Source organism: Erpetoichthys calabaricus, chromosome 4, assembly GCF_900747795.2.
Source record: "Erpetoichthys calabaricus chromosome 4, fErpCal1.3, whole genome shotgun sequence".
Lineage (NCBI taxonomy): Eukaryota > Metazoa > Chordata > Cladistia > Polypteriformes > Polypteridae > Erpetoichthys > Erpetoichthys calabaricus.
The window spans coordinates 28,317,609-28,461,787 of NC_041397.2; the positions used below are offsets into that span (position 1 = coordinate 28,317,609).

The 144,179-nt window shown below is 41.2% G+C and overlaps 2 protein-coding genes across 2 annotated transcripts in view; one reads left to right on the top strand and one right to left on the bottom strand.

Moving 5' to 3' along the window:
• Window positions 1-445: 445 nt before the first annotated feature.
• smad9 (SMAD family member 9) lies at window positions 446-76,033 on the top strand. The gene is made up of 7 exons (XM_028799282.2): window positions 446-571; window positions 41,554-42,097; window positions 57,994-58,251; window positions 58,543-58,650; window positions 60,834-61,055; window positions 62,224-62,480; window positions 74,253-76,033. Exons 2-7 carry the CDS (start codon window positions 41,686-41,688, stop codon window positions 74,394-74,396), a joined length of 1,401 nt encoding a protein of 466 aa, XP_028655115.1. The 5' UTR covers window positions 446-571; window positions 41,554-41,685; the 3' UTR covers window positions 74,397-76,033.
• A 38,900-nt stretch (window positions 76,034-114,933) lies between these two features.
• LOC114649910 (uncharacterized) overlaps window positions 114,934-144,179 on the bottom strand; it is a 625,678-nt gene continuing 596,432 nt past the window's right edge. Inside the window, exons 6-43 of the mRNA XM_051926738.1 lie at window positions 128,493-128,562; window positions 128,291-128,412; window positions 128,002-128,203; window positions 127,806-127,927; window positions 127,339-127,546; window positions 127,024-127,145; window positions 126,701-126,902; window positions 126,505-126,626; window positions 125,532-125,721; window positions 124,926-125,047; window positions 124,651-124,855; window positions 124,457-124,578; window positions 123,355-123,553; window positions 123,158-123,279; window positions 122,785-122,989; window positions 122,305-122,426; window positions 121,986-122,187; window positions 121,787-121,908; window positions 120,895-121,084; window positions 120,285-120,406; window positions 120,010-120,214; window positions 119,816-119,937; window positions 118,737-118,935; window positions 118,539-118,660; window positions 118,170-118,374; window positions 117,712-117,830; window positions 117,459-117,639; window positions 117,136-117,254; window positions 116,965-117,061; window positions 116,765-116,887; window positions 116,505-116,674; window positions 116,333-116,430; window positions 116,122-116,249; window positions 115,655-115,835; window positions 115,442-115,580; window positions 115,301-115,373; window positions 115,098-115,228; window positions 114,934-115,021 (exon numbers count right to left, since the gene is read on the bottom strand). Coding sequence (XP_051782698.1) covers window positions 115,016-115,021; window positions 115,098-115,228; window positions 115,301-115,373; window positions 115,442-115,580; window positions 115,655-115,835; window positions 116,122-116,249; window positions 116,333-116,430; window positions 116,505-116,674; window positions 116,765-116,887; window positions 116,965-117,061; window positions 117,136-117,254; window positions 117,459-117,639; window positions 117,712-117,830; window positions 118,170-118,374; window positions 118,539-118,660; window positions 118,737-118,935; window positions 119,816-119,937; window positions 120,010-120,214; window positions 120,285-120,406; window positions 120,895-121,084; window positions 121,787-121,908; window positions 121,986-122,187; window positions 122,305-122,426; window positions 122,785-122,989; window positions 123,158-123,279; window positions 123,355-123,553; window positions 124,457-124,578; window positions 124,651-124,855; window positions 124,926-125,047; window positions 125,532-125,721; window positions 126,505-126,626; window positions 126,701-126,902; window positions 127,024-127,145; window positions 127,339-127,546; window positions 127,806-127,927; window positions 128,002-128,203; window positions 128,291-128,412; window positions 128,493-128,562 — 5,511 coding nt within the window. The 3' untranslated portion in view covers window positions 114,934-115,015. The remainder of the gene's footprint in view (window positions 115,022-115,097; window positions 115,229-115,300; window positions 115,374-115,441; window positions 115,581-115,654; window positions 115,836-116,121; window positions 116,250-116,332; window positions 116,431-116,504; window positions 116,675-116,764; window positions 116,888-116,964; window positions 117,062-117,135; window positions 117,255-117,458; window positions 117,640-117,711; window positions 117,831-118,169; window positions 118,375-118,538; window positions 118,661-118,736; window positions 118,936-119,815; window positions 119,938-120,009; window positions 120,215-120,284; window positions 120,407-120,894; window positions 121,085-121,786; window positions 121,909-121,985; window positions 122,188-122,304; window positions 122,427-122,784; window positions 122,990-123,157; window positions 123,280-123,354; window positions 123,554-124,456; window positions 124,579-124,650; window positions 124,856-124,925; window positions 125,048-125,531; window positions 125,722-126,504; window positions 126,627-126,700; window positions 126,903-127,023; window positions 127,146-127,338; window positions 127,547-127,805; window positions 127,928-128,001; window positions 128,204-128,290; window positions 128,413-128,492; window positions 128,563-144,179) is intronic.

Below are 144,179 nucleotides of genomic sequence, written 5' to 3' on the forward strand. Positions count from 1 at the left end.
TATCTGAACGCAGCGGCCAACATCGACTCGAGGACCGGCTTCTTCAAGACGTTAAGAACAACTGAGAGGTTGGCGCAGGTCGCCATTGACTGATGAATTAATGATGGACCTGCAATTTATGGTGCAGCTGGGATTGTTACTGTATCTTTCGGAATCACGTTTGGACACTGTGCAAATTACAGCAAATGTATATGCACGACAGTGAAGCCTTTCCAAAAGTCCAGTTTGTTTAACTCATTAGTGAACATTAAGTTGACAGAGATGTAAAATATTATAAAAACACCTACTTCCCCAGCTTTTTTTTAGCCTTGTGAATTTGTGTTCACCATTTCTCAACCCAAATAATAATTAGTCAAGTCTCCTGTCTGCGCCCTGCCCCTCATGGGGGTTTAGTGCACTTGTAGTAGTAACTGATTCAGAATGCCTGGATGAGTTCCAGCTCTGCGGAGGGATCCAAGCACCGAGGCACTGAGGCTCCAGCCTGACTGACGCCGAGACTGAGCCGCTGCGCCGCCCGAGAAGAGCAGCGGCTCACCTCCGCACTACACAGTGAAGCGCGCGGTCGGTCAAGGTAAGGGAGAGCGCGACGTCTGTGATTATGACGGTGGCTTTGGGGGGTCTTTGATTTATTTATTTATTTTTTTTTTATTTACTGGAATTAGGTGGGTCACAAGATGGCATGCAGGTGCTTTGTCTACAGTTTTTGATTCATTGTAATTTTAAGTGTACGGATGCACAGGATAGAAGTTAATTGAAACTTTTCTTCTGTTCTAAATTAATTTGAAATCATCAAATCTTTTGAGACAGACATATTTGAAGCGCAATGACGCAGTGGTTAGCGTGGTACAAGAACAGAGATGGGGGTTCGATTCCAACTTGAGTAAACGACCTTGTGGACTTTTTGCATCGGATTTTGTAGAGAGGCTCCCTCTAATTTGTTTTCCTCACGCAACATAACAAGGTGCACGAAAACTTAATTGGTGACTCAAAATTGGATTAACTAGATTGAACACCGGTTTGTTGTTATGTTTTTCTTAGATGCACGGGCATCCCGTCTAGTGGTGGTTGTTGTTGGCGGTATTTGATTAGCACCCGACACTGCTTAGGTGGGCTACTGCGCGAAAACGGGTGTAGAAAACGTATGGAAATTAAATAAAATGTCACGTTTTGACGTCCGTGCTGGAATAATTTCATGTACTGTAAATGCGCGTGATTGTGAAGTATGCTTTGTACAAATTCCGCAGTGCATGAGACATTACTTACTTGAAGCTGTAGTGCTTTATTGTTACTTCTGTAGTTTGAATTCGTGCATCCATCTCTGGAGAGATGTGGACAGTAGACACAGGCATATTTATACACCAGACTATCCAGTGAGCTGTTTTCCTGAAATCCACTTCCCTTTCTGTAAATGACGTTTCCCTTGCTTTGACCTTTTTAAACTTAACAGTAGTCCCGCAGGTCATCGACAACTGCTCACTGTGCTTCTATAATAGCCATCAACAGCAAAGCAACAGAGAACGGTTCGTTGTTTGGTATTATTAAATAAATTGTTCATCCTTTTTTCAATTTATTTTTCAATAACTGACTTAAATGTTTAAGTCGATGCAGACCGAAACAGTCTTAGAAATTATACACGTATTCCTTTGGTGTCCGTAAGGTACATCGGGGTTCCTACTTTTTTCCATTAATGTGCATTTTAAATAATCGGCCATCGGAACTAAAATTCGTATTGGAAGGTTTAGGCTCCTGTTTCTTGCGACAAGTGAAAACAAGGTTCCGAAAATGAATTAACTTATGTAATGCCTGTAGTATTATTATTATTAGTAGTAGTAGCAACAGCCGTAGTAGTAGTAGCGGGATTTCGCTTCGTTCATTTAACGGTCTTTTGCGCAGATTTTACTGGGGTTTATATGGAATAAATACGTTTATAGTACTGATTATAGTCGGATTACAAAAGAGAAACTCGGAAAATTAACCACATAAAACGATGTTTTATTTAAGAACGAAATGAACTACTCGCTAATTGTTATATTATGGGTGGCGCAGTGGTTAGTGCTGTTACCGCAAAGCTCTAGGACCCGTATTAGAGCCCTTTCGAGTGTGGAGTTAGCAGCTTCTTCCCGTATCTGGGCGGGTTTTTGTTCCAAATCCTATTTACTCGGCAAGTAGATACGGATGCAGAATATCGTCCCAGGTGTGTTAAAAAGTGAATCGGTTTTTTTTTTTTTGGAGAATATCTTCAGCAGTGGGCTTTGACATCACGCGACAGTCAGACTTTATGAATAAATACCATTGGCTAATGAATTAGCGCATTTGACCGTTAAATGTCTTTAATGGATTGGGGATCTGATCGGGTGTTATTCCTGGCTTCCGCCAGACGCTGCCAGCATATGGTTGCATCTTCTCCACGACTCCTCAGTCGTTGCAAGGATGGATATAATGTGTAGCAAGACGCAATAAATATGAAATATCTAAGCTAACGAGTTAAATATTTATAAAGAAGGTTAGTTGTGCACCCGTTTATAAATTCATCGCACCGTAGTGAGTTTGAGATATCTGCAGAATTATCAGGGATTGGCCGACCCGGTGATGTGATGTTGTACGTTGTTAGTTCGATCAAGTGCGGTGTTACGGATAGTGACCCCTGCCTGACCAAGACAGTACTCTTATTGCAGGTGATTATATACAAAAGGCAGGAAAAAATAAACATTACAAAGTAGACGCATTTACAAAGACCACGAGACTTTGTGACGCCAGTTTCATTGCAGCAAAAGCGACAGACAGAATGTGAGCGGGAGGAAGAAGTGGCCGTGTTGCCTGTCTGCTAGGGGGATGCGGAGGCGGACCAATTTTCAAACCACAGCGCCTCGTATTACGGCTCCAACTTGGAGAACAGCTAATTTCAGTTTCCACTGTTTTCCTTTTAATACAGCCCCATTATGTTTGACTTCATTGTGATTCTTTGTAAACCAGATAGTTGCTGCTTGCAGTTGTACTGGATTACATACTACTCAATTCATTCCGTTTGCTTATCTCTAAATTACTGCCTATTACCGACTAAGACACGCAAAGTGAGCTTGAAACACAGATTATTTCAGCACCTACCCAGTAAATGTATGACTCAAGCCATGATATTTGGGACATCCCTCTCAACCTGCTTACTAAATGTCCTTTCAGACTCTTCAGACAATCTAAAAATATTTGCTGTTTGATTTCTTACACCCAAAATAGCATAAGGAAATGTCCATAACTATCCAAACTGTTTCCGTTCTCTTGATATTAAGTGATACTTGAAGATGAACTTTTCACAGACCATCATGGAACAACTTTAGGTATACAAATCTTTATTGCTATACAGTATGTGCCAACCCTATATCTGTCAGTTCTTTTAAAAATACCATTAATGTGTCATCTATTCCCGTGTTTTACATGGGAATGTATATGAAGAAATTCTACATTTCTTACATAAATTCCAAAGCCCTTTATATTATTATTACACTCCATCTGCATGCTAACCAGTAAGGCATACCTGCCTACTTTACATCTTTCCTTTTTCTCTTGTGGAAATGGAATAGAATTATTTAAGGTGCATATTCTTTTGGGTATCTCCTCAGATTTTTTCCAGAGTTTCATGTTTTCTTCAATAATTCTTTCTGTAGTCATTTCAAAGAGCAGTTTAACAAAGGCAGTACACCTAAGGAATCAAAACTAGAAGTGGAAAAGCCAGCCTGCTCAATTTAGTCCCAAAGGCCGCAAGCAAGCCACACTTTCATATTTACATTTTGATATTCTTTCAGTTCACTTTCTTATTTCAGAACAGGGCCGTGAGAAGTTAAGTGTCTTCAGACATCCCTCGTGTCAAGACAGAAATCATCCTTGGAAGGAATGCTAGTCTATCATAGGACACAGACTTTCTCTCTCATACTCACATGAAGCCAAATTAGAGTTGGCAGCTAGCCTAACCTGCACATCTTTGGGGTGTGAAAGGAAACCTGAGAACCTGAAAAAAGCACACATACACACACACTGAGGAAAGCATGCAAAGGCCTGGTGTAGAAGAGTATAACTGACAGAAAAAAATATCTACGTTGTTCATCTTGTCACATTTTACTCTTATAAATATGTTGACTTTGTGCTGTAATAGATTACCAGTAGGGCGGCACGGTGGCGCAGTGGTAGCGCTGCTGCCTTGCAGTTAGGAGACCCGGGTTCGCTTCCCGCGTCCACCCTGCATGGAGTTTGCATGTTCTCCCCGTGTCTGCGTGGGTTTCCTCCGGGCGCTCCGGTTTCCTCCCACAGTCCAAAGACATGCAGGTTAGGTGGATTGGTGATTCTAAATTGGCCCTAGTGTGTGCTTGGTGTGTGGGTGTGTTTGTGTGTTTCCTGCGGTGGGTTGGCACCCTGCCCGGGATTGGTTCCCTGCCTTGTGCACTGTGTTGGCTGGGATTGGCTCCAGCAGACCCCCGTGACCCTGTGTTCGGATTCAGCGGGTTGGAAAATGGATGGATGGATGGATGATTACATATACTGATCAATTGTGTAATTTCTTTGCAGTTTTATTTGGAATACCTCCAGCATGCTATTTTTATTTAGGATGGAAAAAGATTGTTTAACAAATGATCACTCTTGCTTGACTTGTTTCAGAAAAGAACATTTTTAATACTAATGTATATGTGTGTCAAAGATATCATATAGTATGACTTGTAACTGATTAATTGCTGACAATGGAACATTAATTCTATGTAGTTACATTTATATGTCTTGAGCTGGTGCATATCTGATCTTGTAGGCAGATTTAGGCCATGCTTCAAAAAGCTGAAATGTTAGTGTAAGATTGGCTGAAAGTACATAAACTACAGGTATAATAGTTAAAACAAACATACGCAGTGTGTACCGCACAGCAAAATCACAATTGCTACATCAGTTCTACTGCAAACAAATTAACTCTTGAAGGAATCACCGGGAAGGTTAATGTTAATATGGAATTTGAATACATATTTTCCCGTTTCCTTATGCATTTTTCACTGGGTAATCTGGTTTTCTTCTAAAATACCAAATGTTTGCATATTTTAGGAGGTTAATTGGTCACCCTAAATTGGCTCATTGAGTGTGTTTACATGTGCCTTAATAACCTGGGGCCTCATGTATAAACGGTGCGTACACACAAAAAAGTTGTGTACGCCCGTTTCCATGCTCACATCTAAATGTATAAAAACTAAACTTCGCGTAACGCCACACACATTCTCACGCCAGCTCAGACCATTACGTACACAAGTTTTCAGCTTGGTTTTGCAAACTGGCAGCACCCAGCATCAAAGCAGTGCTACTGTTCCTGTGTGGTTTCCCTTTCTTTTTTAAATTCACATCTCTGACGTGGCTTTACCAAATAAACTGAAATTAATCACATATAGTTTTTCAGTTTTAAGGCATCTGATTGTAATCAACCTGTAACAATATAATGGTGAATGGAATGGCCAAACTATTCCAAATACCACAGATGCTTTAGCATTGTTACTCTCAGTGCACCACTAAGAGTATTTTAGCCCACTGTATCTGAGTGTGGAATCACAGATATACAGCAGCTGATTAGAAAGCTCTATGGCAGATTGTGTCAAGAGCAGAGAGAATTATCGGGGTACAGCTTCTGGCACACGCTGCCTCAGCCATGGGCACAGTCTATTTAAACTTTTCCCATTCTGCAAATGCTTCAGAGCCTTTCTTGTACGGACCTCGCGGTTCAGAAACAGTTTCATCCCAAGAACTATAAACACACTCAATCAGTCCATCAAGTGCTCCCGGTAGAACTGTTTGTACTTATAAGTACAATTACCTCACTGTAAACTTGCATTACAGTTGTAATATTGCACAACCTGAGCCAATTATGCTTTCATATTGTATATTTTTCATTGTTTTTGATCGTATTATTTTTATTATTATTATTATTGTTGTTGTTGTTGATATTTTACCATTTTATAGGAAAATAAGTTTATGGAGGATTTGCATATTGAATCTCATTGTATTATACAATAACAATGAAAGGAATTCAATTCAATTGAAAAGAAGAGAGCACGTATTTACAGATGGCTTCTAAGTCAATTTAGCTTTCTAGACGCTATCCTCTTGGAGCTGTTGATATCATTTTTAAAATGCAATGCAGTAAAGTTATGTATATTACATTATACAGATAAATTTTTAACTTGATTTAAATAATGTATACTGTTAATAAGTAAACGTGTGGACACGGTGGACAGGTATTGTTCCTGCCTCACACTGTATGCTTGCTGAGATTGGTGTGACCCTGGATGGATAGATGGATGGAATAATTAAACATGAAGATATTTCAATGTTTCTTAAAAGTTTTGAAGATTCGGCGTTCTAAGCTTACAGATGGCTTGACATTTACTAAGGAGCTGATTGCGTGGTGATTGGTTACTTGGAGAAAGAAAAGGAAGGACAGGAATTCAGGGTTAGTATGTTTGAAAGAGACAGTACTGCTGCAATAAATTATTTTATTGAGGGTCGCACGGCGCAGCAAGCATTTTGCGGGAGGCTGGAACAATCTCTGGACAGGACGCCAGCTCATGGCTACCACTGCGCCACCGTGCCCCCATGTTTTATACATGCTTTAATTCCTGTCATAATGAAATGATATCAAGTATACATTTTTGTGTTTAAATTGTTCAGAGAGCTGTAATAGCATGAATGTAATGTTTTCTGTGTCCTGTCGGCATAAGCGAAAGCCCGTTTAAGAAGCACATAGTAATTCACACTCATAGAGTAAATAGAAGAACACACAGAATACGAAAGATTCAATGTGCTACTTTAGTTATAGTGGGATTTTAGAAACTTATAAATTAAACGATTTTAAGATGAAGTTTATGACGTTCTACTTTAATGACATAATAAAATATGTGAATAAAGTAGAAATTTCAACCTTTTTTTCTCACTGTGTCCCTGTTTTTTTCTTTTCTCTGTACCCTAATACGTTTCCATATGACACTCCGACGGTGGGCTACGACTTACCTTTCCATGGCAACTTTGATATCTGACCATTTCTTTTTATTTCGGGCACTGTGCAATTTTCTGAACTGGAACTTTCCAGTTTCTTAGCCACTCTTTGTCACTCAATCAACTTTCTTTTGTTGTTTATACCACTGCTTAAACCAACAAATAGTATGTTTTCCTTTGCCTCCACTTGGTATTCGCTGAAATTCTTCTTTTTTCACCCCTTGCTTTTGCCATTGTCTTTTCATAGAATGCTGAACTTAAGAGGCTGTTTATATTGATTTGCATATTCAAAGAGACGTAAATCTGGTTGGAGTTGGGGTGGGATGGCTGGCGCGTCCATATGCGTTACATTTCACGCTGACCGGAATTTATGTAGCGGAAGAGAGTAGAAGTTGGCATATGCACAGATTTATGCATCTGGATTTTTTTGTGTGTATACACATTTCTGTTTTTGTCCATACGCCATGTTTTAGTGTGAATTCTACGCACACCGTTATACATGAGGCCCCTGGTTATTCACAGAAACCTGGTTTCTAAAATTCCATGCATAACCTGGGTTATTCTTGTCAGAGAAACTTGGTTAACAGAAGTAGATTTCACCACAAGTAACCCGGTTATGTGGCCAAGTAAAACTTTAACCAGGTTTAAGTTAAGGATTTTGTAGTCTTCTCATGCACATGGCACACTGTTCGCTTCCTTAGCTTTGCACATGTCTTCAGTAGCCACTGGTAAAGCATCCACAAGATACATTTCCTGGGGCAAATGCTCGGACAATTGTATTATTCTTTTTCCTGGTTGAAATAATCTGGCTCAGTATTTCAGAAATTGTTTAATTTATGTTGAAGAGGAAACTTACAGTGCTTAGCTCAGCAGCACAATCTCGGGAGCAGAGTTGGGGTAATGCGTTAAAAGTAAAGTGAGTAATGTAATCAGATTACTTTTTAAAGAAACAAGCAACCTAATGCAATACTTATTTTACTGAAGAAAAATACCTGCACTATTATTATCCCATCAGCACTGGGTGTAAGGCAAGAACCACATGCACTGGTATGCCAGTCAGTTGCATGGCTCAATCGCACAGCTAAACAGAAGAGTGTGCTGCATGCAATCCGGTAACAGAAAGTTATAAATAAAGACTTTGTTTAATTTGTATCCAGCTGTTTGCTATGGACATGTTGAAACAGTGTGATTGGATGACACAGTGGCCAATGTTTATACCACAAATCATCAGTGGCTCAGGTCAAGGATGTTAAAAGGGGATGAATGTTATTTCCTTAACAGCACAAGAAAAACCTTTTGGTTTTTTTTAAACACAAGGAAAATCATCACATGATTTGTGCTTGTTTTTAGATTCACTGTGGCTGAGGATGACATTTAACTTTTGTGTAGTTTAATGACATTGGAGGATTTTTCCAAACAAGAACTGATTTTGTGTGTGGATTTAAATGCACTGGCTCCCTTTCCACATGATGCCAACTCCCCATGAATCTGAACTGGTTAATTACGTCAAAAAATAGATGGATGAACATTCTTAATCTATACTACATGTGTTATACATATTGCAGTTATTGTCCTTGCCTATGAAATACTTGTAAGAACTCCAAATAATTTGTTGTTGAACAGATTTAGTGCTGGTGACTTTTCTGTGCATCACAAAATAAAGTGAAGTGACATCAGTGGATGTATGTTGTTGTATGAGTCCGTTTCAAACATGTAGGTGGTACCAGAAATTTACCAGTAAATTACTGGGTCAAAACTGTGTGTGAATGAAAGTTAGTGTCAATATTATGGGAAAGTCCATGTGGTGATTTCTCAATTTAAGACTATTTATGATGTCTGAGAATCTATCACCTTGTCACCCCGACACAGACAGGCATAGGACACAACTTCAAAGCACACACAATATTTAATTTCTTTTTTCTCTTGTGGGAAACACCTTCCCCCGTTTCCCACAAGCCAAACACAATCCCCAGCACACAACAAAATTCACTTCCTCTTTCTCCTTTTTTCTCCTCCATTCCTCCAGGCGAGCTTTGTCTCCCTTCTCCCAACTCTGGCTCCCATAGTGGTGTATGCTGTCTCCTTTTAAAAATTTTAAAAACGCTTTATATACCACATTTCTAGGTCAAAATATACAAATTGTCCCTTTGACTGACTCTGGAGCATGCAACATAAAACTGACTGTGCGAAAAGCAAGACATGCGCAAATCAATGCCAGCCACCGATAGTGTTGTCCTTGTGCTTTGTTTATAGTTAAAGCAAAGCAAACTCTTATAGGGAATTGCAATCTTTTAAATTCAAAAGGATAGTCACTGGAATGCTTTGGAATCCGAGGAATGAATACTTTTTCACCTTAGCTCAGCCTGTTATTATTTAGATTGCAATGCAGTCACTCTTAAACGGGTGCCGTTGCATAGTTGAGGAGCATTTAGATTTCGTAATAACATGATTGGTGTACCAACTGAGTTTATTAGGGGCCATTCCGGGAGGATTAAGAGAATTTAAAAATTCAATGGGGAAAGTACACAGCTTCTTCATTATCCAAAACAGAAACAATAGAAGAGTAAGTTTTTTTTTATCACCATATATTTTGTCAGGCAGATAATGATTTATTTAATCAGCAGTATCATTTTTAGGCGACAGTATTGCTCTTTCACACAACCATGAGTCACTTTTTTCATTTAAATTTGTCACATCTGGGTAAACTTTTCCAGCCAGTTCTTTAATGGATTTAACTAAGATTCCAAGATTGTTCAGAATTTCAATATCTCCGTTAGAAGTCTCTTTTATTTGCCCATTGCCTATTCTCAAAAGCAATTGTGCAAACTCTCCAGCTAAACAATCTCCTTTCAACAGTACTCTCATGTTAGTCGTTAGAGTTAATTTGTGAATTTTGCTCCATATTATGGAACATTTTGTTGATGCTCTAACTTCATCTGTCCTAGTACCTCTTTGAATTACTGGAAGAGTTTGTCTTAAATCGCCTGAAAACAGAACAGTTACTCCACCCATTAAATTGTCATCGTTTCTTACATCTTTAAGTGTTCTATTGAGAGTTTCTATTCCTTATTTATGAGACATAGTACACTCATCCCAAATAATAACGACACAATCTTTTAACAGTTGAGCTAAAGGAAGCCCTCTCTTGATATTAAATACGGGAACTTCACTGTAAGTTAAGTTTAATGGTAACTTAAAAGCCGAATGAGTGGCTTTCCCTCCCTCCAATAAAGGAGGGACGTCAGGTGTGACGTCACATGGGATGAAGACCATGCAGCAGCTGCTGCTTCACCACCTGAGGCCACAGGTCTGCCATGCCCTCGACCCTCTGCAGTTCGCATACAGGGAGAAGGTGGGAGCGGAGGATGCCATCATCTATATGCTACATCGATCCCTCTCCCACTTGGACAGAGGCAGTGGTGCTGTAAGAATTATGTTTCTGGACTTCTCTAGCACCTTCAACACCATCCAACCTCTGCTCCTTAGAGACAAGCTGACAGAGATGGGAGTAGATTCATACCTGGTGGCATGGATCGTAGACTATCTTACAGACAGACCTCAGTATGTACGTCTCGGGAACTGCAGGTCTGACATTGTGCTCAACAGCACAGGAGTGCCGCAGGGTACTGTACTTTCTCCGGTCTTGTTTCGGCCTATATACATCAGACTTCCAATACAACTCGGAGTCCTGCCATGTACAAAAGTTTGCTGACGACACTGCTATCGTGGGCTGCATCAGGAGTGGGCAGGAGGAGGAGTATAGGAACCTAATCAAGGACTTTGTTAAATGGTGTGACTCAAATCACCTACAACTGAACACCAGCAAAACCAAAGAGCTGGTGGTGGATTTTAGGAGGCCCAGACCCATCATGGACCCCGTGATCATCAGAGGTGACTATGTGCAGAGGGTACAGACCTATAAATACCTGGGAATGCAGCTGGATGATAAATTGGACTGGACTGCCAATACTGATGCTTTGTGCAAGAAAGGACAGAGCCGACTATACTTCCTTAGAAGGCTGGCGTCGTTCAACATCAGCAATAAGATGCTGCAGATGTCCTATCAGACGGTTGTGGCGAGTGCCCTCTTCTACACAGTGGTGTGCTGGGGAGGCAGCATAAAGAAGAAGGACGCCTCATGCCTGGACATACTGGTGAGGGAGGCAGGCTCTATTGTAGGCATGGAGCTGGGCAGTTTGACATCTGTGGCAGAGCGACGGGCGCTCAGCAGGCTCCTATCAATCATGGAGAATCCACTGCATCCACTGAACAGTGTCATCTCCAGACAGAGGAGCAGCTTCAGCGACAGACTGCTGTCACTGTCCTGCTCCACTGACAGACTGAGGAGATCGTTCCTCCCCCACACTAAGTTACTCTTCAGTTTCACCCGGGGGGGTAAACGTTAACAAAATACAAGATTATTGTCTATTATACCTGCCTCGCACTCTCCACCTTGCACTTTTTTTTTTTTTAACTTGCACTGTGTTTTTATTGCTCTTTAATTGATATTGTTTTTATCAGTATGCTGCTGCTGGAGTATGTGAATTTCCCCTTGGGGGTTAATAAAGTATCTATCTATCTATCTATCTATCTATCTATCTATCTATCTATCTATCTATCTATCTATCTATCTATCTATCTATCTATCTATCTATCTATCTATCTATCTATCTATCTATCTATCTATCTATCTATCTATCTATCTATACCAGAGGATGCTATAGCTATTGCGATTTTATAATCTGATCTAATTTTAGCCAATATTAATTTGATTAGAAATGTTTTAGCTGTTCCCCCTGGTGTGTCCAGAAAACATATTTTTCCATGATTTTTGTAGATACTTTCCAAAATTTCATTATAAACTTTTTTCTGATCATTCACTAACAGAATTTCATTGTCTTTTACATAAGTTTGAAGTCTATTTATGTTATATGATGTTTGTCTCATATACATAGTGTTAAGTGAAGTATTATTAAGAAGATGTGGTGTGGGGAGACCATAATCCTCAAGGGTTTTCCCAAACATAGCCTGTAATTTGTCTTGAAGTTTTTTAGCACTTCATTATATAGGAAGTCATTATATGTCACATTAAGATCTGAAAACAATTTTTGTTCTGTGCGGTAAATGTCTTCAGTTAAACTGTTTTTATATTTTTGCCACATACCAAAAGGATCGGAAAGATTACAAAAAGCTAACATGACAACAAACAAATCAATCAGTATTTTTGGTGAATCGGCGGAGTGGTGGCTCTGAGGCTAAGGATCTGTGCTGGTATCCCGAAGGTTGCGGTTCGAATCCCCGTCACTGCCAAAAAGGCCACTGCTCTGCTGGGCCCTTGAGCAAGGCCCTTAACCTGTAATTGCTCCAGGGGCGCTGTACAATGGCTGACCCTGCACTCTGACCCCAAGGGGTATGCGAAAACCACCAAATTCCTAATACAAGAAATTGTATAAGGCAAAATAAAGAACAAAAAAAAAAAAACAAAAAAAAAAAAGAAGCTTCTTCAATAGTTTTGTCCCAATGAGAGTCATCTTCTATCAGACATAGAGCTTGTGATTTGTTTTAGTTGATTGAACAATGGACAATGACTGATTGACTGAGCAATGTAGGCATTCTAACATTATGTAAAAGAATGCATAAAAAATAACATTCTTTATTATTTAGATGGATAGCATACACACGACCAAGTGCACTGCTTTTTCTGATATCTAGAAAACCTTGTACAGACGATCCCTGCTTCTTCAAATGTTTCCCCATTCCATGTATATAAGATGGTACTTCGTTGTATAATAAAGTCTTGGCAAAAAAAACACAATTCAAAAAATGCTGTAAGGGTGGTAATAGGTGGTTCATTGATTCGTTCTGAAATATTGCTTGTCATAAAGTAAGCACGCTGACCATTTTCTAAGTGAATGGCTAAATGTATAACAGGAGGATATCTTTCATATATAGGGAAGGATAAAATCCTTCATGGTGGTTCAGAATAACTTATATAGCATCCTGATTGGTAAGGGTACACCTCATCATTTTCTTTATTAACAATAGCAAAAGTAGCTCGATCAGTTCCTTTGTTTATATATTTACAGATATATTTAATTGATTTAACTGAATTGCAAAATTCAGTGTTAATGTGAGCGTTAAAAGTTTTACATAAAAGAGGACAATAAGGTACTACCCATTGTGGCACGCGGCTGGGGGTGGTACCCAGCCGGGACGCCAAGAAGGACAGGAGGAGGGCTCATGCCTCCTCCGGACCGCCAGGGGGCGTCCCCATGCCTGGAGGACTTGGGACCTCAGCACTTCCGCCACACCAGGAAGTGCTGGGGGGAAGAAGAAAAAAGAGACAACTGGAGTGCTTCCGGAAAGACAGCCGGCACTTCCGCCACACAGGGGCGTGTCAGGGGAAGATTGCCGGGAACCATCTGGAGCACATACGGGTGACTATAAAAGGGGCCGCCTCCCTTCATTCGAGGCTGGAGTCGGGTGGAAGAGGACGAGGTCAGAGACTGAGAGATAGAGGAGAGAAGGAGGCGGCCTGAAGGCATTGTGGACAGTGGCCTGGACTATTGGGGTGATTGGTGCTGTGGCACTGGGTTGTGCATATTTGGACTTTGTACATAGTGTAAATAAACGTGTGTTGGGACTTTAAAATGATGTCTGTCTGTCTGTGTCCGGGCTATTTCCCACACCATCGATTATCAAAGACGTTCTGCCCACTTTAATTTCAGCAACTGATCTCCCTTCTTCAGGTGATCGCTGTTTGTAGATAGTATATCCGTCTTGTCCAGTCACAGTCTAACTTACAAAAGGCCTTGGATATCTCTTTGTACACTTACTATCTTTCATGCATGGAGATTTAGGGTTCAGTAACCCGCATGGACCATGAACCATATTGGATTTGATAACAGAAAACAATAATGGGCCTTGATGTTTGTCTGGAAATTCCTCTTTGATAATTGAGTCTGTTTAATTACGAGTAATATGTGCAAATGAGGTAAGCCTCGTTTTTGCCATTCAATTGAATACATATGACAAATTGTTATGCCAAAGATTTTCCCTCTTTTCAATAAATACATTAGTTTTTTAACCCTTCAGTTTTTTCCAGTTAAAAAACTCTGCTAAAAATATCATGTCTGTTGTGAGCTTGTTGACCGTCTAATAACAAATCAGATATTTCTGGCCATTTTGGATTAGTTGTAAAAGTTATAAATAAATCGGTACTGCCAAATTTCCTCACATACGTCATAGCATCGTGAGTCTTTTTGTACATACATGCAAGATCTCTAATTGACCTAAATTTCGAATGTCTCCATCATTGTTTATTGCATGTTTAAGATGAATGTAATTGTCCACTCTAAGTTTGTTTTGGTTATTGCGGGTAAAAGCAAGACGCTCTGATTCTATTTTTGCATACATATCAACTAAATATTGATTGTAAAGCTGTTGAAAGTAATGTAAGTAATTAATTTAATTTTCTCTGGCCATGATACGATAACTATAGAAGTTTCATTGCAGAAACATTTTTAGATGAATTCAATTGTTTTATATTAGTATGGTAACCATCTTCCCCATACGGAAACATCAGTGGATATTGAAAAGCAATGTACGATCTATGAATCTCAGATATTCGTTGAAGTTGGTTACTTCTGGAATGTAAAATAATGTCTCTCTTTTCAAAATCCACAATTAATACAGCAACTTCATCATTAACAAGTGCATTTGTCCCTTGTGATTTTGAAAATGTATTTTGTCAGTGCGAATAATAAGTTTAAAATTATTATTTTCATCATCAGTATGCTGTTTTAAAGCTATTGACATAGTTATTTTCCAAGTTTAACATCTTTTAAGACCTGGATAGTTATTGTATTGTATTTTAATGTTACTTCCTTTTTGTCATCGTCCATAAAATATAGCTGGAGGAATTTCGACTCCTCATTATTTTCAGGAAGAAGTGAACCAATTAAATGGTAAACCTGACCCTGCATTTGAAAAGTAGGTATATAATTATCATCAGACACAATATTTGTTGCACCAGGGGAAGTCATTTGAAAGGCATTATTGTAATTTCTAACTGAGGAGAGAAGTTTTTTTGGTCTAAAATCTGAGCTGATTAGAAACCCTTTTAGTGGTTGTGGAGGATCTTTAAATGATTCCAGTTTGACTTTACCATTATTACAGCATATATACAGTGATTACATATTATTGACACAGACCCAATCATTACATCACTGTCTGCTTCGTACAATGTAGTTGGATTATACTTAAAACCAGAATTTTCCTTGCAACTCCAGGAAAATTGCCGCATTGATGCAACTTTTGAATGTATAGTTTCCAACCAGAAGCTCTTTCTTCTTGTGATTCGTTGAACTTTGTGTTTTCAGCACTTGATTGCATTTTTTTAATCTAGCAGTTCTATCCACTTCAGATTCTTTTGATCGTCTCTTTTTAGCAGCTGTGCGTAAACCTCCTAATCTGGTGTTCCTCTCTTCTTGCGATTCATTTAGCCTCCTACTTTTAGCACCTGATTGCATTTTTTGTAACCTAGCAGCTCGTTCCTCCTCAGATTCTTTTGATTGTCTCTTTTTAGCGACTGAGCGCATTGTTTCCAATCTAGAATTCCGTTCTTTCTCAGATTTGGCAGTTCTGATCTGAGAAACTCTGTCACTAGCCTTATTTCGTCTTTCTTGAGCATGTTCTTCTGTTTCAAAAGACCTGTCCAAACGCTATCTGCCAGCTTCATTTTCATGCATTTTCGGTTTACCTCTTTAGATCTTGTTTAGTCTACGTCATTTCCTAAACTTATCAGACAAAAGATTTTGCAAAGGAAATGGAAGTAATTGTCTGGTATCAAAAATGAGTTTGAGATGAGTTTGCATCAAAGATATGTCAGAAGTTTAACCTGTTGGGTTAAAACCCAAGGCAATCCATACAGCAAATGCAATTGAAAAGACACCACAATCTGTCCTAATTAACTGTTGTTGAATATTGTTGTAAACTATGGGAGGTTTGAATGGAAATAAACCACAAAGAAACTTTGATTGTCCATCAGTAATATTAAAATTTTTATTAGCGTTGGAGCTATCATAAACATGGATTATACTACCATCGTAGTAGGTACAGATCCAGTGGGTGACATGTTCTGTAGAGGCAGAAGGCAATATTTGTATATGTTTATGATTTTGTGAATTTGGTATAATATCCATACCATTAAGATTCCACATAAATAATACCTGTTGTGGTCTAAATTCAGTATGTGCAACTAATATTTCACTGAATTTACTTATATGATCTGTTGACAAATAATCATTGTTGATCAACTCATCAATTGCAGATTCTGATAATGATAATATCTCTGCTTCCATTTTTAAACCTACATAAAATAAAAAAATATTAAGAGAAAATGTAACAATGTGATGGAACAAAGAACTGAACTTAATCGATTCTGTTTATATACAAACAAAAACACTATATCTATGTGAATAATGGGATTCAATTATAACTGCAAACTTCCTAAACTAGAAAAAAAACGGAAAATGAACTGTATGGAAAAACTTAACCAAAAATAGGATTATTTAAATAAAAACTTACCTAAACAACGCACATTTCACACTTTGGCATTTAATTCAAATTTTTCTAAAGCGCAATATAGCTGTGTTTAGAAAGATTAAGAGATATATGCAGCACAATGCTTGAAAGAGATGGAAAATGGTACGGAAGAACTTAATAATAATAATAATAATAATAATTCATTACATTTAACTAAAAATAAGAATTAATTGTACAAATGACTAAACTAAACCAATGTGAATCCTGTCAGAAGCCAATGATTGAATAAAATAAGCTGGTTCAGAGAAGCTGTAGCTGCACCACGTGATGACACAGAGTAGGCACATGCAGGGAGTCCCGTGTGTTTCATAACCAATGTGTTTTGCATACAATATCCCTCATTGATGGCTTTTAAAAAAAACTTATCCAAGAATTTTTTCCAGAAAGGTGATAGCATTACACAACTATTCCAAATTTCAACTTTCTAACCCATTTGGAAGTTGCTTTTCAAAACTGGACAAACATACTTACAGTACATACAAACATTGAGTTTTATATATATACAGTAATCCCTCCTTCATCGCGGGGGTTGCGTTCCAGAACCCCCCGCGAAAGGTGAAAATCCGCGAAGTAGAAACCATATGTTCATATGGTTATTTTTATATATTTTAAGCCCTTATAAACTCTCCCACACTATTATAAACATTTCCCGCACAATTATACAGCATAAACCCTTTGTATTCTCTTAGATATTAGGTAAGATTCATTGAAATTATGTATGTAAACACAGTTTATATACAGTAAAACCTAAATATTATTTTAAAGATATCGAGCGTCTCCAATATCACATATGTTACAGCCATTACGACAGACAGGCCACCAGCAATAAATACGTACAATGCAAGAAAAATTGTATACAGTAAAATGTGTGTACAGTGACACTAAACTATGTACATGTAATAAGTACTGTACATAGATAATTAATTATGGTTACTCACCAACAATGACACGACGACTTGTCCGATAACGATGAGTTTAATTTTACTGCACAACAAAGGAGAGCGTTACAGCTCTTCTAAAGGAGCCTCTTCAGGCGACTGTGTAGGACTGCCGTTGTTCTTCTTCCATCACTCTTCAATCCAAATCCCTAAAGCAGATTCCATCTAGACTACTGCCTTATTACATCCACTTGCAATTCGTTTTGCACCCTGGTTAAAGGACACTGCGGCCGTAGATCTTATATGCTTTTCCTCCTTTTTAAATAAAAAGAATCGTGGACTCATTGATGCTGTAATGGTGTCCTGCAGCGGTGTAGCTGTTCCCTTCCTTCAACATATCCAAAACTTTTACCTTTTCTGCAATCATTTGCATCTTCTGTTGACGCTTGGACACGGCCCCTGAAGCAGTAGCAGGAGCACATTAATGCTGAATGAGTGAGATGAGACTTCCTGGTTAATGCAGCACTCCGTCGCTGAGCCAATCAGCAGCACACAGGAACTTAACTGCGTGCTCTGATTGGGTAGCTTCTCAGCCATCTGCCAATAGCATCTCTTGTATGAATCAACTGGGCAAACCAACTGAGGAAGCAAGTACCAGAAGTAAAAAGACCCATTGTCCGCAGAAACCCGAGAAGCAGCGAAAAATCCGCGTTATATATTTAGATATGTTTACATATAAAATCCGCGATAGAGTGAAGCCGCGAAAGTCGAAAAGCGATATAGCGAGGGATTACTGTATATACATACATATATATATATATATATATATATATATATATATATATATATATATATATATATATATATATATATATATATCCATTCATCCATTATCCAACCCGCTATATCCTAACTACAGGGTCATGGGGGTCTGTCTGCTGGAGCCAGTCCCAGCCAACACAGGGTGCAAGGCAGGAAACAAACCCTGGGCAGGATGCCAGCGTACCGCAGGGCACACACACGCACACAACAAGCACACACTAGGGACAATTTAGGATCGCCAATGCACCTAATCTGCCTGCATGTGTTTGGACTGTGGGAGGAAACCTATGCAGACACAGGGAAAACATGCATACTCCATGCAGGGAGGACCCGGAGAGCGAACCCAGGTCTCCTAACTGCACCACCGTGCCGCCCATGAATGATGCTATACAATACTGGGCCAATCAATCAGTCTTTGTGTTATATAGCATCATAAACAGAGTGCACCTTGACAAAGCTTTTTATAGGCCCAATATAATTACTGTACAATACTATATCCAGATTTATAGTTGAACAATAAAATATTAGAAATAAATATACACAAATACAATAGCTGATTCAAGAAATTCACTTGTAGATATCAGGATGACTTTGTAAAATGTATAACTGCATTGAAATAGTAGGTGGTGAGAAAAGCTGCACAAATCTAGTATCGGTTGGTATAAAATTTCAAAATGTGGCACTTGGTGAAGGACAAAGTAACATGAAGGACTAAACAGATCAAGTATAGCTAGAGAACAAAACTTCAAAATAGGGTACAAAGTAATACAACAGGGTAAACTGATATAAAAATACTACAGTTTCTGGAAAGCAGATAATACTCTCCGGCAAGGTATTAACATGGTTGAACAGTTAAAATAAGCCAAGGAGAACAGGTGGGTCTTCAGTTTGGATTTAAATTTTTAAAACAGGTAATGTATTCCAGGGTGTTGTTCATTTTGAATGAACACTTGTCCAGTGTTGTTAGATGGAATTTTAGAAGAGGAAAAAGGCCAGCATCGGAAGATCTTAATTGTTTGATTAGTTTACTGTATATAGTGTAAAGACTGTAGACAAGCATTCTGTATGTTAGAACAAATAGATTTGTAAATAAGTAACAGGGTTCTCAAAACTAGTTATAATTGAACCAGAAGTCAGTTTGGATGTGCTAGTTCAGGGTCCAGCACCCAGAAGTTCAAGACAGCCTTATGTAAGGTACAGAGCACTACTCTATATAACCTTGCAACCTGCTTGAAAGTTTTCACAATCATTTAACATTGTTTGCTTTGCAATGCTACCGATATGTACTGTATTTGGAAATGGAACATATTCTGAAATACTGTGCGATATTCTCAATCTGAAATTAGGAAAAAAAATGTATTTTGAAAACAAGAAAAAGTGTGACAGCAGTAGGATTTTTCGGTGCTTTTATTCTGTCTGTACATACAGTATCTAGACATGTGTGTTCTGGATGTGCTTTTTCCAATCAGTGTTGCAAACATGTACAAGCCTGGTTGGCGCAATGTGGGAACTATCCACCACTGCACACATTTATATTACCTTAAGCAGCAATTTAGAAGTATAAGTCTCACACAAACATCTCCAGGATTGGAAGAAAACTATGGAACTTAAATACAACTCCATGCAAACAGTGAACTGGTTAAGAACTGAATTTGGGTGCCTAGTATTGTGAAGCAGTCAGTAAGTCAATAAATACATTTTTAATCCTGACATTTTATGAGGAACGTGCCCTGCTGTGACACCAATTTTAAATATGCCTCTATGGAAGACTTTATTTTTTCCAAGATCAATTTGTTATTAAGAACCTATAAAAAGAGTAAGTTAGTGAAGTTAAAAAAGAGAATACAATAATAGCAACCTTAAAGGGTTAGTAACTAAACATGCTTTAGGTTCTAAAAGAATAACTCAGCAGTGCATAGCTTACTCAATTACCTAGAAGAGTAAAACACGCATTATGCCATATTTCTCCTTTTAACAACTGTAAGCAGTCATTTTCTAATTAAATGAGCCGATCAGCTCAATGAATGCTATGGCCTAATGAAGAGGATAATTGGTTGAAGTATAAATGAGTAACTGCAAGGGTCCTTCATGTGAGAGTTTGAAAAGACCTACTTTAGATGATTAGGCTAGGATTATTATTATGACCCAAGTATGCTGGCCACTATTTAAGACAAAATATAAGATTTATAATTATGTGTTCATATTCTAATCTTCATTGGAGTAAATTTCACTACATGATTCTGTGTTGTGCGGGGGACCTTGCTTAATTCCAGCTGAGATTAAATTGATGGAAAATGGACCTATACCAAAAATAAATTGAATGTTTAATAATATGCTTATACTTTACCAAATATTCATGTTGTTACATAAAAATGATAGAAAATAACATAAAAACCTTCTTTTTTTGATTAATATATTTGCTTGCTAAGGTGAAGTGGAATCCTTGAATTTGTAATCAACCAGAATTTTATTATGCAAATATTCTGAAATATAATCAAAAACTTTGTTGTGCATTTTTCAGTAGTTCATTCTTCCAGTTGTACTCTTAATCTCTATACAGTCAGTCAGTCAGTCAGTCAGTCAGTCATTTTCCAACCCGCTATATCCTAACACAGGGTCATGGGGGTCTGCTGGAGCCAATCCCAGCCAACACAGGGCACAAGGCAGGAACAAACCCCGGGCAGGGCACACGCACACACACACACACACACACCAAGCACACACTAGGGACAATTTAGGGTCGCCAGTGAACCTAACCTGCATGTCTTTGGACTGTGGGAGGAAACCGGAGCACCCGAAGGAAACCCACACAGACACGGGGAGAGAACATGCAAACTCCACGCAGGGAGGACCTGGGAAATGAACCGGGGCTCCTAACTGAAAGGCAGCAGCGCTACCCACTGTGCCACCGTGACACCCTAATCTCTTTACAGGAGTGGCCAAAAATATGTTTACAGTTGTATCATATGGAAAAAGACATACAAGTTATGATTATTACGATAGCACAGTGCACTTAGGTACAATCTCAATGCTCAAATTGCCGGCCTTCATTATTTACACATTCTACTAGTCTACTTGCTAAGTAAGGGTACAAAATAATAGCAATAATAATAAGAAGAAGACAAAGACAAATAATTCAAGTAAATAATACAATAATTAATAAATACATAATAATGCAAGAATAAACTCACGACTGTAAACCTACTTTTACCCACCGCTATATTTTGGAAAACTGTATTCACTGCCATTGTAGTTGTGTAAAACTTTTTTCTTGTTTTTATCATACTGCATGCTGTCTTTGAGAATTACTTTGTGTGGCCATGCCAAGTATCTCACGCTCACTCACGTAAGTCATTAATACAGCCTGTCTAAACAGCCTCCTCCCACTCACTAAGGTACGTTTCATTTTCTTTACAGGTTCAGATTTTGGCCTTATTCTGATTCTGATTATTCTGATTTTTTTGTTTGACAAGCACCAACTATTTCTTGACAATCTCCATCACTAATTTGTAAATTAAAGATGTCTTGTGCTGGCCATCCCCTCTTTAAATCCATCCTGATGTGCAACTCCAAATGCCCGACAGGATGCACATTTTGGAAGGAAATAGCCACAAATTCCTGCTTTGGTGGTGGCCAACTCCACCTTCAATCCATAACAACAATATTTTTGATTTGATTTGAATTTGTTAATATTGTGTGTTAATAATTCTGTGATTCTTTGTTAATATGGGGAAAAAGTTATACATTCTGTATGTTTATAACATAGCCCACATTGCTTTTATTTCAGGTCAATTTATGCCCTGACTAGATGACTTGGATTCTTTTAGCTTATTATGTTTCCTTTAAGATACGCAGGTAGATATTTTTACAATATAATCTATATATATATATTGTGATATATGAGTCTCTGTCTTGCACCCCAAAAGACGAGGTTGAGTCTCAGTACTTTAGCAACACCAGCTTTATTCAGCTTGAAACAGGAACAGCACGGTTACTTATTGTAGCAGGATCTACCGCTCTCCTATACACAGTCACAGCAGTCAGGCAGCGTCTTGACCAAGTAATCCTGTTCCCTGCATTTATAATGTTCTGTGCATCACCTGTCAATGACAGGTGCTTATAGTGCGACTGTGGTCAGCTTGGAATTGCTTTCAGGGTGAGCCACTGCAGCACTGGGAGCCTGCGGATACCCCAGCAACAGAGAAGCTGTCTTTCACAGACACAGAGATCTCGCTTTTGGGCGCTTTTCGGCATGTCGTCCCGTTGTGGGGAGTCCCAAAAGAGTTTAGAAACCGTACAATATACATAACAGAATGTCTGTCTGTTCCATATACAATCCTACACCCTGTGACCAATCTGGACCACATTTTACATAAATACTCTCTAAGACAATATGGATAAGATTTTGGAAACCAAAATTGGGGGTCCCAGTAGATTTTTTTCCCGTGTGCTACAGTTTGCACACCAGTGCCACCTTCTGGCTCAGAACAAGTGAAGCATCCGAAAACAATGAATCCAGACTAGCAGACAAAATGACCAGAGCTTAACATTGTTTACCTGGGAAATGCTATGTGCTGCTTCTATGAACTGTAGCATAAAATGGAGTATTATGCATTTTGTAGGGGGCTATTGGGTGAGGCTTGATCGAGAATGGAATTGTAGCGCAACACAAAGGAAAATCGAAGAGTTGTTGCTTAGCTGCTGCTTTGTTGATTTTTCTTCATAATTTAAGCACTAAGAACTGCCCACCTTGAACTAATAGGACAAGTCAGACATGATAGCATTTGTGGTTACAACCCAGCATGGAACTACCACACTTACGGAAACCAGTCGGATTCAAAACAAACAAATTTTCAACTCACAAGAGCAGAGACATTGATAGAAAGGCAGTGTGGATGACATGTAGAACAGCTAGAAATAGTAATGATGGATCACCATTTAAAAAACATAAAACTTTGCTTACTTTCCTTAACCCATTCTACAAATATACCTGGACGATACCAGGTACTTCACTTTAGTATGCTTAAAAAGCTTTATGTCTCCTTTATGGCTAAAACACTGTGATTAGTTTAAGTCTGGTCAACCTACAGTGTGGCTGTTCTGTTAGGTTAAGTGAACACTATAAATTATCCATGTTTGTGCGAGATGGTGCATACGTAGATCAGGTACCCCACTAAGAGTTGCTTTATGCCTTGCAATCCCAAGGTTGCTGGGGTAGGGTCTGGCGCCTTGCAACATTAAATTGGTTTGAAAATGAACTTTATTTATTATGTGTGCAGTTTAATTGCTTAAAGAAGCTGTAGTTTTGTTTTTTTGTCAACGTACGAGTTTTTTGAGATACGAGCCGTCACTAGGTCGATTTTTTGCCTTGAGTTACGAGCCAATATTCGAAATACGAGCCATCAAAGAGCTTGTCGCCGCACATTCCGAGGAACTGACGACAGAGGAGTTAACGGAACTACAGACGCGGCAACATACGGAGGTTCTGCAGGAGATCGGTATCGTGGAGGAGGCAGAGGCAGAGGAGGTTACCTCATAAAGTGAGATAAAGGAAGTGTTTGCAATGTGGGAAAAAGTTTCGAACTTTAACGAATTGAAACACCCTGAAAAAGTTGCAACTGATCGTGCAGCGGCGCTATTTAATGACACTTGCCTAACTCATTTCAGAAACATTGTAAAGGGGAGGACTAAACAAAGCTCCTTGGACAGGTTTCTATTGAAACGTCCTGCAAATGAAAGTGAGGAAAGCATGGCAAAGAAGAAAAAAAACTAGTGAAGAAGAAAATTAAGTTAAGCAAAAGTGAAAGAAAAAAACATTACAATACGCTAATCGGCTTCGCCAACATCTGTTTATTTCTTGAGATTCTCTTTTATGTATTAGGTTTTATTTTGTTTGTATACAATATTTGTTCATTATAAATACATTTTTCTTATGTTGAAAACATTTAACAAAAAATTGGGGTGGTTTTTTGGGGGCTGGCACGAATTAATCTCATTTCAATTAATTTCAATGGGGAAAATTGATTTGAGATACGAACATTTTGACTTACGAGCTCGGTCACGGAACAAATTAAACTCGCATCTCAAGGTACCACTGTATATATATATATATATATATATATATATATATATATATATATATATATATATATATATATACACATATATATAGTGACCGATGGCCGGGGCCCATGCCCGGCCAGGGCGCCCCTAGGGGAGCAAGCATGGGCTGCGCAGTACCTCCCCCGGACCACTTGGTGGCAGCCCCCCCCTGGGTGACTGTGGTGCCTCAGATACCTGCAGTGCTCCATGGGAGATGGAGTTCTCCACAACCCTGTTGGGCTCTGGGGTGGCAACCAGGAGGAGCTGCAGGGGTTCCTGGTCCTGTCTGGGCCGTAGTTCAGCCACACTCGGAGGTGCAGTCGGAGGCAGGTGGTCAAGCACCTGAAGTACTTCCAGGTGAGCTATGAAAGGGGCCAGCAGCCACCACCCCGGGAGCCAGAGTCGGGAGGAGGAGGACAACGCTTGCCGGGAGGAGAGGTGGTGAAAAGAGTAGTGTGCCTTTTGTTTTGGTTTGTGCTTTTCGGACTGTGTACTGCATGTGGGACACAGGGAAGACGTGCCTCACAGGTGAAGAAAAATAAAAGTTTATTTTGCTTTTATACGTGCCTCCGTTGTCAGTCTGTGTCGGGTCGCCGTTGTTACAATATGTATATGTGTGTGTGTGTGTGTGATCTTAGTCAGACATGTCAAAAAAAGTTGGAACAAGCAGAATAAACATAGCCTCCATAGTGTTTTGTGGTTTATTTGATGCTAAAAATATATTTGGAAGCAAACTTGTATTTATGATTTAGAACTATACAGAATATCAAAAATAAGAGTGCAGTAGATCAGCAACTGTAGATTGATGTGGTCCTCGCTTTTGCAGATCATTAAAGTGTCATGCAGGTAATTCCTCGGGGGCTCATCTTACATTCTGACCTCTATTAAATGCTGAAGTTTGATTTAGTTACATCAGATATTTATATCACTTTTCCCCTTGAGAGCCCTAATTCATCTTTGGTGCAGGATACTTGAACCCACAGATAACTTCATTGATTCTGTAACCTTCACAGTCAGTGTATTTATTTATATGCATGTGAAACATTTTATATTTTCACTTTGTTTACTGTTGAATTGATAATATTGATAAGTTTAATGGAATAGTTGAACTGCTGAGCTGTTAATGCTGGTGGAAAATGCTTGTGAAGGAAATGTAACCTTTGTCCTCATCATGAGAGGTGTATTTCTGAAGCCACCGATTTGTTACGATTCTACTACACTATATCTCTGCAAGTCCTTTAAAAGAATTTGTGTTGACATAATGTGCAGTCCATGATCAATGCGGTACGCCTTGCTTTTCAGTATTCAGCCCATAAATCCATTCATGTTTTTTCTTGGCAGGAAATGCACATGCTGTAAAAAAAAAAAAAAACCATACATCCCAGTCAACATGCCAGTGAGTGATCATTCCCTTTTAGTGTCAATACTCATAAACTTATATTGGCCTGGAAAAATAAAAATGGGCCTGCCTCACACCATTGCTGCATTCTACATTCAACATTCAACATTATGTTCTTGTTTTAGCTGCACTTTATAAGAAGACATTAAAATTGATTTTTATTCCAAGAAATGGCTCTTCTACATTCAACCTCATAAATACAAGTATTCCTTTTAAAATTCTCATACTGTACTAACCTACAACCTACAGACCAGCCAAAAGCAGTTTGAGGTGCTGTATTTTTGTGAGACCAAATCAAACCTTGGGATGAGTAATACTTATCATTTCTGATGTGACAGGCTTATTATTAAAATAAAAAATAATAATTAAGAATTGGAACAATGCTTAAAAATCAATGAACAGAAGCCAGAATAATGGCTTGATTTTAATCAATGTCAACAAATAAGTAGTAAGTATAGCATGATTTAGAAAATATATGATTTATGGTGGCTAAGTGCTCACTCAGTGGTTAACACTGAAGCCTCGTGCCCTCAGGGTCCTGACTTTAGTTCCCAGCTTGATCCGTGTCTGTCTGCAGTTTACATGTTTCCCCAATGCATATGTGTTTTTTTTCTCTCTGGATTCTCAGTTTTCCCCTGACATCTCAAACTCATATCTCAAACATTTACAGTTTAGGTTAATTGGCACAATGTGAGTAGGAATAACTTGCGGTGAAGTGGTACTTTACTCAGGGCCATTTCTTGCCTTTCTCCTGAGTCTGCCAAAGTACAGTAATCCCTCCTCCATCGCGGGGGTTGCGTTCCAGAGCCACCCGCGAAATAAGAAAATCCGCGAAGTAGAAACCATATGTTTATATGGTTATTTTTATATTGTCATGCTTGGGTCACAGATTTGCGCAGAAACACAGGAGGTTGTAGAGAGACAGGAACGTTATTCAAACACTGCAAACAAACATTTGTCTCTTTTTCAAAAGTTTAAACTGTGCTCCATGACAAGACAGAGATGACAGTTCCGTCTCACAATTAAAAGAATGCAAACATATCTTCCTCTTCAAAGGAGTGTGCGTCAGGAGCAGATCATGTCACAGAGATAGAGAAAAGCAAACAAATCAATAGGGCTGTTTGGCTTTTAAGTATGTGAAGCACCGTGCAGCATGTCGTTTCAGGAAGCAGCTGCACAAAAGATAGCAACGTGAAGATAATCTTTCAGCATTTTTAGACGAGCGTCCGTATCATCTAGGTGTGCGAACAGCCCCCCTGCTCAATCCCCCTACGTCAGGATCAGAGAAAGTCAGCACAAGAGAGAGAGAAAAGTAAGCTGGGTAGCCTCTCAGCCATCTGCCAATAGCGTCCCTTGTATGAAATCAACTGGGCAAACCAACTGAGGAAGCATGTACCAGAAATTAAAAGACCCATTGTCCGCAGAAATCCGCGAACCAGCAAAAAATCCGCGATATATATTTAAATATGCTTACATATAAAATCCGCGATGGAGTGAAGCCACGAAAGGCGAAGCGCGATATAGCGAGGGATTACTGTATGCTGCACTACACCATAACATAAGAACACTAAAGAGTTAGGACAACTTTTACAAGAATTGACCATTCAGCCCAACAAAGTTTGCCAACCATAGTCACGTAATTTCTCAGAAATAACATTTTAAGATCTCTAAAGGGGCAGCATGGTGGCACAGTGGGTAGTGCTGCTGCCTCGCAGTTAGGAGACCCGGGTTCACTTCCCTGGTCCTCCCTGCGTGGAGTTTGCATGTTCTCCCCGTGTCTGCGTGAGTTTCCTCCGGGTGCTCTGGTTTCCTCCCACAGTACAAAGACATGCAGGTTAGGTGCATTGGCGAATCTAAAATCACCTAGTGTGTGCTTGGTGTGTGGATGTGTGTGTGTGCGTGCCCTGCGGTGGGCTGGTGCCCTGCCCAGGGTTTGTTTCCTACCTTGCACCCTGTGTTGGCTGGGATTGGCTCCAGCAGACCCCCATGACCCTGTAGTTAGGATATAGCGGGTTGGATGGATGGATGGAGGTCTCTAAAGTCCTACTATCCACCACACTACTTGGTAACTAATTCCACGTGTTTGTGGTTCCTGTGTAAGTAAAATGTTCTATCATTTATGCAGACTTTACCCATAACATGTATTCCCATGATGTGTACTGTCAAGTTTCAAACTTGCCATTGTGTATAAAAAAATCTTAACTTTTTTTTACTTCAAATGCAGTCAGTCATTATCCAACCCGCCCCTGAACACTAATTTCCACATTTAACATCACAACATTCAGAAAAAGTACTTTGCACCATGGCTTTTTGCTTCACTGTGAATAGGTCATTTTTACAACCATTCTGCACGCTATGTCATGAACTCCCACTCTTTTAGTTTGGCCACTAACTTTCTGTTACAAAATGAATGAACAATTCATGTACTCATTTCCTGAAGACATTTATTCTATTGCAGGAATATAGGGAGTTGAAGTCTGCATCTGCAGGAGGCACAACCCTTTCTGAAAAATCAGTCCTTTCATCTTTCTGTCTATTGCCAGACCAGAAAAAACACACATACACATCAGAACAGAATAAGAAAGAATGAATGCTTGAAAATTCGAGATAAAATAGCATGTAGTCTAACAGGTATTGCCAATTTAACCTTTTAAAACAAACAGATGTTAAGGCACACGAAAGCAGCATATTCTAAGAATGAGAGTCTCTGATACAACAACATCACGGGCAGCTCTTGTTTGTGGCTGAGGCTCTTTAGTTGTGTTCTCATAGCTTTGGTCCCAGAAAAAGTCCAGAGGTTGGATGAGTCAATGAATTTCAGCAGGAAAGCACTCAGATGTCAACATTTGTGACTGAAAGACAGCAAGCACATGAGCAGCAGAGTGTGTTAGATTTCCTTTATCATCTAATCCAAATATTATTGAAAAATATTATTTGTCCCAGACACTCCTTTCTCCCTCACTTTACTTCTGTAACAAGACTATTCCAGCAGGTTCCCGGATATACTGTATACAGTAAAAGACTTTATACTTGACCTTCTGCTCACTCTTGCCTCTTGATGTTTACATTTGAATGGTGCCTTGTCTCACAGGTTATACAGTGCCTGATATTCCTTGTTACTGTACAGGCTAAAGTACTTTATCTGTGTGGATAAAATGCAAGAAGATCTAAGTGAAAATATATAAAATATCACATACTTCATTTGTGTGTATAACTGTTTAAAGAACGAATTACAGTGATGTACTTATCATTAACTATATTTATTGCATGCTATAGAATCTATCCTAAGGGCATCTGGTGCAAGGCAGAGACTAAAATTAGTCAATTACAGGGCACACTGGCATATTCACGTTTGCCAATTTAATCAATATTCCACCTAAATTCTGGAATTTAGGTATACCCCGGTACCCTTCACCTCCATTATAAAATGCAAGAGTTAGCTATGTATGTGGTATATTTTTTGAAATAAAATAACTTAAGAACACAATTTCATGTAGGAAACTAATATGTACTGCAAGAAAAAACGACACAGAGAAAGGTTTGGGGCATATCCGTGACCCAAGAGGGCAGACAGTGGAAGTGACATCAGCGGTGGAAAGGCTGTCACTCATCCGTTCTGCAGAGGGATGAGGAGAGAAGGCATTAGACGACAGCGCCCATCACAAGTTCAGCATAAAAATTCCCATCATCAGAGCCCTTAAGCTGTCTCCCAAGCACACGTGCGTGACTGTGCCTTAATTGTGAATGAACAACTTTGACTTTAAAAATACCAAACTTTTCCAAGTGCTGTTGACTGTGCTGCATATCAAATTTGATCGATTACATGCAGGTGAGCTGTTATAAATATCAGGGCATGGGATAGTACTGCCCTAAATGCCCTGCATCAGCCTCATAACCATTTAACAAAACTGAGAAATATATCAATATGTATTTTGTTGCATTTCAAGCCAAAGGCAAAACATTGCCAATGCTTTGTGTTTTGTTTTGTTTTATTAATTCAAGACAAATTCAAAAGATTATTAGTGAATATATTTTAACACTGCAAAACATCCATCCAACCATCCATTATCCAACCCGCTACATCCCAACTACAGGGTCACGGGGGTCTGCTGGAGCCAATCCCACCCAATACAGGGCACAAGGCAGGAAACAAACCCCGGGCAGGGCGCCAGCAGCACTGCGAAACAAATACAGTCAAATATTCTTTTATTATCAATGAATATAATCAATAACAGGTCCTACCCAACTGTAATTTCTGCATAATCAACCTCCAAGCTTTCACTTTTGCAAAGTCATTAATATCACCCGCAAAATACACTTAACATGTAAGTTTCTATTCGATGGACAGAATCACGAGACTGTTCAGTGTTGGTACATCATAGAGTGCCAAGTACTTTTTAATTCATATCAGTTATGACCACAAGGGGGCGTCAGAGAGCCCCAAATCACAGACGCAGCACAACAGCGCACAATACACAGTATGAATAAAATAAAGGACTTTTATTCCTCAAGGCCCTTTTTTTGACTTTTTACAGTCACAATAATCACCAATTCTTCCTCCTCCTCCACCTCCGCTAAGTGTTGCCCACTGCCTCCTGACTCTGATTCGTCCATGGGTGTCAGCTGGCTCCTTTTTAAGCCAGCCCTGGATGGTATAGATGTATTTGTTCTCCACATACTCTGTTTTCCACCCAAAGACATGTGTGTTGGGGTGAATGGAGACTCTTAAGTTATCCTGGTGCCAGTGAATGTGAGTATTGAACTGCCATCCCCACCAGCCGGAAGGTAGAAAAATTTAGATTTGATTTTGGATGGACAAATATGAGGGAAATGGCTCCTGAGCTGCACATGTGTTTTGGTCACTTCCTGTAATTTTACAGGGTAATCAAATTGTATCATATTTAGCATTGATTGGCTTTCATAATAGAAGACGTTTATTTATGAAAAGAGAACGGTATTGACAGTTGTCAGAACTTGACTCGCTGTAAACTTCAAGCTTTGCAATAGTGCAATAATGACCTTGTAACAATACTGAATAAAGGAGCTGAGACCTCATAAATCACAGTTCGCTCATACATAATGAACATTTTTTTTCCTTTTCACAAGCACTAAAATGTTGTGGTGTCATTGTGCTTCCTGAAGGTTATTTTGCCAAGCTGTCAACATGTTCTGTTGACAAGAAGGGCCGTGAGTAAAGTGGTTGCTTATACTAAGTGGCTTTGTGCCTGATATTTTCTCTGGCAAATCTTATTTTGGAAAGAAAAGCCATTTTTGTTTAATGTTTTTATAGTCAGAAGTTAGGATACACTATGAAAACGTGACCACAAATCTGCTTACGGCTCTTTTCCAATTGCCAAAAGAGAACGGTATAGACGCCATTGCTTTCAGTAACATTTCCATGTGTGGTGCAATATTTAGTTACCTTTGTTGACTTTTAGAAGGCTGGAGAAATTGAAAAAACAGAAGAGAACCTGAGCTGATTTGATCAACTGGCGCCACTATGCTGCGTTTATTTGGTGCTTTTAAAAATCTTGTCAACTGTACTTGTTCTTAGTTTAATGCCTTCTGTGGGTTTGCGTAGAGCTTTTTTTTAATCTTATAATTGAGCTGTTAAGTAATTGATGAATGACTTGGGAAGGAAAGCCCCATGATACTATGGTTTTAGATGTGTTCTCTTGTGAAACTAGTGCATGTTTTTAACATAAACAATAAGTGTAAGTTTGACATGCCATTTTATTAAAGGACCTTCATATGCAATTTGTAATTTGGCTTGTGATTTACAAGTGGCCTTGTGCACCTAAAAAATTCTTTTGTTTCTTAGGACCATCAATACAATTCTAGGAGCCATTTAGTCTTTTTTTTATTTTCAGAATACTGCTTACTTGGCTTAGCTATCCCGATGCGAGTTGTTTTTCACTTCAGTAGGTTCGCAAGGTGCTTGAGACTTATGTTCCTGGGTCCTTTGTCCATCTTAAATTTTATGCATGCCTGGTAAAGCATGTGTATAGCAGAGAGGTCTACACTATGTAAAGCCAGCAGTACAAAATTAAAGGTACATTGCATTTAAACGCATTCATGTAGCACATACTTTCCATTACAGGTATTGACTTTAGCGCTGAATATAAAGTGAACTTCATAAGTGATGTACTGTACTACTAGATAATGTAGTGCAGGCAGAGGAGTCAAAGGTGGCAGATTGAGTGAGGGTAAGATATAGGGTCTTGTGTAGCAGGAGAAACATGTGTGAACAGATGAAAATACACAATGCTAACAGATTTGTTTAAAGATTTCAATTACACAATCATGTATTTATTATTTTGGAATTTTTGACATATCTGTGTTTACATATTTTGTAGTTTACTTATTCTTGTAAATTACTTATTAATCTTACTTATTCTGTAATCCATCCATCCATCCATTTTCCAACCCGCTGAATCCGAACACAGGGTCACAGGGGTCTGCTGGAGCCAATCCCAGCCAACACAGGGCACAAGGCAGGAAACAATCCTGGGCAGAGTGCCAACCCACCGCAGGACACACACAAACACACTCACACACCAAGCACACACTAGGGCCAATTTAGAATCGCCAATCCACCTAACCTGCATGTCTTTGGACTGTGGGAGGAAACTGGAGCGCCCGGAGAAAACCCACGCAGACAACATGCAAACTCCACGCAGGGAGTACCCAGGAAGGGAACCCGGGTCCCCAGGTCTCCCAACTGCGAGGCAGCGGCGCTACCCACTGCGCCACCGTGCCGCCCCTTATTCTGTAATTCCATGCTGTAAATAAATGGGTTTATGAAAATTTGTCTAATACTATAAAAATGGGAGTAACTCTACCAACAGTCCACCAATAAAACTTAGATATCACAAATTAAACTGATCTCTGGGTAAAATATTAGGCCTTTGGTGTTTTTTGGATACATCTGTGACTCTGAATTGGCTTAACTGGATTTAATAAAGTATGTATGGCATTGGAGTCTATGTGTGGGGGGCTAAATTTCATTTTCATCATTAGCATATAATGTAACGATAATGTGTTAAAGCAATTAACGGTGATGCAGTGATTAGCTCTGCTTCTTCATGGACCAATCTCCCAGTCATTGTTAGCACTTTAGTTTAGCATTTTCTCCTCATGTCTGTAGAATCAAAAACATGCATGTTATGTTGACTGGTTACACAAAACTGGACCTATATGAGTATTGATATATACTCGAGTCCTGTGATGGACTAGCAGCCTGTCCAGAGTTTATTTCTGCTCTGAGCCTGTTGCTAATGAAATAGGTGTGGACCCTTTGAAACTCTTAATGAGTTTAATATACTGTAGTTTTAGAAAATTATATTGTGTTTTGTAAATTAGTTATATAACAAGCTACCGTGGCTGTCCATTTGTCTGTCCAGGATTTTAAATCACCTGTAGCTCGCAAACTGTTTGACCTATTGACCTGAAATTTGGTACACATATACTATGTGATGTCTACTATCTGCTTTCTGGGTGATGATTGACCTCCAAGGTTATTCCTCTTTTTATTTTTATTCTATTTTATTGTGGAATCAACTCACGGCAGCGGCCACCAGGGCGGCCATGTGGCGCATGTGTACAAGTGCCGTTCTCATCCTTACCACCTTCGCCATCACTTTCCCTACCTCTTCATATCTTAAATAATTCTTAAGGCAGATTGAAGACTTTTAAGTGAAAAATTAAGGAAAAGTACTATGTAATTGCAACACAAACACTAACTTAATCAGTTTTAACGTGAAAAGATGCCGGCGAGAAAAGAGAAGAAGTGGGCCGCTAGGGTGGAGAAAAGAAGAGCTGCTCAGGAAGCAGCAAGCGCATCAACCTCTGAGCAAATGAATGATAAACATACAGAGAAAGAGGACGAGAACTAGGAATGCTCAAGTCAAGTGTATTCACTGCACGTTATCATGCAGTGCGCCGTTACTGGTACAGGTATAAGAATATTGAGTAAGAGGTACAAGTTGCTTTGCAGCAAATTATACCTACTAATGAATTTCAAATTTAAAAGGTCAGTATTTAAAATATTTGCTTCTTTTTAAAATGCATTCTATACAGGTAACATTTATCCTGGTAATATTAGAGCAACTATCCACGCTGCATTTCTGTAGTATTTATTTTGTCACCCGTTCTCGTTCCCTCAAATTGCATATGTTGAATTGAAATAGAGTAACCATTATGATCATTGCAATTTAAAACTGATTAACATTTTTAGACATTTTGGATCATGACTTACCAACAATAACCTGTTTACTTAATTTTATGGAAGAAGTTACTCTTGTTTTGCAGTACATTTATTTTAAAATGATATTTTACAGGTTTCTGATTTTGTAATAGCGTGATATGGAAAGCTTTTTATATTTATATTGTGAATGCTTGCAAAGATTCTCAGAGTTTTATTGCTCTTCCCAGCTATATTAACTGTAAACCAATGTTATTTTATAATATATGTAGTACAAAAATCCATAAAAAATATTTTTTCTTTATCACTCTAACAAAGCATAGTCCTTTGTCAAACTACATGTATCATTCTTGTCCAGACTTTGCTATTCAATTCACAGCTAACTTTGTGCTCTTTTTCCAGGCTCTCTTATGTAACATACTGTATGCATTCTGATTTATTGTAAGTTGCATTAAGTAAAGGCAGATGTTAAATATTCAAGACTGAGAGAAAAGAACATGTAGTCGACAGAAATCAAACTGGTGGGTGGGTACTCATTGGTGTATGGTCATCAAAAACACCAGTGATTCCCCCTTTTGTGCTTCTCCACAAAAGATCTATCATCTGACTCTTTAGGGAAAGTCCAGTCTCCACCTTGTTCTTAAAACGTATGTGCAAAAAACACTAAAAAGCTTTACATTCTTTAAACATTCAACCATCAATTTTCACAAGCAGAGTTTGTTTTGCTGTCTTGTCAGGAGTTTGATTTATCACTTTCTTTCATGTCTGATACTTCAAAGACCCAAGTACTGATACAGCTATATATTAAGGTGTCAATTAAAGAACACACTATGTTGTAACAGTCATGACCTTAGATCTTACTCATCTCTTACTTGGTTTACACTCATTCATCACTTTTTACTTAATTTTAAATTTGAAAAAAAAAGGTCAGTGAAAACTAAGAAATAGCAGTAATACAATAGTAATTTAGGCTTTCTTCCTCAACATAAAGATGTTAGATTAACTGTTGACATTAGTGAGTGCGTGTGTGTTAGAATGGCCTACACTTATTATGTTCCTGCCTTGCAACAGATGCTACCGGATTAGACACTTGCTCCTGTACTCATGAGCTGGATTAAGTGGGTTTGAGAATGAATGGATGGGTGGATGAAGTGTGTTCTGTAATAAAAAAGAAAACGATTGATTTTCAGTTTTGAAATAAAGAATGGTGACTTTTAAAACTGAGTGATAGGTGAGAAAAATTAAAGATTGACTGGTAAATGACTTATAGTAACACAGTAATGCAGTAGATAGATAGATAGATAGATAGATAGATAGATAGATAGATAGATAGATAGATAGATAGATAGATAGATAGATAGATAGATGTGAAAGGCACTATATTATAGATAGATAGATAGATAGATAGATAGATAGATAGATAGATAGATAGATAGATAGATAGATAGATAGATAGATAGATAGATGTGAAAGGCACTATATTATAGATAGATAGATAGATAGATAGATAGATAGATAGATAGATAGATAGATAGATAGATAGATAGATGTGAAAGGCACTATATTATAGATAGATAGATAGATAGATAGATAGATAGATAGATAGATAGATAGATAGATAGATAGATAGATAGATAGATAGATAGATAGATAGATGTGAAAGGCACTATATTATAGATAGATAGACACATTATTCATCTTCCTTTTTTTTAACCAGGAGGAGCGTCACTTTGTTGTCAGTTACCATACCCCATTTGTTACAACCTACAAATAAGCATGCATTCTTAAATTCTTCTATTAGCACCACTGACATATTCCGATCTTAGCTAACTAAATGTGGACTGTCTGTTAATCTACTGATGCTGTGTTAGCATCCATTGGCTCCTTCACCAGCATTCCTTTTCTGATCACATGACATGCATTAGTTAAGATGTTATTTTGGGTGGTGGCCTATTGTTAAAAACACTTAACGACAGTTATGCATGAAAAACCCAAAATGCATTGCTTTTTCTGATACAATCACAGTAGTGTGACTATCTCTGACTTCCTTGTTGCTTTCAAAGCAAATTGCACACATACTATTCTGTGGAAGCTTGAATACTTGCTTTTTATCATCTTCTCTGCACACATTCCTTTGTCGTTAAGCAGTCAGTTTATATGAGAATGACACATCAACAAGTTATACATTCTAACACCTATTGAATGTAGGGTACAAATATATTTTATTCGTAAACGATATAGTGAAATTCTCAGACAGACACACAGATAGATAGATAGATAGATAGATAGATAGATAGATAGATAGATAGATAGATAGATAGATAGATAGATAGATAGATAGATAGATAGATAGATAGATAGATAGATAGATAGATAGATAGATAGAACTTTATTTGTCTCAAGGAGAAAATGTAGCTTTTTACAAATCCTCAAGAAATACACCAAACAACAATAGTAGCAATCCTCTCCTCTCAAAACACAAGAGTTACAAAAAGAAGAAAATTTCGGACTTGGCTAAAGAAAAGTCACATTGAGGCATTATTAAGGTGTATTGCTGTGGGTATGAAGGAATCCCAGTAGTGTTTTTTGACAAATCTCTTTTGAATAATTCGTTGACTGGAAGTATTTAATGATAGTGTGTCAAAAAGAGGTTGTGCAGCATTATTCACAATGGACATCATTTTCTTCTGCTTTTTCTACTCTACTACTACCTACAGGGGGTCCAGAGAGCATCCTATAATTGCACCTGCCATCTTAACTTGTTAAATTGTCGGGTCTGGCTTGGAGCGATGTTACTGACCCGGCACGCTACAGGATAGAGCTGTAGAACAATAAAGGATGTCACTGTCCACGTTGTAGTAGCCCAGTTTCCTAAGAAAAGAGCCCGCTCTGCCCTTTCTTATATAGTTCCTGTATGTAATGAGACCAGTCTACCCTGCCATCGATGTGGACACCACAGTACTTTAGCAGTATACCTTCTCCACTTCCACTCCCTGAGTAGTGACTGAGAATAGAGGCTCCTCTTTAGAGAATTCACTCCAAACACACATGTCTTAGAGAATTACTCTTTAGACTCCAGCAACACTATTGAGAGGGCAACCCTACTGGGGTCCATGGATGCCACTGGAGGGAGCTGTGGGGAAGTGCTGTGACACGTGTCAAGGTACATTTTGGCTGCAACACTGATTTGCCAAAAGTGTTCCCAGGTCAGGCTTAAAACAGAGCCCTCCGCTTCACCCAGGTGAGTCAGAGTCGGAAGTAGAGAAGGGCAACACTCGCCTGGATTGAAGAATGGGGAAGAAAATTGTTTATTCTCTGTGAAGTTTACTGACCCAGAAGCCTAAGAAAAGGTATTTTATTTAATAAAAAAGAGTCTGTTTGAACACGGGACTTGTATCTGTTAAGTTGTGGTCTGAGGATGGGACCTGTGATGCCCCCTAGTGCCTACAGCTATAAAACTTGAATGTAAATGTTGCATATTGATTAGCACATTAGATTAAACTGTATTAATCCCATTGGGAAATTCAGAAATTTCAGGATTCATGCAAGTAAGAATTTCACTGTACTTTGCACACATAACAGTAACATCTATAACTATAACCTGTAACCTATATATAAGGAACGTTATGATTAGAATGTAAAATAAACTAGTGACACCACGCGTTGAGTCCTATGTGCAGTTCTTGCCAAAACAATACTAAAAAGGTAGATGCGCTAGCACTAATAGTTGTGCAGAGAAAAACAACCAGTTGTCAATGAAGTCCAACCTTCACCTGATGAGGATATCCTAACTTGAAAGGCTCTAATCTTTATCAATACCCTAGAGCAAAGCTATTCAATTGGCGGCCCGCGGGCCACATGCGGCCCAGAATCAACCTCGGAGTGGCCCAGCCCGTGGTTCCGCCCATAGATAATAAATTAATATATATTATTCATAAATTGTTATTTAATATAATTTAATATAAATATATATATATATTATATTAATATAAATATATAGTATATTAATATAAATATAAAGTATTTATTATGTCTATGGTCCCGCCAAAAACGCGCATTCCTACGTAAATTACGTAGCCTGCAACACGCAAACAATGCAGAGCGTGCAGGTAGTAGCTTAGATTACACTGAAACGTAAAATTGCCAATGAAAACCGTAAGTTTAACCCTGCCTGGACTGACAAATACTTGTTTATTTTACCGCCACATCCAAACGCCAAACCGATGTGTTTAATTTGTAATGAGTGCGTTGGAGTATTTAAAGATTACAATGTGCGGAGGCATCATGTTGAGAAACACCACACTTTTCGCACCAATTTTCCAGAGGGATCTCAAGAGAGGGCTGCAAAAGTGCAGAGTTTGATTGCATCTTACAACCGGAGCAGTACTACCATGGTGCGGTCATTCACAGCCCAAGAGAGAGCTACTGCGGCATCCCTTCGTGTTTCCTGGATACTGGCAAAAAAGAAAAGGCCATTCACAGACTCTGAAACCGTGAAGGACTGTATGCTGGCTGTCGTGGATGAGGTGATAAATGACGATAAAATTAAAATGAGTGTGGTATCTGCTATAAAAAACGTACCCCTGTCAGATACTTCAAACATTCGTAGGGTTGAAATTCTTGCTGCAGATGTGTATGAAACGCTGTTAGGAGACCTGATGAAAGCTGATACTATGTCTATAGCAGTAGATGAGTCCACAGACAAAACTGATACTGCTCAGTTGTGCATATATGTCCGTTTTTTTGATGGCAAATGCTTCCGAGAGGAGCTGCTCGGCCTACTGCCGTTAGAAGGACACACAACTGGCGATATAGTCTTTGGGAAAATTTCCGCCTTTTTTAAAGACAGTGGTCTGGATATGAAACGTGTGTGCATGCTTGTGACAGATGGGGCTCTGTCCATGACAGGGAAAGTGAATGGTTTGGCAGCACGTTGGTCCGCTGTTGCACCTCAGTTGATCTCCTTACACTGCATTGTGCATCAGGCGGTGTTGTGCGCAAAACTAAGCGGGGCGCTCAAAACGACAATGGACAGCGTTATGGCTATAATTAATTTTATTCGCTCCACATCAAGCCTCCAACACCGCTTATTCCGCATGCTGCTGTCAGAAATGTCTGCTGAGCACCACGACCTTCTTTTGCATAATGTCGTGAGGTGGCTGTCCAAAGGCAAAGCACTGGAGCGTTTCTGCGGTCTCAGAGAAGAGATCATAACTTTCCTCCGCGGCAGCAAGCAAAAAAAAGGCAGAAACGCACTTGAGTCGCATACTGGACGACAACTTCATGGCCGATGCCTGCTTTCTGAGCGACATATTCAAACACCTGAACGATCTCAATTTGGGACTACAAGGCAGAGACAAAACTGTCATCGACCTTGTGGAACAGATGCGCGCATTCCAAGTTAAACTGGACCTTTTCGCAAATGATTTGAGCACAGGCCGAATGCTGCATTTTCCGACACTCCGCAAATGCATCTCATCCCCCGCACAAATCACGGATGTGATGACAGATTTCATGGCGATGTTGAAAAATAACTTTGCTGGTCGATTGGATGGACTTGATCTGCCCACAGAGTTGGCCGTTTTTGTCAGAGACCCATTCACTGTTGCAATAGAAGGGGACTTATCCGCCAGAGCTAAGAAACTGGTCCCTTCCATTGACGAGGGGAAATTCACACTCGAACTTGTTGACATGCAGTCATCTGTAACCATGGCACAGGAGCTTTCCACTAACGGGCCTCCAATGTTTTGGACTGATGTCAACGCACATCAGTTCCCTAACATTAAGAAAGTAGCAATCGTCATGCTCAGTATGTTTGGATCAACATATACATGTGAGTCAAGTTTTTCACACATGAACTCCATAAAAAGCAACTCTCGTTGCTCCCTGACTGACCATACTCTCCACCAATGCCTTCGAATTGCATTGACAACTTACGAGCCTAAAGTCACTGCTCTCGTTCAAAACAAAAAATGTCACTTCTCCCACTAAGTCAGCAGGGTAACCGTAGCCTACAATACATCAATATAATGTGGGATGCGTAACAGAGGCATGCCTAATCACACATGGTGATTTAAAATATGTTCCCTCAGTGTTGTTATAGTTGTGAATACTGTGCACTTTTTATTTTATGCACTTTGAGATGTTCCTGGGTCAAATGTGTGCAAGTTGTTTATTTTGTTTCAAAAGGAAACAATGTTATTTCTAATAGCCTACTACTGTGCACTATTTTGTTTTATGCACTTTGTGATCAGATAGGTCAGATATGTAGCCTAGGTCAGTTTTTTTTTCTTTTGTAAGTGGAAAAAATAGGGGCTACCTCAGATTCTGTTAATTCAGCTCTTTTTGTATGCACCTTTTGCTCTGCAAACTGACCAAAGTTAAAAGAGAAACAACGAATAAACCTTATGTTTTTCAATATATTTGTTTGTGTTGGTTTTAAAATTTGTCATTACGAGCTGCTTTGCCGCTAAAATGACTGGCCTAGCTAACCTTCTTGGTTTGACAATCTGGCCCAACTGAATTTGTAATTGAATAGCCCTGCCCTAGAGCATAAGGTCCAAATACAGAATTCTTTGATAAAGTTCATCTATCAGATTAAATGCAGATAATTAATGAATCATAATTATGGACACCGATGGAAATTAGGGGGAAATGCATTGAAGATCGAAACCAGGAAACACTACTGAATATGGAATGTAATAGCAAATCATGGAGTTAAATCAGAAACTTTGGTTGCTGTAAAGAAGTGCCTGGGTATGACTTAGAAGCATCTTGGCTATTAGATAACCAAATAAGCTTGACAGGTTGAGTGTTGCCCTCTTGTTTGTAAAACTTCTTATGTTTGAGGTAGTGTGCCTTATCATGGACTGGCAGTCTATCCGTGATTGGTTCCTCCCCTGCACCTGATGCTTCCAGGGTAGACTGCTATTCTCACAATACTTCAATCGAATAAAGGGCTGGAAAAATGAAATAAAATGCTGTAATATAGCATATCTTGTCCATCCATCCATTTTCCAACCCGCTGAATCCGAACACAGGGTCACAGGAGTCTGCTGGAGCCAATCCCAGCCAACACAGGGCACAAGGCAGGAACCAATCCTGGGCAGGGTGCCAACCCACCGCAGGACACACACAAACACACACTAGGGCCAATGTAGAATCGCCAATCCACCTAACCTGCATGTCTTTGGACTGTGGGAGGAAACCGGAGCACCCGGAGGAAACCCACGCAGACACAGGGAGAACATGCAAACTCCACGCAGGGAGGACCCGGGAAGTGAACCCAGGTCCCCAGGTCTCCCAACTGCGAGGCAGCAGCGCTACCCACTGCACCACCGTGCCGCCCAGCATATCTTGTTCACTTTTTAAAACTGCTTCTACACATCACATTGAGAACAAGTAGAAATATGAATCCCTCAATCACTTTGACTCCTATAGATCAGCTTTGAATAAAGTTTAAAGTTATTGGTTAATTGATTTACATGTCTATGATGATAATACTAACCACTGATATTTTGTTCTTAATTTGACAGAAATCAGCAACCATTTCAAAAAGGAAAAAAAAAATCTAGACTGCAGAGTGATCTAACCTTCTATGAAGAGTAAGACAAGCATTTACAAAATTGTCTAAAAGACACCCAGTTATAATAATCCTGACAACTCCCATGTACTCCAGCGCATCTATCACTTCTCTCTTTTCCTTCACCAGCCCAGCAGTAAAGAGACTGTTGGGCTGGAAACAAGGGGATGAGGAGGAAAAATGGGCAGAGAAAGCTGTAGATTCACTTGTTAAAAAGCTCAAGAAGAAGAAAGGAGCAATGGAAGAACTGGAGAAAGCACTGAGTTGTCCCGGTCAGCCCAGCAAATGTGTAACCATCCCACGCTCCCTTGATGGCAGGTTGCAGGTATCCCACAGGAAAGGTCTTCCTCATGTCATCTATTGCAGGGTGTGGAGGTGGCCAGACCTGCAGTCCCACCATGAGCTTAAAGCTCTTGAATGTTGCGAGTTTCCATTTGGATCAAAACAGAAAGACATCTGCATTAACCCTTATCATTATCGACGAGTAGAAACACCAGGTAAGTGTTTTGAAACTATATACACATGAGAATTATGTTAATGGAGCTTTAAGTATTGCACTGACAGAACCTGCGCTGTAAGACTGAAATTTGGGTGGGGTGTCTACTGTGCGGTCTTTACGTGTTCTCCTGCTGTGTATGTGGGTTGTAATGGGTGTCCTAGTAAACACAAAGACTTATATACTGGAAAGGGGGTCACAACAGAGGCAGGCCCCAGAGAGACCCTAAGAAGATGAGACAGGTGAATACTGAAAGGGATGACCTACGTTGTCCTGCTGTGACAGGAAGAGTGGCACCACTGGGATGTGATGTGTCTTATACGCATGCTATGTCCAAGGGAGAGCAGTAGGCAGGGACGTTGCTGGACACTAGAGGGACCTGGGTATTTGGTAGAGCAAGTACTAAACATGTGGGAGAAAGTGAGCACTGACTGAGAGGAAGAGATGTCATTTTAGAAGGGCATGCCTTTCTAGGAGACAAATCATCTCAACTCCATTTAGAGACTTCAAACCATTGAGGTAGACAAGGTGCAGCTACAGGGGTTACTGCTTTCCTTTGTTATATTTAAACTTACATTTCCTTTTGCTTTCATGAAATTAATGTTGAGCTGTTAAATACAGTTTAATGTATTATATTTTAGCATAAACTGTATACATATTTACTGGGACTTGTCAGGTGTACACACTTTTGCATCCCCTCTGCATCGTACATCAGCGCCTGAGGTGAAACCTCTGATGTTGTGACACCACGGCTGCTTCACTTATTTGATAAGGTGAAGATTGGAGTGGAGTATTACATTCTTAGGTGTGGTGTGGTGCTCTGAGGCTAGGGAGCTGCACTAGCAATCGGAAGGTTGCCGGTTCGAATCCCATAAATGCCAGTAGGGACTCTGCTCTGTTGGGCCCTTGAGCAAGGCCCTTAACCTGCAATTGCTGAGTGTTTTGAGTAGTGAGAAAAGCGCTATATAAATGCAAATTATTATTATTATTATTATTATTATTATATTATTAGGTCTGAAATCTGATTATTTGGGTGGTTACCTGCCAGTTAGCATCTTTAGCATTACTTTGGGTGAAAAGATTCTACAACAGCACCGCCTAGTGATCACAAGGTTTACTTTAGATAAATCGGATTCATTGTTAATCTTTAGTAAAATATTAATTAATTATTAGTGTATACTGAATTTTTAAAAAGGGCATTAAAATGAGGCATACTAAGTGCCACCTTAGCTCCTAATGACAAATGATATCAAGACCTCCTGACTGTGGAGTTATGAGCAGAACTGAGGCACAGGCAGAAAGAAATTATGAAAACAGTATTAGAGAAGTGTGTGGTTTAATATAAGCCATTGAATAAGATACACTATCTAAATAAGACATATTATTGTTGTTATTATCATTATCTGGATGAACAGTTGTTATATGGACAATGGTCTCCCATCACGCTCTTGTAAATTAAGAGAACCCTTATAAAAGGCTAAAAAAAGGCAGTAAAAATTCAATGATTTCTACTGAGAAAAAATGAGAACAGATTGATAAAGATAAATAAAGAAGGCTGACGTTAGGCACTTAAAGGCTGGGCTCACATCTTTGAGTGGATGTGATCCATGGGAATCAGGATTAGGTGAATGATGTCATTAAACATGTACCTGAATGGTCTTTATTCCTTGGGAAAATATGGAGAAGGAAAAGTGTAATGAAATTATTTCCCTGTAAACGAATTGAAGACATGAAAAATATAACACCACATAATAAAAGGTCCAACAGGCATGATGACTGACAGGCCTTATTCAGTAACAATAAATTTTACATTTTCAAAACAAAATTTTAATCCACTCAGAAAATAGAACAGCCTCTGTGTTTGACAAATACAAATGAGCCATTTGTTTTTCTTTAAATTAATTTTAGAGTTTATTTTGCCGCCTGGCAGAATTACCTCTAAATTCATTTGCTGCATATGTAGCAGGAATGGAATTTTCCTAGTTGGTGCTGTAATTAGATTTATTTAAAAGCAAAGTGCCTCAAGATTAGATGGTGCTTGTGAATGCTGAGGTACATAATTGCTGCTTCTTTGCTTGTCTTGCTGACCTCATCCTAAATTGATAGGTAATTTAGAGTCACATTAGTGGTTTTCTTAAATGCTACACCTCAGATGATCGAGTTGCTTTTTATTGTTGACTTGAAAGAGATGATATTATGATGATTTAATTTGAGATTTACCTTTTTTTATACTGAAGGATAACAAGTTTTTGTAAAGGTCACAATTATATTTTACGCCAGTCTGTTACACCGTATGAGTGTTATTAATACATTTTTTATTTTTAATACAATTTTAAAATTAGAGAATGAGTACATCTTGCAGGATTTTAAAATTATATAATATTTATCTATGGCTATCAAAACTTCATCTTTATGATAGTAGTAATAGTAGTATTGGTGTAGTTAAGGGAGTCATTATATATGTTATGGCTGCCCTAATTAGCCCCTCCTCAGCCTCAGCCTAACAATGTAGTGGCCATTTGACAAAGCAATTACTAGCACACCATTACAAATGGTGTATATTTGTAACATTTAAACCCAAATACCAAACATTACAAGCACTTTTTTCAATATTTCAAGCAAAATGCAAAAGATTCAATGCATATTTTTTAGCATGGTGAACCAAGTATAAAAATATCCTCTTAACATCATGTAAAACAAGCATAGTAAATAACAGGTCGTGTCTTACTACACTAATTTCTACAGAATCTTTGTGTTTTTATGATTGTTATTTATAACATCTGCAAAATTCACTTGACACTAAAATTCTCATTTGAAGGACCGTGATTACAAGACTGATCAGTCTTTCTTGGTACATCATTAATTCATTTTTAGGCAATTTCAGTTTACTAAAATAGCTACAGTGTAACTTGTAAAAAATATGCAGTGCAAAGTACGCTTCTGGGTAAATTATTCTGTGTGTGCTTTAAGCAATGCAAGATATGTCAGTTCATTATTAAAAGTATATCTTCTTCAGAGGCTTAATTTGACATCAATGTCAGTTGTCAAATGACTGTACATTGTTACAAATGTTGCTGGTACAAAAACAGTGAATTTGTGCACAGACCATCCTGGGCCCCCCAGTAGCCCAGTGCCCAAACAAATATTCCCACTTACCATCCTGTCAGTGCCCCTAGTAGTAGTAGTAGTAGTAGTAGTAGTAGTAGTAGTAGTACTGTCATGCATACAGAATCCACCTTAATAAAAGAAGTGTCTGTGTGTGTATGTATTTGTGTTTCCATCCAGTTGGTACAGTTAGAAAGAAAAATTAAAAATTAGGCAACATCTATATATATAATTCACTAAGCCAGAAGACAAGTAGCCAACCATGGAAAGCACGCTGGAAGGGGCATGGATTCACTAAGTCGCCGACAAGTAAGACACCCATGGCGCACGCAGGAAGGAGCCACGCCCACCAACTCTAAGACCATTGGATGCGACGACAACTCGCAGAGCCACGCCCACCAACTCGGACGCGACGACACAGAAAAAACGGCGTCATTTAAATTCGGCTGTCGTAGAGGCCACATGCACCTCCGAGCCACGTTGACTGTTCATAGAAGCATGTTTCTCGCGGAGGTGAATCACCATATGCAGCGTGTAAAACGGTTTGCGAGGGGTATCCCATGGGATCCTTAAAACAATCCTTTACAACTGAGGTTAAAACACAATGAAGTAAGCAGTCTTTAAAAACCAATACGTCCTGTGCCTCTGTTTCATTAGCGTCGGCTGTCCTCCAATTGTATGTCACGGACAATTGTATGTTTCCCTCTCAAAACACAATGAAGGAAGCAGTCTTTAAAAATCAATAAGCCCTGTGCCTCAGTTTCATTAGCGTCTCACCTGCTTCATCCAATGGTCTTAAAGTTGGTGGCCTGGGCTCCGTGAATTGCTCTTGCAAGCAGGCACATGACCAGGGGGTGTGTAAGCTTAGAGAACGAGGGTGGAGGGGGGAGGACTAGGTAAGAAGAGGCATGTTTGTCTCGGAACTGAATCGCTGAATGACCGTGCGACGACGGTCGGCTGGCAAAAACTGGCCGACAAATTAAACGCGTGTGCATTGTACTTACTGAAAGCAGTGTTACGGATTTTGCAAATGTTCATTTTTTTCCCTCCTTTTAGACAACTGTGTCTTTCCGGAAGTGTTCAGTAATCAATATATTATTTTTGCGGCGTTTGCCTGCAGGACCACGTGCAGTGAGCAAGCGAGACAGAGAGCGCGAGCGTGTGACACACACATACATACAGGCACGCGCACGCGCGGGAGAGAGAGCACGCTGGACACATAGGAATAATAATACTTCGTTACATTGATATACCGGTGTTCTCAGTATTCAAAGCGCTATCCACACAGGAAGGAACCGGGAAGCGAACACACAATCTTCCAGAGTCTCCTTACTGCAAACCAGCAACACTACTACAGCCCCACAAGGCAGTTAAAAAATACACCGGGCTTGAATTTGTTTTCACTTCTGTGCATAGCATAGCATAGCATGTTACTTTTCTTGGTGGCTTATTACATTACGGATATTTCACATGTACATTGTTTCCCCTGTGCTTAAAAGACATTAAAAAGTGTTTCTTAACTACGCCATGGTCTTAATGTTGGTGGGCGGGTCTCCGTGAGTTGCTCTTGCAAGCAGGCACATGACCAGGGGGTGTGTAAGCTTAGAGAACGAAGGTGGACGGGGGAGGACTAGGTAAGAAGAGGCATGTTTGTCTCGGAACTGAATTGCTGAATGACCGTACGACGGTGGTCGGCTGGCAAAAACTGGCCGACAAATTAAACGCGTGTGCATTGTACTTACTGAAAGCACCATTACGTATTTTGCAAATGTTCATTTTTTTCTCTCCTTTTAGACAACTGTGTCTTTCCGGAAGTGTTCAGCTATCAATATATTATTTTTGCGGCGTTTGCCTACAGGACCACGTGCAGCGAGAGAGCGAGACCGTGTGACACACACACATACATACAGACGCGCGCGCGCGATAGAGAGCGCGCTGGACACATAGGAATAATAATACTTCGTTACATTAATATAGCGGTGTTCTCAGTATTCAAAGCACTATCCACACAGGAAGGAACCGGGAAGCAAACACACAATCTTCCAGAGTCTCCTTACCGCAAAGCAGCAACACTACTACAGCCCCACAAGGCAGTTAAAAAATACACGGGGCTCGAATTTGTTTTCACTTTTGTAGATAGCATTGTTGTAATTTTACTTTTCTTGGTGGCTTATTACATTACGGATGTTTCACATGTTCATTGTTTCCCCTGTGCTTAAAAGACATTAAAAAAGTGTTTCTCAACTGTGACTACAAGTACTGACAACTGTGTCGTTCAGGAAGTGGTCACCCATCAATACATAATTATGCGGCGTATGCTATGCCGCGGGTTGGCTAGTATGTAAAAGAATGGTAAAAAAAAAGAATCAAAAATGGTAATAAAAATACCAAGTAAGCGTTTAACAATAAGCATGTTGGCCTTATCATTATATTATATACTGTATATATATATATATACAGTATATATATTGTGATAAAGGCGCTATATAGCGCCCGACCCAGCACAGACTCACTCAGAGGCACATGTAAAAACACACAAGACTTTTATTTTCTTCAGCTGGAGGACACGTCTTCCCCGTGAAACCCCCAGCCACAACACAGTCCTAAAACACTTAATATAAACCACACAACTCTTCACCTTGGCACCACCACTCCTCCCAGGCAACCTCGTCCTCTTCTTCCCGATTCTGGCCCCTCAATGGTGGATGCTGGCTCTTTTTATAGCCCACCTGGAAGTGCTCCAGGTGCTTGATCACCTGTTGCTAATTGCATTTCTGGGCGGAGCTGTAGAGGTGTCCAGGTTGGTTCCGGGATCCATGCAGCACCCCCTGGCGGCCACCCCAGATCCCCACAGGGTTGTGGAGAACTCCATCTCCCATGGAACCCTGCGGGAAACTGAGGCACCAGCGTCAACCAGGGAGGTTGCCACCAAGTGTTCCGGGGGAGGTACTGAGGAGCCCATGGCTGCTCCGCCGGAACATAAGTAGAAGGGGCGTTCCAGCCGGGCATGGGACCAGGCCGCCCACCACAATATATATATTGTGTGTTGATCGCTGCATGTGACTTGATCGGTTGTCGCTTTCAAGTGTACCAAAATGGCCAAAAATTTTACTCCTTTGGACAACCGCCAATGCCTCTTAAACATCTTAGATTCACAGGTGATGATTTGAGTAGTGGACACTTTGATGTTTATGAATGTTTAAACTCTCAAAAGCAGGATGCGAAGTTATCGATGAAACCCATTTCAATTCACACGCCTCCAATTTCCAGTAAGGCTCGGCTTCGCAATGACACTTAATAAGTCTCAGGGACAGACCCTACAAAAGGTTGGCATTGATTTGAGGCAACATTGCTTTTCACATGGCCAACTATACGTTGCATGCTCAAGAGTAAGCTCAGCGCACAGCTTGGTCATATTACAACCGGAGGGCCGAACTGACAACGTGGTATACAAAGAGATCCTTAACAAATAATTATTGGTATATTTTCCATATATTTGGGGAGGCCATGGAGAATGACTTTCGGACGGCTTCGAGGAGATTCTGGTCCACCATCCGGCGTCTCAGGAAGGGGAAGCAGTGCAGTGTCAACACTGTATATGGTGGGGATGGTGCGCTGCTGACCTCGACTCGGGACGTTGTGGGTCGGTGGGGGGAATACTTTGAAGACCTCCTCAATCCCATTAACATGCCTTCCAATGAGGAAGCAGAGCCTGGGGACTCAGAGGTGGGCTCCCCCATCTCTGGGACTGAGGTCACCGAGGTGGTCAAAAAACTCCTTGGTGGCAGGGCCCCGGGGGTGGATGAGATACGCCCGGAGTTCCTCAAGGCTCTGGATGTTGTAGGACTGTCTTGGCTGACACGCCTCTGCAACATCGCATGGACATCAGGGACAGTGCCTCTGGATTGGCAGACCGGGGTGGTGGTCCCCCTCTTTAAGAAGGGGGATCGGAGGGTGTGTTCCAACTACAGAGGGATCACACTCCTCAGCCTCCCTGGAAAAGTCTATTCAGGGGTTCTGGAGAGGAGGGTCCGTCGGATAGTTGAGCCTCGGATTCAGGAGGAACAGTGTGGTTTTCGTCCTGGTCGCGGAACAATGGACCAGCTCTATACCCTTAGCAGGGTCCTGGAGGGTGCATGGGAGTTTGCCCAACCAGTCTACATGTGTTTTGTGGACTTAGAAAAGGCATTCGACCGTGTCCCTCGGGGAATCCTGTGGGGGGTACTCCGAGAGTATGGGGTACCGGCCCCCCTGATAAGGGCTGTTCGGTCCCTGTACAATCAGTGCCAGAGCTTGGTCCGCATTGCCGGCAGTAAGTCGAACCCGTTTCCAGTGAGAGTTGGACTCCGCCAGGGCTGCCCTTTGTCACCGATTCTGTTCATAACTTTTATGGACAGAATTTCTAGGCGCAGCCAGGGTGTTGAGGGGGTCCGGTTTGGTGGGCTCAGGATTGGGTCACTGCTTTTTGCAGATGATGTTGTCCTGTTTGCTTCATCAGGCCGTGATCTTCAGCTCTCTCTGGATCGGTTCGCAGCCGAGTGTGAAGCGGCTGGGATGAGAATCAGCACCTCCAAATCCGAGACCATGGTCCTCAACCGGAAAAGGGTGGAGTGCCCTCTCAGGGTTGGTAGCGAGATCCTGCCCCAAGTGGAGGAGTTCAAGTATCTCGGGGTCTTGTTCACGAGTGAGGGAAGAATGGAGCGTGAGATCGACAGGCGGATCGGTGCGGCATCCGCAGTAATGCGGGCGTTGCATCGGTCTGTCGTGGTGAAAAAGGAGCTGAGCCGCAAGGCGAAGCTCTCAATTTACCAGTCGATCTATGTTCCTACCCTCACCTATGGTCATGAGCTATGGGTAGTGACCGAAAGAACGAGATCGCGAATACAAGCGGCTGAAATGAGTTTCCTCCGCAGGGTGTCTGGGCTTTCCCTTAAAGATAGGGTGAGAAGCTCAGTCATCCGGGAGGGGCTCAGAGTAGAGCCGCTGCTCCTCCACATCGAGAGGAGTCAGATGAGGTGGCTCGGGCATCTGATCAGGATGCCTCCTGGACGCCTCCCTGGTGAGGTGTTCCAGGCACGTCCAACCGGGAGGAGGCCCCGGGGAAGACCCAGGACACGCTGGAGGGACTATGTCTCTCGACTGGCCTGGGAACGCCTTGGGATTCTCCCGGAAGAGCTAGAAGAAGTGGCCGGGGAGAGGGAAGTCTGGGCATCTCTGCTCAAGCTGCTGCCCCCGCGACCTGACCTCGGATAAGCGGGAGACAATGGATGGATGGATGGATATTTTCCCTCAGTTTAAAAAGGTTTACAGTAATCCCTCCTCCATCGCGGGGGTTGCGTTCCAGAGCCACCCGCGAAATAAGAAAATCCGCGAAGTAGAAACCATATGTTTATATGGTTATTTTTAGATTGTCATGCTTGGGTCACAGATTTGCGCAGAAACACAGGAGGTTGTAGAGAGACAGGAACGTTATTCAAACACTGCAAACAAACATTTGTCTCTTTTTCAAAAGTTTAAACTGTGCTCCATGACAAGACAGAGATGACAGTTCCATCTCACAATTAAAAGAATGCAAACATATCTTCCTCTTCAAAGGAGTGCTTGTCAGGAGCACAGAATGTCACATAGATAGAGAAAACAATCTCTAGCAAACAAATCAATAGGGCTGTTTGCTTTTAAGTATGCGAAGCACCACGGCACAAAGCTGTTGAAGGCGGCAGCTCACACCCCCTCCGTCAGGAGCAGACAAAGAGAGAGAGAGACAGAGTTTGTTTTTCAATCAAAAATCAATACGTGCCCTTTGAGCTTTTAAGTATGCGAAGCACCGTGCAGCATGTTGTTTCAGGAAGCAGCTGCACAAAAGATAGCAACGTGAAGATAATCTTTCAGCATTTTTAGACGAGCGTCCGTATCGTCTAGGTGTGCGAACAGCCCCCCTGCTCACACCCCCTACGTCAGGATCACAGATAGTCAGCGCAAGAGAGAGAGAAAAGTAAGTTGGGTAGCTTCTCAGCCATCTGCCAATAGCGTCCCTTGTAAGAAATCAACTGGGCAAACCAACTGAGGAAGCATGTACCAGAAATTAAAAGACCCATTGTCCGCAGAAATCCGTGAACCAGCAAAAAATCCGCGATATATATTTAAATATGCTTACATATAAAATCCACGATGGAGTGAAGCCGCGAAAGGCTATAGCGAGGGATCACTGTACTTTTCTTCTTAATAAAAATTTTAAAGCAGTACTTCGCCGCTACGAAGTGCAGGTATTTTGCTAGTATATACTGTATATAAAATTATGTTATCATTATCACCATGCAGTCCTTACATTAATGACCATCATCATCTAACTCTTCCACGTGAAGCCTGAAAACCATGAGAACTGATTGAAACCATTGATGTTATGTAGAATGTTCAGTGGGGGCGGCTGGACAGTCTTGTGGCCTCAGACCCCCTGCAGATTTTGTTTTTTTTCTCCAGCCCTCTGGAGTTTTTCTTTTTCTGTCCTCCTGACCATCGGACTTTACTTTATTCTTTGTTATTTAGTATTGCCTAATTTTACTTTTATATTTTTCTTTTTTCTATCTTCATCTTTTAAAGCACTTTGAGCTACACAATTTGTATGAAAACGTGCTATAGAAATAAATGTTGTTATTGTTGTTTTCTGCCTGTTCTGTTGTCCAGTGTTATAATTCAGTGTGATAGCAACTCTCTGGTACCCACTTGGGTCAAGCAAGTGAGGTTTATAGCTATTGTACCAGACCAAATGAACAACCCATATATAAAATAAAAAAAAAAAACATGAGGTCTACATTGATTACTTAGATAATATCCCATCTTAGTCAGGTAACACAGCTAGTACAGTATAATTCTTATCTGCATGTCTGACTATATCCAGAAAGGGGCTATAAACTCCATGAGTGGACCTGGCTCAATGTTGGGAAATGCACTTTAGAAAATGTAGTCCTGCTTGGCAGGAAAATAACAACAACAACAACAAAAACCAGTCATGACACAAATAATAATTTTATACTTGTATTAATTAATCATCTTAGCATGCAATCCACATCAGGATCTGCCTGGAGTACGCACTGGAAATTCTGCAGAATGAAATGCATTTGCGGTAGAAAGGACACTCACTCTGTGTTTCTAGAAATCTCTGGAAAGAAAGAACATCGTCAGAGTTTTTTCAAAGATACTTTGTCACAGATAATGGAAATGCAAACAATGTAATGTAATAATAAAATGTAAAAATAAAATATACATTGTAGATAAAGAATAATATTTTATAAGCAGGTTAAGCATATGATTGCAAAGCTTTTTACACGTGCCACGGTGACTAATAGACTATAGATTGAACTTCACTGGTACCTACTGACCAACATACAACACAGAGCCATTCTCCAAAACCTTAATAGTTCAGTGAGTATTATAAAAAATATTGGACATGCATATTCTTAACTTTATATGGGACCTTTCATAGTGAGCAGAGTCTACAGTATTTATACAACTGGAACACAGGCAGCTCAACTGACATTCTCTACGCTATACGCACTGAGTAATGAGGACTCATCTTGCAGTGTAATCCTTTACAGTCTAGCAGATCTTTGACACTGTCTGTGGTTTAATCAAGAGGTATATTTCACTCATACAGCTAAATGTGTAGAAGGAAGGGGCATTCATGAGTCACTCTGTTTCAAGAATTTGAAGATAACTAAAATGCCACACAGCAAAGGAAATTTCATACAGAGGGGAAGGTGAACAAAGGAAATATCCATAATTATGTATGATTCATCCATATTTAACCTTATATTTTTGGTCTTTTTCTTCCTGGCATCTATCTGAGTGCTAATTCCAAACTCTGCTCCTGATTGTATACCCTCCAGGCTTATCTTTTAAGGCAGGATAATAGTCCCTTCTGGAATTACTTGTGGTTCTTCCTGGAGCTACTTTCAAATTATGAAATGATTTTCCTACTAGCCTGGATCCAGAAATAAGTCCATAGGGTCATGACTCCAAAGCATCTCCCTGACTGAATGAAAAATGGATGTATGGTGATATAAACACTTCTGAGACATTGTGCCCAAGGAGATATTGTCATTTCTGTTACTTCTTTCACCTAAAATAAAATCTAGTCAACTAGGCAGCTGCCTTTCAGCATCCTGAGCGAACACTGCACATCTACTATGTTGTTCTGTCCACATATTTAAGCCAGAGTCCTTGTCAGCTACACTCCTGGGAAACCCTTTTGACACCAGATATACCAACCCCCGGGCTTTATATGTTGCCCTGGCATAACAACAGCTATGTATCATGATTATCTTCATCAAAGACAACAATAAGCTTACATTTTTTTATGATTCTGTATCTGAAAATTTGAGGACCTCAATTGAATTTTGGAATAAAACACTGTAGCTGCTGTACTGCATTTTTGGCATGTGAAGAAAAAATTGGTATGATTTCATTTTTAATGAATATAAACCTAGTGTTTCGGTTGGCAAAGAGATTGATGGTTTTTTTTACACATGTGAAACATTGCAATCTGGAATATACTTGGCACACAGTCTGATGCTTACAAACCTTGGTTATTAGCAGTTACAGTATCTGAGCCTCACAAATTACATTTCATATTGTAAACAACAAATGCACACTTTTATACAGCATTTGTCAAGTTGGGGTAATTCAGTTAATGTAATGTCAAGAACACACTGCATAGAATTCCTCAATATAAATATAATTTACAGTACTTCAATTTTAATTGTGATCTTGTATGAAAAAGCAAAATGCACAATGAGCTGCTGAGCTTGTTGATTGTCTCATTCATTTAGACAGTTGTGTTTTTAAAGGTTTTTGTTTTCTCACATTTTTAAGGATCAGACATTGATGACACTCTTCAGTGCCAAAATATCCAGTGAAAATTAATATAAAATTTAACTTTGTGTCACCGACATAACAAACAGAAAAGTTAAAATTAGACATGCATGTTAGGCTTTGAATTTAAACTGTGAATATATATAAACTAGGGTGGCACAGTCGCGCAGTGGTAGCACTGCTGCCTCGCAGTAAGGAGACCTGTGTGGAGTTTGCATGTTCTTCCTGTGTCTGTTCAGGTTTCCTCCTGGTGCTCCTGTTTCCTCCCACAGTCCAAAGACATGCACGTTAGGTGCATTGGCGATCCTAAACTGCCCCTACTGTGTGCTTGGTATGTGGGGGTGTGTGCCCTGCGGTGGGATGGTGCCCTGCCCGGGGTTTGTTCCTGCCTTGTGCCCTGTGCTGGCTGGGATTGGCTCCAGCAGACCCCCGTGACCCTGTGTTAGGATATAGCGGGTTGGATGATGACTGACTGACTGACTATATATAAACGTGATGAGGGCTGATCAGTATGTTTATTTTTTTTTCTTCAATGTGGAATTAAGTTTCATATAGACTGAAACAGCCTTAAACTAACTTGTTTTTTCTTGCTTTTTCCATGGGAACTCTCAGCCAGAATTGAATTGACCGAGCGTGGATGATAAGTTTTTTAAAGATTGAAAAACAACCTCTCTTAAATTATATATTATTGGTCTCCTCTAAGTCTTTATCATTGGAAAGCTCACAAGGCATGGCAAAATGATATTTTATATGAAAAATTAATAACAAAAATCGAGTACTGAGAAAACATTTTTATAGTCATCAAGAATCTGATGTTTTAACTGTTTAGGTTTTGGCATTTTTCTTAAAAAGTTAAAAAGAGTGAAAACGAAAGAATTTGAATCTTCATCATTTGTGTCACTTACAGTACTATTGTAATGAGGTAGAAAGCTAAACTTATACAGTGTGGTCCAGATCTAATTATGCAACTGTTCAACTGACAACCATCTCCCAGCCATTTTGGAATGCAGGGCAGGTGCTGCCATCTATCGGCAACAAAAAGAATTTTAAGTGAAATCTCTATGTGCAGGGCAGGTGCTGTGAATTCTCTATGTAATAAACTTAATAAGTTATAGCGTAATGAATATTGCATAATTAGATCTGGACCACCCTATACATAGACATCCTCACCTGATTTTACAATTTTAAACAGATGTTCCATTCTTACAGTAGTACATTGAGATAATCAAAATGCATGAAGGTAATAGTTGACTTGATTTAAATAACCCAGGGACAAATAAAGTTCTATCTATCTATCTATCTATCTATCTATCTATCTATCTATCTATCTATCTATCTATCTATCTATCTATCTATCTATCTATCTATCATCTTATCTGTGTGTCTGTCTGTCTGAGAATTTCACTATATTGTTTACGAATAAAATATATTTGTACCCTACATTCAGTAGGAGTTAGAATATATAACTTGTTGATGTGTCATTCTCATATAAACTGACTGCTTAATGACAAAGGAATGTGTGCAGAGAAGATGATAAAAAGCAAGTATTCAAGCTTCCACAGAATAATATGTGTGCAATTTAAGCTGAAAATTAACAAGGTGAAAGACTTAAGAGGCTTTGAAAGCAACAAGGAAGTCAGAGATAGTCACACTACTGTGATTGTATCAGAAAAAGCAATGCATTTTGGGTTTTTCATGCATAACTGTCGTTAAGTGTTTTTGACAATAGGTCACCACCCAAAATAACATCTTAACTAATGCATGTCATGTGATCAGAAAAGGAATGCTGGTGAAGGAGCCAATGGATGCTAACACAGCATCTGTAGATTAACAGACAGTCCACATTTAGTTAGCTAAGATCGGAATTAGGGAATCCATTCCCGGGCTCCCGGACATTTTTCATTCCTGTAATACCCAGGAAAACGGGAACGGCCAATATCGCATATATAGCGTGTAAAAGTTTAAAAATCGATCAAGAAATAACAGAGTTATAGTTGAAAATAATTAAGGTGGTGCCATTGCTGTAGCTTGCACTTCATCAGACAACAGCTTTGAACAGCAACTTAAAATTGCAATGCGTCAGTCTGTTGTATCCACATTATCTGTGCCAAGAAATATGCCATCACAGAATGATGACAAGAAACTGGATGCATTAGTAAAAGCTGAAATGGCGGTGTTTCAGAGCAAGGGCAAGCGCGGGCATTGTTTATAACAAGTATATCAGTATTTGATGACTGTGCTGCCTACCTCAGTGGAGGCAGAGCGTGGTTTCTTAGCGGCTTGCGTTTTCTGCATGAAGGTGTGCTCTCGCCTGAACGATTGCATGCTGGACACGTTAATAATAATAATAATTCATTACATTTATATAGCACTTTTCTCAGTACTCAAAGCGCTATCCACACAGGGAGGAACCCACAATCGTCTTACTGCAAAGCAGCAGCACTACCACTGCACCACCTGTGAGGATGCTGTGCTTTCTATGCTCTTATTACTGCAACTAAAGATACATGAACTTCTATGACAGCATGAACTGCTTGTAGATAAGATTAGTCTTTTATTTGTATCAACATAGTGCAGTAGTTTTATTAAAAATAAGTGTCGGTCATTCTTAAACCGTTCACATGTGAGATACCCGGGAGCCCGGGATTCCCGGGAATGAAATGCGGGATTCCCGAATTCCTAATTGCTAATAGAAGAATTTAAGAATGCATGCTTATTTGTAGGTTGTAACAAATGGGTATGGCAACTGACAACAAAGTGACGCTCCTCCTGGTTAAAAAAAGGAAGATGGATAATGTGGACTAAGAAACACATTCCATGGACACTAGATGGCTTCATACTAATTGGGGGCTCTTTATATGTTGGCAGTAGATTGACTGGATATCAACAGGGCAGGCTGGTGGTGGTGGTGGTGATACAGTGGTGTGGTGTATTTTACAGAGTATATTAGGTCCCATAATAAAGTAATACTGCAGAATATTTAAAAATTGTTGTTTATTTGGGTGCATCCATCCTTTTCAGTGCAACAATGGACTCCTCTGAAATGGGTTTTCTTTTCAGTAGACTAATGGCCTATGTTACAGTTCCAGTAAAGTAATAGAATTATTCTAGGAACATTTAATTGAGTTCATCATAATGCAAGGACATCTCCAGTAACCAGTTTGCCAATTATTTGAGAATCTGAATACATGAAAAAACTGTTTGGCATAGAGGTCTGCCACCAGCAGCTGTAGCTGACCTGACCCGTGTCCTAGTGCTATACTTCTGATACTTTTTTGAAGTCTAGGCCCTGAAAAATGAAGGCTGTTTTGACATTTGTTATGAATTACCCACTTTGTATAATTAATGTGATAGTAGATGCAGACAATGCTGATAAAAGCATGACCTTTGTTTCCCTTATTTTTTTTTTTGAACAGTTACGTTTAAACAGTTCTCTCTTGCTGCAAGCAAATCTGTATATTCACCTGCTTGCACGTTCACATTTACATGCTGATACGAAGCAACACTAGCTAAGGGCAGTTAGGCTCATCAACTTAATCTGCCACTCCCCTGCTTCAGACTTTTATATTGCCAAAAACACAAACAGGAAAAAATGACGGATACATTTTGACTTTGAAACTGTTTTCAGCTTATGCCAGCAATAATCTTCGCATTAGTTTCACCTTGCAGTCATAAATGAATATCACTTACAAATAAAACCACATTTTTGTGAATATTTTTTGTGCAAGGGATACATAGTAATATAACATTCTGATAATTCTGTGAATGAATGATATGACTGTTGTCAAAAAATGATTTGAAATTTCTCTTGACTCTTTTGCTATTTTCTTTGTCCAATCCCATTTGTTATGTGTATTTTCTCTTTAATTCTTGACATTAAGTCGTCATTGTTCACTGGTCATTATTTTTTTATTTCCTTTCTAGTCCTGCCTCCTGTTTTGGTACCTCGTCACAGTGAATTCAACCCTCAGCACAGCCTCTTGGCTAAGTTCCGGAATGCCTCTCTTCAGAGTGAACCCCTCATGCCACACAATGCAACATACCCAGAGTCCTTCCAGCAAGCAGCATGTACCTCTTTTTCTTCATCTCCAAATAGCACTTTCTCCCAGTCTCCTAGAACTATAAGTTATCCTAACTCTCCAGGGAGTCCCAGAGACCCTGGGAGTCCTTATCAGCTAGCAGGTAATAAATAAATGCACATCATTTTTAAAAACTATAAATTCTTTTTAAACTTAGAACCCTTCATCTGTTATGTCATCTTAGTTGAGTTTCTACTTTAAGCTCCAGCTATTTGTGACTCAGACCTGGGTGGATGGACAAATTATTTTTGCAGTGAGTTATATTAATAGCAAAAAGAAAATAACATTTTGGGATGTCATTGCACAGGCACTGTAAGAGTATGGATGTTATCATGAAAATGATCTCTGTATTTTGTGATTTTAATACAGTTTGTCTAAAATTCTTTACCACCAGCCGAAACTCCACCTCCTCCTTATAGCATGACAGAGTCAACAGTCAATGATGATGTGAAGCCAATGGAAACAAATCCTAATAGGTTAATCTTTTCTGCAGACCATAAAGGTAAGAAAAGATGTTATGTTATGCTCATTTATGCATAGCTCTTGTTTTTAGCATTTATACTGTATGAGCTAATTGATGATGATGATCCATCCATCCATCCATTTTCCAACCCGCTGAATCCGAACACAGGGTCACGGGGGTCTGCTGGAGCCAATCCCAGCCAACACAGGGCACAAGGCAGGAACCAATCCTGGGCAGGGTGCCAACCCACCGCAGGACACACACAAACACAACCACACACCAAGCACACACTAGGGCCAATTTAGAATCGCCAATCCACCTAACCTGCATGTCTTTGAACTGTGGGAGGAAACCGGAGCGCCCGGAGGAAACCCACGCAGACACGGGGAGAACATGCAAACTCCACGCAGGGAGGACCCGGGAAGCGAACCCAGGTCTCCTAACTGCGAGGCAATGATGATGATGATTAATAATAATAATACATTTTAATTATATAGTACCTTTCCCATGCTCAAGGCGCTTCACAGAGTCACAAAAAGAACAGCAGGGTAAATGAAACATTGAATACAAATATTTTCTGTATAGAACACTAGAACCGATAAATACAGGATACACAAAGCAATAAATAGAAGAATAAAATGCTAAATTCATTACTAAAAGAAAGCCTGTACAAATAACATAATTTGTGATATAACACACACACACAAATTATCCTGAGCATCTGGACACAGAAGTAAACTGAAAAAAGGGGCAGAATGTTGGGTTAAGTTAAAAGCCTTCCTAAACAGAAGAGTTTTAAGTTGTTTTTTAAAGGAATGAATTGAGTCAGCTGATCTAATTCATTTTGGGAGGTCATTCAAAAGTCTGGGAGCTACAGTATACAGTATAGAGAGCTGAACGCCCTGTCACCCATAGGGTGCAGGATATTGTGGAGCACAACAAGATTGTCAGAATCAGTGAACCTTAGTGGGTGAATAGGATTGTAGTGTTGGAGAATCAAGTCTTATTCAAAGTTTTTACCTTAATTAGAGCCTTTAAATTTGCCTTGGGGTCCAGTGCTGATTCCCCTTGTATGAGCTCTGTTGCCACTGGAAAAGGCTCCAATCCACTGTGACTCTCCAGAGATAAACTGATTTATGAAAATGGATTGGTATACTATGTGACACATCAAAGAAAGACTGGAGTGCGTTCATGCCTAAAGTACAATTATTTACAAAATAATTCATTATTAAGTACAAAATACTTCTGCTTTCTAAAATTGTACTTGTTTTGTTGTATAACATTTTCCTAAATAAATACATTTGAACTGTAAATAAGTCAGTTTATTCACAAGGACTTCATTGGTAGGAAGTAATACATTATTTTAAACAAAGAACACTCATTCAGGAAAAATTGTAGCCTAAGTAAAGGTAGTTGTATGTTCTTTCAGAGGTGACATTCATTCTGAGCTCTTGAAATGTTTTTTTTTGTCCTCTATGACTTTTAATATGTTACATTAACATGGGGTTGTGTGGTCAAGTAATTAAAGGAAAAGGTCTTCTTAGCAAGACGTTTGCATTTTAAATTACAACTCGGTCAGGTAGTCGGTATTTAACCTTGAAAAAGCCACTGAACCTCTTTGTGCTTTACTGTTCTGTTAGAGCCATGACAACTGAGGTCTTATTAGCCAATCTACAGCTGATGGCTTAATTCTTTCTTGTCAAATGTAATAATTTAAGGATTAGATTGAGTAAATATAACTGTAAAGTATACCTACATAACAAACAATGTTCCTCCCAAAAATGTGGGCTAGCACTCCAGTTTATAAACATGTATTTTATAATATAGTGTCAAAGAATAATTCATTTAATGTAAACATACTGTAAAATGTCATTTTTATTTTTAAAAATCAGACTTTTAAAATGGCAGTTTACTTGTTATATTGAAAAAGAATGTTTTGTTTCTTCTCCAAAGATTGTTTGTAATGCTCCAGTTCTCACCAAATAAATCATAATCACAAGGACAAGATTAGCATTATGGTCACAAATAGTCAATTATTTTAGGGGATGATGCGTCTTGTTATTTTAGGTTTGCCTAGAGTAAGAGTGATCTTTTATTTCTGAGCCCTAATGCTGATTTCTGACAATATGCACATGTACATTATTCCTTTTTAGTGCCATTATCATAGAGTTAATGCATAACAAGTCCCGCTTTATAAAAAGTGTTTTACTCCTTTCCTGCAGACCTACGGCCTGTTTGTTATGAAGAGCCAGAGTACTGGTGCTCGGTTGCTTATTATGAACTAAACAACAGAGTTGGGGAAACATTCCATGCATCTTCTCGTAGCATGCTTATAGATGGCTTCACGGATCCATCCAACAACAAGAATAGGTTTTGTCTTGGGCTCTTATCAAATGTTAACCGCAACTCCACAATTGAACACACCAGGAGGCACATTGGAAAAGGTTTGTTCAGCATCTTGCTTATATTATTGTTAGTAAAAAAATAAAATGTGTATAATGTAATGTATGTTTTCAACAGCAACAGATTAATAATTTAAGAAAAATGCACAGTATAGTAGATTAGCTAATTTGTGATGTGAGCAGCATGGAGGTGCAGTGGTCAGCACCGAACCAGAGTCCAGTCAGTGTCTGTGCGTAGTGTGCATATTTTCCCCATGTCTATGTGGTTTCTTCTGCAAGCACTCCAGTTTTCTCCTAAAGAAATGCATATCAGGTAAATGGTGACTCAAGACTGGCCTTGGGTGAGTGTGTAAGTGCACTCTTCGATGGACAGGTGCTATGTTCAGAATTAGTTCTTGCTTTGTGTCCAGCTGTGACAGGAGAGGCACCAGCCTTTCATGAATCTGAACTGGATTAAGCAGAATCACATATGTGCCTGACTGGCAAAGTATTTCAGGAGGCACAAGGAGAAATATGAGCAGAGCCCAGAAGGAACCCTAAGGTCACATTGGTGATGCGACTGTCCTGTTCCACTGACAGAATGAGGAGATCGTTCCTTCCCCACACTATGCGACTCTTCAATTCCACCCAGGGGTGGTAAACGGTAACATTATACAATGTTATTGACTGTTATACCTGCCTCGCACTCTCCACCTTGCACTTTTTAACTTGCACTGTGTTTTTAATCACTCTTTAATTAATATTGTTTTTATTAGTATGCTGCTGCTGGAGTATGTGAATTTCCCCTTGGGGATTAATAAAGTATCTATCTATCTATCTATCTATCTATCTATGTGTGAACACATGAAAGCAGGTATATTGTACTCACTCTCAGAGCAGGAACCTGACACCACTTTATGCAGGTGCAGTGGTGCTCACAGGGTGATTTATTCTTTAGTACTTCATCGTCCTTTGTTAACTTTTTCTAATTTAAATTAAATATTCTGTGTTCTGCATTCCAGGGTTTGGCTTATATTTGCTTTGGAGACTTTAGAAAATCATATGAGTGTATTGGTACAATAAATGTCGCCACCAGTCTGAGACATTCATTAGAACATGTGCATCTTAAAATGATAGATGTTGTCCAATGTATTTCTGCTTTCTATTTACAACACTAAATCATATCAGTCAAATATAACATTGCCTAAAAAAGTCCTTCCTTTTGCTGTAGGTGTTCATTTGTACTACGTCGGAGGAGAGGTGTATGCTGAATGCTTGAGTGACAGCAGCATTTTTGTGCAGAGTCGTAATTGCAACTATCAGCATGGATTCCATGCCACCACTGTCTGCAAAATCCCGAGTGGCTGCAGTCTTAAGATCTTCAACAATCAACTCTTCGCTCAGTTGTTGGCTCAGTCTGTTAACCATGGCTTTGAGGTTGTCTATGAATTAACAAAAATGTGCACCATCCGAATGAGCTTTGTAAAGGTAAAACAGGTTTATATTATTTTTGTCCTAGTTCCCTCAGAAAAGGATGTATTTTTACAGTTAGAACATTAGAACACTCTAGACGAGAACAGAAACATTCAGCCCAACAAAGCTCACCAGTCCTATCCACTTATTTCTTCCAAAAAAACATCAAGTCGAGTTTTGAAAGTCCCCAGCGTCGTACCGTCTACCACACTACTTGGTAGCTTATTCCAAGTGTCTCTCGTTCTTTGTGTAAAGAAAAACTTCCTAATGTTTGTGCAAAATTTACCCTTAAGAAGTTTCCAACTGTGTCCCCGCGTTCTTGATGAACTCATTTTAAAATAACAGTCTCGATCTACTGTACTAATTCCCTTCATAATTTTAAACACTTCAATCATGTCACCTCTTAATCTTCTTTTGCTTAAACTGTATAGGCTCAGCTCTTTTAATCTTTCCTCATAATTCAACCCCTGTAGCCCTGGAATCAGCCTGGTCGTTCTTCTCTGGACCTTTTCTAGTGCTGCTATGTCGTTTTTGTATCCTGGAGACCAAAACTGCACACAGTACTCCAGATGAGTTTTTATATAGGTTGAGCAGAACCTTCTTGGACTTGTACTCCACACATCGTGTTATATAACCTAACATTCTGTTAGCCTTCTTAATGGCTTCTGAACACTGTCGGGAAGTCGATAGCTTAGAGTCCACTATGACTCCTAAATCCTTTTCATAAGGTGTAATCTCGATTTTCCGACTGCTCATTGTGTATTCAAACCTAACATTTTTACTTTCTATGTGTAATACTTTACATTTACTGACATTAAATTTCATCTGCCACAGATCTGCCCAAGCCTGTATACTATCCAAGTCCTTCTGTAATGATATGACAGATTCCAAATTATCTGCTAATCCTCCTATCTTGGTATCATCTGCAAATTTAACAAGCTTGTTACTTATAGTCCTATCTAAATCATTTATATATATTAAAAACAGCAGCAGCCCTAGCACTGACCCCTGTGGAACACCACTCTTAACATCGGCCAGTTCTGATGAGGTTCCTCGCACCATCACCCTCTGCTTCCTGTGTCTGAGCCAATTTAGCACCCATCTAAAAACATCACCCTGAACTCCAACTTCTTTTAATTTGATGCCCAACCTCTCATGTGGCACCTTATCAAATGCTTTCTGAAAGTCCAGATAAATAATATCATATGCTCCACTTTGATCGTATCCTTTTGTTGCCTCCTCATAGAATTCCAGCATATTAGTAAAACACAACCTCCCTCTTCTGAACCCATGCTGACTGTTTAGAATAACTTCTGTCCTTTCCAGGTGTTGCTCAATCTTGTCCTTAATAATTCATTCCATTAATTTTCCTGTACTGCATGTTAAGCTTACTGGCCTATAGTTGCTTGGATCTGCCCTATTACCCTTTTTATATAATGGGATGATATTTGCCATTTTCCAGTCCTTCGGAATCTCTCCAGTGCGCAGTGACGTCCTAAAAATATGTGTCAAGGGTTTATATATGTACTCACTAGCCTCCTTAAGAACTCGAGGGTAAATATTATCTGGTCCTGGTAATTTGTTTGATTTCAGTTTATTTAATCTGAGCAGCACTTCTCCCTCTACAATTTCCACATCCCTCACCATCTTCATAATTCACAAAAATAATAAAGTTGTCATGGGTGATGTGATGGTGCAGCGTTTAGGATGGCTCTTGAGTCCTGGGTTTGAATTCCAGTCCAGTCCCTGGGAGGCTGTGTTAATGGTGTCCCTGTGAGTATTCTTCCCCATACAGTAATCCCTCCTCCATCACGGGGGTTGCGTTCCAGAGCCATCCGCGAAATAAGAAAATCTGCGAAGTAGAAACCATATGTTTATATGGTTATTTTTATATTGTCATGCTTGGGTCACAGATTTGCGCAGAAACACAGGAGGTTGTAGAGAGACAGGAACGTTATTTAAACACTGCAAACAAACATTTGTCTCTTTTTCAAAAGTTTAAACTGTGCTCCATGACAAGACAGAGATGACAGTTCCGCCTCACAATTAAATGAATGCAAACATATCTTCCTCTTCAAAGGAGTGTGCGTCAGGAGCAGAGCATGTCACAGAGATAGAGAAAAGCAAACAAATCAATAGGGCTGTTTGGCTTTTAAGTATGCGAAGCACCGTGGCACAAAGCTGTTGAAGGCGGCAGCTCACACCCCCTCCGTCAGGAGCAGAGAGAGAGAGAGAGAGACAGAGTTTGTTTATCAATCAAAAATCAATACGTGCCCTTTGAGCTTTTAAGTATGCGAAGCACCGTGCAGCATGTCGTTTCAGGAAGCAGCTGCACAAAAGATAGCAACATGAAGATAATCTTTCAGCATTTTTAGACGAGCGTCCGTATCGTCTAGGTGTGCGAACAGCCCCCCTGCTCAATCCCCCTACGTCAGGATCAGAGAAAGTCAGCGCAAGAGAGAGAGAAAAGTAAGCTGGGTAGCTTCTCAGCCATCTGCCAATAGCATCCCTTGTATGAAATCAACTGGGCAAACCAACAGAGGAAGCATGTACCAGAAATTAAAAGACCCATTGTCCGCAGAAATCCGCGAACCAGCAAAAAATCTGCGATATATATTTAAATATGCTTACATATAAAATCCGCGATGGAGTGAAGCCACGAAAGGCGAAGCGCGATATAGCGAGGGATTACTGTATTCCAAACTAGCTGTCCCCCACGGTTCCGCCCATGTAGTAGTGAAACAGGACAAACTTTAAAGATCAATAAAAAAAATTAAAAAAAATGTAATTCTGGCCAAGCAGAAGGAAAGTACACTGCAACATCAAACATTGGCACTGTATCTGATCGTGTTCAGCTCTGACAGGAGAGCGTCTCCCATGTGGGGAGAAAAGCACGTGGCTGTGATATCTCCGGCAATCAACAGCTACCCTCTAAAACACATGTAGCTCTGATCTCTCTCTCTCAAAACGTCAAACGTTACTCCTTAACAATCTGTAGATGATAATGTCTGTTGAACAAACAGGTATCGCTAGCTAAGTGGAGGCAGGGTACGCTCTAACATGTGGTGAGAGGTAGACCAGCTTGAGCGGAGGCTGGCGTGTGAGTGAGGAGGGCCCCGCCCCCCTCTCCTCGGCCCACAGCCGCTCTGTCTGTTTCATGCAAATAAATTGGGACCGCAAGTGAACTGATACTTAGTGCGATGAGAGAAATCACAAAATCAACCGGAATGTTCAAGCAAATTATAGGAAAAATCTAAATCCGTTAAGTAGTTTTATTGTGAAAAGCGGACAGACATACAGACATTGGATTTTTATATATATGTGCACAATTTAGGTTAAATGGACACATGAAATTGGTCCAGAGTGAATGTTTGCATCAATGGTTGACTCCTGGCTGTTGTCACCCCAAAATAGCTCAAGTGAGCTCAAATATGGATGAATGGGAAATACACTTGTTACAGATGTTTACACTTGTCAGTTATTTTGTAGTACTAGGGTGTTGTACCATGTTAGCCATTATGAATGTAGTGAGAAGTCAAGTAAAATGACACCTACAAACCACCTACAGATTTTAGGAGGCCTAGACCCCTCCTGGACCCCGTGATCATCAGAGGTCACTGTGTGCAGAGGGTACAGACCTATAAATACCTGGGAGTGCAGCTGGATGATAAATTGGACTCGATTGCCAATACTGATTCTCTGTGCAAGAGAGGACAGAGCCGGCTATACTTCCTTAGAAGACTGGCGTCCTTCAACATCTGCAATAAGATGCTGCAGATGTTCTATCAGATGGTTGTGGCGAGTGCCATCTTCTACGCCATGGTGTGCTGGGGAGGCAGCATTAAGAAGAGGGACGCCTCACGCCTGGACAAACTGGTGAGGAAAGCAGGCTCTATTGTTGGACAGTTTGACATCCGTGGCAGAGCGACGGACGCTCAAAAGGCTCCTATCAATAATGGAGAATCCACTGCATCCACTAAACAGTGTCATCTCCAGACAGAGGAGCAGCTTCAGTGACAGACTGCTGTCACTGTCCTGCTCCACTGACAGACTGAGAAGATCGTTCCTCCCCCAAACTATGCGACTCTTCAGTTCCACCCGGGGGGGTAAACGTTAACATTATTCAAAGTTATTGTCTTTTTTTAACTGCATTTTTATTACTCTTTAATTTAATATTGTTTTTGTATCAGTATGCTGCTGCTGGAGTATGTGAATTTCCCCTTGGGATTAATAAAGTATCTTATCTATCCATCTATCTACCTTTTATTGGCTAACTAAAAAAGATTACAATATGCAAGCTTTCGACACCTTACCTGAAGAAGGGGCCTGAGTTGCCTCAAAAGCTTGCATATCGTATTCTTTTTAGTTAGATAATAAAAGGTGTCATTTTACTTGACTTCACTACAGTTATTTTGTGAAAGTTGTTGTAACTCCTGCATAATTGGTGTCCATGACACGATCTGCTTCACACTGAAGTAATTAGCAAATTTCTTAAATCAAATGAACTAACATGTCAGAATTCCTTAGAATCCTTATTGATTACTGTTTGGTTAATAACAGTGTGACATGTTTAAACATTCCAGTAGTGTCTAATACAGTTGACTGACCTTTTACAGGCTGCGAGATATTTTGGGATGGGAAAAAGAAAGGCTGATGCATTTAAAACCTTAGTGATCAGAAGCAGGACATACACAAATGAACATGTACTATGAAGTGCAAACCAAATAGCAACATCTGAACACACAGTTAGCTAAAAAATAGGATTGGAAGCAACATAGGTGCCTTCACCAAATGTTGAATAAGCAAATTATCATCAGCCAAAAAATACTCCAATTTGATGGAAAATATATATTAGTCTTTCTCGAGGCCTTCTTCCAATGCTCAAAAGATCAAAGCATTCAAGGCATGCAACTCTAAAACAGAAAAAGTGTGTTCCTCATGCAGTAAATCTAAACACTGTATGGACGTCATGTGTTGCAAAGTGTTTAGTGTTGAAAGTTTCTAGTTTCTACGATGCAATTTTGAATTCCAGTCTAGTCACGACTTAAATGTTTGTGCTGGTTTCTTTGCTCATCCTAAAGATGTACATGCTAGGGAATTATTAATTGAAATTTGGCTCAGAATAAGAAAGTGCACCCTTCAATGGACTTTCACTGTATTCAAGGCTGGATTGTGCTTAATAATAATAATAATAATAATACATTTTATTTATTTTTAGGCACCTTTCTAAACACTCAAGGACACCGAACAATAGATGAAACACAGATTATAAACAAAACTAAAATACAAAAAATAAAATCATACAGCTTGGGTACCCCTTCAGCTTTCCGTGATTATATAATGGAAAATGCATCTTGAGAACATGGATAGATAAGGGAAGCTTCATTTTTTTAATACTAGGAGACAATGCTTATTGCAGATAATGTTTTTGGGCAGTAAAGGAGTCAGTTCTAGACAACTCAGTATCACACAATGCACTTCTGCCTCACAGCTCCAGAATCCCGTGTTCAAATTCCAGCACAGGACCTGTCAATGAAGTGTACCTTCTATGCCATAATACATAAAACTCTAAAACTGGCCCTGTATGTGTGGCCATGGGCATGTACATGAGCGTGTCCTGAGATAAAGCAGCACTCCATCTAGACTTGGTTCCTGCTTTGTGTCAAATGCTACTAGCCTAGGCACTGGCTCCCCAGGACTCTGAACTGCTATCAGTATTTGCATTGCTTGTTATGTTAAAAATATATATACATATATTCACTTCTGGTCAAAAGTTTTATAACGGCTCAGTTATTCCAGTTTTTCTTCAGTTTTAACCTGTTGAAATGCAAAGAATGATCTATAGTGGCAAAAAGGTAAGCAGTAAACTGTCAGAAGTTTAAATTTAAAGTTGAGGTTAAGTTACGGAACAGTTAATAGGTTATAAAATACAAATGTTCTGAAGCAATTAAAGTAAATTCAGCCTTGCAAGTTGAAGCCTAAAATTTGCACAGGTATCCCAACTTCTGTTGACTAAAACTCTAATTTCTGTCTTAAAGTAGAGTTGGAACAGACTGTGTGACTACATGGACAATATTACGCTATAGAAAGTTGTAAATTCAAGTCATAATGGCAAGAAAACAGCAAATAACAATGAAATGAGACAGAGCATTACTTGTAAGTGTAGGCCTTTCATTTAGAGAAATTGCAAAAAAAACAAAAAACAAAGTGTCAGTGAGTATGGTGGTGTCCTACACAATCCAAAGGCAACTGGAAACTGGTTGCAACTCTGATAGGAAGAGAGTCACAACCCAATCAGAAGACAAGTTCCTGAGGGTCACCAGCTTGCGTGATAGGCGCCTCACACCACAACAGCTTCAAGCACAGCTTAATAGTGGGCTAAAAAGTCTCAGTTTTTGCTATGAAGAGGGGACTTTGTATTGCAGGTTTGACAGGGTGAGAGGCAGTATGAAAGCCATTCCTTAAAGGACAAAATAAGACCTTGAAGTACCAGCTGTGGACTACTGCAGAGTGGAAAAAAGTCTTGTGGGCCAGTGAATCAAACTTTGAAATCTTTGGTTCATCATGCAGGGTGTTTGTGCGCCAATGAGTTGGTGAAAGAATGGTTCATTTTAGGAGACCCAGGCCCCTCATGGACCCCGTGATCATCAGAGGTGACTGTGTGCAGAGGGTGCAGACCTATAAATACCTGGGAGTGCAGCTGGATGATAAATTGGACTGGACTGCCAATACTGATTCTCTGTGCAAGAAAGGACAGAGCCGCCTGTACTTCCTTAGAAGACTGGCATCCTTCAACATCTGCAGTAAGATGCTGCAGATGTTCTATCAGATGGTTGTGGTGAGTGCCCTCTTCTACGCGCTGGTGTGCTGGGGAGGCAGCATTAAGAAGAGGGATGCCTCACGCCTGGACAAACTGGTGAGGAAGGCAGGCTCTATTGTTGGCATAGAGCTGGACGGTTTGACATCCGTAGCAGAGCAACGGGCACTCAACAGACTTCTATCAATTATGGAGAATCCACTACATCCATTAAACAGTGTCATCTCCAGACAGAGGAGCAGTTTCAGCGACAGACTGCTGTCACTGTCCTGCTCCACTGACAGATTGAGGAGATCGTTCCTCCCCCAAACTATGCGACTCTTCAATTCCACCAGAGGGGGTAAACGTTGAACATTATTCAAGTTATTGTCTGTTTTTTACCTGCATTTTTTATTACTCTTTAATTTAATATTTTTTGCTGATGGAGTATGTGAATTTCCCCCTGGGATTAATAAAGTATCTATCTATCTATCTATCTATCTATCTATCTATCTACTGTATCTATCATCAGTGTGTGATACCAACCATCAAACATGGAAGAGGAAGTGTGATGGTCTGGGGTTCTTTTGCTGGTGGCAGAGTTGGTGTCTTGCACAGAGTGACTAGCATTCTGAATCAAAAGGCTTACAACAGTTTGACTGTTATATCAGCAAAAGGTGGCTACTTGGATGAATCAAAAATTTAAATTCATTTTTTTATACTTAATGATGCCTTATTTTTTTATTTGCCATTGTTTATTTGTTCTATGCCTTGATTTTTATGAAACATTAAGACTAAACTGTGTGCATTTCCATGAAAACTGAAAAAACTGAGGTGTTCTAAAACTTTTGACTGGTAGTGGGAAGTGTCCGGCCAAATCAGGAAATTGCCAATGTCACTGTAATTTGACTGGACAATGCCCAATCTTTTCCTCGATTTCGGGATTTGGCCGGCCAGTTTGCGAAATGGTATGGGGCGGTCGGCCAAAGTCGGAAGAAAAAAGGCATGAGCAGCGATTTGTTGAACACTTAGTAGTGTAACTGCATCAAGTGTAGCCTTGGCGGCTCTTGTTCAGAAAGCGGACACCACTTGGTTGTTTCACAATAATTAAGATTAATTATATAAGTAGGTTTCACATTTCTGTTATGATTTTAGCCCTAAAATAATGACTTAACATCAGGGACCTATTTTATTGACCTTAAGGTTAGTGTTTGGGCAGGGGAAGGCCATCTCAAGTGGCGTCCACTTTCTGAACAAGACCCGCCTTGAGCAGTTTCTCGTGCAGAATGTAAAACTCACTTCTGAATCACCTTGAGCGGACAGTCTTACATCAGCACATTGGATTTTGGCCTGGGAGTTCTCGCCACTTCACGAAATGGCCAGCCAAACTAGCATATACGTTGGTCATTTATAGTAATTTGGACTTTGGCCACACCTCACGGTTAAAATGCGGAATGGCCGGCCAATTCAAGAACTGGCTGAACTTCGGGTTTCCATCCATCCATTATCCAACCCACTATATGCTAACTACAGGGTCACGGGGGTCTGCTGGAGCCAATCCCAGCCAACACAGGGCGCAAGGCAGGAACCAATTCTGGGCAGGGTGCCAACCCACCGCAGGACACACACACCATGCACATACTAGGGACAATTTAGAATCGCCAATCCACCTAACCTGCATGTCTTTGGACTGTTGGAGGAAACCCGAGCACCTAGAGGAAACCCACACAGACACAGGGAGAACATACAAACTCCACGCAGGGCACAGGGAGGACCCGGATCTCCTTACTGCGAGGCAGCAGCGCTACCACTGTGCCACCCCTCATGTAATGCATGTGATCCTGTTCTTTGATCCCTGGCATTTTTGAATAATATTGGTTTGTTGAAAAAATATTTAATCAACAAAATTGTGGTACAGTATCTCTATCTTTGATGAAGCAAATAAACAAAAATAAAAAATGTTTCAACTTTTAAAACAAATAATTTAATGTACATGAATGGCACCATGCATACATTTTCTAACTTATTTACTTGTGAATCATTGTTTGAACATTTTGTCAACAACGTGATGTTATCAAACCCTCAAGCGTAAGTAGTGTAATGAGACAGACAGTAGACTTCACACTATTGACATTAGTCAGTTGTTAAATCCTCATTATTACATCGTTGTCTGGTACAAATCTTGTAATCGATATTTAACCCACTTCCTGATGTCCAAATGACTTGAAATTTTGCACTCTTTCTCACTTCCGATGAGAATACATGAATCAATAACTAATTAATCAATTAATCTATGTTAATTAAGAAATGAAATTTTCATATGAAGAATAGTTCAAGAATAGTTCAAGATTTCACCAATAGATGGCGCTAGTAACGGCTAGAAGTATAAAGGTAAGGTCCACTGATTGACCATACGGTCTATCCTTTTTGCATCTTGTACGAAGATGTGTGCATATCAATGTCAAAGGAAGACAGTGTTAAAATGTTGATTACAAAATTATACTAAAACAAACCCAAGACTAAAAAGTTGAACATAATATATATATTTAAAAATTACTTTTTAAGAACCACACTTATATTAAGTTAAAAAGGGTACTAAAAAGTAAAAAATAAGTCTCTCATACATCACTCGTAAAATAAAACCGTGGGCGCTTTTCATCAATCAACATTCAAAAAACACTTCTTAAAATATTAGCAAAAGTGCCCACCTTTTATTTTACGAGTGATGTATGAGTTATTTTGTACTTTTTAGTACACTTTTTAACTTAATATAAGCGTGGTTTTTAAAAAGTATTTTATATATTATATATATATATATATATATATATACATACATACAGTAATATGTAAGCATATTTAAATATATATCGCGGGTTTCTGCAGACAATGGGTCTTTTAATTTCTGGTACATGCTTCCTCAGTTGGTTTGCCCAGTTGATTTCATACAAGGGACGCTATTGGCAGATGGCTGAGAAGCTACCCGGCTTACTTTCTCTCTCTCTCTCTTGCGCTGACGTAGGGGGGTGTGAGCAGGGGGGCTGTTCGCACACCTAGACGATACGGACGCTCGTCCAAAAATGCTGAAGATTATATGAAACGACATGCTGCACAGTGCTTCGCATACTTAAAAGCTCGAAGGGCACGTATTGATTTTTGCTTGCTTGTTTTTCTCTGTCTCTTTCTGTGCTCTTGACGGAGGGGGTGTGAGCTGTCGCCTTCAACAGCTTTGTGCCGCGGTGCTTCGCATACTTAAAAGCTAAACAGCCCTATTGATTTTCCTCTGCCTTTATGACAGTCTCTGCTCCTGACTCCTTTGAAGAGGAAGATATGTTTGCATTCTTTTAATTGTGAGACGGAACTGTCATCTCTGTCTTGTCATGGAGCACAGTTTAAACTTTTGGAAAAGAGACAAATGTTTGTTTGCAGTGTTTGAATAACGTTCCTGTCTCTCTACAGCCTCCTGTGTTTCTGCGCAAATCTGTGACCCAAGCATGACAATATAAAAATAACCATGTAAACATATGGTTTCTACTTCGCGGATTTTTTTATTTCGCGGGTGGCTCTGGAACGCAACCCCCTGCGATGGAGGAGGGATTACTGTATTATTTTTTATTCACTTTATTCCGTACACATGCTTATTGACTGAAACAGCCTGCTACTCCTAATAGTCAATCATAGGACCACAACTTAATTATACTACATGCAGACATTATCAAAAGGTTTTTGTGATGTTCGACCAAATGTTACAATGGATGAGACTTGTGAACAAAGCAGCATTCAGTGTTTATTGGTGGCAGATATAGTGGTTGCATCATTTCAGGAATAGCTGCCATCCTGTAATGTTTGCATAATGCAACCTGTAGATTTTACAGACATTGGTGTAGTAAAAAAATATATCTTTGAGCAACAGTCCTGTGTGAGAAAACACCTTCTTCATTGGATAGGCCAGAGGAGAATACTAAAATAAACAGATATTCAAATAATAGCATTTAATGCACTGTCTGACCTTCAGGTGGGTGTACTACAGTAGCTGATGACCATTCTGGGTTCCACTCTCGTCAGCTTTGACAGGAAAATGAAGTTTCGGTAGGTATATGTTCACCAAAACTGGATGACTGGGGATATGTTAACAGGTTTAAAAGATTTCAATTCTGCAGTGACAACCAGATGGTAGGTTCAGAAAATGTAATGGTGTAGGGAATGTTTTCTTGGGACACATTAGACCTCTTAATATTATTTGAATGTCATTTGTATGCCACATCATTATTCCTGATTATTTGCATCTTTTTATAGCTATAGTCTACCTTTTATCAAATGATCCAGCATGATCATGTGCCAAATCACATAGCACACATTATCTGAAGATAGTACCACAAACACGTTACAGTTAACTTTAATGGCCTAAGAAAATCCCTAGATCCCAATCCCGTACAGAGCTTTAGGTATGAGGTAGAATAGGAATGTTTCAGCATGAAAAGATGACAACATACTATAATCGAAAATAAATGTTTAAGGTATTGAAGTCAATATCAACCAGAGTCCCTAAAGAATGTTCCTATCAGGTTGTTGAAGTCATGCCTTTAACAATTCAGGCTTTTCTGAGACAAAAGGGGGTCCTAGCTGGCATTAGGCAGCGGCCAATAAGTGCACATTAGACTGCAATGCCAGCTTGCAATTCCCACATCAACAACAATGTTTCATTAAGAAATGTTCTTTTAAGATGACTGAAAAAAAAGAAAACCACAAAAATTCAATAAAGGGGTCACGCACTTGTAATGAATCATATTACATGCTTAGGACTCGTTGGTAGTGGGGAGGGGGGCAAAAAAATAGTATATAAAAAAGAAAAACACCTGGATAATGCCCTTACAATGCAGCTATTTGTAATCATTTTAGTTACATTTTCAAGAAATCTGTCATCACTATGAAAGTTTCTATATGGAATAATATTTGAAAACTAATATATCTAATAATCTTGTGTTTTCCTGTAGGGCTGGGGTGCAGAATACCATCGGCAGGATGTGACGAGCACTCCCTGCTGGATTGAGATCCACCTCCATGGACCTCTTCAATGGCTGGACAAAGTGCTTACTCAGATGGGCTCTCCTCATAACCCCATCTCATCAGTCTCTTGAAAGAAGAAATACGCAAGACTTTCCCTATAAAATGCTATTGCAGGCAGTGGCTTATAGGACAAGCAATAACACATGTTTGGCATTAGAGTCAGTTTGTTAGTCAGTGTGTAATGTCTCCATGTGTGTAATTAAAAAAAAATTGGAATAGCTATAGATATGCTTTTTAGCAATTTCATTTATTTGCATTTGAAGGGAGTTGCTTTTATACTAAGAATGTAAACAAGAAACAACGAAAAAAAATTCAAATGTGTTACAGAATGTTACAATGTAAAATACATTGGTTGAGTTAATCAGACCTATACTTGATGATGACATATGTAATTATTTTCAGTTACAGAATCAGAATCTATGTTGCTTGGAAATTGTGGTTGACAATGGGATGACATGCAAGGTTTTTACCTTTTTTAAAAATGTTCATTTTAGAACATCAAAAAGAACTCAATAGCATTTTTTGAAATGAACATTGTTTCATTTTTTCATTCAACATAACACTCGTGTTCCTTCTTACTTTTTAAAATTTGTATGTGATATATACAGTATTTGGTTAATGCATAAGGAAATGTGGGAATTTCCTGTGACCAAATCTCCCATCTTTAATGTATTCACTAGCAAAAGTAATATATGTGTCTGCAGTGAACTGAGAGGTACGCGGAAATCATCACTTGTCTGTTCTTCATAGTGTAGTGGATAAGGTGTTTGGGTTCAAATCCTGCTACTGACACTGTATGGCCATGAGCATGTCACTTTACCTGCTTGTGCTAAAATTAGAAAAACAAAGGAAATGTAACTTGTTGTATCTCAAATATTTATAATTTACCTTGGATAAAGGTGTTGGGCAAATATGTGAATGATAAAAAGTTCTGTTATTCAGAAAGAAGAAATCAACAGCAAAAAACAGAATATGTTCATTGTTACTTGTATATGTTATACGAGTTTAATGTTGTGTTTTTGAGTTGTAAAAATTTGCGAAAAATTCACTCAACTAGTATTGCTCTTGACATATTTTGCCAAACCTGGCATTAGCATTACAGTATATTATTAATAGTTATTGTAAGCTGTACAAATCTTAATCATATTGGTATATGTTATGTACTGTGGTGAGGTGTGTCTGACAATATTGCTTTACACTGCTTATGCTAGGGGTTCGAAGATGGGACTTCAAGTTGGTGGGGTGCTGGACACACTCAGCAGCTGTGCTCGAGCCCACTCCCACTCCTACATTTCACTAGTGACGGGGGTCTGTAGGAGATACGAGGGAGTTTTAATGGGATGAGCAGCTGGTCTAGACATACTTGATGGCCTTCCTATATTTTGTCTTTCTTTGTCACACATTTGGTTATATATTATATACTGTATGTTCATGTATGCTTACATCCCAAAAACACAAATTGTAAATATAATTAAGTGAAAGTAACCATTTCTGTCATGTAACTTAAAATTTATATTTTGTGTGCTCAGTTACAGTACTGAATATAGAAGTCACAGCGCAGGGATCCTTATGTGTTGGATGTTAACTGCACAAATGATTTTAATTTTCCAAGATGTAATGTATGGCTTCATTCTTTACTGGGAAGACAGATTTATAATCAAATAAATTATCAGTGTTCGCATTCTTGATGAATTATGATGGGATCTTAGTTAGCCACCTGTGACCCTGTAGTTAGGATATAGCGGGTTGGATAATGGATGGATGGACTTAGTTAGCCATTGTTATGTTCTTTAAATAAACGTTATTTATCTCAAAATGAACAGACAAACAGGATTAGTAAAAGCACATCTCGTCTTATCAGATATCATACTTGATACTCTCTAATAATTTAAAATATTAAAATAGTAACTGAATGGCACCTTACTGTTGCCTCATTGTGCCAAGGATCTGGGTTCATTTTAATCCATGAACATAGCTTTCCTGTGTTACATGAGCATGCAGATTGGTAATACAAGCTAGTTTAGTATGACTGTGTGGCTGGGCACATATTGTAACCACGATGTTGCTGCCATTCAGTCATAGATGGGTGCCAGTCTGTTTTAGAGACCCCACACCTGCACATCAAAGAAACTATAGAATCTGAGGACAGGGACAGGGACCAGGCTGGGATCTGTGCCTAGGTTACTAGTACAAGAGGCAGAAGCCCTAAGTACTGTGCCACTGTACTGTCCCATAACCTTCTCATCCATCCATTTTCCAACCCGCTGAATCCGAACACAGGGTCACGGCGGTCTGCTGGAGCCAATCCCAGGGTGCAAGGCAGGGAACCAATCCTGGGCAGGGCGCCAACCCATCAAAGGACACACACAAACACACCCACACACCAAGCCACACACTAGGGCCAATTTAGAATCACCAATCGACCTAACCTGCATGTCTTTGGACTGTGGGAGGAAACTGGAGCACCCGGAGGAAACCCATGCAGACAGGGGGAGAACATGCAAACTCCATGCAGGGAAGACCCGGGACATGAACCTGGGTCTCCTAACTGTGAGGCAGCAGTGCTACCACTGCACCACCATGCTGCCCCCATAACCTTCTTACCATAGCTAATTGAAAATTATATCACAGTATTGATCCCACTATTTCAAGAAATTTTTCAAATCAATCTACTGTACTTTTGCTTATCTGAAATAATTTTCAAATAAACCTGACATTAAATGTCCACTACATATCCTTAAAGAAGACATGTTGTGAAACAGATGTTAGTATACATTAATAAAAACTCATTAGCATTTATAAAACTTTTAAGATGACCCTCTGCCCTTAGCATTGCTTACTTTAATACTTTACATTGTATTATCCTATACTCTCATTACCAGTGTTAGGAGCCATAAGAAGACACTTACTGTATATGTATATTTGTTTGTACATATTGCATGTTTTATTTAATCTGTAAATTTGTAAATGAATACAGTGCTCTGAGCCTGTTTAATTTAAATACATTATACAAGAATAACTTGCAAGTGGAAAAAATCTTTCCAGTCAGTCGGTTGAGAATGTGTGTATGCCTAACAAAACACCTGAAAAACGCAGGAGATGAAAGACAGCTGCATTTGTAACTGATAACCTAAGCCTCATCCTTGCATTTGCCAGGGAACATGTGGCCTTATGGAAGTCAATCACACAGAACAATAAGAGGCATTAGAAGAGCTTTCTATTCTGTATACCATCAGACTGCCAAATAATTAAAATGGCAATTGTCCAGACAAAAATCCATGCTAAAAGCAGAAAACCAAAAAAACAAATGTCCTTTACATTAAGCATGCATATTTGTGCTTCTATTTTATTTTATAGCAGTAACCCACAGTGCCCAGATACCATCTGCTGGCATATCAGAAAGCTGAATTATGTGAGTAGTTCTAATGCCAGCTTCTCACGTTATTCTTCATATGCTTTGATGTTGCTGTACAAATAATTTAGAATGAAAAGAAAGTGCAAATGAACTCCCTTGTCAAAAACATTGAATTACCCATATTAAGCTAAAAAAAATCAGAATGATCTTATTTCATTGTAAACAAATGCCAGACAGTTGTTGCATTATTAAAATTGGAGCTTTTGTGCAAAAGTTGTTGTACTTTTCCTATAAAGAGAACTCTTTTTTTTCTCAGATCTTGAGCAGCACGGGTGTGCCCCCTAGAAATGATAACTTTGTGTGTGTAGAAATGAACTGAATCATTGGATAGGTAATCTCCAAGCAAAATGTTATTTTAACAAGGTGGGCACCTTCTGAAGACATGTTTACAGGTATGTGAGTTCATGTCCTTTATTCCTGCTACTGACATAGTGGTGTGTTAAATGAGATTACTTGGGTAACACGCCAAGTCAGTGGTGGAGTATGACCTAACAACTCCATTGATTATGGTACTTCCTTAAACTTGTGATGCTTTATTTAAATTCATACATACTCTGGGTAAAATTTGGCAGAGCATGAATGCTGACTGAACTTTCTGCCTCCATTCACTTATCCTTTCAATGTCTGCCCATATAACGGCTTTGCTGCTTCTGTATGTTCCTATGTTTATATATAGAGCTTTGTGATTGTAATTGTGATATAAAAATAACAGCTTAAACAGATTCCTTCTGAACTCACAGTCATTTGCATTTTGATTAAAATGTAATTTTGTATCTAATGCTTATATGCATTTTATTGATTCTTATTTTATATTAAGTGCTTATTCTTTTATAATGTTTGCATGACTGACTCTCTGAATAACAAAGAACTGCATGTGTATACACGCGTAACTATGATAAACTGCATGAAAGTAGACAGTCATGTATGTACCTTAAGGATTTTTATAAAAATATGTAAACATTAAACTAACAAATGTACTGACCACTTATACTGTAAATGCAAATAAAATTTCTTTTAAAAAAACATACTTATTAATACACAAGATTCACATGTCAGTAGCTCTTACTTAATATCAACAATATCATTCATCCAGTAACTAAGACAGTGAGCAGTGAAACGATCACTCTAAATGGAGATTTGGTTCATCAACACTCTCATGGCACAGTTTATCATGCTCGGTCATAAGAATGATGCGAAATGCCATAATCCCGTAGATTGTGTATGGAAGAATAAGCATGCGCTTTAAAGGGAGAATGCAAATCCAGGTTCTACTGTTCGTTAAATGTTTCGAACAATGTAGCAACTTTTCTAACATGAGAACCTCAAGTTATGTCCTCACCTCTATATTTTTGTATAAAAATGCAGACACTTGTCAGTTTTTGACCCTTCATCCACACTAGCTTGCGTTTTTAACCCCAACAAAGGAAAAAATGAAAATGCTCTCACAGCCTTGTGCTTCAGAAAACGTCGGCTTGCCATTGCAGCATAGAGTAGTAAAAATGTAGACTTCCAAAAACGCAAACTTTAATCATGCCCTGATTTGTTTGTGCTTATTAAGTAGCCTTCCCTAATTGGATCCTTCTCATTGCTATTTTTTATTTCCCGGATTGGTCACCCTTGACAGAATAAAGCCATTTTCTTACAATGCAAAACAGAAAAGTTGCTGTTCATGGTGCAACTTTTATGTATCTAAATTTCATTTTGTACAGTCTTAATACTGCATACTTGCACATAGGGAAAATACAGTTAGGTCTGTAAATATTTGGACAGAGACAACTTTTTTCTAATTTTGGTTCTCTACATTACCACAATGAATTTTAAATGAAACAACTCAGATGCAGTTGAAGTGCAGACTTTCAGCTTTAATTCAGTGGGGTGAACAAAATGATTGCATAAAAATGTGAGGCAACTAAAGCATTTTTTGAACACAATCCCTTCATTTCAGGGGCTCAAAAGTAATTGGACAATTGACTCAAAGGCTATTTCATGGGCAGGTGTGGGCAAGTCCGTCGTTATGTCATTATCAATTAAGCAGATAAAAGGCCTGCAGTTGATTTGAGGTGTGGTGCTTGCATGTGGAAGATTTTGCTGTGAACAGACAACATGCGGTCAAAGGAGCTCTCCATGCAGGTGAAAGAAGCCATCCTTAAGCTGTGAAAACAGAAAAAACCCATCCGAGAAATTGCTATAATATTACGAGTGGCAAAATCTACAGTTTGGTACATCCTGAGAAAGAAAGCAAGCACTGATGAACTCAGCAACACAAAAAGACCTGGACGTCCACGGAAGACAACAGTGGTGGATGATCGCAGAATCATTTCCATGGTGAAGAGAAACCCCTTCACAACAGCCAACCAAGTGAACAGCACTCTCCAGGGGGTAGGCATATCGATATCCAGGTCTACCATAAAGAGAAGACTGTATGAAAGTAAATACAGAGGGTGCACTGCAAGGTGCAAGCCACTCACAAGACTCAAGAATAGAAAGGCTATATTGGACTTTGCTAAAGAACATCTTAAAAAGCCAGCACAGTTCTGGAAAAACATTCTTTGGACAGATGAAACCAAGATCAAACTCTACCAGAATGATGGCAAGAAAAAAGTATGGAGACGGCATGGAACAGCTCATTATCCAAAAGCATACCACATCATCTGTAAAACACGGTGGAGGCAGTGTGATGGCTTGGGCGTGCATGACTGCCAGTGGCACTGGGACACTAGTGTTTATTGATGATGTGACACAGGACAGAAGCAGCCGAATGAATTCTGAGGTGTTCAGAGACATACTGTCTGCTCAAATCCAGCTAAATGCAGTCAAATTGATTGGGTAGCGTTTCATGATACAGATGGACAATGACCCAAAACATACAGCCAAAGCAACCAAGGAGTTTATTAAAGCAAAGAAGTGGAAAATTCTTGAATGGCCAAGTCCGTCACCTGATCTTAACCCAATTGAGCATGCATTTCACTTGTTGAAGACTAAACTTCAGACAGAAAGGCCCACAAACAAACAGCAACTGAAAGCCGCTGCAGTAAAGGCCTGGCAGAGCATTAAAAAGGAGGAAACCCAGCATCTGGTGATGTCTATGAGTTCAAGACTTCAGGCTGTCATTGCCAGCAAAGGGTTTTCAACCAAGTATTAGAAATGAACATTTTATTTCCAGTTATTTAATTTGTCCAATTACTTTTGAGCCCCTGAAATGAAGGGATTGTGTTAAAAAAATGCTGTAGTTGCCTCACATTTTTATGCAATCGTTTTGTTCACCCCACTGAATTAAAGCTGAAAGTCTGCACTTCAACTGCATCTGAGTTGTTTCATTTAAATTCATTGTGGTAATGTACAGAACCAAAATTAGAACAAAGTTGTCTCTGTCCAAATATTTATGGACCTAACTGTAAATCATGCTTTTTTGGAAATGTTAGTATGTAGATTCCGTCATAAATGAAATGAACACACTATTGTGGACAAAGTTCATTTTAAAAGGCTTTTTCTTTTTTTTTTAAGGAAAACAGTAGCATGGATGTAGTTTGAGCTTTTCAGCTAATTGTTAAATATTTAGGTTTGGTTCTTTATTGTGGTAGCACTAAGGCCAGTAGCATTCCCAGCTCCACGAAGTTCAGATCTCAACCTGGTCAGTGTTTGTATTATGGGCTTTGTATGTTCTGCTAGCATCCATATGTATTTCTCCTCAGTGAATTTCCAATATGTGCCTGTCAAGTTAGTTGCCCTATCTAAATTTGCCTAGTTATATGTGTGTGTAAATGCCCTGCAGTGGACTACAGGAAGAGACACAATCAAACATCAGGTTCACCAATGTAATGTATTTAAAGGAAAAATACTTAAAATATTCTTCATCCTAGCTGAGTTCCTTATTACTCTTTGCTCCACAGAATCAGTGAGCATGTATCAGATTTCTCATCCATGGAAAAGGCATGCCCTCTTCTGGACAAATTAGAATGGAGACTGAAGTATTCAAAGTGGACGTGAGTTTTAAGGGTTGTTGCTTCATAGACCTCATCTTAAGCTGCAAGAATAGGCACAGCCTTTTAAAAAATTATTAATGTTTCACTTAAGTTTCCTGTAGAAATTTAATGTACACCATAATTGTGAAAATATTATTTTGATTTGGCCATAGGGATTTTAGAGGTCAACATTTAAGTATTATGAGTGTGGTAAGGGGTGCACTTTAGTACACAAAACTAAATCTTGGTTGGTTGAAACAATCTACTGTAACAAAACACAAATCCCACCCCATTATTGTACACCATTAACCTCCTTGGCATTGCCTTTTATTCCAGAAAAACAAATGTAAAAAGCATTGCTTTTTTGGCATGAAATTAATTAAATCTCAAAAGAATGATGGAAATAAAAATACATTTTAATTATTTAATTTTGAAATACTAATACCAAAACATTATGTAATCTTAAAATGAGTCCTTATTGTGAGCACTAGTATGTTTTTTTGGATTTTCTTTCCAGATTTGCCAGTTTTTGAACAGCACACTGCACAGGTACGAGTTGGATTCCTTTTTTCTGTTGGAGGTATATCAATAAGTATCTACCAATAAGACGCTCTGGATTGATCTGCAATGTGCTGGGTCGACCGCATCTCTTTAGCAGTAGTGTGGATGGTGGATGTGCGGCAATGATTTATTTGTTCTAGCAGTTGGGATGTAAAGTTTGAATGAGATACAGTTTTGCCAGCTTTGGTTGTATAAGACAATGCATTCCAATTGTACTGTTCCACCAGTCAAAGAAATTTTTGTAAAACTTATTGCCATGTAGCAACTGCAAAATATGGGAACGCGATTCCTACACTTCACAACCCGACAGGGGAGTGGACGATATTTGAAGGTTATAATAGCATTACCATATTCGGTCCTCGGCCCCTCTTGTCCCTATGCACTCCTTAAATAATTGGCAAAAAATAAAGCGCAACAGAAAGTGGGACTGATAAATATATTGACATTTGCTGTTTACATTTACTTGCCCGGTGCCCGAGTGCTCATTAGTGAGCTTCTTCCCCAGCGCCCAAATCCTAACCCCTGGTTTGACACAGACAAAAAAAAAAACTGTTCTTTGAGAACGCAAAAAGAAAGATTTAACTTAGTCCACAACATAAGAAAACAAACCCTGCAGTTCAGTTCCTCCCGTATGGCAGGAGGAAACACAACAGTCCTTTGGCGAAACGACTTCTCGGCGGACTATCATGAAGATATGCAAACTCAGGGATCCGACTCACCAGACGGGAGCACCCGGAGAACACCAGTACCTGGCCTCTTCTCGGTTATTCGTCACCTGATTATTTCTTCGGGGTGGCCACCCACAAATAGCAGACGTCCCTGGGTGAAGAAAGATCCTGAATGATTCTTTGAGCGTGGATAGTTGCCGCCTTGCCTTCAGCCTTTTCCTTCCTTTTTTCCCCTCCCTTTCCTTGATCAGCCATTCCCCTTAAAAAGAAAAAGTTTCCCGCCAAAAATCCTTGCCCCTCTCGGTTGTTATTGAAACCTCATGCCGGCAACAGGCAGCTGGAATATTTACCGGGCGGGATCCTCCCAGCACTGGGACGTCACCAAAGGTGTCTGAAGGGCTATTTAAAACACCCTCCCGGCCAACATTATAAAGTGACGGACAGTCCAGAAGGCCAACCCGACTGTCAAGTTATGTAGCCTTGCTACATAGTTTCCCCCCCACAGGTTTCCCCAAGGGGGGACCGAAATATGGTTTAATGCTACTTATATTAACTGTATCTATTTTGGACTCAGAGTTAGTCCCTTTCTGTACCCGGTAATTATTCGGCCCAAGCTGCTTTAAAATAATAGCTGGTCCTAACCATTTGAGCGCAAGCTTAGAGGTAAATTTACGAGCAGCATCAGACAAGTGATGAGTTCAAACCCAGACCAAGTCTCCCACCTCCTAGTGCACTTTTCGATGACGGGCATTGTAATACTTGGCTTGTCTTGAAGTTGACCTCACTAACCTAGCCTGTATCTTCTTTCATAACTCCACTAGGGTTGCCAGCGTACGATATTGGGGTGTATTTGGCAAAGGGCTGGATTCCATTAACCGATCAAGTGGGCCTCTGATTTGACGACCCAGGGCAACCAGTGCAGGAGTTTCACCCAAAGCCTTGTGCTCCGCCGTGTTAATGGCAAACTGTAATTCAGGAAGCCATTTGTCCCAGTCTTGATGACAATTTCCAATGTAGGATGCAACCATCGTTTTTAGGGTCCGGTTCACCCTCTCTGACAACAGCATACCATCCCCAGAGCAATCTAACAATCTTCGCTTTACCCCCCAAGCTAAATATAACCTTTCCATTATTTCACTGGTGAACTGAGAACCATGGTCCGATACAATGAACTTGGGGACCCCCCACCGAGTGAAAATCTCATTCTTTAAGAGGGTGCAGATCCGGTGAGTCTTAGCATCGGGCAGAGCAAAAAGCTCTACCCATTTAGAAAAATAGTCGACTACCACCATCAATATAGTTTTCTTGATGGTAGAAGATGGCAGTGGTCCAATCAAGTCGACTCCCAACGTCTCTCCCAGCTCCGATGGAATCATGGATTGAAGCTCTCCTGCTGGTTTACCAGGTGGAGTTTTATACTTTTGACAAATCGGACACTTTTTAACATAGTCCCACACATCTCTGCGGACCGACGGCCACCATGGCACTTCTAGTAACCTCAATAGGGTTTTTAACTTCCCCAGGTGTCCACCAAAAGGGCTATCATGATAATAGTGTAGAAATTCCAGTATATATTTTTCTTGGAGTACTAGTTGGAGCTTGGTGCCCCTGCTCTTAGATGGTACGGACCTACATAGCATCCCTTGTAGCTCCTTGAAATGAATGCGGCCAGGTTCAGCCTTAGCAACACTCTCCTTAAGCTCCAAGCAGGCCGGACAGGTATCTTGAGCTTGTGCTGTATCCTGCAAACTTAAAGGCAGGGCACACCACTGTCTTTGTGCTATAGCCATACACACCACCCCTGTCATCTCTGGTATTCTTGACAATGCATCTGGAACAATGTTGCTGCATCCCTTCCGGTAAAAAACTTCAACTGTAAATGACTGAGGGCACAATACCCACCGGGTAAGGCGTGATGAAACTTTGGGTTGATTAAAAATATAGGTCTGGACATTGTGATCCGTATATACTTCGAATTCCACCCCTTCTAAAAAATGACACCATTTCTCTATTGCCCAAACCACAGCTAAGCACTCTTTTTCAGAAGCAGAATAGTTGATTTAAGGGCCTCGTAGACTCCTAGATGCATAGGCAATCACCTTCTCCATTCTGTCCATATTTTGTGTGAGGACCGCCTGGAGCCCTACATTGTTGGCATCAGTGTGTACTTGGAAAGTTAACTGTTGGTCCGTTTGAGCCAGGATGGGAGAACATTGCAGTGCTGCCTTTAGTTGGTCCATTGCCTCCTGGCACTCTGTGGTCCAGTTCCAGGAAATGTCCTTTTTCTTCAAGTGGTTGAGCGGGGCAGCTATGTCAGCCATCCGTGGGATAAACTTATGATACCAGCCCACAAGACCAAGAAACCTTTGTAAACTTTTTAGATCAGAGGGTAGTTTTGAATAGCTGAGGTTTACTTAGGATCAACCTCAATGCCCTTTCCTGATACCACATGCCCTAAAAAATGAATCTGCGGTTGTGCGAGGCGACACTTCTTCACATTTAACGTCAGCCGGGCTTACCTCAGTCGCTGAAAGCCAAGGTCCAAATCTCGGAGGTGTTGATGAAGATCAGGGGAGAAAACAATAATATCGTCTATATAGACAAAACATATCTTCCCAATCAACCCACACAAACCTTGCTCCATCAAACGCTGGCAACTTGCCCTTGCATTCTTCAGGCCAAAAGGCAGGACCCGAAATCGGAACAAACCTTCTGGTGTGGAAACCGCGGTGTTATATATGCTGCCTTCTGCCATTCGCACTTGCCAATAACCACTGCGTAGATCTAATGTACTAAAGATGGCCGCTCTGTGCAGGGATTCCAAAATCTCCTGTACCTGAGGCATGGGGTATGCATCTTAAGAGTGTCTTGGCATTAAGTCCTCTGTAGTCCACACAAAATCTGTATGTTCCATCTGCTTTCTTTATCGTAACCACAGGTGCCGCCCATGCCGATGATGAAGGCTTGATGATCCCTTGTTCCAACATCTTGTCGATATGTTCTTTAATAATCCCTTTCCTTAGGAGCGAGACTCGATAAGTGTGATGACGCACCAGAACCTCATTCACCGTGTGGATGTCTTGGGTAACCACCCGTGTTGCCCCTGCTTCTCTGTCCATACATTCGGCCATCGGCGAAGCAGAGGTTTAACTTCATCCAGCTGGTTTGAAAAGATATCCGGATCTTTGGTCTCACAGGCCTCCAACTCTACAGCATAAAATACCAAATATGCCCCATGCAGTTCTTCCCGGACCTTTGCTACAAAGGGATGCTCCCCACTGCCTGGCACCATGTATTTTCTAAGATGGAAATGAATGCTCCTTGGTCGAGACTCTATCACTGCAGTAAAGATGACCAAAGGCAATGACAGGTGCGCATCCTCCAGGATATAGGTTTTCATCCTCCCAGCCACATTATGGAGTAAATACCTCAGCGAGACCTTACCCATGGCCCAGTGCTCAGTCCCATCGGCCATGATAAACTTAATGGTTCGATGTAGCCAGGAGTTTTTCGTTCTGTCTGGCTATTTTGTACCACCAGCTTTTCTGCATTAGTGTGAAATGGCTACCTGTATCTACTACTGCGTCCACACACCAGCCTCGAATATGGACTGGGATCATTAAGAGGGTAGCTATAGGGGTTACTACTGAGACGCCTGCCTCAGTCTGGCCACCTTTTGATTGCTTGGGTGATTTCGTGGATTGGGTTTCCTTTTTACTGACATGAACTCTCTCCCAGTAGCCCTTGTTAGATGCCCAATCACGTTTGACTGCACACCCTACCTTTACCAAACCATCCACGGTGGTCACAATCCCTCTCAGCCCCCCAGCCAAATGGGGGTTACAGGCATTCAATATTCAACGCACTACTACTTCTTCCTTCATCTCAGGTTGCCATCTCAAACATAGAGCCCTATAATCATAGGCAAAATCTTGGATGCTCTGTGTTGGCGCTTGAACCATGGACCAAAGTTTTTCTTCTAATTCAGTCTCATAATCCTCTGGGAGAAACACCTCCAGGACATCCTTCTTAAAAGCATCCCAGGTATGGATGGTCTGCTTGCTCGCCTGCCACCAACTTTTCGCAGGTCCCATCAAGGACGCATTAATCACCCCCAAAAGTTCATCTTCTCCCATTGGTGCAACAGACAGAAAAGCATCTGCCTGTTCAACGAAATTATGTCCTCTGAGGTATATGACTCTCCCAACTTAGGAAACTCCATGTGAAGGGACGGTACGGCTGGCAGAGTACGCGAATGAACAGTGCGGGCTGCCTCCCAGGGAGTGGAATGTGCAGATTATTCCGCACTTCACGCCGAAGATGTGCCTTCCATAGCTGATCACGCGTCTCCAGGCATTGCGCAACATCCTGCTCCAGCCCAATAATCTCCTCCTCCACATATTCTCGCAGTTTTTCCATCGAGTCATCTATATAATTTCACAAAGAGTCTTCGCGAGATAGGGTGCTGTCAGCCATTGATGAGATCCGCTCGTGAAATGCTTCGATCCACTCCGTAATCTCAGCAAGCAGGGGCGGAGCGCCATCGTTATCTGCCTCATCAGGTCCGGGTGAATCACTCGCGTACATCGATTGAAGCAGGCACGCTGTCTCTCGGATGGCCGAATGTGCCCTCACCATAACGTGGTGGCTACCGGCTACCACTTCTTCACACAAGGAGTCACTAGGCCAGACGATCGCCTGCCCCGGTTGGCCTAAAGACGTCATGGATGATTAATTTGTTTTTTAGTGAATGGACTAAAGGGAACCAAAATATGAAGATGCTTCATAAACCTCCTCAGAGAGGGCACCACTCTGTAGCAACCGTAAAATACGGGAACGTGACTCCTACACTTCACAACCCGACAGGGGAGTGGACGATATTTGAAGGTTATAATAGCATTACCATATTCGGTCCTCTGCTCCTCGTCCCTATGCACCCCTTAAATAATTGGCAAAAAATAAAGCACAACAGAAAGTGGGACTGATAAATATGTTGACATTTGCTGTTTACATTTACTTGCCCGGTGCCCGAGTGCTCATTAGTGAACCCCTTCCCCAGACGCCCTCCCCAGCACCCAAATCCTAACCCCCGGTTTGACACAAACAAAAAAAAAAAAACTGTTCTTTGAGAATGCAAAAAGAAAGATTCAACTTAGTCCACAATATAAGAAAATAAACCCTGCAGTTCAGTTCCTCCCATATGGCAGGAGGAAACACAACAGTCCTTTGGCGAAACAACTTCTCGGGAGACTATCATGAAGATATGCAAACTCAGGGATCTGACTCACCAGACGGGAGCACCCGGAGAACACCAGTACCTGGCCTCTTCTCGGGGATTCGTCACCCGATTTTTTCTTTGGGATGGCCACCCACAAATAGCAGATGTCCCTGGGTGAAGAAAGATCCTGAATGATTCTTTGAGCGTGGATAGTTGCCGCCTTACCTTCAGCCTTTTCCTTCCTTTTTTCCTCTCCCTATCCTTGATCTGCCATACCCCTTAAAAAGAAAAAAAATTTTCCTGCTAAAATCCTTGCCCCTCTCGGTTGTTATGGAAACCTCATGCTGGCAACAGGGAGCTGGAATATTTACCGGGTGGGATCCTCCCAGCACTGGGACGTCACCAAAGGTGTCTGAAGGGCTATTTAAAACACCCTCCCGGCCAACATTATAAAGTGACGGACAGTCCAGAAGGCCAACCCGACTGTCAAGTTATGTAGCCTTGCTACAGCCTTCTCATAGCAGAATAGAAAGTCAATTCTTAATCTGCACGATCTACGCCACCCATTGTGCCATTGTGTTTTGTAAGCTGCTTGTTGCCTTTTACTTTAGAGTGACTCTAGCTGCATTAGGTACAGTGCGAAGACAACGTTGTCCTTCCATTTCAGCACAAGGACCTTACCCTTTTGCCAAGCTACTAGCACACCTTGCTATAATTTAGCTCTGCTAAAGTCTTGAGGCATGACATGATGGTTGGGAGGCACTGTTCCATATGCGTCAGTCTTTTTTTGCAGCAAGATGTCAAATAGCTCTGGCGAAGTATAAAAAGTGTTCGTTGTTACACAGTAACTTTGATCTAGCAGAGCATTTACCAAAATCAGCAGCGATGTAGCAACACCACACTAATTGTCCCTTTCCGCATGTACTGAACTGAATTCCAATGTTTGATCAGAAATACAGATGTATACCATTTTAGATTTGCAAAACTCCTAAAACTATGCCAAATCTTGCTTATTGACATGCTGTACTGTATCAATGAGTCTGCCCTTATAGCCACAAGACTCATGAATGCAGACATCACAGTCTGGACTGTAAACACTCATTTTGCTGCAATGGCCTGGCATATCTCCCACATTTTCTTCTCTTTGGGTGCTGGATGGGTATTCTGAAAGTCTCCATTGTTGGTAAAGTGCAGAAATTTCCTAATTTGTGAAAACCCTACATTCAGACAATTTCTCCAAAGAACAGTATTGCTAGAATTGTGTTCTTGGACCAGTACTATCACAGCACTGGTCTCACTACAAGTCCTTGTAATATCAATAACCCTAAAAATGCCCCAATATCAGCAGCAGTTACTGGTTCCCATAATTTTGAATGGGAAACTGCTTAGGGGTGTGTTTATTTGCCTGACACTGTTCAGCATAATGATTTGTCTCAACAATTTTGTAAATCACATTATCAAGGAGTGTCAATGTCCACTTTTATTCCTGGGTGCCTCACAAAAATCAAAAATGAGATGGTGCTGGTTTATTTTAAGCAGGGTCTGACAGACGCCAGATGCAAGGATCACTTTTGGATTCAAATTCGCTTTTCAGTTTCAGCACCCGAGGACAGATTCACTTCCTCATCACTGCCGATGAGAAACTCCTCAGTATCACTGCTTGTATCACTAGCAAGAGTGTGCAACTTCTGGGCTGCTGAAAAACGTTTCTTGCGAGACACCATTAGGAAGGGGAGTTACTGATCACACAGGGCAAAAGAGAAGATACAAAGACACCTTTGCCCAAGTGATGCTCAGATGAAATGCTTATGTAAGACGCACCTGTACAGTTGCCCGAGTGACACTTGGGACTAATGCTTTTAGTAGTTTTCACAGCCCGCCTAATGCTCAGGTCTAAGGCTAAAGAGGTTAAAGGCACTAGACGAGCATGCATTTTATTCTTCCGACTACTGCCTTACTTACAATGGAACCTCGGTTCACGACCATAATTCGTTCCAAAACTCTGGTCGTAAACCGATTTGGTCGTGAACCGAAGCAATTTCCCCCCATAGGATTGTATGTAAATACAATTAATTTGTTCCAGACCATACAAACTGTATGTAAATATATATTTCTTTTGAGTTTTTATCACAAATAGAATTAAACCATAGAATGCACAGCGTAATAGTAAATGAAATGTAAAAGCGTTGTTCAAGGTTTTCTTAGTGTTATTCAGAGAAAACTAACATTGCAAGAGTTCGCGCTATACTGTAGCCTTATGACCTGATCGCTGTAAACATTTAAAAAAAAAAAAAAAAGAAAGTGTTTTAAGCACAGGGGAAAAAAAAAAGGAACATTTGAACAAATCCGAACTTTATTTAAAAACCAACCATAAGCAACCAAGAAAGTAACATTGCAGGAGTTCACGCTAATAGCCTTACAACCCGATCGCTGTGTAAACTTTTTTTTTTTAAATGAGTTTTAAGCACAGGAAAAAAAATGAACATTTGAAAAATCCGTAATACAAAAACTAACCATAAACCACCAAGAAAACTCACCTTGCATGAGTCGAGTTCTATCATGAAGGAAGTGAGGAGGAACTGAGTGGGTAGGAGGTTACAGTTTTGAGGGAGAGTCCGGCTCCGCGATGGAGGGATTTTCTCCTTCAGGTGTTTTCTCTGTGATTTCTTGGGTTTCTGGTGTTTTAAGCTGTTTAGCTGGTGGATCAGACCACGAAATAGCGGTCTAATGTGACTTGCCTTTTCCTACGCATTAAACTTTTTTTGGAAATGCAAAAAGACATTTTAGTTCATCAGGTTTATCACTCTGTTCGTAACCGTTTTGTCAGGGTGGTTCTTTTCGAAAAACGTCCTGGCACTCGTTCCATTTTTCCATGATGGCTTTTATCGCATCACTTTTTATAACTGCCCTTTCCTCTTCTTCCCCGGAGGGCTGCTCCTCGGTGAGCAACCTAAGCTGCTCCTGCTGGAGTTCGAGTTCCTCCATCGTCAGCTCCTCCTTGTGATCCAGGACCAGCTCCTCGATGTCCTCATTGTCCACTTCAAGACCCATGTTCTTGCCCATGGACACAATCTCATCCACAACAGGAGGCTCAAAGCTTTCTAAAACTTGTTCAGGAACGCATTCAGGCCAAAGTTTCTTCCAGGCCGAGATCAAGGTCTGGTGTGTGACGTCTTCCCAGAGTTCATCAATGAGGCCGATGCAATGAATGATATTAAAATGGTTCTTCCAGAACTCTTTCAATGCGACCGAGGAGATGTCTTTGACCCTGAAACACCTGGCGAATAGTCCTTTGGTGTACAGCTTCTTAAAATTTGAAATAACTTGCTGGTCCATGGGCTGCAGAAGAGGAGTCGTGTTTTGCGGGGGGGGGGAGGAACACAACCTTAATAAAGTCATACTCCTCGACCATATCATCAACCAAATTTGGAGGGTGTGCCGGTGCATTGTCCATCAGAAGAAGGCATTTTTTAGGCAGGTTATTCTCTTTGAGATATCGCTTCATGGCAGGAGCGAAAGCCTCGTGCAGCCATTCCAAAAACAAAGTCCTTGTGACCCACCCCTTCGTGTTTGCCCTCCACATCACAGGCAGTCTGGCTTTGATTACACTGTGCTGCTTGAAAGCACGAGGGTTCTCAAATTGGTAAAGAAGTAGCGGCTTGATTTTTATGTCGCCACTAGCGTTAGCACACAGCAAAACGGTTAACCTGTCCTTCATTGGTTTATGGCCAGGCATAGCCTTCTCTTCCTGGGTAATGTAGGTCCTCTTCGGCATCCTCTTCCAGAACAATCCTGTCTCATCGCAGTTGAAGACTTGTTGCGGGATGTATCCTTCAATCCTCCACTAATTTTGTGAAATTTCACGAATTCTTTCACAGCTTCAGCGTCGGAACTAGCAGCCTCTCCATGCCTTACCACACTATGAATGCCACTTCTCTTGCGAAACCTTTCAAACCATCCTCTACTGGCTTTAAATTCCTCACTTTCGCCACTCGTAGAAGGATAGTTTTGCAGCAAATCGCCATGAATCTTCCTGGCTTTTTCGCATAACAAACAAAGCCTCGCTTACGCTATCCCCTGCAAGTTGCTTCTCGTTCAGCCACACTAGCAACGGTTTTTCCACCTCTTCCAGCAATTGAGGCCTCTGCCTGGTTAACGCTGTAACTCCTTTTGCAACATCAGCTGCTTTAATAGATTCTTTCTGCTTTAGAATAGCCGAAATCGTAGATTTTGACTTCTTGTACTCGACGGCAAGATCAGTAACAATTTCTTTCTTTACTTCGATTTAAATTTTCTGCAAAACTTTCTTCTCACCACTCTTCACTTGCTTAGAAGCCATGGTTAACTGCAAAAGCACACGAAATACTGTAAAGCACGCACGTCTGACCGAGAACAATGAACAGGGAGAGGCTGAACATGTGCTTAAATACAGTAATCGGCGCATATGAACCGAAAGGGAAATTGAATAGAGCACAGAGTTCACAGAGAAAGCACGCACGTCTGACCGAGAACAATGCAACACGTGCGGAAATCATCGGCGCGCACAAATCGAAAGGGAAACTGGCTTGTTCGTATACCAAGTGTGTGGTCGTGAACCGAGGCAAAAGTTTGGTGAACTTTTTGGTCGTAAACCGATTTGTACGTGTACCGAGACGTTCGTGAACCGAGGTACCACTGTATTTCCTACCAAGAAATTAAATCTGCCAACTTCCACATCCATAGCAGTTTCTCTTCCACTTTGTGGAAGATCAAGTCCCATCTGAGAAATTAACCATGAAAGCATTACTACCACATATATGTAGCCTCAAAATGTACAGGAAGCAAACAGCAGTAACACTTGCCTGAACTACAAAATGACAGGCTTCATAAAGGGCAGTCAAGACCAACATCTCTCCCTTCTTTTCCAAAGCATAACCACAGTTTTTGGGAGCAGAGATCACATGCACATCATGTCCTCGTCCATCTAGAGAAGCAAAGAAATGAGACTTGTTCTGGGGCAAAAGGCTTTCGCATCTTGCAGTCTTCAACTCATTAACAATGTATACATCATTTGGAGACCCCGCTGGTAAGACCACAGCCATGCTTGAAGTCATGCAGTCTGTGAGAAGGCCTCCTTGTGCTGGTTGCAGGAGAAGTGGTTTTGAGGGGATCCCCACCAACTGGGCAGCTCAGGGTCACATTCATTGCATTCCCAATAGCCAGTTTGTAGCTCAGGTGCAGGATATAGTGGGGATTCTAACACATAATAGCACATTGAGCAGACAGTTCATTTAGAGCGCTGAAATATTCCAAGCTTTATGCACCTGAACCTTGATACCACATGCTCTGTTGAAAGCAGAGAATCTTATGGTTCTTTTTCCTTTGACCAACTTGTAGCCACAATGTTTGGGAGCTTTAGATGCACCAATTACTTGCCCCAAATAATCTAAGAAAAGATCCACACAGCCGCTGTAAACCAACTGCACTCTCAGCCATCTGTAATGAATGTCTACATGCAGACGTGTCTTCCAATCTAATCTGCTCTGGAAGAAGATAGCTGCACTCTTAGATTGAATATTCCAAGGTACTGAAACTGGCATTGTGAGCAATGAGTTTGGGCTAAGAATGGATGTGGAGATATTGGATCAAAACAATCTGCCACAAGAAACACTAAAAGCACAAGTAGTTTGCACTTCTTGTCCACACCAATGCAACCTTTGACAGGAAAGGATTTCTGAAATGAACCCCTTGACTTGGGAATCTCCCTTGCAAAGAAGTTGAAAATTGGAATTTGCTGCCAAAACCTTGGATCTTGCAAGTTTAGTGAATTCTACCCAGTCCAATGTAGTTTGGTATGAGATTGGGAGTGTCTGTTAGAGCTTGTATTAGTAATGGGGACCAATTTATGCTAGTGGAAACTAGAAACAGTTGGGCAAGCCAGTTTTCATTCCATTCACATTTGAAGCTGGGAGAGTAGATCAGTTGAATTTCAGATTTGATTGTTCCATAACAACTCACCAATAATTTGACCTCATCCAGTGAACCATAAGGCAAAAACTAAAGTCATGCCAGAAGCTGTACAAGTAGGAGGAGGATGGACAGTAGGCATCGGAGGGAGATAGAAGCCTGCTGTACAGGGCATTTCATATATACTCTCCAATATGCTGTAGCACTCCGGTAGATGACCATCCAGGGGGGTATTTTTCGTACGTGGATTACTCACTGAGCCGGATGTAATTGATGATTTGGCCTGATCCTGGATCTGTCGGTTTTTTGAAACTCTTGCTGGAAGTGTTGTCATAGCAACACATCCAAATCCGCAAACCTGCTCGGAGCAGGTTTGTTCTATGTAAACAAGGATTAGTTCACACACGTGATCAGTGACGGTGGGTGGAAGTCATCCAGTCAGGGGCTCGCCGTTCATGAATGAGCGACCAATTGATATTGGTGGGCAAATTATATGAAGAGAATTTCATATAAAGAGGGTTTTGCGCGATCGGCAAGATCCTTAATTGCCCCCGGATAAAATTCTGTACGAAAGATACCGCTTTAGCTGAGGGGGGATATTGTACCTCAAAGATTTATTAGCTCCATATATTCGAGTTAAACTCAGCGAAGTCGGGCTCTCACAACCACACCGACAGTAGGCATTGCTTTGAGGTTTCTTGCAAGCGGCACGTTTTTTATATATACTGTAGGCGATGCGGAACATCTATCGAAAAGTGCAGTTTGCCAGGCAATTCGTAAAGTCTGTTTGGCTCTGAAACATTTCCTTCAGGTTTTCATTGTGTTTCCTGGACACCTGCATGTGCAGACAGTAAAAGAGGCGTTTCATGCCATTGCAGGTAGGTAATACACAGGCTAAAACACCCACAGTTTCATAAAGAATCTCACAATCAGCCTAACATTCTCATTACCCAGGGTTTCCAAATGTGATTGGGGAACATGGGACTGATCAGAGTGGAGTTTGATCAAACATTATTTGGAAAATGTACCTGTGCTCCTCATGAATAATCAGACAGTTTCTTCATCAAATATTTGACCTTCATTAATATCTCGTTGGTCAGACAGGTTCAAGGGATATGACATTCCCTGCAACTGACCCAACAAAAAAAAGAGGACTATATGGAACATACCTATAGCACACATGGAGAACAAATATGCAATGACCATCCTTTACCTGAAATGAAGTGACCACTGCTTCCTGCCACTGGTTCTGAGGAGGAGATTCCCCCTGGAATGCCCTCAGAAACAGGGCGATGGGCATTTTGCTGGAGAGCCAACTCTTCTGCAGGGGTTAGGTCTGGACCACGTGGACCTCCACCTGTTCTTTGCTTGTCTGCATATTGTCATGCCCTTGTGCATATTAAATCTTGAAATTCGTGTCCTTCGAATAAAAGGTCTTGCGCCGCGTGTGTGAAAAAAAATGCGCTCGTTCTTTCATCATTTTGTTGCAGCCGATCAAAGACTTGCTGATCATGTTTTCTAGACTCAATATATATGGGCTTTTCAATCAGCGGGGCGCGCGCATTCATCTCGTATGATTAGATCCAGCTACACTAATCTAATACACAGTTGCGTTTGAAAAACGGACTTATCTGGAGGAGTTTCACTGGCATTAACTCATCGAAGATGAGGCACCTGATCTCAGATGGTTTAAGCGACGTACGAAAAATACCCCTACCCCCCAGTGTAGTGGTTATCCTAGATTTAAAGTAATCATACATTCAGGTTCCACATATTCTCTACCCTGCTGCATCAACTTACAGGAGTATTTGATCTTTAGACATTATAGGTACCAAGTGGGATACTCTCAGATGCCATCTTGGTACTTGCCACGATTATATATCCCTTTTCTGTCCAGGAACCTGGAGGGAACGTTGATCAGTTTATGCCTTTTGAAAACACACAGGAAGGTATTACAAGGCAAAATTTAGACAATTTATGTTCATGCAAGGCCATTTTTTTTTTTTTTTTTTTTTTTTAATATTAACCAAGTTCTACAGCTACAAAGGCAGTATTAAACCAATAGGCAACTTCTATCCTAAAGCATGTCAAATTTGCCAACAGCACTCATTTATCTTATCAAATTCCACTTCATATGACTGAGGAAAGTGATGCACAAGGGATCCTGTTGATGAAAAGCCATTCGATGTAGATAATAAAAAGCTTCAGAGACCACCAAGCAGCTGCCAATACAACCTCCATGTAGCCATGTACCAGAAGCCAGTTTCATTCAGCTAGTGTTGCCTACTCAGCCATAGGTCTGGGGTTGACTAAGGTACAGCAAAATGAACCCTCAAATGAACACATTTCCAATATAATTAACAGTGTCTGCTCTTCAGCCTTGGGCATTTGTGCTAGCATTACAAAGACCAAGTTAGACAGGGCTTAAAGGAGAATGTACACTACCAGGAGGTTTCAGTACTCCCATCTGTGGATTTATTCTACCTTTAAATCGCTTCATTGACCACTAGGCCTTGCCCAATTAGAATACAGGTAAAATGGTGGTGGTGGTAAGCTGGATGGCACAGCCTTTATATCCAACAGTAAGGAGCAGATGCCCACCTGCCTTCAGTAAAAAATGTCCAGTCTCTGGGAAGATCCAGGACTGGCACCATCATATTGGATTCATCTACAAGGCAACCATCTTGTCTGACAACATACCAAAAAGAAATCCATTACAGTGCAGTGCAGTGCACTAACCAACTTACCCATTAGTTTGGCATGACTCACTTGATTAAAAGATCCACCAGGAAATATCAGAGGTTTCACAGGTGGTACTGTACAACACTGGTGGTCCGCTTGTGGCAGAGGAGGATGGTAGCATGTATGGGGCATTTCATGGTTGTTCTTTCATTGACCATTCTCAGGTGTGTAGAGGACAACAAGCACATAATTTGAAATCTACAAGGAGAGAACAGGCCTAACTTTTGCAGAACTGACTACAGCAAGTGCCAAGCAAATTGTTAAACCCAAGGGTTTTAATTTGGAACAGTACAAGTCACCTGTCCAACTCTGCTTACCTCAGAACACACAACAGCTCCTATAACCTGCAGTGAAGGCAGTCTTGCCCCTCTTCTGTAAGTGGTAGTGGCATTCTTTGGGAGCATTCATGACAACTACAGGATGTTGAGCTTCATCTAGGGAGAAAAAAAAAAAAAAGAAACTTCCCCCTGACCATTAGTTCCCTACAAGAGGGCATTAGCAGTTATAACCAAGTAGAACTTAGCCTAAGAGTATTTCTTGGTTGTCAGTGCTGATGTACTCGCCCATTACTTTAACCTCATCCAACAAATTACTGGGAAGCTCTATGGAAATGCTGGGTGCTCTGCGAGCTATGTGAGGTGGCCTGGTTGTAGAGGGCATTAAAGCTGTACAGAGTGGTACCAGTGGGTATCTCACAGGGGACCTCATGTTCACCACTATCTGGGGACCAGGAGTAGGCTTGTAGAGGACAGTCAGTGGGACAACCATTTTTCTTCCTAGAATCACTACTACACACTATCAGCATAGGCTCATGCAGGGGGTCAAAAAAATGCTGAATTTTCTTGTGTTGGAGTGTTTGTCTTCTGTAAACTTTAGTCTTACCAACATGGCAAGGTCTCCAATGATCAATAGTTATGACATTTTACCAACATCTCCTTTAAACAAACGGTGATGATGGCTAGGGACCCCTTGTATAAGGCCACATTAGATATGAAATCTTCTGTACAAGGCAATGTCTCCAATAGTTTTAGGCACAAATTGACAAAATTAACTTATGGACAGAATTTCTAGGCGCAGCCAGGGTGTTGAGGGGGTCCGGTTTGGTGGGCTCAGGATTGGGTCACTGCTTTTTGCAGATGATGTTGTCCAGTTTGCTTCATCAGGCCGTGATCTTCAGCTCTCTGGATCGGTTCGCTGCCGAGTGTGAAGCGGCTGGGATGAGAATCAGCACCTCCAAATCCGAGACCATGGTCCTCAGCCGGAAAAGGGTGGAGTGCCCTCTCAGGGTTGGTAGCGAGATCCTGCCCCAAGTGGAGGAGTTCAAGTATCTCGGGGTCTTGTTCACGAGTGAGGGAAGAATGGAGCGTGAGATCGACAGGCGGATCGGTGCGGCATCCGCAGTAATGCGGGCGCTGCATCGGTCTGTCGTGGTGAAAAAGGAGCTGAGCCGCAAGGCGAAGCTCTCAATTTACCAGTCGATCTATGTTCCTACCCTCACCTATGGTCATGAGCTATGGGTAGTGACCGAAAGAAAGATCGCGAATACAAGCAGCTGAAATGAGTTTCCTCCGCAGGGTGTCTGAGCTTCTCACCCTCTCTTTAAGGGAAAGCCCAGTCATCCGGGAGGGGCTCAGAGTAGAGACGCTGCTCCTCCGCATCGAGAGGAGTCAGATGAGGTGGCTCGGGCATCTAATCAGGATGCCTCCCTGGTGAGGTGTTCCGGGCACGTCTAACCGGGAGGAGGCCCCGGGGAAGACCCAGGACACGCTGGAGGGACTGTGTCTCTCGACTGGCCTGGGAACGCCTTGGGATTCTCCCGGAAGAGCTAGAAGAAGTGGCCGGGGAGAGGGAAGTCTGGGCATCTCTGCTCAAGCTGCTGCCCCCGCGACCCGACCTCGGATAAGCGGGAGACAATGGATGGATGGATGGATGGACAAAATTACCACAGTCTGAAACACCCTACTAGGCTTGCCAAGTCCAAAGAGGATCCCATTAGGTTTCTTCATCTAGTGGTAGCCACAGCTTCTGGAAGCAGTGTGGACTAATACTTCATGATGGGAGTGATCTGCTCAAACAGACAGACTCTGGTCAATGAATCATTTCAGCTTAAGAGATGTGCAAGCCATTTACTGCCAGCTTACCTCAAACTTTGATCTGATCTAGGGAGCCTGGAGGTAGAACACTCATGCAGGAGGCTTTGCAAAGAGGTCTAGGCTTCCTAGGTGATGTGGCTATAGGTGTAGTCGTGGTAACCCAATGAGAGCTGGGGCATTTCATGTGGACTACTACTGGCTGCCTATATCTTGCCTTATATACAACTGTTTTAGGACATGATTACCCTGCAATACAACCCTTAAACTGTTTTTGAATCCCTGGATTTCAGCAAATTCCCACAAACCATGATCAATCACTGACCTCCATTCGGCCATGACAATTTATAGCTTGCAGTAAGCACCAGATCATAGCCTCTCCTCAGTGAGTGATATTACAATGGAGAGGTGGGTGTACAACAGCTGGCTAAAAAATGTCACCGACATCTGAAGTGCTTGGGTTTCCTTTGTAGACCAAGTCCCACACTACAACCACATGTATCATCACCCGAATGTACTCACCCTTCACTTTGACCTGGTCTGGAGTGGCACCAGGCAGTAGCACATCCGTAGTGGACACATGGCAAGATACCTTTGGATCAGACACTGGAGGCACAGTGAAATACGGGGCAGGAACTTGTTCCCTATGGTATATTGGGCACCTCATGTCCAATACCTCTTCCTTGTGGTCAGGTGCAGTATATTGCAAAGTCAGGACATGGTAGCTCCCCTGTCATGAAGCAACTAGTCAAATCACTCAGGCCAACCAAGTCAATTGCAGAGCCCCAGCTTCATGTGTGGTCTACTTCTAGAAATCATGTGGACAACACTTAAGGAATGCTCAGGATTTGACATTTTATTAACAGGACTATCTTAGTTGTCATTTAGAAATTTGCAAGATCATAACTAGAAAATACCTTCATGAAAGGATCAAGCCAGAGATTAAGGATATAACAAAAATAGAAATGGGATTATAAACTCAAACCATGCTGGCCACACTAACCAGTTGTTTACTAATAACTTCTGTACCTTTTGGGACAATGCTGAATATCTGGACAAGGGGGTTAAGGTACAGTTTTAAGCCAGACAACAAAATTCCTCCCCACCCCAATACTCACCTGTTTCTTCACATAGCAGCCTTTGTATGGAACAGTAAAGAAAATCCTTCCAAATGCAGCTTTCAAAAAATCACTGGCATCTCTTAGCAATGCTGTGCACAGGGACCCAGTGGAGGTGGTCGGTGGGAAATTGACAGTCCAGTTAATCATTCCTGGTTTACAATGCAACTCAACATAAGGATGAATGTTAAACCTCCCTTTAATAGCTAGGAGGTACAATCCAACACTGAAAAGCCCCATTTGGCAACTGCCGATTTGCATATGGACAAGGGTATAAAAAGGACTAACTTGCTGTGATGATTTGTTATATCAGATGTCTTGAACCTCTTGCTTAGATTTACAATGACAGGCATTGGATGAAGTCCTGTAGCAAGTCATTCACATCATGCCTACTCAGTAGAAGCATCTGCCCTTGTCTGCCACCCTCAATGTCATCTTGAAGTTTTTATACCATCACAGAGGATGATACAAGATGCAATTTAGAATATTCACAACTAAAGCAAGATGCTCCATTCTGAATAGTGGGCTCAACCAGCTACAGGCCAAGCAGCACATTGAATTCCTGCTTTGTTTTGGCTTTAGCAGATGGGGTTAATTTGTAAAGATTCCACCATCTTGGACTACAGGGCCTAATAACCCCTTAACCCCCCTATCAATCCAGTAAGTAAGAACCCTGTTTCTTGGGGCTTAAGACTACCCTTGGTAAGGGATGATCACAACCCAAGTTTTGCATTTACTTAAGTGGTCAAACCCACCTTAGCTTGTCATAGGAGCTATAAGGGAATTTCCAAAGGGTTTGGTTGCTCCCAAAAGCTGAACCAAGCCCACTAAAACCACTATGAAAGATTGAAGTACATACCCTCAAACTCATCTTTACTTATGCAAGTTTCACTCAAAAGGAGTTTTAAAATGTACTTGGTCAACATTCAAATGCTCAATCATTAGCCTTAAATGTGGTGGTTATCTGCTGGTATTGGGTGTAATTGTGGACAATGACTAAAAGTTTGTGCCACGAACACACCAAGAGGGCTGGTCAGAGCCTCACCTTTCACTTTCAGGTCACCAAGAGACCCTGAAGGGAGCCCATCAGTCATGCTGGTGTCACTGCAGCCCACAGCTGGTGGAAGGCCAACAGTAGCAACACTGACTGGACAAGCAAGGGAGACCTTCTCATTTTGCCAGGAAAGAGTCAGGACATAACAGCCATGCTGCAGCCAAAGAAGAAAAGTTACAATACAACTCCTGAATGGAGGCAGCAAGTAGCAGCTCAAATAAAGAAGTCTCACCATTTTCTGCACATTGCAGCCATCATTGTAGGTTGTAAAAATGAATGACCCACTTCTCTTTTCCACTTTGTACTTACATTGGTGAGCAAGTCTTGTTACAAGCATAAGGGAAGAGTTTACTGCAAGAAAGATTTATTCCTCATTATTTTTACCCCATAGTGCATGAACCGACTTGTTGCACACAGAGGCTCTACACTTACCGCGCACTTTCAGATCTGCACTAGACCCAAAAGACTGGGCTGACATCGACCCCTCACCACAAGTGCTTTCATAAGGTGACTGAACTTCTTTACTACAAGTATTGCCAGAATACATTAAAGTCTTGTATTGGTAAGCCTGCTCCCCTTCAGAGGCCCCTAGTCCCCAACTCCAAGCACCACTGTGTTCACCATCATGGTCCTCCCTACTCTCCTGCAGTTCAAAATCAGCTCCCTCTGAAACAACAACATTCAACACAGGAACAGCAGCAACACCCTTTTGATTGTAATTAATGGCTTTCAGATTGTGGTTTACCAGACCAATATTCAGGTCATCATGTTTAAATGGTGGATCTACCTCTTCCACATCTAGTACTTCAAAATCCTGATACAATGGATCACCTGAACTGCCTTCATCATCACCCTTAAACTCCTGACTTGTAACTACCTCAGCATAAGGCAATACAGGAGAAATGAAAGAATGAGTATTCTTCAAAGCTAAGTCATTTTCAGAGCTTAAGTTTCCTACTGCTGAGTTAGGATCATCTTTCCAGCAGTCTAACAAACCACCATCTCCAGTTATAAAATTCCATAGAGGCATAATAATAAAAACAAAGGCAGCACTGCCTGCCCTTTCAGCAACATCATGAACACTAATCTCAAAGAGAAACCAAACTCTCTTTCTTTCTTTCTTTCTTTCTTTCTTGAGCCAGCGAGCGAGCGAGCGACAACATTATCAACTACAACCAAAAGCTTCATTCACAGGACCCGCAGCCTATCTATTTATAAGGAGACACCTGATGTGAGATTGTCCTTAATGACACCAAATTAGGGTTCTTTGACGGTGCCTCGTTTAAAAGTCTCCACGCAGATCATTTACCTGCCAAATCAAAGGTGCAACTGCAATGTAATTCTGGTTTTCTCCTAATTAAAATTACTCGCCATATTTAAGATCTAGTTTAACAATTGTGTGATTCAATTAACAAGGGTGGAGCTTTCAATTACACTCTTCAGCCTTTTTAATATTTAAAATGAAGTTCAGGACTTTGTGCCTAAAATATGTGCAAATTAAAGAAAGAATCTTAATTCAAACATCCATTTCGTCCATTTTCAGGATTTGCTCTTATTAACTCTTTTGGGGCGGATGTCGACTTTTATCGACACAAGGGGCTGAGGGTAGATAATGACTAAAGTCGAGCAATAAAAGCTCTAAATGTCGATAAGTTATGGGTTGACCCTCTTCACGTAGAATCCCTGAGTGTATACGTAGTGCAGAGTGAACAATGTCTAGAATGGCATCAATATCAGGTGAGAGAGCAGAGCGAATGCACAAAGCAAAATGCGCCATGCATTTTATTTATTTATTTAGCATTCTTGTTGAATCAGATTCTGACTTATCGAACTCTGGTTTTGATGCAACTGATCTGTAAATCGAAAACGAAAGTCAGGTACCTGCATCAGCTGATCAGTCACCAGCTGACCCTTTTATGGCATTGTTCACCTGGGAGGACTATATGGTCACTTATCAAACTCCAATTTTAATGCAAAATGATCTGGAAATCTAAAATGAAAATTAGGTATTGGCATCAGCTGATCAGTCCCCAGTTGATCATGGTGGCTCTAAAATCTGTACTAACCCCTACTCTCTCTTCTGTTTCCTTTTCTCGTGTCCTTTTGGTGGTGCCACCACCATCTACTCAAAGCACTGTGATGTTCCAACAGTGATGGATTAAAAGCCAGAAGTCTGCATGACCATCATCATCAAGTCCTTCCGTGAGAACCCTAAATACAAAGAGGACTATTTCATTTATGTTAGGTAGAATGCCCAGAGGGGACTGGGTGGTCTTGTGGCCTGGAACCCCGGCAGATTTTATTTTTTTCTCCAGCCGTCTGGAGTTTTTTTTTTGTTTTTTCTGTCCTCCCTGGCCATCGGACCTTACTCTTTTTCTATGTTAACTAATGTTGTCTTATTTTAATTTCTTATTTTGTCTTTTATTTTGCTTTTCTTCATTATGTAAAGCACTTTGAGCTACTTTTTTGTATGAAAATGTGCTATATAAATAAATGTTGTTGTTGTTGTTGATCGTAGTGCTGAACACACTCATGTAGTTGATGCACTCACAGCAACGTTCGCCCTGAAAGGACTACACAGACGTACATCTGTGGGAGGCATACTGGCAACTGGACTTTATCAGACGACATGGCGCACTCGTGGACACTATAGATAGATTGATACTTTATTAATCCCAAGGGGAAATTCACATTCTCCAGCAGCAGCATACTGATACAATAAACAATATTAAATTAAAGATTGATAATAATGCATATATTTTATATATATTTTATGATATAGATTACCAGCCACTAAACTACTTCAAGCTGTTTTATTCCAGCAAGTGCCTTTCAGCTTATGAGTGATGAGACAAACGGGTACAGTTAGGTCCATAAATATTTGGACAGAGACAACTTTTTTCTAATTTTGGTTCTGTACATTGCCACAATGAATTTTAAATGAAACAACTCAGATGCAGTTGAAGTGCAGACTTTCAGCTTTAATTCGGTGGGGTGAACAAAACGATTGCATAAAAATGTGAGGCAACTAAAGCATTTTTTTAACACAATCCCTTCATTTCAGGGGCTCAAAAGTAATTGGACATATTAAATAACTGGAAATAAAATGTTCATTTCTAATACTTGGTTGAAAACCCTTTGCTGGCAATGACAGCCTGAAGTCTTGAACTCATGGACATCACCAGATGCTGGGTTTCCTCCCTTTTAATGCTCTGCCAGGCCTTTACTGCAGCGGCTTTCAGTTGCTGTTTGTTTGTGGGCCTTTCTGTCCGAAGTTTAGTTTTCAACAAGTGAAATGCATGCTCAGTTGGGTTAAGATCTTAAGGTCAAGGGAACAAAAAGAACTGGATGGAGACAGATTTCTGTTGTTAATACACGCTGTATTCTCTGCAGCTGCTAGCACATGGCCAGGCCAAAAACAAAACAATAACAATCTTACTTCCTCTTACATATCCTTCCAGATCTTGAATGCCTAACTTTATAAACACTGCTTTCTAACACATTACAACGTAACAGAGAACATTGCAGATCTAAATGTAGGTATATTCCTATTCTCATTCTAATATAATGAACGTTTACTTCTCTAATTTAATACTTGTGACAACATAACCTTACATTACTCCCTCCCTCAGGAAAGAAACGTTCACGTTTCTAGCCTTGTAAATCTACAACTTAGAAAATACATCAACAAGTTAACAATGTAATATTTTAACCCATTACAAAGTCTTTAAAACATTTTGGTAGGATGGTAGGGCGACAAAGTCGTTGCTGAGTTGGCTCCTGCAGAACACCTTTAACAGGAAAAAGTGCTTCTGAATTTGTCCCAGATTCCAGCTGAACAGCAGGATTATTGTTTGTGTTGTGTCCAAACTGAGTCAAGTTCTCTTTACCCAGCTGAACCTCAGTTTCCTGTTGCCTCTGAGTAACTGGTATAAAGGGGAGCGAACCAGATAGTGCAGTCAGTTTAGGTAACTTTATATGAGGAGGTCTTGGAATGAGTAGCATAGTGGGTGAGGTAGTGGGGATTGGAGAGGTATATCTCTTCAGATGATTATAATGGACAACTTGTAACTTGGTAGGTTCAAAAGGGCACCTTATACGATAAGTTACACCCGAGGCATCCCCAGAAGAACCCATGCTCTCCACAATTTCAAATGGTCCTTTTCAGTGAGGGGACAGTTTCTGACGTGTAGAAGTAGGGTCATGCAGCCAAACAAGATCTCCTGGGGAGTATGGCTCATGTCTGACAAGGCGATCATAAAAATGCTTCTGTTGTTTGTAAGCCAACTAGTTATTCCTAGCAACAGTCTGGAAAGCCACTTGGAATTTATTTCTCAGTTGGTTAACATAGTCCATAGGCATCCCGGAAGCAATTGTAGTGGTTGTTGAACCCGATGAAAATAGAAGGTCAGCAGGTGTTCGAGCCTCTCTACCATGCAAAAGAAAGGCCTATAATCTGTGCTAGAGTGTGTGCTGGTGTTGTATGCAAATGCCACAGGGTTCAAAAATTCACCCGATTCCCCTAAATGTTGCAGCAGGGTTCGTTTCAACTGTTCAATTAGAGTCCGGTTGAATCGCTCTACTAGGCCATCCCCCTGTGGAGGGTAAGAGCTGGTTTTGATTTTTTTTACACCTAGTAATTGACAAAGATAACGAATCAAATCAGATTCAAACTACTGACCTTGATCTGTGAGCCGACTTTCTGGAATACCATGATGGGTGATAAAGTTCTCAAAAAAACATTGAGCAACTGTAGTGGCACGTCAATCCTGTAAAGCATAGAGGTTTACAAACTTTGTGAAATAGTCTTGTATGACTAAAACATATCTATTACCACGTGAGGTGAGTGGCAGTTCCAAAATGTCTGCTGCTACAATTTCAAAGAGTTTTGTAGAGGTCACTGTTTGGAGGGGTGCACAGTGGTGAGAGACAGGTGTACGGCATGCTGCACAACTTGGACACTACTCACACCATTTTCGGATGTCACGAGCCATATAAGGCCAGTAACAAAAGCGATTTGCTCTGTGTAAGATACTGTCCAGATACTTTGTTACCATGTACAAATTCCAGAGCGTCTGGTACAAGTGATGGGGGGACGACTACTTGATATACTGGATCTGTGGCAGGAGAAAAGTATACTTTACGGCAGAGCAGGTTATTATGGATAGTGAGGCGATGAAATTCTTGCCACAGTTTCTTTAGTACAGGTACAGCTTGTTTGATTTGCCAGTAAGGAGGATGATGGCCAACAGTTATCCATTTAATAACCTCTGATAGCATAGGATCACTTTGCTGATGTTCATAAATGGTGTGTCCTTTTGTGGCTAGGGTACAAGAAAACCCTGAAAATGCATCAGACTGTGATCCAGGTGGAAGAGTTGTAGAAGGGCCAGGATCCGTCAAAGGAAGATGGTAACTACATCCACAAATTGAATGGTGTAAGTCAGCCTCTGTATTATGATGAGAGGGGTCAATAGCAGATGATGGCAAGGCACTTGCATTCTCCAAATTTGTAGCTATACAAGTGACCGGCCGCCGAGAAAGTGCATCAGCATTCTTATGAGCATTACCTTCTCTGTGTACTACAACCTAGTCAAAAGTGTCAAGTTCAAGAGCCCATCGAGCATGTCAGCCTGTTCTGTCCCCATCAATGGGTATTTGCCTCAAGCCAAGTAGGGGTTTGTGGTCCGTTATGATTTGAAATGGCAGTTTGTAAAGCTAGTGCCGGAACTGTCGTACAGCCCAGACAATGGCCCATAGCTCTTTGTCATATGCAGACCACTTTTTGTCATTTTTTGTTAACACATGGCTGGCATAGGCTACAACATGCTCCTGCTTATCACTGACCTGTGCCAGCACCGCACCAATTGCAGACCCAGAGGCATCTGTGTAAAGCAGAAAAGGTTCTGAAAAATCAGGGAATGTAACAATAGGAGGATTAGACAAGGCATTCTTCAAATAACAAAAAGCTTCCTCACAGGCAGGTGTCCATGTGAACACAGCATATTTTTCAGTAAGAGCATGGAGTGGTGCAGCATGGTGTGCAAAGTTTTGTATAAACTTCCTACAATAGGAACAGAGCCCAAGAAATGTACGTACCTCAGTCTGCGAACCAGGAGTAGGCCAGTCTGTTACACTCTGGATGTTTCTTGGGTCAGGCTCAATGCCCTGTCGGGATATAATGTGGCCCAAAAATGTAACATGATCTCTAGCAAAACTGCATTTGGAAGGGTTTAGCTTAAGTCCACTCTTGTAGAACCTAGATAGGATCTCCTCTAAGTGTTTCAGGTGGTCATCAAAGGAACGACTGAAAATTAAAACGTCATCCAAGTACACTAAGCAGGTCTCCCATGGAAGGCCACGCAGCACTATCTCCATCAGCCTCTGAAATGTCGCTGGAGTATTGGTCAGTCCCATGGGCATCACTTTGAAATGGTATAGTCCACATCCTGTTGTAAATACAGTTTTCTCCCGGTCACATTCCTTCACTTCTATCTGCCAGTAACCTTGCTGCATGTCCAGGGTGGAGAACCATGCTGAACCTGCTAAGGCATCTAAAGCATCATCAACTCTGGGTAAAGGATGGGAGTCTTTAATTGTGACTGCATTGAGCTTACGATAATCAAGGCAGAAATGCCAGGACCCATCTTTTTTCCGCACAAGTACCACTGGTGCAGCCCAAGGATTGACGCTTTCTTCAATAACATCCACTTCTAATACAGTAGTTTGTTAACCTGTTGTCGTATTTCAGCACTTTGGTCAGGTGGCGCATCTCCTGTGCGAATACGATGGGTAATGATGTTTGTACATCCCTGGTCCTCCGGGCCTTTGCTGAACACCCCAGCATACTTTTGTAGTAACATCTCAAGGGACTGAACTTCAGTATTCGATAATATTGCTTGGTCCACTTGCACTGGAGGTAAAGTTGTTGCAGGAACAGGCAAAATAGTACAACAGGAAGCCATCAGTGGTAGGCGTTCAATAGCAGGCACAGATAAGAATTCCCCTAAATGTTGACCTGCATGTAATTCCAAGTCTTCATTAGAGGGGTTAAACACTTGTACAATAGTAAGTTCATTCTGTACATGACTGAGAGTGCGAGCTACCACAACATCACAATTAGTTTGAGGTTCTAACACACCAAAGTAGTTGTCAGGGACTGACAAAGGTAATGTGGGTGTGCCCACACTGGCAGTCATGATAATTTCACTCCCTGCTGGAACAACCACTGTGCTGAGCACTGAAACATTGCAGCAAGTAATGACTTCCTGTTGTTTTTGACAAAATGGAACTTCCCAGTACCACAGTGACAATTTACCCTCTGCAAGGTCCACCACAGCATGATGCCTTTGTAGAAAGTCCCAACCTATAATAACTGGCTGGTGGCCACCTCGTACTACATGGAAGTCATATTGTAAAAGTTCTTTCCCAATGCAAATGCCAAGTGTCAGACTTCCCAAAATGTTCAAACTTTGTCCATTTATAGCTCGAGCTAGCATAAAAGATGATTTTAAAGGTCGCTGTTTCAAAGATGTGCGAGACATGCGAAAATCTTCACTAATTAATGAAATTGATGAGCCAGTGTCCACTAGAGCCAATACTTCAAGTCCCTCCACCACAGCCAGCTCATTAGCTGTGAGGGATAGTGGCATAGCTTCTTGTATATTATTAACATTACTGTTATATGGCTTGTGCACAGCATGTGGGGCTGGTATTGTCGAAGCTAATGTGTGCCCCTCAACACCAGCTGCTCATCATTTTCCTGACCTCGGAGAATGAGAAGTAGGGAAAGATGATCTTCATGTGGAAGAAAAAAAATGAACAGAACGTGACTGGAGTCTTGTAGGACTAACTCCCCTATGTCTTCTCATCATTGGGCTAGGACTGCGGTGCCTGTACTCACCATGGCTTGATCGTTTAGCAGAGTACCATTCTTCAGGCTGCTGTTTACATTCTGGTGAAACAGAACCAGAGTAGGGACTAACTGAAAATTCCTCATCATCATAACCCGTATATAATTGTGAAGCGACTGTGTGGAAACGTTGTGGACTTCTAGAGGAATGCTGGAGCTGCCTATCAGGTAAATGATGGAATGGATGTTGAGGAGAGTCATCCAGAGTTGAAATAGAATGGTCTCTCTTGTAACGAGTGGGTTTCAAGTAGGGAGGATGATGTCCTTCAGGAGTAAATCCTAACTGTCTGACAAGCAGGTGATTAGATTCCTGAAGCTGGTTTAGATGTGTTTGTAAAGAGACCACCTTCAAAGTTAGATTTTCCATAGCATGCCACAGATGGTGATCACCGTTTTTAGAGGTATTCACCATAGAAGCAGATGGCTCAGCAGTGGTAGTAGTACTAGGGGAGGAATACGCTGGCTGAGATGCAGAGGTAGAGGTCATATTTAGTAATTCTCTGGCTCTCTCACAACGACTAGCCACTGTAAGGGCCTCTTCAATATTTTTTGCACCCATTTCATAAATTCTAGATTGGCCTTAGTGTGTGCTTGGTGTGTGGGTGTGTTTGTGTGTGTCCTGCGGTGGGTTGGCACCCTGCCTGGGATTGGTTCCTGCCTTGTGCCCTGTGTTGGCTGGGATTGGATGTATTGTGGTGCCGAAGGGGAAGTGACAAAAAATTTAAAGGTGTGACGCGTACACTTAAGGTGACGCTCACATTCAGGCAAGGTGACACGTCGAATTAAATGTGGTGCTGGACAATTAAACAAGGAGATGTGCAAACTTAAGGTGATGCACAAAATTAAATGTGGTGCTGCACAAAAATAGAGATGACGTGCTTACAATCAGAGGGGTGACGACCAGTAAAAGTGTATGACAAGGGTAGGTACCTTGGCAAAACAAAAGGAAAACACTGATTAGTGGAAAGGTTTGCCTGTCAGTGTACAGGGGGAATTTCCTGTTATGTTGTATGTTGATTAAGGGAAAGTTAATATAGCATTCTTTTTCAATTACATTGTTAGTGATCATAGTTCCTGATGTATGTACATGGTGTACATTATCAGGCGGAAAAATAAAACAAAACTACAAGATTAAAATTTGAAATTTTGAGGTTAGGGTTAGATGACATTTTGACCTCTTTCTTCACGTGTCCCCATTTGTTTTTCTTTTCTCTGTACCCTAATACACTTCCGTAAGAAAATACTCAGAAGTGGTCAGATATTAAATTCGCTGTGAAAAAGCAAATCGCAGCCCCACTGTCTATTTTGAAAACTGTGCGACTTTCTGAAGTTAAACTTTCGAGTGTCTTCTACGTATTTTAAGAATAGGGAGGGACAGAGTGACAAACAAGAGTGGAGGAGGATGCACACAGGTAGAGTACAGCCTATGCAGATTAGTCAATCTGAAGGAGATTAAAGAGTGCAAAGTGGTGGCAGGGGAAAGTGTAGACAGCATAGGATGGTGGTCTGTAGGATGACTGAGATCAAGAAGAGGAAGAGTGAGGGCAGAGCCAAGGATCAAATGGTGGAAGCTGAAAAATGGAGACTGCAAGGTTGAGTTTATGGAGAAGGTGAGACAAGCACTGGGTGGCAGTGAAGATTTACCAGACAGCTAGGCAACTACAGCAGAAGTAGTAAGGGTGACATCTGGACAGAGGAAGGAGGAAAAGGAAACTTGATGGTGGAATGGGGAAGTACAGGAGAGTATACAGAGGAAGAGGATGGTGAAGAAAAAAAGTGGGATAGTCAAAGATGAAGTAGACAAGAGTACAAGAGGATAAGTTGCAAGATGGAGAGAGGTGTCAAAGGCTAAAGAAAAGGAGTATGAGGAGTTGTAGGAGAGGCTGGACACTAAGGAGGGAGAAAAGGACCTGTACCAATTGGCTAGACAGAAGGACTGAGCTGGGAATGATGTGCAGCAGGTTAGGCCGATAAAGGATAAAGATGGAAACATACAAGCAAAGGTGTGTTGAGCAGATGGAAAGAGTACTTTGAGAGGCTGATGGAGAATGAAAGAGAAGGTTGGATGATGTGGAGATAGTGAATCAGGAAGTGCAATGGATTAGCAAAGAGGAAGGACGGATAGCTATGTAGAGAATGAAGATTGGAAAGGCTGTTGGTCCAGATGAAATGGCAGTGAAGTTTAACCAGATTGCTTAATGGAATCTTGGAACGTGAGGATTCCGGAGGAGTGGAGAAGTGTACTGGTACCAATTAAGAATAAGGGGTTAGGGATGTGCAATGCTGTAGTAACTACAGGGGGATAAAACTGATGAGCCACAGCATGAAGTTATGGGAAAGAGTAGTGGAAGCTAGGTTAAGAAGGGAGGCGATGATTAGGGAGCAGCAGTATGATTTCATGCCAAGAAAAAGCACCACAGATGCAATGTTTCCTCGGAGGGTGTTGAAGTATAGAGAAGGCCAGTAGGAGTTGCATTGCGTCTTTGTGGACCTGGAGAAAGCACAGGACATTGTGCTTCAAGTGAAATTGTGGTATTGTATGAGAAAGTCGGGACTGGCAGAGATGTAAGAGTTGTACAGGATGTGTGAGGGAAGTATGACAGTGGTGAGGTCTGCTGTATGAGTGATGGATGCATTCAATGTAAAGGTGGGATTACATCAGGGATCATCGGAGCCCTTTATTTGCAATGTTGACAGACAGGTTGACAGGTGAGATTAGACAGGAGTCGCTCTGGACTATGATGTTTACTAATGACATTGTGATCTATAGCAAGAGTAGGGAGCAGGTTGAGGAGACCCTGGTGAGGTGGAGATATACTCTAGAGAAGGAATGAAGGTCAGTAGGAACAAGACAGAATACATGTGTGTAAATGAGAGGTTTAGTAGAGTTGAAGGTGGAGGAGGTTAAATATTTGGGATCAACCGTAGAGAGTAACCAGGATTGTGGAAGTGGTTAAAAAAAAAAAAAAAAAAAAAGTGTGCAGGCAGGGTGGAACAGATGGAGAAGAGTGTCAGGAGTGATTTGTGACAGACCGCACATAGCATTACGCGAGAATGGGGTGCCAGCAGCCAGGATTTGGTCCAGAAGTTGATTGACAGTATGCCAGGGTGGATTGCAGAGGTCTTGAAAAAGGGCCAACACTACCAATATTGACTCTCTGCATAAACTTAACAGCAAAGCAAAAATGACATCTTAGCCAATAAAAGGTCATTTTGCTTGGCTTTTCTCTACATTCATAATGTAGAACACTGAAGCAGCAGCAAACTGTTAAAACCACGTGTCATTCTCAAAAATAATTTGGCCAGGACTATTTAAAGGAAACCCTGGACTCTGATGGGATGAAGAATGATTTACTCTTCATCCATCCATTTTCCAACCCGCTGAATCTTCACTCCACAGAAACTCACAAAATGGATCTCTTCTGCATGAAGAAAGCCTGCCCTCTTGTGGTCAAAGGACAAACTGGCACGGAGACTGAAATATTCAGTGGATAGGAGTTAAGGTTAATGAAGCAAAAAACTAAGCTACAAGAATAGGCAAGGCGTTTAAAACAGAAAAGCACTTGCTTTATAAAGTAATTATATATACACACACACACCCACACATATATATACACACACACACACACACACATATATACATACACATATATATATACATACATACACACACCCCCATAATTGTGGAAAAAGTTACTTAATATTGATCGTATCCTTAAAATGCTTATCAGTGAGCACAGGTCCAAATTCAGGCCATTTAGGACTGCGTATTAGAGATCAATTGCCATGCCAAGCTGACATCTTGCGCTGAAACTTAAGCAAAAAAACTAAATTCACTTGCCTGTATCCCCACGATTGTACCAAATGTGGCTCAGACATTTTTCTCTAACCACGTGGATACGGTTTTCCTAGAGTCTGCATGTCTTCCCTCCCAAAAACTTTGTACTTTACTCATCCTGTTCACAACTGCTTCAGACGGATAGCATTTAATTCCCCAACTGTGGGATTTTATCTAGAAAATAGCAGTTATTTTAATTACACAGGTGATCGACTAAGGAAACCTCTCTTCCAGTGGACATCCTTGACAGCAGTTCCCACCAGAGTGGTAAAGCAGCTTTATACCTTTGATCTGCTCATCCAGTTAAGTGTTCACTTGTCCTAGAAAACCCGGTTGTTACAGAAGTTAGACTCCATCTTCTCATTTCATGTTACTTCACTTCAATTACTAAGTCCTTGGCCTTGTCTCAGCTTTACCTTTAAGTAGCATCTTTACCCAACTGAAAGGGCAGGAAGATGCCGGTTATGGGAGTCATTTCTAATGAAATTGCCATCAACATGCAAAATTAGAAAATTCAGATGAATTTACTAGTTGTACATAGATGAATGTATTGTAGTGGTCAGGAACACCAAGGTGTGATACAGTATGGCCTTGGCCAGCATTTTGTGGTTTCATTCAAATACTAAATATAATCTGGGCAAGCACAAGCAGCAGTTGGATATTTAGCGGAGTAGCAGAGCCTATGGCTTGTAATTTCTAGTATCCTAAGCAAGCCTGCCAACAGATCTCCAGCAGTAAAGCTACCAAAAAGGAAGCAGCAACATCTGCAGTTCATAGCAGAGATCGCAAGTATCTCCCAATTTGGAAAAGGTATGATGGCCTAATTCTAAGAGGTACTCCAACAGACAGGATATTTAACTGTCCTCTTAATATATGTACTCAACTTCAAATTTTCCGATTCAAGTACATAATGACTAGAGCAATGGTTAGTGCACTACATTCTACAATTGCTAGCTTTCCCAACTAGACCCTTTCAGTGCAAGTTAATCTGACTAGGTGTTCATGGTAGTTCGTTTTAAAATAAAAAAAAAAAAAAAAAAAAAAAAAAGCGCATACACCGATGAGCCACTACACTAAAACCACTTCCAGGTGAAGTGAATATTATCTTATCACAGTAGCACCCGTCTTAGGGTGGGATTTACAGCTACTATTTGTTTTCATGCAGGACTATATAAAGTCAGTCTGTCCAACTGCTAGTAGCATAGCAAAGGTGGTCAGATTGTCCATTTATATGGCGGTTGCTTCCCTGAGAGGACACATTCATTTTGGAAGGTTGGGATAATACTGTATGCATAGAGATCTTTAGTGTTTGGTGAGAAATTGCCAAGATGCCACCTATGGTAGCAGTGAGGTTGTAGATGTACTTATTGCCCAGCTAGACGAAGCTCTAATGTTCATGCTCAAGGATATTGTAACAAGTTGGCTGCTCCTTGTTTAACTGTTGCCGATTTGTAAATCCGAGTAGCACGAGCAGATTAACCTACTGTCAATAGTGGTCTTTAAACTCCTTCAGCTCTGCTCATATCCAAGTCTAAAAGGTACTTACATTAGCACAAAGCCAGAGCATTACAATCCAGTAGCTAAACTCTAAATGCTAACAAAAGCAGAGCCAGATGGAGATCTGCCCTTGTGAATTTGAGGCCCAAGACCTCCACTAAACTCCTTCCTGCATGGGGTTCAGGTTAAGAACTTGCAAAGCCCACAAGTAACATAGGATGCAATGATTTCCCTTCATCCCCAAGAGGGAGATTGGAACAGATCTACAATATCAAACCGGTTCAAAGCCTTTGATGGTTAGGCTTGCACACATTTCACCCAACCTGCAGAATAGATAGTCCTGGGATGTCCTTTGGGTTCTACCAATGTAGATTCGAGAGAGAGAGGATACAAAAGGGTGTACACCGAGGTCTGTCCCTTAATTTGCCAAAAGTTGAACCGAATGTTGCAAAGTCCCTTGATAGCCAATTGGCACATTTATAGACTGCTAATTAAGCAAGTTTTGCTCTTTACATTGAATGAGCAAGAACATCCACTTTAGGGTTCAAGCACGGACACTAAGATTAAAGAACATGCAGGCCCTCCAGTTTAAGGCATACATTTTATTAAAATTTGGGTACATTTTTATTCAGTCCATTTCACAAGAGATCAGTTAAAAGGAACTCTGGGTCAGTTCTGAAAGAAAGAAAAGGACACCTTACTACTCCATCCTCTGAACAAAAGTCACTCTGAAGAGAGATCTGGCACTTGCCTCTTGGCTGGAAGGTTCCTCTCTCCAGAGGAGGCTTCCATGGTCTGCTATGGCCCTTTTCACATGAAGCTGCCTAGGACAGGGTTTACCAGCACAAAGCCTTCCCCATTCTGACTGAGGAACTGTCATTTCTGAAATGCAGGAGAGAATCCAGTTACACAGCTGCAGCATTTGTGGCCAGACACCAGACAATGGATACCTACGTCTTCCATCAAAGCAGCCTTCAACACACGATTCTTTGTGTGAACAAATCTCGGTTGAGCACATGAAGTAAATCTGCAAAGAAACTACTAGGTTACAGGAGCAGCCACCACACACAGTTTTCTTCCCTATGCTTTCCTCACCTCCTCATCTAGAAGATTCTCTTTGGCATCCATAAACTGGAATGTTGTTACATCAAAGCGTCTGGTATGCTTTGGCACAGGCTGCCAGTTGTGATCCTTCAGATGAAGGCCAGTGCCATAATCCAGGACATTTGGACAGCTGTCAGCAAGATGGTTGCAGCTCTGAATACAACTTGCAGTTGCATCATTAGCCAAGGAAAGTATCCCACTTACCCATTGTACATCAGCACCCAGACGTTCTCTGAAGACCTGGGATATGCAATGCAGTAGTGCACCAACAGCACCAACTCTGGAGTAGGTGGGTTTACCATTTTCACTTCCAGGTGTATCTTGCTTCCCAACAAAAACCTGAGGGGAACCTGGGTGTCCTGAAAGAAGGTGGTGTAGCTGTCATCTGTAAAGATGCATACAGGAGGGGGCTTAGAATGTATGAAGCCTGAGGGGCAACTGTCTCAACCATGTCCATATTATATCAGTTACATTCCAATTAAGAGCAAGATTAGCTTCTGCCAATTCTAGTCTACAACTTTTGCAAAAGTGGACTATTCAGCCGAGAAGATTACCAGATTCACATGGTCAATTGCCCAACTGAAAAGTATTAAAGCAAAATTCTGTATTCTTTAGCCCTTCCACCAACATGTGGTCTTCCCTCTCTGAAAGAACCGAAGGACACCACATACCTTTAGCAATTCTCAGAACTACTCCCAACGCTCCAGAAGAGACAACATCTGATAGAGCAGGACTATTCACCACCATGTAGCCAGTGCTGGCATGTGTCCCTTTTGAATAGCGGCATTCAATTTGGGAGCTGAATTGAAAAGCTTAGTTAGTGCCCAAAACCAAAGTCACTTGGGCCAGAAGACAGGAGAAATAAGTAGCAAAAGGCCTTACTGGTAAGGAGCATGTCTCAGGATTTGGCCATACATTTGACGATTCTTGTACTTTTTCCCAAACACGTCAGCCAAATAGACTGAAGTCTCCCCAATCACCTGTGAACATTTTACTTCACTGAGCACATGGAGAGCCACCAGATCCTTTGAATCAATCCAAAGTCCCTACTTACAAATCTGTGAGTACCACACCCAGTCAGAGGAATCTTGAAGACCGCAAAGTCTAGGGTGCAGATCACAGGTGCACACGAGTGATTAGAAACATACAGGCTGCCAGGGTCCACATCTGGTTTGGAGGATGTTCGATAGACAGCAAACACAAAGTGTCCATCAGCTGTACATGCTGTGGGGGGGGGGGGGGGAGAAAAAAAAAAAAAAAAAAATTTCAGCAGTTCCAGGATTAATACTAATCAATATTTGTTTGGAAACCTACTGTCCAGAGGATAAAAGCAGTGGGATGTCTGGGGATCCACACAGCAACCTTTGGCATGACAAACACTTGGGGCTATGCCAGTTGGACCACACTGGACTTGCTTTTTCCTGGGCAGGTCACACCCTATCAAAGGAAGAGGATATTGTAGCCAATCTATGGATCAAAAAGCCATCCAGGAACTTGTGAAATAAGGGCAATACCCTGATGGAAAACTAGGTCATGAACAGGACACTTCAGCTGCACCTCTCCATGTAGTCCCAAAGTGGTATAGAGGACTGTCAGAACATGGTGGCCATTCTATAAGAAAAGCCAAATGTCAGTATCTAGACCAGCATATTTCCTACTGCTAGTTGTACATCGTAGTTTCTTACTTGGATCTTCACATGGCAAGCCTTGTAATAGGCAGAAAAATGGAGCTTCCCCACACCTGAAGACAGATTGTAGCCACAATGGACGGACTGCTTGATGGCAACAGCATTGTGATGTTCGTCTAACAAAAACAGGATTGGTATTAAATGGTTATAGCCACAAGAGCAACATTTTAGATTTGTGATCACAACTCTCCAAGTCAAATGGTGGTCACTTGAGGGTTGTCCAGACTGTAACCCATCGGCCAAGCATCTCCTTTGACGAATGGAAGTGAAACGATTTGGTTGTTCACTACATACTGCGAGACCCAATACGTACAACCTACCCAGTACTTTCACTTGATCCAAAGGCCCAGCAGGAAGGTCAATACTCATGCAGTCTTCATGACAGGACACCCCAGCTTCAAGAGGAGATGGTGGCTTTCCAATAACTGGGCATTGGACCGTAATCTTCCTTTGCACTCCATTGGTTGGTGTGTAAGCCACTACTAAACTATAGTGGTGGTCCTGGAGCAGCACAAAAACAGTATTAGTCCACTAGCTGTAAGCAGGTTTAATGTCACTTAATTCTAGGCTTACCATAATCTTCACATCACAAGCTTTATAGGGGATCAACAAAGAAATCTTTTCTGCTTTTACTATGTGGTAACCACAGCTCTTTGAGGTCTGGTAAACTGGCACCAGCTTTCCCATTTTATCTATAAAAAAAAAAAAAAATAAAACTTCAATGGTTGAATCTAGTCCAAACACTGGTTTGTAAATGTAACCAATGCAGAGCCATTGCAGGTTCCCACTGAACAGTTTTAACTTGTTTTCAGCCCCTGGACTGAAATTCAGCTCAAAGTGCTTTAATCCAAACTCCTGCACTTTAAGCAGGACCCTCCCAGCATATTGCACAATTGAACAGCACCATTTCATCATGTACCAAATTGTTAGCACGCACACACACTTTCCACAAGTTTGGAACTAATCCATTTGTTACTCTGAAGTGGAAATGGATCTCCAGGAGGGTTCAGTTTGGTATTCCACCAGCTTACCCTTCAACTTGATGTCCTCCATCTTGCCATTGGGCAGCTCTATACTCATGTGGTCAAGATGACACACAACCCTGGGATCAGCAGACACTGGAGGTGAAGGTCTAGGAGGTGTTGGGTGCACATGGATAGCTGGGCATTTCATCTGCACAGCTACTGGAAGGCCAACAGTTGGGTAGTAGTGAAGATTCAGCACAAAGAAGTTCTCCTATAGAAGTAAACAAACCCAATTACAACTGGAAGATTCTCAAACACATTATGCTAAAACCACCCAGCCTACTGAAGTGCTACAGCTACAAAGAACTTGAAGTCAAGTCAGAAAGGGCTTAGCTTGCATTAGTAAAAGTGCTCTACATCCCCAATTAAGGCTACCTCTTTGTGAGCTCCACAGGATGTATACAGAGCAGTCAAGGAGATCTTCCCCATGGATTTTACTACTGTATAGCCACACTCTTTGGGGGCAAAGCTCAGCAACTTCTCATCACCATGTAACCCTGCAAGAAAAGCCAGGTGGTTTCTAGAATGGGAAGGCACCTACCTAGCATCACTCCCTACTTCCACCATACTCACCAAGGATGGTTACTTGTTCTGGGAACTCCACAGGTAGCACTACACTCATGCTTGAGGGATGACAGGACACTAGAGATGGGGAATGAGTGGAAGTGGCAAGAGTTGGCAGTGGAACCCTTGGGACTGGGCATTTCATGGTCAAAGAATGAATCTTCTCCCTTCCCGATTTGTACCGCACCTCAAGTACATAATGGCCATGCTAAAAAAAAAAAAAAAAAAAAAAAATTCCAAAAGACATTTAAGCTCTACCCCATCAAGTGGTGTTAACAGCTCTAGTCAACTTGACAATTCGCCAAGACCCTGCTAGCTGCAGAAAGTGGAGTAAACTTAGTCCAAGATTAGTCTACACCACCATGACTAAAAATAGCCTTGTACTTGGTAAGTGGTATCCTGGCATTCGCCATGCACAAATGCATTGACCAGAGCCTGCATCAGTTTAGTGTTTGAGGGGGTCCAAAGAACCTGTAAAGGGCATTATGACCTTAATATCCTTTCGCGAGATCACCCATAGGCATTTTGGAACTTTAGCCCATTGTCCCAATGTGCTGGCTGCTTAAGATCTTTGTCCCTACTAGGTCAATTTAATGGAACAGAGTTTGAGCCCCAAGAGGCAGAACAGAAGACCATGGTATCCACTCACTTTATGGGTCTTCCGTGACATAGAAACTACAAATCTCCTCTTCCATGCTCCACTCTTAGCTTTAAGCCCACATGGCAGGGATGAACATTGGTTCACAACCTGCAATTACAACATCCTGTACTTCCAACAGGATTTTCCAAAGATACAAGTACTTGCAGGTCATGTGAAATGCTAAAGAGGACTCATTGATCATTTTGTCAATTTTTGGGGTTTGCACACAAATTCACTGTAACAAGGCACAATTCACACTGAACTTATGGTAAAACCATGTTTTACTGCTACCTTGGTCATTTCCTATCCAGCAATGACCCCTGCCAACTTCCACACCCAAGGTGGGAAGCAGGTTCTCACTTTATTGAAAATCATGTCCGACAACTGGCCACAGAAGCATAACTAGGACACTAGTGGAACCTCACTGCTCTGCTTTTAAAATGCGTACCTGAACTGTAACATGACAGGCTTTATAAGGGGCTGTCAAGACCAACATCTCCCCCTTCTCTTCCAAGGCATAACCACAAATTTTGGGAGCCGAGATGACATGTACATCATGCCCACTTCCATCTAGAGAAGCAAAGAAACCATTAGACTTCGTTTAGGGAAGAACAATCACCAACCTTGCAGTCTTCAACTCACCAACAACGTAGACATCATTTGGAGACTCCACTGGCAAGACCACAGCCATGCTTGAAGTCATGCACGCTATGTGAGAAGGCCTCCTTGTGCTGGTTGGAGGAGTTGTGGTTTTGAGGGGATCCCCACCAACTGGGCAGCTCAGGGTCACAGTCATTGCATTCCCAATAGCCGGTTTGTAACTCAGGTGCAGGATATAGTGGTGATTCTAACACATAATAGTACATTGAGCAGCCAACTTATTTAGAGCCCTTTCAAATATTCCAAGCTTTACTCACCTCAACTTTGATACCACATGCTCTGTAGGAGGCAGAGAAAGTGATGCTTCCTTTTCCTTTGACCAACTTGTAGCCACAATGTTTTGGAGCTTTGGATATGACAATTACTTGCCCCAATTGATCTAAGGAAAGATCCACACAGGCACTGTAAACCAACGAATCTCAACCTAAGAGTGCAGCTACCTCTTAATAGAGCAGATTAGATTGGAAGACACGTCTGCATGTAGACATCCACTACAAATGGCTGAATGTTCAAGAGACTAAAGCTGCTACTGTGAGCAATTGCCTTTTCTAGTGGGAGATACTGAACCAAAACTAAGTTTTGACTTAATTTCCTGTAGAATATTGCATTGGTGTAGACAATTTCAGAAATTAACCCCTTGACTTGAGAATCTCCCTTGCAAATTAGGGAGAAATTGGGATTTTCTGCAAAAACCTCCAGTTCCTGCAAGTTTAGTGAATGCTACTCAGTCCAAGGTTTCAGCAGCAAATCCCAGTTTACCAGAGTGAAGAAAGTGAAAGCTTGCCAACCATTTCTATTCCATTCGCATGCGACGCTGGGAGAGTAGATCAGTTGAATCCAAGTTTGGATTATCCCATCAAAACTCACCAATAATTCTAAGCTCATCCAATGATCCATAAGGCAAAACTACAGTCATGCCAGAAGCTGTACAAGTAGGATGAGGATGGACAGGCATTGTAGGGAGGACTGTAGAAGTCTGCTGTACGGGGCATTTCATATGGACTCTCCGATCCCCTGTAGCACTCCGGTAGATGACAGTCAAAGTGTAATGGTTATCCTAGGTTTAAAGAAATCATACCTTCAGGTTCCACACATTCTCTACCCTGCTGCTTCAACTTACAGGCAGTATTTCATCAACCATTATAGCTGCCAAGTGGGAGTCTCTGATGCCACCTTAGAAATCTTACCAGTTGTCCAAGCATCTTCAGGGAATGCTGATCAGGTTATTTTGAAATCACACAGGGAAACATTAAGGCAAATGTAGCCAAATAAAAAACCACCACCACACAAAGTTCGAGAGCCACTGGCAGTATTCAGCCAATGTCACATTAGGCAACTTTTGTCCTAAATCATGTCAGATTTGCCAACTGCAGTCGTTGGTCAAATTGGACTTCATATGACCAAGAAAAGTGATGCACAAGGAAACTTCTTGGACAATCGTGTAGATTGTAAATAGCTTCAGAGGCCACTAAGCAGCTGCCAACACCACCTCTGGGTAGCCATGTACTTGAAGCCAGTTTTCAGCTACTGTGGACTACTCCACTACCAATGTGGGGGTGTGAGAAAGGTAGTGAAATTAACCCTCCACTGAACACATTTTCAAACCTCCATTCTGAAGAGCATTTTGCACTTCATCCTTGCTCAAGTTAAGCCATGTACATCCTCATTTACACTCTCCCATATATGGATTTATTCCACGATTAAATGGCTTTGCTGACCACTAGGCCTTTTCCATTTAGGCATATCACCACCATTTTACCTGTATTCTGATGTCACAGGCTTTATATCCAGCAGTAAGAAGTAGATGCCCGCCTGCCTTCAGCAAAGAATATCCACAGTCTCTGGGAAGCTCCACGACTGGCACCATCCTATTGGATTTATCTGCAAAGCAACCATCTTATCTGACACCATACTAAAAAGAAACCCACGGCAGTGCAGTGCACCAACCAAAAACTTACCTATTAGTTTTATTTGATTAAATGATCCACCAGGTAGCATCAGTCTCATGCCAGAGATTTCACAGGTGGTACTGTACAGCACTGGTGGTCTGCTGGTGGCAGGCGAGGATGTGGGCACAGCATGTATGGGGCATTTCATGGTTACTCTTTTTTGTACACCATTCTCTGGTGTGTACAAGACAACAAGGACATAACTGGAATGCTACAAGGAGAGAACAGTCTTTACCCTTGTGGAAGGGACTGCAAAAAGGACCAAGCAACTTCTATTAAACCTTGGTTTTTTGCATCTAAAACAATGATCTCCCATCCTACGGCTTACCTCAGTATGCACATGACAGCTCCTATAGCCTGCTGTGAAGACAATACTTTTGCTCCTCTTCACCAAGTGGTACTGGCATTCTTTGGGAGCATGCAGGACCACCAGTAGGTGGTGAGCTTTGTCTAAGCACACCAGAATGAAAAAACAAGGGAACTAATTAGACACCTTCAAAATGGCACTGCCAGCAGTAACTCAAGGAGGCAAGCGGCACCCCCGATTTAGGGCTACTGCAGATTTCTGCGTTTTGACTTTTCCGGATCCAACAACTGGACTGTTTCAGGTCCTAATGCAATGCATTTAAAAATTACTTCATTCAGCTAAGCCCCCCCATATGCACATTGTGTGTGTGGGGGGGGTTATTTTTTTTGGTACCAAGACAATTAGCCAAATATTCACAAGATTAAGCCAAGCCATTCATTACTTGAAACCAACCTGGGCAACCCTTTGTAGTTCAGTCTGGTGTTCCAATTGCTTACTCACCCATCAACTTGATGTCCTCCAGTTTCCCATTTGGCAGCTCTACACTCATGCTATCAAGATGACACAGAACCCTGGGATCAGCAGTCACTGTAGGTGAAGGTCTAGGAGATGTTGGGTGCACATGGATAGCTGGACATTTCATCTGCACAGCTACTGGATGGCCAACAGTTGGGTAGTAGCGAAGGTTCAGCACAAAGAAATTCTCCTAGAGAAGAGAAACTTACTTTTGGAGAATGTTTGTTGTTCCAGGTGTATTATGCCACAAACCCCTTCCCCACTGAAGTCCTACTGAATACAAAAGACTTGACCAAGTCATATGACCAAGGGCTTAGAGGTTGCATTAAGAATGCTCTACATAACCAGTTAAGCCTACCACTTTGTGAACTCCACAGGATATATACAGAACAGTCAAGGAGATCTTCCCCATGGATTTTACTACTGTATAGCCACACTCTTTGGGGGCAAAACTCAGCCTCTTCTCCTCACCATGCAGCCCTGCAGTTAAAGCCAGAGGTTTCTAGAATGTGAAGGCACCAACCTGGCACCCCTCCCAACTTCCACCATACTCACCAAGGATGGTTACTTGTTCTGGGAACTCCACAGGTAGCACAACACTCATGCTTGAGGGATGACAGGACACTAGAGATGGGGAATGGGTGGAAGTGGCAAGAGTAGGAGGTGGTATCCTTGGGACTGGGCATTTCATGGTCACAGAATGAGTCTTGTCCCTTCCAGATTTGTACCGCACCTCAAGTACATAATGAGCATGCTAAAAAGAAAGATTCCAAAACCCATTTAAGTTCTACCCTATCAAGTGGGTAGAACAGCTGGTTTATCTGAATATATAACCCTGTGAACTGCAGAAAGCTCTTCGCAAACTTACTGTCCAAGACTAGTCTACAACATCTTGAATGGCCATGATACTATTGAAGTGCAAGGATTTGACCAGGCGCAATTAGGAAAATGAACAGTAAGCAAACTCCTGGACTCTTCTGGTCAAGGTTAAGCAAGGTGTCTGCTAAGGGGTGTTCTGAACCCCTGGAAAACCCATTTATGGGGTCTCTCATAATGGGTGCTGGGGTTTGAACAGTCTGTCCCTATTAGATGGCTTACTGTAACTACAATCCTATGAAGTAGCCTGCACCTCAGGATAGTGGGAAGGAGTTCCCATGATGCAGAAATTATGACCATGGCATCCACTCACTGCATAGGTGTTCTGCCACAGGGCAACTGCAGATGTGCCCTCTGTATTTGTATCTTGAAGCCCTATTAAGCAGATCTGGAAGGTGGCAAGTTGGTTCACAGCCTGCAATTACTTAAGCCATCACAATCCTTCCTGAAGTGCGTCCAAAGATGCAAGCACTTCCCTGTGCTTTATTAGTGAATTTGTGAACCCCCCCCCCCCCCCAAAAAAAAAATTGACAAGATGAACGAGCCATTTCTAGCATTTTCACAATTCCCACCAAATTGTACACCATTAAAACGCATGGTCTTGGCATAAGTTCTATAGTGCTGGCTGCTGCCTTGGTCACGTCCTACCCAGCAATGATACCTGCAAACCTCAACATCCACAGTGGGAAGCAGTCTCTCTTCCACGGCCAATTGTCAGACATGATCAATAATTGGGACACAAGTGGAACCTCACTGCTGTTCATAGCTTTTAAACACGTACCTGAACTGTAACATGACAGGCTTTATAAAGGGCCGTCAAGACCAACATTTCCCCCTTCTCTTCCAAGGCATAACCACAGGTTTTGGGAGCGGAGATGACATGTACATCATGCCCACTTCCATCTAGAGAAGCAAAGAAACCATTAGACTTCGTTTAGGGAAGAACAATCACCAACCTTGCAGTCTTCAACTCACCAACAACATAGACAGCATTTGGAGACTCCACTGGTAAGACCACAGCCATGCTTGAAGTCATGCACTCCATGTGAGAAGGCCTCCTTGTGCTGGTTGCAGGAGTTGTGGTTTTGAGGGGATCCCCACCAACTGGGCAGCTCAGGGTCACAGTCATTGCATTCCCAATAGCTGGTTTGTAACTCAGGTGCAGGATATAGTGGTGATTCTAACACATAATAGCATGTTGAGTAGACCGTTCCTGTAGAGTGCTTTCAAATACTCAAAGCTTTACTCACCTGAACCTTGATACCACATGCTCTGTAAGAGGCAGAGAAAGTGATGGTTCCTTTTCCTTTGACCAACTTGTAGCCACAATGTTTGGGAGCCTTGGATACAGCAGTTTCTTGTCCCAATTGATCTAAGAAAAGATCCACAGCCATTGTAAACCAACTGTAGTTTCAGCCATGTGTCTACCAATCTAACCTGCTCTGGTAAGAGGTAACTGGACATACCCAGTGTTAGATGTGCCAAGGATGCCGGATCACAACAGTACTAAGCTTTACTCATTGATCAAACTCCAAGAAACACTGAAAGCAAGAGTACTTTACATATTTTGTATACCACTGGGACCTTTGACAGGAAGTGTCAGAATACGACTTGGGAATCTTCCTTCCAAATTCCTCACTTATTGGGAGGGTCTGTCAGAGTTTGGGTTATGCAAGTTTAGTGAATGCTATCCAGTCCAATTCAGTTTTGCCTCCATTACTAATAAAGTTTCAGCAGTAAACCAATTTACCATAACAGAAAAACTACAATACTAATAGTTGGGCAAGCCTTTCACAATCTAATCTGGGAGAGTAGATCAGTTGAATTCCAGACTGGATTGTTCCATCAAAACTCACCAATAATTTTGACCTGATCCAACGATCCAGAAGGCAAAACTACAGTCATGCCAGAAGCTGTACAAGTAGGATGAGGATGGACAGGCATTGTAGGGAGGACTGTAGAAGCCAGCTGTACAGGGCATTTCATATGCACTCTCCGATCCCCTGTAGCACTCCGGTAGATGACAGTCAAAGTGTAGTGGTTATCCTAGATTTAAAAAACCATACCTTCAGGTTCCATACATTCACCCTGCTGCTTCAACTTACAGGAAGTTAATTCCACTTGGCAGCTATAATGGTTGAAGTTCAGTCTTCGATGCCATCTCTACACTTCCCCACCCCAGCTGTCCAGGCAAGGGGCATTGAGGGAAAGCCGATCAGTTTATACCTTTCCCCCCAAAAAAAAAAAAAAAAAAAAAAAACCACACACACACAAGAAACCATTACAAGGCTATTGCATCACATAAGCAGAACCACTTTTAGGCCAGTGATGCTTTAGGACAAAAAAAGTTGCATTATGCAAAAGTAGCCAAGTTCTAAAGATGCCCGTCAGATTTGGGCATCAAGATCAATGACGGATTACTTTTTACGATTGCCAGCAGCACTTCAAGAGGATTCATTGAGGAAAGATCATCCTGTGTAGTTTTTAAAGCTATAACACTCCTCACCAAGCAACTGCCAATACAGCTTCTGGGTAGCCACATGCCAGAAGCCCGTTTCATTCAACTAGTGTTGCCTGCTCAGCAACATTGTGGGTTTGGGGGTAAGGAAGAGAAAAAAAAATAAAATGAACCCCTTAACTGAACACATTTCCAATGTAATTGGAAATTTCAATGCAGACACTTAAAACCAAAGCTGAAGTGCAAGTGCCCCAAGTTAAATACATTTAAGCCAAGAGGTTTCAGCCCTGCCATATGTGGCTTTATTCTACCTTTAATGGCTTCATTGACCACTAGGCCTTTTCCATTTAGGCTTACCACCACCATTTTACCTGTATTCTGATGTCACAGGCTTTATATCCAGCAGTAAGAAGTAGATGCCCGCCTGCCTTCAGCAAAGAATATCCACAGTCTCTGGGAAGCTCCATGACTGGCACCATCCTATTGGATTTATCTGCAAGGCAACCATCTTGTCTCACACCATACTAAAAAAAGAAACTCACTACAGTAGTGCACCAACCAACCTACCTATTAGTTTTATTTGATTAAATGATCCACCAGGTAGCATCAGAGTCATGCCAGAGGCTTCACAGCTGGTACTGTATAGCACTGGTGGTCTGCTTGTGGCAGGGGAGGATGTGGGCACAGCATGTATGGGGCATTTCATGGTTACCCTCTCTTGTCCACCATTCTCAGGTGTGTAGAGGACAACAAGCACATAATTGGAACTCTACAAGGAGACAACAGGCCTAACCTCAGAGGAAATTACTGCAGCAAGTGCCATGCAAATTCTATTAAACCCAAGGTTATTAATTTGGAATAGTACAAGTCATCTGTCCAACTCTGCTTACCTCAGAATGCACATGACAACTCCTATAACCAGCAGTGAAGACAATAGTCTTGCCCCTCTTCTCTAAGTGGTACTGGCATTCTTTGGGAGCATTCATGACCACTACAGGATAGTGAGCTTCATCTAAGGGGGTGGTTGGAGAGAAAAGATAAACTAAAACTTCCCTCTTCCCATTAGCTCCCTACAAGAGGGCACGATCTACAAAAGGTAGAAAAGTCAACATCTACAAAAGGTCACTGGGGGTGGGGGAAAAAGTTCTGTGGCAGGGTTGATCAATGTACTTAAGCCATTACTTGGTGGTCAGTGATGTACTCACCTAGTACTTTAACCTCATCCATCAAGTGACTAGGAAGCTCTATGGACATGCTGGATGCTCTGCAGGCTAAGTGAGGTGGCCTGGGCGTAGAGGGCTTTATAGCTGTAGAGAGTGGTATTGGTAGGTATCTCCTGGGACACCTCATGTTCACCACTATCTGGGGACCAGGGGTGGGCTTGTAGAGGACAGTCAGTGTGTAGTAATGATTCTAGGAAGAAAAATTGATCCACTGCATGAGCCTATGCCGATGGTGGGACAACAAATGTTAGGACTACCACACAAGAAAATTCAGCATCTCCTTTGAACAGAAGCACCCCAAGGATCAATAGACATGGGAAATATTGCCTAGTAGGTAAAGTTTGCTTTATTGGCAATTTGCAGAAGACACTGTCTCCAATAGTGAAGCTGGCTATGGACCCCTTGTACAAGGCCACATTAGACTGAAATTGACAAAGCTCCAATCTTACCACAGTCTGGACATGGCATGCCTGATAAGGGGATTCAAAGAGGATCCCATGAGGTTTCTTCATCAAGTGGTAGCCACAGCTTTTGGGAGCTGTGTGGACCAATACTTCATGATGGAAGTTATCTGTTCAAACAAGCTCAAATTAGTCATTGACTAGAGTCTGTCAAAGATGTGCAAGCAATTCAGTGCCATCTTACCTAGAACCTTGACCTGATCTAGGGAGCCTGGAGGTAACAGAACACTCATGCTGGAGGCTTTGCAAAGAGGACTAGGCTTCCTTGGTGATGTGGCTACAGGTGCAGTCGTGGTATCCCAGTGAGAGCTGGGGCATTTCATGTGGACTAATACTGGCAGTCCAGAACTTGCCTTATATACCACAGTTAGGATGTAATGATTACCCTGCAATACAACCCATTAAGACAACCTGCTCAAATCTAGGGATTCAAAAAAAAACAAAATTCCCACAAGCCATCATTAATCACTGACCTCCATTCGGACATGACACGATTTATAGCTTGCACTAAACACTAGATCATAGCCGCTCCTCAGTAAGTGATAGTGACATTTTTTAGCCAGCTGTTGTACTCCCACCTCCCGATTGTAATGGTCTACAAAGGAAACCCAAGCACTTCAGATGCCAAGTCCCACATTACAACCTCTACATGTAGCATCACCCACCTGTACTCACCCTTCACTTTGACCTGGTCTGGAGTGGCACCAGGCAGTAGCACATCCATAGTGGACACATGGCAAGATACCTTTGGATCAGAAACTGGTGGCACAGTGAAATGTGGGGCAGGAACTTGTTCCCCATGGTATATTGGGCACCTCATGTCCAATACCTCTTCCTTGTGGTCTAATGCAGTATATCGCAGAGTCAGGACATGGTAGTTCCCCTGTCATGAAGAAACTCTGCAATTGACTTGGTTTGCCCAAGTGGTTTGACCAGAGCCCCAGCCACAATGTCCCAGCCTCACGTGTGGTCTAAAATTCTACTTCTAGAAATCATGTGGACACTTCATGCTCAGGATTTGACATTAACAAGACCAGGTTGGTTGTCATTTAGAAATCTGCAAGATCATAACTAAATACCTTCATGAAGATCAAGCCAGAGATTATAATTCCATTTCTGTTCTTGGTATATCCTTAAAGTCAAACAATGCTTGCCACACTGACCAGTTGTTCACTATTAACTATTCTGTACCTATTGGGGCAATGCTGAATGTCTGTCTTAAAACTGTACCTTAAGCCCCTTGTCCAGACAACACAATTCCTCCCCACCCCAATACTCACCTGTTTCTTCACATAGCAGCCTTTGTATGGAACAGTAAAGAAAATCCTTCCAAATGCATCTTTCAAAAACTCATACTGGCATCTCTTAGCAATGCTGTGCACAGGGACCCAGTGGAGGTGGTCTGTTGGGAATTTTGACAGTCCAGTTAATCATTCCTTGTTTACAATGCAACTCAACACAAGGATTTTACCTCCCAGCTTTCAAGGGGAGATGACATTCATCCAACTCTGAAGAGATCTGTAGCCTTGTCCAGATACACACGGACTCACTTGCTGCAGGACTTTATCCAATGCTAGTCAATGAACATCTCAAGAGGTTCGAGACATCTGACATATCAAGCCACTACAGCAAGTCATTTACATCATGAAGCATCTGCCCTCATTTTTCCATAAGCTGGCATAATATTTCAGGACTTACCATCTTTACAAATTTAATGCATCTGCTTAAGGCAAAATGAAGTGAAGGTCCAACTCATCTTGGACTAGAGGACCTAATAAGCACCAAGAAATCTGGGATTCTTCTCACTTACTGGGTGGGTAGGGGGTTAAGACCAATTTAATCTTTCATGGTGGTTAAGTGGGCTAGGTTAATCTTTAAGGATAAGGCAAACCCTTTTAAACGAAAGTACATACCCTCAAAATCAGTTTTAAAATTTCCTTTGTCAACCTTCAAATGCTCAATCATTAACCACCAACTTTTAAGGCAATTTATCTCAGTCTCACTCAAAAGGGAAGCTGTCCACAATTAGCCATTATCTGCTGGTATCAGGTGGAATAGTTTGTGCCACAAACACACCAAGAGGGCTGGTCAGAGCCTCACCTTTCACTTTCAGGTCATCAAGAGACCCTGAGGGGAGCCCAACAGTCATGCTGGTGTCACTGCAGTGCACAGCTGGTGGAAGGCCAACAGTAGCAACACTGACTGGACAAGCAAGGGAGACCTTCTCATTTTGCCAGGAAAGAGTCAGGACATAACAGCCATGCTGCAGCCAAAGAAGAAAAGTTACAATACAACTCCTGAATGGAGGCAGCAAGTAGCAGCTCAAATAAAGAAGTCTCACCATTTTCTGCACATTGCAGCCATCATTGTAGGTTGTAAAAATGAATGACCCACTTCTCTTTTCCACTTTGTACTTACATTGGTGAGCAAGTCTTGTTACAAGCACAAGGGAAGAGTTTACTGCAAGAAAGATTTATTCCTCATTATTTTTACCCCATAGTGCATGAACCGACTTGTTGCACACAGAGGCTCTACACTTACCGCTCACTTTCAGATCTGCACTAGACCCAAAAAACTGGGCGGACATCGACCCCTCACCACAAGTGCTTTCATAAGGTGACTGAACTTCTTTACTACAAGCATTGCCAGAATACATTAAAGTCTTGTATTGGTAAGCCTGCTCCCCTTCAGAGGCCCCCAGTCCCCAACTCCAAGCACCACTGTGTTCACCATCATGGTCCTCCCTACTCTCGTGCAGTTCAAAATCAGCTCCCTCTGAAACAACAACATTCAACACAGGAACAGCAGCAACACCCTTTTGATTGTAATTAATGGCTTTCAGATTGTGGTTTACCAGACCAATATTCAGGTCATCCCGTTTAAATGGTACATCTACCTCTTCCACATCTAGTACTTCAAAATCCTGATACAATGGATCACCTGAACTACCTTCATCATCACCCTTAAATGCCTGACTTGTAACTACCTCAGCATAAGGCAATACAGGAGAAATGAAAGAATCATTCTCCTCCAAGGCCAAGTCATTTTCAGAGCTTAAATTTCCTACTGTTGGTGGTTTGTTAAACATCTGGAAAGATGATCCTAACCCATCTCCAGTTATAAAATTAATTCCAGAGAGCCATAATAATAAAAACAAAGGCAGCACTGCCTGCCCTTTCAGCAACATCATGAACACTAATCTCAAAGAGAAACCAAAAGCTTTCAGAAACACACAGGCCTCATGAAAGAAAATTACAACATTATCAACTTCAGCCAAAAGCTTCATTCACAGGACCAGCCGCTTATCTATTTATAAGGAGACACCTGTGAGCCGCCTGATGTGAGATTGTCCTTAATGACACCAAATTAGGGTTCTTTGACGGTGCCTCGTTTAAAAGCCTCCACACAGATCATTTAAAATTAAAATGACTCGCCATATTTAAGATCTAGTTTAGCAATTGTGTGATTCAATTAACAAGGGTGGAGCTTTCAATAACACTCTTCAGCCTTTTTAATATTTAAAATGAAGATCACGACTTTGTGCCTAAATTATGTGCAAATTAAAGAAAGAATTTTAATTCAAACTTCCATTTGATCCATTTTCAAGATCTGCTCTTATTAAGACAAGTCAGTATGGTACTTTTCAGTCCTTCATTACAAATATGACTTCTCATCCTCAAACAGGACAATTCCTAATGTTTCTTCCATGAAGCTAAACCTAACTTTCAATATTAAATCAAAAGTCTTGTTGATGCAACATTTTGTTCCAATGGCCAACTGTGACAAAGGCAGCATGGTGACTCAGTGGTTAGAACTACAGCCTCAAGTATCTCAGCCTCCTGTATCCAAACGCTGTGTCCATGTTGAGTTTTCATGAGTTTCTGCTCCTGTTACTCTGCTCATCTTCTCACAGGTGTGTGTATCTCTTTGGTTTATTGACTCCAAATATGTCTGTCTGTGGGCCTTGTAATGAACTTATGCCCATCTACGTTTGGCTACTGCATTTCAGCTGACATCGTTGGCCCAGGCTTTTGGCACCTCAGAAATTTAAAATTGATTATTAGATTGAGGTTTACTGTTGCAAGCCTGAAAGCATAATAATTTAGGACCGTGAGGCATGTCATAGAATTAATGTCCACTGAAAAAGTAAATATCATTAATATTTTGCTCTTAACTGTTGATTTCTCATTTTTCTCTTTACTTCACTGCTGCCTGGATTGATTCTTTATATTATTTAACATTACCATTCATCCCCTGATCAATAAACTTGAAAACGAAGGCCAGGATACCCTTCTGGGTTCCACCGCAATTACCACATTGGCTTTTGCAGACAATCTGGTTGTCGTCAGCAGTAGTTGGAGTGGAATGAAGAGGAACCTGAGCATACTTAAAGACTTTTGTAGAGGTTCAGGCCTCAGAATTCAGTCTACTAAATGTAAAGGCTTTATCTTCATGTGGAAGAATAGGAAGATCATGGTCAAGAAGTTGAATTAATGGAAAATTGAATGGGCCCAAGATCAAGAAGGTTTCCACCAACGCCCTAATGACCTACTTGGGTATCAAAATAGAACCCAGAATTTATGGTGTGCCCTGTCTCTTGGGAATCTGTGATGTTCAGTCTTAGCCTCACTTAGGGAGCCAAGATGGTTGAAGGTAATGGGAGAGAGAAGGGAAAGAGGGCAAGTTACTATCACTGTATTGCTTTTGTTCACAGAGCTGAAAGTGTCAATTTATATGCTAGCTTGCTCTTGGCAAACACGGCAACATACACTTAAAATTAGAGTTAAAGCTGAAATCTGAAATAACTCGCTGCTTTTACCTAAGATCATAAAATGTGTCCTATCACTCATAAGCCGAATATGTCTGATCAATCACTGAAGTTTATGAGCCAGAAAGTCAAGGGTCTCAACCATGATGTAAAGAGAAAAAACAAGTATTCTCCCATTGTATAGACTTAAAAGGCCAAGATAGTGCTTTTTTAGGAACTTCGCCTAACAAGTAACACCCAATCTCTGTAAAAGAGACTGGATTAGCCCAATATTTCATTTTTGTTATAATAACAACAATATTTATTTATATAGCACATTTTCATACAAATGATGTAGCTCAAAGTGATTTACATAATAAAAAAGACAAAATAAATAAAAAATAAGGAACACTAATTAACATAGACTAAAAGTAAGGTCTGATGGCCAGGGAAAGACAGAAAAAACAAAAAAAAACTCCAGACGGCTGGAGAAACAAAATTAAAATTTACAGGGGTTACGAGGCCACGAGACCATCCAGCCCCCTCTAGGCATTCTACCTAACATCAATGACCTCAATCAGTCCTCATTGTATTCAGGATTAACATGGCAGAATTTGATGATGATGGTCATGTGGACTTCTGGCCTTTAATCCATCAATGTAGGGACATCACGGTGCTTTGATCAGGTGGTGGTGGTGCTGATCGCCACCACAGAAAACCGGAAAAAGAACAGTAGAGAAAGTAGGGGTTAGTACGGATTACAGAGCCACCATGTATGATAATGATAATTAAATGCATATACAGAGTATCAAGATTAAACTTAGATGAAGCTATGAGAAGGCCATGTTAAAGTGATATTGTTTTCAGCAGTGTTTTAAAGTGCTCCACTGAATTAGCCTGGAGAATTTCTATCAGTAAGCTATTCCAGATTTTAGGTGCCTAACAGCAGAAGGCCGCCTCACCACTTCTTTTAAGTTTAGCTCTTGGAATTCTAAGCAGACACTCATTTGAAGATCTACAGTTACAATTTGGAGTGTAAGGTGAAAGACATTCTGAAATATAAGATGAAGCGAGATTATTTAAGGTTTTGTAAACCACAAGCAGTATTTTAAAGTTAATTCTAAACGACACAGTTAACCAATGTAGTGACATCAAAACTGGGGTGATGTGCTCGGATTTTTTTTTCCTAGTTAAGATTCTAGCAGCTGCATTCTGCACTTGCTGCAATCGATTGATGTCGTGAACTAATTTCTCAGGATCTTGCAATGTTATAAGAGGTCTAATTTTTGCTCTACGGTAATCCCTCGCTATATCGCGCTTCGCCTTTCGCGACTTCACTCCATCGCGGATTTTATATGTAAGCATATTTAAATATATATTGCGGATTTTTCGCTGCTTCGCGGGTTTCTGAGGACAATGGGTCTTTTAATTTCTGGTACACGCTTCCTCAGTTGGTTTGCCCAGTTGATTTCATACAAGGGACGCTATTGGCAGATGGCTGAGAAGCTACCCAGCTTACTTTTCTCTGTCACTTGCGCTGACTTTTTCTGATCCTGACGTAGGGGGATTGAGCAGGGGGGCTGTTCGCACACCTAGACGATACGGACGCTCGTCTAAAAATGCTGAAAGATTATCTTCACGTTGCTATCTTTTGTGCAGCTGCTTCCTGAAACGACATGCTGCACGGTGCTTCGCATACTTAAAAGCACGAAGGGCACGTATTGATTTTTTTATCTGTCTCTCTCTCTCTCTTCCTGCTCCTGACGGAGGGGGTGTGAGCTGCCGCCTTCAACAGCTTTGTGCCGCGATACTTCGCATACTTAAAAGCCAAACAGCCCTATTGATTTGTTTGCTCCTTTGAAGAGGAAGATATGTTTGCATTCTTTTAATTGTGAGACTGAACTGTCATCTCTGTCTTGTCATGGAGCACAGTTTAAACTTTTGAAAAAGAGACAAATGTTTGTTTGCAGTGTTTGAATAACGTTCCTGTCTCTCTACAACCTCCTGTGTTTCTGCGCAAATCTGTGACCCAAGCATGACAATGTAAAAATAACCATATAAACATATGGTTTCTACTTCACGGATTTTCCTATTTCGCGGGTGGCTCTGGAACGCAACCCCCGCGATGGAGGAGGGATTACTGTATTTCTTAAGTGAAAAAAATGCTGTCCTAGTAATCTGATTAATTTGTGATTTAAAATTCAGGTCAGAGTTAGTAGTAACCCCGAAGTTCTTTACCTCCATCTTGATTTTCAATCCTAATGCATCAAGTTTATTTCTAATAACCTCATTTTATCCATATTTGCCAATCAATAAAATTTCTGTTTCCTCCTTATTTATTTTGAGAAAATTGCTACTCATCTATTCAGAAACACAAGTAAGACATTGTGTCAGTGAATCAAGAGAGTCTGGGTCGTCAGGCACTATTGATAAATACAGTTGTGTGTCATCAGCATAGCTGTGGTAGCTCATGTTATGCCCCGAGATAATCTGACCTAACGGAAGCATGTAAATCGAAAAGAGCAGCGGACCCAGGATAGGGCCTTGTGGAACACCATATAGAATATCAGGGCTCTTTGAAGTATAATTAGCACAACTAACAAAGGATTTTCTACCTGCCAGGTAGAGCAGAGGTATGGGAATTGTAGTCCATAAAATATTCCCACTTGATACTTTACTTTATACTTTTCAGATGACTGATTTTTAGCTGATAGGCCTTAAGCTTCAATGTTCTGTCAAGCTGATCAGTGTATTCTGGTAAATCTGAAAGGCAAGGCCAGATGCTCAATTTTGGTGTAGGATAAAGAAGAATTTATTATATTCATCAGTTGATTATCAGTTTTTCTTTTGGCAATGGCAGTAATTAAATAATTTGCTAAGGTCTTCCATTTAATTGTATTTAGTTTTCCCTGTAGCAGGAGGTCTCTAGCAGTTAGACTTAGGTTAATGTAATGGCAGGACTCTCATTACGAAACAGAGTAATAGATTTATTGATAAACACCATGAGTATAGAAAGATGATACTGCATACATATTGACATAGAAGACAGACGAACATACAAGACAAAAGAGGCTGGCTGTTTACTGGCTCTTTGGAGTTCTGATTTATCTTGGCACAGATTAACTGTTTTACGATACCAAGTCTTTAATGAAGGTGACAGAGGTTGTGTGGAGTTGTATGGGTGAAGTGGAGGCGTTTTCTTACATTATTGCTACATATTTTTGTTCCTGACTCCCACAACCCACCACCATTTGGTCAACAGTGATGCTGCCTTTCTCAGTTTGCTGTTCAGCTCTTTGCAGACCCACTGCAACTTCCAAAGGAAAAGCATTACTCTTTCTGGCACAGAGGCGTAGGTTCTGAAGGTCCCTTCTTGAAGTAATGCTTCTTCTCAATCTTGGACAGGACTCCGTCACAGGCACAGACCTTGATTCAGTTGAGCTGGATCACCCTCGGGGAAACGCGCCACATGGCCGTAGTGCCGTAACTGACGCTCCCTCACAATGCAGGTAATGTGCCTCATTCGGGACTCCATGAGCAACCGCTGATTCAACACAAAATCGAACCAACGGTACCCAACGATTTTCCAGAGAGACACAGTACCAAAGGAGTCCAGTCTTCGTCTCAGGTCACTGGATAGCATCCATGTCTCACAACCATATAGCAAGACAGGAAGCACCAGGACTCTAAAGACTTGGACCTTCATCAATTTTTAAAGATTACGGGAGTGCCACACACCCCTTTCCATGACCCCCCATGCTCTCCCAATCCGTCTACTGACATGAATGTCACTGCCGAGGTAAGTAAACCTCTCAACAAGGTTGACACTCTCTCCTCAGACAGACACCCTGCTGATGGCTGTGCCCAAGAGGTCATTAAAGGCCTGGATTTTGGTTTTTATCCAGGACACTCGCAACCCCAGACACTCAGACTCCTCGCTCAGTCTCTCGAGTACCCCAATCAGAGCCTCCATTGACTTCGCAAAGATCACAGCATCGTCAACAAAGTCAAAATCTGTGAACCTTTCTTCACCAATAGATGCCCCACAGTCACTTGACCCACGACCTTGCCCAACACCCAGTCCATACAAGCATTGAAAAGAGTAGGAGAAAAAAAACACCCCTGACGAACCCCAGAATCAACTGGGAAAAACGTAGAAGTCCTGCCTGCACTCTGCATAGCACTCACAGTTCCAGTGTACATGCCGGCCATGATATCCAGCAACCTCGAGGGGATCCCATGAATCCTCAGGATGTCCCACAGGGCAGCACGATCTACTGAGTCAAACGCTTTGCGAAAATTGACAAAGGCTGCAAAGAAACTCTGCCGATATTCGCGTTTGCACTCCATGAGAACCCTCAGTGCCAGGATGTGGTCGATGGTAGACTACTTAGACTACTTCTTGACTCCGCTGCATCTAATTCTCCATCTTGGGCTACCGCTGATCTCAGGAAGAAGAAAGATTATCCATCCATCCATTTTCCAACCCGCTGAATCCGAACACAGGGTCACGGGGGTCTGCTGGAGCCAATCTCAGCCAACACAGGGCACAAGGCAGGAATCAATCCTGGGCAGGGTGCCAACCCACCGCAGAGAAGAAAGATTATGTGAGGTTTAATGATTCAGAAGTTAGCTTGCAGGTTCGGATTCAGCGGGCTAAAAAATGGATGGATGGATGGAGTGTGATTGATGAAAAGAGTGGATAATTTTTCATATCTATTTATCTTCAACTATCCATCTTCCAAAGCCCTTCTCCATTCTTGCATCTTTCTCTCCACTTGTTCTTTTCCTGTGTTACACAACACAATGTCATCAGCAAAACGCCTGCACCGCGGAGATTGGTCTTTTATCCCAAAACTCAATACACCCATGACCTGATCATATGCAAAACATATCACAAAATACTGTGTCACACACGTGCGCATGGGAGGCAGCTAAAGGGCTTGAGTGAGGGCAATTCTGAATCAGACCAGGATGTGGCAGAGTGCACTGACTCTTTTTCTCCCTTTCCTGTAGACCATTCACGGGATGATTCCACCTGGCCCTCTTGACGTCACTTCCTGGACAGAGCCTATGGAAGGAGACCTTGCCAGCTCCATCCCCTGTGATGTCACGTCCGGGCTTGAACCTATGGCTGAAGACCTTCATGAGTCCGACCCCTTTGATCTTACTTCCTGTCTTCCCCTTTAAAAGCCTCCACCTTTTCCCTATTCCCTCAGTTCTGTGCACATCAGTGCTGTTTACATTTTCACGACTTTGCAGCCAGGATACCAAATACACAGGTGGCTGCCCCAAACCTTGCTATGACTCAGAGGAGCTCATATTTGTACATTTGTTCGCTTTATCTTCTACAGCTGCACAGTGGAGTCCATCCTGGTATGGCACTTTCTCAGCTCAAGTTCATTAAGCACGGCAGAGGATAGTGAAGGTTAGAAAAGTATCATGGTTAAGCACAACCCAAAAGAAGATATAAACATGACCCTCAGATAAAACCTGTAATCCAGTGAGGCAATAACAATGTTTTAAAAAAATACTCTGCTGCTGTGCTGTTTGATGAGATCCCGTTTCTGTCGGGGCTCGTATTTAAACTTTGTGTGCGCTCGCTGATCAAGCGGATGAGAAGAAAACATAAGTGGGGAGATCAGGGTTCATACCTTCATGTGGCCTGTGTTTTCACCGGAGTTCAGTGAAATTCTTATCTGCATGTGCTAATCTCACAGGTTCTTTATATATATAAACCCCGTTATTCTTGGGTCAATGATATGAACTTCATTAGTTTAATGCAATTATTTTTACAAAATTCCACATTTTGGTAAGAATTTCACTGAAGTTACTTGCTCATCACTAATAATAGGATTAAAGAAGCCCAGGCCCATGTGGACCCCTGGGTTCGCAGTCTATGACATAGTGACGCTATGTACTAGTGACACCGAGCAGCAGAATAATGCCAACATGAATATACAAAGAAGATGAAATAACAATTTCAAAAGATGTTTTTTTTTTATTAAATAAACAGAAAGTTTCCAAGAGACTGTACAATATTTTATTACATTTACAATATTAGTAAAACTGCCTCAAAAATTCACATATAAATTACAAAATATAGTACATGATGTAAGCCAGAATGGCTCTGTTGGCTGGATTCTTTCACAAGAATATTCTATACTCGCCTGTTTAAACATTCAAGATTTACCTTTCGTCAAAAATGAAAAGTCACCAAAAACCGCAGTGCAGAACGGGCACAACGGAGTCTGTAACAACACTTAAAATACAAAATATGACCAAATGTACAGATTTGAACACGTAACCAAATGTATATCTTTGAAATGCATAAGCCATGTTAACAAACGGAAAGCAGAAGTGACATCACTAAGGAGAAGATACGTAATGCATCTGGAAAAGATCAAACCCGAAAAAGTAGCGGCCAATCAGAACACTTACTGATGCATTGTTGTTTTCCCCATTTAATCAATTATCATTCTTGATCAACTCACAGAGGGCATTATAACATTAAAGTCATGGGGTCTTTTCATCAGATTAGCCGACCCAGAACTGAGTCAGCTGTAGAATGGCCAATGGGGTGAGGCGGGTGGTTGGCTGAGGTCTCCAGGACTCTGAAGAAAAGGAATTAGGCTTAGGGACTCCGTCTGAATTGCCCTTTTTTTTTCCTACAAAGTTTGCTTTGGAGTTTTTTTTCCTTCTTTGTCTTCAAGTCTGGGGGGCTGTCAAAAAACAGGGTCTATTAAAGCCCATTGAGGCATTCCTTGAGTGATTTTGGACAATACAAGAAACAAATTGTTGTTGCTGCTGTAGAATGAAGCAGACTGCATAAGAACAACCAACAACAAATTGTGAATGTTACTTGTCCATCAATTGTCTAAACTTGTGCAAGCCGATTATGGGATCACGGTGGGTCAGAGTCTATCCCACCCAAAGCAATGGACACAATGTATGAGCCAAGCTAGACAATCACAACACAAACTCAACTAACTGTCTTTGGGATGTGAAAGTTAAAAGAAAAGAAACAAGATGGAGAGACATGTACATTCGATAAGGGAAAAACATGCAAACTGCACACTGAATGTAACGAAATGAGCAGGTCTGGAGCTGTGAGACAGCAGTGCTAACTACTGTGTCGCCATTTGTGTGGGATAGTAAATATGGACTAAGTGGGTTTAATAAAGTCGATGTGCACTGTGATCCCCTACGGTGGAACCTTTACCAGTTTGTATTAAGAAGCCGTGGCAGCAAACTACAGTGTTACCTTAATTGGTGACACACCAAACTTTTGGCACAAATTTAATGTATCCCTTAATTATACTAACTATACAGCAGCATTTTTAGTAACACTTTAGTTTAGGTTCTACCTATAATTCATCAGTAACATTTTAGTTTTTACGTAACACCTTGTAAGATCTTAATAAACACTTCCTTACTGATGATTTGTAAATGTGATGAAGACCTAAAGTGTTTATTCATCTCTGCAATGTGACCTACTAACAAAACTTCACTCTTGTGTGGTCACTGGGGGCTTATCTGAGACACATGTCTCTTGATATTACGTTTAGTATAAGACCTGTGAATCCTTCATATTAGCGAGTCGTTTTACCATCATGTCAATATGTCACACAGCACAGAGATGAATAAACAAAATTACTGATGTGTTATAAAGAGCAAAAGACGCCTTTGTTAAGGTCTTGTTACCCAAGAGTAAATGAGTATGACATGCATTTTGCAGTACGTAAACTGTTACCAATGAATCACATACTGTTATTTAACAAAGTTAACAACAGCTTCTTTTCATCTTAAGAAAAGAATAAATGAAGTGGTTATTCATCTCTGTGCATTGTGGGAAGACTAAACTAACTTCACTTTGTAATAATCTGAGGTTGCTTAAGTGGGAGACATCATGTCTTTCAATATTCCGTACTTCAGCTTATAAATCCTTAATTAAAGACTAATAAGAGCTTCCTCTCATATCCTGTAGTAATTTCCCCGGCATATCAGAAGCTGTTGTTATTCCGCGCTGCACAGATGAATAAGCGCTTTACTGATGCCTTGTGCTATTAAGACCTAAAGAACCCTTTGGTGTCGTCTTATTACATAACAGTATATGACTGATAAATGCATTACAAATAGTACTTAACCAAAGAGTTACCACATTTTCTTAACGCACTGTAAAGTTCCTCACAGCTCTAGAGCAGGGGTCACCAACTCCAGTCCTGGAGGACCACCGTGGCTGCAGGTTTTCATTCTAACCCTTTTCTTAATGAGTGACCTGTTTTTGCTGCTAATTAACTTCTTTTCAATTCATTTTAATTAACTTAAAATAACTAAGACCAGGGCCCCTTGTTTCCATCCATCCATCCATTGTCCAACCCGCTGAATCCGAACACAGGGTCATGGGGGTCTGCTGGAGCCAATCCCAGCCAACACAGGGCACAAGGCAGGAACCAATCCCGGGCAGGGTGCCAACCCACCGCAGGACACACACAAACACACCCACACACCAAGCACACACTAGGGCCAATTTAGAATCGCCAATCCACCTAACCTGCATGTCTTTGGACTGTGGGAGGAAACCGGAGCGCCCGGAGGAAACCCACGCAGACACGGGGAGAACATGCAAACTCCACGCAGGGAGGACCCGGGAAGCGAACCCAGGTCCCCAGGTCTCCCAACTGCGAGGCAGCAGCGCTACCCACTGTGCCACCGTGCCACCCACCCCTTGTTTCTTTTCCCTTAATTAGCTGCCAAACAGTAATGAGATATAAAATGAGACAAAAGAACTGGTGTCCATCACACAATATCTGAAAATAAAGAAAGGTGAAGGTCTCAGGAATGTCGATCTGCTCAGGTCCACAAAACATTTTCACAGTGCTCTCATAAAAGAGAAAATCAACAGTTTCGTAAATGTCTGCTAATGCACCACGAGAGCAGCAACAAGCCACAGCATTAAAGAATGAATTTTAGTTAACGACAAGAATTGGCACCTCATTACGCAGCTGCTTGGAGTGAAACTGGTTGGAGTTTGAGGCCCTGACTTAGTTGGTCTTCTGTTGGCTCCCTCACTTCACGTTTCATTTCTGTGTTGGTGCCATTTAAGGAAAAAAATGAAGAAATTCAGGGCAACACAAATCTTAAAAGAGAAGTCAATTAAAATGAATTCACAAGAAGTTAATTAGCAACACAAACAGGGCACTCGTTAAAAAAAAGGGTCAGAATGAGAACTTGCAGCCACGGTGGTCCTCCAGGACCCTGTTGTAGACACATGGGTTCAAATCACAGGCGTGTCACTGTTACTTTGGAGCTTGCATGTTCTTCCAGAGAGTGTGTGTGTGTCCCAAATTGCTCGTGCTAGCTGGGTTTCAGGATGGCACCTGATGTTTATTTCTAATGACGGGCTATGCAAGTTAAGAAAAGCAAAATAATGGAACAAATCAGTCAGTTAGTCATTTTCTAACCTGCTATATCCTAACTACAGGGTCACGGGGGTCCGCTGGAGCAAATCCCAGCCAACACAGGGCACAAGGCAGGAACAAATTCCTGGGCAGGGCGCCAGCCCACCGCAGGGCACACACACACACACACCAAGCACACACTAGGGATGCACCTAACCTGCATGTCTTTGGACTGTCGGAGGAAACCCATGCAGATACGGGGAGAACATGCAAACTCCACGCAGGGAGGACCCAGGAAGCGAACCCAGGTCTCCTTACTACGAGGCAGCAGCGCTACCACTGCGCCACCGTGCCACCCTAATGGAACAAATGTTTTACCTTATTACCATCCCTGCTGCTTTTTTGTTTATTAAAAAAAAAATGACTGACTAGAGGTGCAAGGCTACAACCCGCTGTGACATTATGTGCCACAAACACCGCACTGAACTATTAAGATGCTACACAAATCATTCGCCTGGTTACTTAGACTGAGAAGCCATCCATCCAGCCATTTTCCAACCCGCTGAATCCGAACACAGGGTCACGGGGTTTTCTGGAGCCAATCCCAGCCAACACAGGGCACAAGGCAGGGAACCAATCCTGGGCAGGGTGCCAACCCACCGCAGGACACACACAAACACACCCACACACCAAGCACACACTAGGGCCAATTTAGAATCGCCAGTCCACCTAACCTGCATGTCTTTGGACTGTGGGAGGAAACCGGAGTGCCTGGAGGAAACCCACGCAGACACGGGGAGAACATGCAAACTCCACGCAGGGAGGACCTGGGAAGCGAACCCGGGTCCCCAGGTCTCCCAACTGCGAGGCAGCAGCACTACCCCCTGCGCCACCGTGCCGCCCTTAGACTGAGAATCTTCACCTTATTTTATAGTCCACCCTCACTTGAATGTGTTACAAAATGCCGTCTCACACTTTATTTAGGATTCCTTAGCCTTACACAAGACTCACTGGCATTCCTGAAAATGAATTTAGATGGATATCCATCCATTATCCAACCTGTTAAATCCTAACACAGGGTCACGGGGATCTGCTGGAGCCAATCCCAGCCAGCATATGGCACAAGGCAGGAACAAACCCCGGGCAGGGCACCAGCCCATTGCAGGGTGCACACACCCACACACCAAGCACACACTAGGGATGCACCGAACCTGCATGTCTTTGGACTGTGGGAGGAAACCAGAGCACCTGTGACACCTGAATATCTAGCATTAAGTCACAAAATAAAATCAGGGTCGTGCCAGGATGCCCATTTCTTTAAGAAGTGAACAAAAATTTGAGTTAGTATCTGCAACTGGATCATTTTACTGTGAAAGAGTAACTATCTGGCAAAGAGACCGCTGGGTCAAAGTGACACAGCGATGGGGACGGTCACATATGAGCCGTACATTGGTGTAGGGGCAGTAACTCAAGCTGTAAATGTTTAGACAGGGCCTGCGGTCCTGTAAGGTCTGATGCCACAGAGGTGCAAACAAATGGAAACATGTTGGTAAGAGACCCAGTAGATGACTGGCAAGGAGTATTTACAAGAAGCCAGAAGACCTACAGGCCTGCAGCACACTGCGCAAAATTGGTGACATAAAGCACGGGAGCTGCCATGGAAACCTCTCAGTTTTAAACACCCAAGAGCTCAGAGATGCACGGAGACCAGGACGAGGGGCTGCCCTAACCCATGGATGCACACCGAGACCTAAAATTGAGATTTAAAAGCTGCCTCAAATCCCAAAGTAGATTACCTCCCGATTCTGGGGGACAGCTGGTGCTAAGGTTCACTGACGGAAGGCTGTGAAAGAGATGGGACTGTGACTTCTGATTTACAAGATGGCCAGCCACTGTGGCTCCAAGGGTAAAGACTCCTGAGACCGCCATTAGCACCTTTTTCTGAATGTCTTTTAATCATTCCCTAAGCCAGCTTACTCCAACACAGGGTCTACACAGATAGTGCCAGGTATAAGTATGGAGCAACCGTAAATGTTGTGCCAGTCTCGCAGTGCACGCTCACTCACAATGGATAACTAACAAGAGATGTTCTACATGATTTTGGCATGTGGCATAAACTGCAGAAGTTAAAGAAAACACATAACTACACCTGGTGGCATGGTGGCACAGTTGTATCGCTGCTGCCTTACAATAAACAGACCACTGTTCACATCC

Excerpts from the sequence above, each read along its gene's own strand:
- smad9 (XM_028799282.2), top strand. The coding sequence starts at position 41,686 with ATGTACTCCAGCGCATCTATCACTTCTCTCTTTTCCTTCACCAGCCCA. Across the intron at positions 58,651-60,833 it reads CTTTTCTGCAGACCATAAAG|ACCTACGGCCTGTTTGTTAT; the intron begins GTAAGAAAAGAT and ends CCTTTCCTGCAG. Across the intron at positions 61,056-62,223 it reads CAGGAGGCACATTGGAAAAG|GTGTTCATTTGTACTACGTC; the intron begins GTTTGTTCAGCA and ends CTTTTGCTGTAG.